General features: G+C 52.1%; 5 protein-coding genes and 1 non-coding gene across 22 annotated transcripts; 2 read left to right on the plus strand and 4 right to left on the minus strand.

Moving 5' to 3' along the window:
- Positions 1-8923: 8923 nt before the first annotated feature.
- On the minus strand, positions 8924-12582 carry MTFP1 (mitochondrial fission process 1). Of its 2 annotated transcripts, XM_055251753.2 has the most exons (4): positions 12020-12582; positions 11123-11250; positions 10565-10797; positions 8924-9506 (listed from the first exon to the last, which is right to left on the minus strand). In XM_055251753.2, exons 1-4 carry the CDS (start codon positions 12084-12086, stop codon positions 9434-9436), a joined length of 501 nt encoding a protein of 166 aa, XP_055107728.2. In that variant the 5' UTR covers positions 12087-12582; the 3' UTR covers positions 8924-9433. The 2 variants fall into 2 exon arrangements, with proteins under 2 accessions (XP_055107728.2, XP_063479690.1); XM_063623620.1 differs by lacking the exon at positions 10565-10797 and having other exon boundaries at positions 12020-12579.
- Positions 12583-13351: 769 nt separating this feature from the next.
- On the minus strand, positions 13352-40892 carry SEC14L2 (SEC14 like lipid binding 2). 4 transcript variants are annotated; one of them, XM_055251745.2, is made up of 13 exons: positions 40007-40024; positions 38170-38245; positions 36019-36091; positions 31832-31875; positions 31067-31126; positions 30618-30806; positions 28943-29038; positions 28739-28799; positions 27553-27636; positions 22389-22495; positions 22167-22306; positions 21851-22020; positions 13352-15705 (listed from the first exon to the last, which is right to left on the minus strand). In XM_055251745.2, the coding sequence occupies exons 2-13, from the start codon at positions 38233-38235 to the stop codon at positions 15575-15577; spliced, it is 1221 nt and encodes a 406-aa protein (XP_055107720.1). In that variant the 5' UTR covers positions 38236-38245; positions 40007-40024; the 3' UTR covers positions 13352-15574. The 4 variants fall into 4 exon arrangements, with proteins under 4 accessions (XP_055107720.1, XP_055107721.1, XP_055107722.1 ...); XM_055251746.2 differs by lacking the exons at positions 36019-36091; positions 40007-40024 and adding an exon at positions 40707-40892; XM_055251747.2 differs by lacking the exons at positions 36019-36091; positions 38170-38245; positions 40007-40024 and adding an exon at positions 40707-40884.
- LOC129468682 (U6 spliceosomal RNA) lies at positions 17115-17219 on the minus strand. The gene has a single exon (XR_008652763.1). It is a non-coding gene; the product is annotated as a U6 spliceosomal RNA (small nuclear RNA).
- A 6304-nt stretch (positions 40893-47196) lies between the features above and the next one.
- Positions 47197-59547, plus strand: RNF215 (ring finger protein 215). Of its 5 annotated transcripts, none has more exons than XR_008652374.2 (10): positions 47197-47341; positions 50658-51310; positions 51579-51722; positions 52198-52269; positions 52350-52435; positions 53838-53994; positions 57942-58061; positions 58138-58294; positions 58559-58661; positions 58748-58881. XR_008652374.2 is itself a non-coding variant. In XM_055251924.2 (10 exons), the coding sequence occupies exons 2-10, from the start codon at positions 51026-51028 to the stop codon at positions 58768-58770; spliced, it is 1134 nt and encodes a 377-aa protein (XP_055107899.1). In that variant the 5' UTR covers positions 47200-47341; positions 50658-51025; the 3' UTR covers positions 58771-59547. The 5 variants fall into 5 exon arrangements, 4 of the variants coding, with proteins under 4 accessions (XP_055107900.1, XP_063479658.1, XP_055107899.1 ...); XM_055251924.2 differs by having other exon boundaries at positions 47200-47341; positions 58138-58281; positions 58748-59547; XM_055251925.2 differs by lacking the exon at positions 58748-58881 and having other exon boundaries at positions 58559-58727.
- Positions 59548-61524: 1977 nt separating this feature from the next.
- On the minus strand, positions 61525-81548 carry CCDC157 (coiled-coil domain containing 157). 7 transcript variants are annotated; one of them, XM_063623557.1, is made up of 12 exons: positions 81404-81548; positions 76205-76358; positions 72068-72326; positions 68718-68889; positions 67373-67997; positions 66599-66676; positions 66041-66252; positions 64563-64730; positions 64233-64401; positions 62666-62850; positions 61979-62067; positions 61525-61893 (listed from the first exon to the last, which is right to left on the minus strand). In XM_063623557.1, the coding sequence occupies exons 3-12, from the start codon at positions 72313-72315 to the stop codon at positions 61605-61607; spliced, it is 2235 nt and encodes a 744-aa protein (XP_063479627.1). In that variant the 5' UTR covers positions 72316-72326; positions 76205-76358; positions 81404-81548; the 3' UTR covers positions 61525-61604. The 7 variants fall into 7 exon arrangements, with proteins under 7 accessions (XP_063479627.1, XP_055107894.2, XP_055107896.2 ...); XM_055251919.2 differs by having other exon boundaries at positions 62666-62871; XM_055251921.2 differs by lacking the exon at positions 81404-81548 and adding an exon at positions 81194-81323 and having other exon boundaries at positions 62666-62805.
- On the plus strand, positions 81404-103694 carry SF3A1 (splicing factor 3a subunit 1). 3 transcript variants are annotated; one of them, XM_055251916.2, is made up of 16 exons: positions 81404-81596; positions 84762-84883; positions 91348-91555; positions 92667-92924; positions 94976-95050; positions 95505-95655; positions 95972-96165; positions 97045-97162; positions 97473-97658; positions 98600-98721; positions 98817-99062; positions 99957-100164; positions 100673-100827; positions 102112-102213; positions 102327-102398; positions 103175-103694. In XM_055251916.2, the coding sequence occupies exons 1-16, from the start codon at positions 81534-81536 to the stop codon at positions 103274-103276; spliced, it is 2382 nt and encodes a 793-aa protein (XP_055107891.2). In that variant the 5' UTR covers positions 81404-81533; the 3' UTR covers positions 103277-103694. The 3 variants fall into 3 exon arrangements, with proteins under 3 accessions (XP_055107891.2, XP_063479617.1, XP_063479618.1); XM_063623547.1 differs by having other exon boundaries at positions 81454-81596; positions 102327-103694; XM_063623548.1 differs by lacking the exons at positions 81404-81596; positions 84762-84883 and adding an exon at positions 90674-90696 and having other exon boundaries at positions 102327-103694.
- The last annotated feature ends 5286 nt before the right edge of the window (positions 103695-108980 follow it).

Genomic DNA, 108980 nt, shown 5'->3' on the forward strand with positions numbered 1-108980 from the left:
ACCATATATGCTGGGAGGCCTTTGCCAGGTCACTTGCCTTCTCTGATTCTTAGAATGTAAGTCTGGAATGGGGAGCAGTTTATCTACTGTGAAAGGAAAATAAATCTGGGGACCCCAAAATCATTAAGCCAAAGGGAAAACACAAGCTGGGAACTGCATCAGGCAAACCTGCCTCCCATTTTATTTCTAAATAAGATAGCTACAAGGATTAAAAAGCTACACACCTCATGCACATTTTGCCCACAAGGAAATTCCTTGTGGGCCTCAAGATTTTTACCCTAAAACAGTTCCGCTGGATTTCACCCTGGCAATGTAAATGAATAGCCGATCTTCACAGGTGCGGGACAAAGGACAGAACTCGAAGTCGTCCCTCTGCTCACCTGAGACAAATGCATGTCTGATTGCTTCCTCTGCCCTATTGTTTATGTAAAAATGCAGCTTCACTGAGCCAGACTATAGCATAAGTGACTATTCCTCTACCCACCCCCCCCCCACCCCCGCTCACATGTAAATTGTGTCTTCAGTGAAAGGCTGATAAGGACCCAAAACAACACAAACTTTTATCTCTTATCGACCCACGACCTGGAAGCCCCCGCCCCACTTCAAGTTGTCCTGCCTTTCCAGACCAAACCCATGTACATTTTACCTACATTGATCGATGGCTCATGTCTCCCTAAAATGTATAAAACTAAGCTGTGCCCCAACCATCTTGGGCACATGGCATCAGGGTGAGGCTGTCACAGGTGCGTCCTTAACCTTGGAAAAATAAACTTTCTAAATTGATTGAGACCTGTCTCATACTTTTGGTTCACACTACCTACCCTCTAGGTTAGCAAGAGGGTCAGAAGAATGGTGGTAAACTACAGGCCTTTCCGGGTATGGAGACCCTGACTTGTCAATTTCCATGGTATAAATGTGTCCACCATGGCCTAATTCAAGCTTCCCACATAAAGCGATACACAGTAGCACACGATAATGTGGTCTTTCCACCAAACAGAATAGATGTAAGTAAGCTCCCAAGAGCGTAGATGATAGTAAGGTGTAGTAAAATGATTACGAGGCAACAAGTTTTGGGCATTTACTTTGTTTTTAGTACAATGTATTTAAGTCTAAGTTTATATAATTTGATCTTTTTATATTGTTTATTTATTTTTTTTGAGACAGGGTCTGACTCTGCCGCCCATGCTGGAATACAGTGGCGTGATTACAGCTCACTGCAGCCTCAAACTCCTGGGCATAAGCGATCCTCCCATCTCAGCCTCCTGAGTAGCTGGGACTACAGGCATGCACCACCACATCCAGCTAATTTTTATATTTTTTGTAGAGATGAGGTTTCACCATGTTGCCCAGGCTGGTCTCGAACTCCCGGGCTCAAGCAGATCACCTGCCTCGGCCTCCCAAAGTGTTAGAATCACAGGCATGAGCCACCACACCAGCCTACGTTATTTAATTTTTAATAATGGCTGTGTCTAACAATGAGCTCATAAAATTCCTGAAAAGCTAACAATTGGCTGTAATCCCTACCAGCCAGCTGTGACATGCCACTCACTGGTCTACAGGCAAGAGGATGTGCAAAGTAAACCTCCAGTGGGCCCTCCTCTCTGTCATCCTCAAGAGGCTCAACCTCCGCCCTAGGGGGCTGCTGGGCTTCTCAAACATTAAGGGGCAAAGGCAGGAGTGCTCTGAGCCCAGCCTACCCAAGGCAGCCACAGGTTTGGAGGACAAATGCACTACTTTCCACCCCTCCCCACCCCTGCCTGAGTCCTGCCATGTGTAAGACAGTATCCCCAACAGTGGCCCCTGTTCTGGGGACCTCACGTTCCCAGCCCTTCCTCAGGAAAACCAGAGAGCTAAACTCATTGGTGAACATCTCTTTATTGGAAAATCCTGGTGGGTGTGGGGGCTCCTTAGACTCCAGTGCCTGGACCTGCATCTGGACATGCTTCAAAGCTCTGGGTCCTGAGCCAGCAGTAGTAAAGGAAGACACAGATGCCCATCCCCAGGGCAGATAGCAACACCAAGAGCAGAGTCCCTGTTACCAGTGTCAGTGAGTTGGGAAGACTTCCATATATAAGAGGGAGAGGCTAGGTAGGGCCTGGAGAGGCAAGAAGTGTGCCAGCAGCGGCAGGAAGTGCACCAGCAGGGGAAGAAAGTGCACCAGGAGGGGCAGGAAATACACCAGCAGAGGCAGGAAGTGCACCAGCAGGGGCAGGGAGGAGACTGGATGACAGCCTCCATTACCCAGAACCATGTTGTTCACATGGGAGAGGGTGCAGGGATACCGGCCTCAACTGGTGCCTATGTGACCTCAAGCCTCAGTTTCCCCATCTATAGAATGGGACCTGATTGTGTCTACTGCATGGGATTATTGGGAGGATTATTGGGAGGATTAAACAGAAAATTGGAAGCCCTGGCCCCTCCTTTGGCAGGCAGACAACAAAGGCAGCATTTATTAACAATATCCAGTGGGCAGCAGTTACTGTTCTTCTGGATAAGGAGGCTCAAAGGGGTAAGTGGCTTCCAAGGTCATGAGGTAAGCAAGCTTACAGCCAGATTGCCTGAGGTTTCAGGCTCTGCCCTGGCAGGCCACAAATGGGGGCCCAGGGAGGAGGGGGAGGGGAGAAGGAGGAAGCCAGAGCCTGGTTCTACAGGGACTGCCAAAGACCACTGGATGTGGAGCTCCGGTGTCTCTCACTGTGAAGGGGACCTGGAGAAGAGCCCAGGCTACAGGAGAGGGCTCCCTCACTCGTCTCCAGGCCCCTTAGAGTCAGAAGCTTGACTCAATTCAGAGGACAAGTCAGCCTTCTCTGTCACCTGATTGGAAGCCTTCTCAGAGGCCTGATTGGAAGCCTTCTCTGTCACCTGATGGGAAGCCTTCTCAGAGACCTGATTGGAAGCCTTCTCTGTCACCTGATTGGAAGCCTTCTCTGTCACCTGATTGGAAGCCTTCTCAGGGGCCTGATTGGAATCTGGTAGCCAAAGACATCAAAGACAGTTTTAAGCCACAACACAACATCCCCTCACACCCCCAACATACACAGCTATAAATTTCTGACCTTCTACTATTTGCTTACTGATGCTGAAAGTTGAGAGAATATGAAGCTATTTTTTTCCAAGGAGAGAAAAGATAACATGTTGTTTATACTGTGGTGTGAGTGACTACAAGTCTTCTCTCTCCTCTACGAAACTCTCAGAAGGGTGTATATCAAGGGTTATGTGGGTGGAGATGAAGGGGTCTCCAGATATCTGTTTAATAAAGATCACATGAGAGGCTCAAAAGTGGCAGACCAACCTAATGCTCTCATTTTGCACTTGGGGAAACCAAGGCCCAGAAAGGGAAAGGATTTGCCCAAGGTCCCACACAGTAGGAGCCTCTCCACAGGGTCCAGAAGCCAGGACCCTCCTTGGTTCTGATCAATGGGCACCTCGAGTGGGTCTTTGTGGTCCAGGCCAGTGTCAGTTTCCTCAGAGGTCTTTAGTAGCAAGATGATGTCTTCTATAAGCCTGTTCATGCAAGGCTGTGACTGATTCCCTGGGCCAGCTGCCTCCCTTGCCTCAGAGCTTACCTCCACCCTCCACACCCAAATCAGGGGCCTCCTGCCTGCCAAGGACCTTTGATAGGGTAACTAGGGGGTCAGGCAGGTAACCTCACAACTGTCACACATACTCCCAGGGAGGCATCCAGAAGTTCTTACCTAGAGGTGAGGGATGGAGGTGGTCAGTGCACCAGAGATGGGAGCTAGGGGTGGCATGGACCAGACCTGCATTTAACAAGCAAAGAAACAGAGGCTAACAAAAGGTCAGTGACTTGCCCTTGATGTCACAGCCAGCAAGAGCTGGAGCTGGGATTTGAACCTGGGTCTAGGTCACAGTCCAAAGTCTCCATTCCCAGTATACCTCACACTGCTCACTCTAGGCCAAAGCAGTTGGGCTGGTGGTCCAGCCAAGCATGGGGAACTATTGCAGAAATTCAATCTGAGCTATTTTGAGCCTCAGTTTCCTCACCTCCCGCACAATTAAGTGAGGTCATGTACATCAAATGCCAGTTACAGGGTAGGGCATGCAGTACACCTTTGGTGAACATGACTCACCTGTTTGTGCCCCTGTGGAAGGAACAGGCCTTCTTGGTAGCATCAGATGGGACCTTTAGATTCCAGAGCAGCAGCTTGTGGTGCACCCTGTAACTGCCAAAGATTCCTCAGCTTGGGTCTCTGTTCCTACGGGGTGGCAGAGTGGGGAGGGGGTCATCTGTTTCCACTCACATCAGCAGGAGTACCAGTAAAGCTGAAGGCCTCGAAGGAGAGCTCCAGTCTCTTGGGGACCTCTTGGGGCACAAGTGGGAGCGGATGTTCTTGCTGTTCACCAGGCACCTGGAAGGCCCAGGTTGGAAGGTCAGCAGGGCCAGAACCCTGAACTGGGGTCTGGTCCTAGCCCCAACACCACCATACACCACCATTTGTTGAGAATTCTGCATGCCAAGCACTGAGCTAAGCATCACCCCATTCAATCTACACAGTAGGCTTTGAAGATTCTGGCACTATCCCCATTTCACAGAAGGGCAAACAGAGGCTCCAGAGGTGAAAGGGCCAGTAAAGCGTTCTTGCTCCCCTGGCCTAGAAAGGACTACTCAAGAACGCCCAGGGAGCACCATCTGGGCATCTGTGCCTTCCAGCCCTGGAAGGCTCTCAGCCCCTGTCCCAGCCTCCCCAGAGATATCACCTACTGAATTGTACCCATCCTACCCTATCCTCCTCCTCCAGGTTCAGGACCCATGATTTCTGACAAGGCTGTAGTGTGCAGGGGCCACTTCCATATCCTGGCTGGGGCTGATCACACACTCATCCACATATACCTGTAAAGGCTAATGGGAGCTGCCAACCACATCAAACTCCATGTGGAGCTCAGAGCCCAGGAAAACGGTGCTGGTGTTGGTGTGGTCTGGATCTTCCAGTATGGCCCCACCCTTGGCTGGAATGAAACCAAGAAGAGGAAGACATGAGACCCAGAGATGCTGAAGGGTTTGCCTGAGGCCACACAGCAAGAGGGGAAGCAGGAAAATCTAGGGCCAGGTGGCCTGAAGCGCAGTGCCCTCACACTCTGTTACTGGTCTTCCCTCACTTCCTGATTTCTCCAGGGGTAACCTGGCCCAGAACTGGAGGCACAGAAGTCCCTGAGCTATAAGCCCTTCCTCTTGGGACATCCTTCAGCCCAGCCAATGTCCCCCACCTGTAGGAAGCAAAGAACCAGGCCAAAGTCTCATGCTGAAGTCCAGATCTCCAAACCCAGCCAGAAAGTCAGTGACCAAGGAGGTGGGAGGCAAGATGGGAGCTCTTGGGCTGGCAGGGAAATAAGGGGGGGAATATTGCAACTCTGGCATGTGAGGGGGCCCAGAAAACAAACACTAAAGGCCCATGCCAAGTCCCCCAGGGCAGCCTATGCAGGAGGAAGAACAGGAGGGAAAGGGCCAGGAATTCCAAATTCCAACCCCCAGATGAGCATTTCCAGCCCCGCCCTAGGCTCACATCAAGGGGTGGGCCAGGAGGTCAGCGCCTGGTGCCCCTTTTCTGGAGGGGCAGCCCCCACCCAACCTACCATTCCCTCTTCCTGCAGACCTCCAGGTGGCAGGGCCCTAGACAGGCTTAGGGGCGCCAGGCAGTGCTCATGCCTTGACCACACAGCTGACCCAGTGGCAGGAGGCAGCACTGCAGGGCTGCTCTGAACTGGGTGGTGGTGCATAGACCAGGTCAGCAAATAATTCCACTCTCTTTCCTGAGATCTGGAAGGATACTTGCTCCTTAGGATGGTGGGAAAAGGCAGGAAAGGTATACTCCCAACTTGGGCCCCCACCTCACTGGGTGGTCTTGAAGTCCCTTGCCTTGTCTGGGCCTCAATTTCCTGCTAGGCCTCACTTGAGGTCCCTGTCTTGCTTAAATGCCTATTCTGGCAGGGCTCAGTGGCTCACACCTGTAATCCCAGCACTTTGGAAGGCCGAGGTGGGAGGATCCCTTCAGCCCAGGAGCTGGAGACCCGCCTAGGCAACATAGCGAGATCTAGTCTCTGCAAAAAAAAAAAAAAAAAAAAAAATCAAAAAATTATCCAGGCGCACAGCTGTGGTCCCATCTACTTGGGAGGCTGAGATGGGAGAATCCCTTGAGCCTGAGAGGTGAAGACTACAGTAAGCCATAACTGCACCGCTGCACTCCAGCCTGGGCAACAGAGCAAGACCCTGTCTTAAGGAAAAAAAAAAGCCAATTCTGCTTTGAAGAATGATGTGCTGAGTTGCATCTGGTGGTAGACCAGATGGTAGGGTCTTCCTTTCTGTGAGCCTCAGTGTCTTCATGTGGAATATGGGAATGATGGTTTTATCTCCTCACAGGGCTGTTGAGAATGCAAGAAACAAATGCACGTAAAGGGCACGTGCAAACACACAGATGCTAAATGGCAAATCTGCATCAAATCCTTAGCTACTGAATTCCGCAGCGAAAGAGGGCTCTGCATCTTTGAGAGAAAAACTCACACTCAGAGACGCTGTGACTTGCAAATCAGTATGATCTGATTCTACCCTTCTTTCCAGCCCAGACATCCCAGCTCTTCTCCCCCGAATCTCCCGGGTACTCCCTGGCTCTTGGCAGCCTTGTCCTCATGAGCCTCCAACAGCCCCCTCACCAGTTGGATGAAGCCATAAGCTTTGAATGGGGCAGTGAAGACCTCGTAGCCAGGCATGACAGGGACCGGGGAGGGCAGGCAGGTGCCAAGGCACAGGTGGCAAGCATCCACCTGGGGCTCCTTCCTCACCGCTAGGAGGATGTCTGTCTGATTACATTCCTGCAGGAGGCTGTCTCCTGGGAGTCCAGCCCAGGCTAGCTCAGGCGGAGAACCAGACTCAGCGAGAACATGGCCAGCAGAGGGTGCCCAAAAACCTCCCCCAGCATCCCCCACCTTCAATTAATTCCCTGCATCTCCAGAATGGAGCAGGGAGCGAGGCACAGTGGCTCACGCTTGCAATCCCCGCACTTTGGGAGGCTAAGGTGGGCAGATCACTTGAGGTCAGGAGTTTAAGACCAGACTGGCCAACACGGTGAAACCCCGTCTCTACTAAAAATACAAAAATTAGCTGGACATGGTGGCATGCATCTCTAGTCCCAGCTACTTGGGACGCTGAGGCAGGAGGATTGTTTGAACCCGGGAGGCGGAGGTTGCAGTAAGACAAGTTTGTGCCACTGCACTCCAGCCTGGGTGACAGAGCGAGACTCAGTCTCAAAAAATAATAATAATGGAGCAGGGTAAACTATTGGGAGGTTGTGGAGATGGTGGTGTTTCCCCCTACAGACAGGATGTCCACCGACCTCATCCCTATCAGCCTGGCCTGGGAGTGCCTGAAAGCCCCTTCTGTGAGCACCTACTATGTGCCAGGCATCTGCAAACTTGCACCCCAGTATTTCCTCACAAGGTATCACCAATGGGGCAGTCAAGGGCAGAGGTGGCCCACAGTAAGGCATAGTAAGGGGCAACAACGGAAGGGGCACTGGAGCTGGTTCTGAAGGGTGCTCATAGCTGGCCAAGAGGAAAAGGATTTGCAGCTGAGGAAGTGTGTTGTGCTGAAAGGCATAGAGGCACAGGAGGGCAGGTGATGGGGAGAAGGACAAGGCTGGGCGCTTAGGCCCATGAACACAAAGCCTGCATGTGGCCTGCGCAGCTCCCAGCTTGAGGGAGAGCCTGCAGAGTGGAAAGTGGAGAGTGAGTGAGCAAGGAATTGGTGGCAGATGCCAGGAGATGTCACAGGGATGCAGGTGTGAACGTACCCCGCACGGGGCTGTGACTGCCGGGGGAGAAGATGAGCTGGGAAAATGCTGAGCTGGAGAAGGATGTGAGTGCCAGCTCAGACAGGGAATGGGGGGTGGGGGTTGGGGGCTAGAGGACAAGGTGGGGCTTAAAGCCTTTAAGGGAGCTGGGAGGGAATGACAGGTGACTGGGCAGAAGCCATAGGGGCTTGGGAAGGGGACCTTGCCAGTGTAGGACAATAAGAGTAGCAGAGAAAGGCTCACCCCACATCAGACTCATCCTGTAGCCATGGATACCCCCAGAGCAGCAGAGGCCACCACCCTGGAGCCCCCATACTGTCTTGCTGGCAGCACCCCCACCCAGCCCTGCAGCCCCTTTAAGTCCCAGCCCAGGTGCAGGCGAGTCCCACCAGGGCAGGGTCAGCCTACCTGACTGCACCTGGGCTGCGAGGGATGGGACAGGGTCTTGGTGGGAGCTGATTTGGGGCTTGGGGCAAGGCTGAGAGGGGCCCAGGTCTGCTTCAGCCCTGTGCTCCCACCTCTCTACCTCTCTGAGCTATTGAGGGGGATGGCCCAGGATCAGAGGAATGGCCCCCTTTAGCACCCTGGAGCCCAGCAGCTCAGGGGAAGCCACAAGGAAAACAGGCCATTCCCTGATTCTGAGTGTAAGAAGCCCCCGGTCACTTCCTTCTCTCCAGACTGCCGAGTCCCCTCATGAGGAGGTCTCATGTGACCCTCATATGGGGCTGACACCACCATCTTGGCCACCTTCAGGCTCAGGTGGTATCTGCCCAATAGGCTCCCCTCCCAGAGGGGTCGGTGCTTTAGGAGGCTTGCAAAAAGAGGACAATGCCAGGCTGAGTGCGGTGGCTCATTCCTATAATCCCAGCAGTTTGGGATGCTGAGGTGGGAGGATTGCTTGAGCCCAGGCATTCAAGGCCAGCCTGGGCAACATAGGGAGACCCCCATCTCTATTAAAAGTAAGTAAGTAAAGGGTAATGCCTACCCCAAAGGAGGCTGGCAGCACCAATGTGGGACGCCAGGCACCTGCAGGGAGGCACTAATGGGCGGGGAGACTGCTACCCATCCCTCCTCCCCACCACCACATCCCTGCTCATCCCAAACAGAAATGAAGACATAACAACTTCTTCAGGATTTATTGGGTCAGGGAAGGGCCTGGCCAGAGAATCTGTCCTGAGGTGTCCCTGGTACTGCACTCCTGAGTTTCTCCCTGAGTTGTCTGCCGCTCCTTGTTCAGCCATACCACCATGGGGTGACTTTGTCAAGCACCTGGGGGTCCTGGGTGCCCAGCTTGCCAAGTGATCTCGGGCCTATTCCTTGCCCTCCCTGAGCCTCAATCGCTCATCCTCCATGGGAGGATGTAATTTTCCTGAAAAAGACAGGGCTGGGCGGGTCCACTTCCACTCAGTATCATGGATTCCAGAGAAGCAGACAGGGTTCAGGTCCTGCCCATCTGTGACTCCCTGCAGCCACTGCTTCTGAAGCCTTTGTCTCTAAGCTTCTGTCTGGCTCAAACCCACTCAGGTGCCAGGGTCTTTGGACCCCAGGGAGCCAGGCGTCCACATCCCCTGGCAGGAGTGGGAGGTTGACATGAAGCAGGAGGCCGATGCACAGGCCAGGTACGAGAGTGATCAAGAGGAGCTGGGCTTCCCCACCGATGGGTAGAGCTTGCGCAGGCTGGAGTCCAGGAGGAAATCCACCGACCTGTAAGGAGTGGGAGGGTAGTGAGCAGGTGACCAAGGGTGTTCATGAGGGAATAGAAGGCAGAAGGCCAGGGTTAGGGAAAGGGGCACTTAGATGCAGGATACAAATGCCATCCAGGCAGAGACCCACCCTTATCCTGATCCTCCCACCTTGGGCTACCTGGGGAAGCTAGAATCAAACTCCCAGAATAGAAGCCATCCTCTTCTTTATTCAGGAGGAAACTGAGGCACTGGGTAAAAGACTTGCTCAGGGCCTCAGGGTCAGCTATCTTCTCCTGGAGAAAGACTCCTCCTCTCACTCTTACATTGGTCTGGTTGGGTTGAGCCCATCTCTGGTTCTAAGACCAAGCACGTGACCCAAGCCTGGCCAATCAACAAAGGGAAACTGGCTCATAGGGTGGGCATGTAGTCCAGAATGGACCAGTGACACCCTTCCTTGGGATTTTTGTTGTTACGATTTAAAAGCTTCTGCTGGGGGAGGCTAAGCTGGTGGGATAGAAGTTGGGAGCTGCTAGGGCCATTTCTACTCCCACAAGGAGAAAGCAGGTGAAACCAGCAAGAAGTAGGGTGGGGTGGGGAGAAAGGCACCAAGATGGGGAGACCCAGAGCCCTAATGACATCATTTGGGTACCGAGATCTAGCCATGCCTGAATGCAACACAACCCTGGACTTTTACTCCATTTTATTCAAACATTCAGTTTGAGTTAGGCTTCTGTCACCAATACCTCCCAAAATGCATCCCCTCCAGGGTGTACCTGCTCCTGCTTCCCTCTGGTTGTTTTGTAACACTAGACTTTCTTTCTGGGAATTTACTTCTCCTGTGTCCCATACCCTCAAGGCACCCCTCTTCTTTTATTGCTAAAGTGCCCTCCAGACCATATGACAAGGGTACAGGCTATCCTTTCTACCCCAGGAGCCAAGTGCCAGCCTTGTCCCTGCTATTGTTCCAGCAAAGTAGGCATGCCCCACACTTCACAGAGTCTAGCTCTACCTGGAGACTGGATGATCCACTCTCATCACTGGAGAGTGGATGATCCCTGAGGCCAGGAAGGTACCCACCTGTCAATGGGGTGGATAATGATGGGGATGGTCAACAGCCCAAGCGCAGTGGTGGTCCACTTGCGGACAACCAGGGGCCAGCGGGTGGTAGTGCCCAGGACATAGAGAGAGGCGGCACACACACGGTTGATGGTGAAGCCCGGAATGGCCACAGAGGCCAGAGCCTGCCATACAAAGGTGTCCACCACAGCCACGGTCACCCTGGCGCTGCGGCCTGCTTCAGGGCTGGGCACCTGGTGGGCGCAGAGACATTTAATCCAGTTGGGGAGAGGCAGAAAATCCTGCAACAAGGGGCATGAGGCTAGACTGGGAGGGGCAAGTGGCCAGTGGACTTGTCCACACCTAGGAGTGGGGTACAGTCTGCCACATCCAGGTCGGGGAGTGGGAGTGTGGGGGCAGGGGTACACTGTCCTACAAACAGGACTGTCTATGGACTGCACTAGGCAAGCTTGTAGGGACTGGAGTGTCCCACAGGGACTTTATTACATGCAAGGCTGTGGACTGAACCACACAAGAAGAGAGCTGGGGTCGGGGGTTGGAATATAGGCTAATACTCACCTCTCCAGCCTTCTTGCCTTTGTCAATGGCATCCGCCAGCACGTAGGAGCTGGCCACGCCATAGCTCAGCCACACCACCGCCGCTGGCACAAGAGAGCGGAAAGCCTCGCCCACCTCATTGGCATAGCCTGGGGGAGGGAATATTTAATTCCTAGGCCCATGAACTGTTCCACGAGGGGGCGCTGGAGCAAGCTGGTTCTCATTCTAGCCAGCTAAGCAGTCCCTGGGTGACCTTAGGCAAGTGACTTGACCTCTCTGAGCCTCCCTTTCCGAGATGTAAACTGGTGCCATGATGCCCACCTCGGACTCAGGCCACTGAGGGCGGGCTGAGCATAAAGTCACCGTTACCATTGCTTATTGGTTAGATTTCCTGGTCTTGGTCTCAGGAGTAACTGCACTAATGAGGTGACAGGCACCCAGAGGGGCAGTGATCGAGGGCAGCTCCACTGACCAGACGCTCGCCAAGTGCCAGGCCTTTCTGCGCTTTATCCCATTCCACCCTCGCAACCACCACCCAATGAGAGAGGCCCTCGTGTGTATCTGGTTTGTTTTTTGTTTTGTTTTTGTTTTTTTGCCGAGGAGGAAACTGAGGTTCAGACAGAGCCAGTGCGTGTCAGGACCGAAATGGGAGTGGAGATCCCGACTCCACAGCCAGCCAGAGCGCATGCCAGAGCGGGCAGCCCGCTCACCCCATGGGAGCTTCCGCCCTGGGCGACCCACCAGGGTAGTGTGACCTTGGGCAAGTCCCTAGCCCTGTCTGAGCCCAGTCTCCGGCCCAAAAGCAGAATGAGAACTAAGATCCTCCCGCCCCTTCCAGGCCCCGGGCCGGCGTCTGGCGACCCCTGCTTCTCCAGCCCAGTGGTGGTGGGGTCGCCGCGCCCGTCGTCCCGCTCTCACCCAGGTATCGCACCCACGTGTCCCGGTAGAGATCGCGCTCTGCGCCCCGCGGCTGCGGCTCTGACATGACTCTCCCGCCACGGCCCCGGCCACTGCAGCCGGTACTGGCTGCACTGCAGTCTCCGCCGCCGGCACTCGGGTCTGCCCGGCCGGGACCCGCCGAAAGTCCCGCGCTGAAGGACAGGTCAGGAAATCTCCGCCAGCAGGGAGCGTCTGCAAATTCCCCCGCGCACCGAAGCCCCTCTCCCAGGCTCGGGTTTTACAGACTGGTTTTCGTCACGTTTTCTCTGAGCTGTTGGCGCTAACCGCTCCCAGGACTGAGGGTAGGTTTTAGAGCCAAAGAGACAGGGGATCAAATCGGGGGATGCTACACTGCAAAGCTGGTGACCTCGGGCAAGAGTCTGCTTATCCAGCATCTCTTTATTCATTTATAAAAACGAGGGAGGGACACAGGCTGGGCCCGTTGGCTCACGCCTGTGATCCCAGCACTTTGGGAGGCCGGAGGCGGGAAGATCTTTTGAGCCCAAGGGTTCGAGAACAGCCTGGACAACATAGCGAGACCTCGTCTCTACTAAAAAAAAAAAAAAAAAAAAAAAAAATTAATGTAATAAATAAAATGGGGAACACAATAGTGTCCACTCCCTAGGATGGTTCCGAGGATTAATTATAACAGTCACCATTTATTGAGTTTATTGCCAGTCTAGATGTTCGCTAAAGGACTCTCCATGGCTTACACCTGAAACCCTCCCACCAGCCTGGGACCCCGTTTTACAGGTGAGAAAATGGAGGCACAGAGAAGGTGAGTCATTTTCCCAGAACACACAGCTGCTAAGTGGTGAAGTTGTGATTTGAATCCAAACAGTGTGGATCCAGATCCCGTGCTCTTAATGCGAGCTCTAAATGAGGCTAGAGGAGTGAACGGTGAGCCCCTGGAAGGTGGGTGCCTGGACTCTGGAGTCCCTTCTCAGCAGTTGCCACGTATAACTAGGAAGCACTCGCATCTAACTGGATCAGTATGTCCCCAGAATGAGCCTCTTGGGGACAGGATGTTGGATGAATTAATTAACCAATGAATGAATCGGACAAAGGAGACAGAGTTGGGGTTAGTGATTACAACAGGAGGAAGCCTTCCCCCGCTGGACCACAGTTTACCTAGGTGAGCAATGTGTGCACTTCACTAAGTCTCTGTGACTCCTTGGCGGGTATAATTGAGCGGCGATGGAGACAATCCTGGGTTCAAATCCTAGCTATGCCGCCTACTGGCTTTTAGCCTCCCTGAGCCCCAGTTCCCACGTCTGCAAAAAAATGAGAGTAGCCAACATTGACGAGCACTTACTTATACCAAGCTCTTAAGCGCTTTGCACGGCTTATTTCCTTTAATCTTTGTAACAACCCAAAGTATAATAGTAAGCACAGGGTTTTTGCGTGATACCCGGTAGGCCTCATTAAGAATTAGCTCTTACTTTCATCAAAGGTAGGGAAAATGAGTAACACTGGCTCCCTATTGAGGCCCCCGCTGGCTCCCTACTGAGGCCCCCGCTTTCAGCCCTAGGCGCCTCTGTCTTGTAGGGCTGTATAGGACAGTCCCGTCAGCAGTTACCTCAAGCGGAGCTGGGCTTGTAGGTTGGGGAGGGTGGTTCGTGGGAGAAAAGTTGGCGGGGAACGCAGCGGTCTCCTGCCCCTGAAACACCGGCAATGCTGGCGTGGAATTATTAGACAGTCCCTAAAACCACGTGATCGCTGCTCCTCCACCTCCCTCTCACTCTGGGCCCAATGCTAGCTCCGCAGGCGCTCGCCCGGACTCACACTTGGTTCGCACGGGCTGCGCTGCACGTACTGATCAGCTGGCGGGGCAGGGCCTCCGCCCTCACTGTGAAGGCGATCAGGAGCATCCTTAGTGCCCTGATCAAAGATGGCGGAAGACAACCCACTAGCTGGGCCAATCAGAAGGCAAGCTGGACGTGGCCCCTTGGGAAAGCTCACGCTAGAGAGCCGAAGAGGCTTTCTGCGCATGCGCCCTACCTATTGGCGTGAAAAGGCTGTTGGGTCTCTGAGGCCGTCTAAGTTTGGGCCTCTTGAGTGAGAGGCAGCGAGGAGCCAAGCGGTGGGCGTTGAATTTCACTCCCTGCGCACTGAACGTTGCTTTATTTATTGGTTAATTTTCCTAACAGCGTTGTAAACGCAGGCCGGGATGTCCTGAGCGTTCTGGCAGAGGCCCGTGCAGCCTCGGCCCCTTCCGGTCCGCTCTAGCCCGGCCTTTGCCCCGAGCTCCCTCAGCTTTGCAAGATGAGCGTCCCAGGCGGGGCCGGGGCCTGGCTCTAAGGGAAAGGCGTGCCCGCCAGGTCTGGGGCCGCCTTCCCATGTTCTGTGCAGCCCAGCACCTGTGGTTCGTTGGCGGGGCTCGTGGGATTGGGGTAAGGGCTGTGGTTTCGAGGCCGTCTGTGGCCGTCCCCAGCCCCTGGTCTGCGAGACGCCGGCCCCGCCTTTGGGCGGCCTCCTGCCTGGGGGGGTCCAGGCCTGGCCACGCCGACCGGCACCTGAACTCCCTGCACGCGTTGCTGCCTCCCACAGAAATGGAACTGCTTGGTAAGAGCTTGCTCAGGCCAGTCAGGAGGCGGGTTGGCGGGCACCGCGGATCACTCAGACTGGCAAACACCCTCTCCCAGTGCTGCTCTCTTGATCCCACTTAGCATTTTTGTCTCGGGGTTGCTCACATGGAGGACTGCTTGGTGAGAGGCTGGTAGCACTGAAAGGACACTGGACGATCTGCTTTTAGCATTCACTCCCACCCCCAACCTCCCTGGCCCTCCCTGCAGCTGTGATCCCTGGGGGTCATTCCCCTTGCGCTTTGTTTGCATGGAGAACAGCAGGTGGGTACCCGAAGTCCCAGGAGGCTCTGAGTCATTGACAATCATTAGTAATCAAAGAGGCAGGCCGTATGGCCCAGGAGTTGCCAAAGTCTCAAAGTGAGGGAGAGGCCAGCCTGTCTACCCGAGTGGGAAGACGTGTGCTGACTCAGGCCACCTCCTGAGACCTGGGAAAAGCCAAAAGCTACCCCAGCCTCAGTGCTAAAAAGTTTGGAAGAGTTTCTGATCCCCAGCGTAACTCTAGCAACCAGCTACCCTGCTACCCCTCATTGCGATCTAAACTTACATGTTCATTTAGGAGCAAGTTTCTCCCCGGCAGCTGACTTCCCTGAAGTGTTAAGTCCCAATCTTTCACTCTTTTCTAATTTTTTTCCCTGCTGCCACCCTGTGGTACCCGCCTCCCCGCCCCCAGCTTCGCTGTCCCTGGACAGGTGAAGTTGGCACACTTTACAGGACAGACAGATCCTATCACGATGGCCAGCCAGCTCCTGGGGACTCCTTAGGTATTTGAGAGACAAGGAGACCCACTCCAGTCACTCTTCCTCTGCCTAACTGAAATGAAAGCTCCTGAGGTCTGTCCTCCAGCCCAGTTTCTTTGGGCTTCAGGGTTGTGCGAAAATGACTGCTACAAGGGGTAGAAATTGACAGGGAGACACTGAGGGGGCCAGGCCTGCTGTAGGAGAAGGTGTTATTTCGGGGTGCCTGCCCCTAGCTGTTTCATCTTCTCTTCTGAGGCTTTGTCTGGAAGCAGGACCTCCACAGTGAAATTGACCTTCTTGGCATGAATGAAGCTGTAGGTGTTGTCAAACCGCAGGACATCTGAGGGGAGGCAGAAACCAGACAGACATTCAGGCAGTTCTGGCAAAGGGCTTGGGGACAGTGATTTTTTTTGATGTTTAGTGACTGAGCAAGGCAGTGTGGCAGGTCATGGGGATGAAGGTAGCCTAGGTAATGATCCTTGACCTTCTGAAACTTAATCTAGCGGGGTTGACAAGACATTCATGGAGAGAAAAAAATAGGCAGAACATGCCAAGTGCCAGATGAGTGACAGAGACCATCTCATCTGTACCAGCTTGGAAGAAGAGGGCCTGGTAGACTGAAATCATGTGAAACCCTTTTTAGAGGACTTAGAGCTTGAACTGGACTTTGAAAGGAGGGAGAAGAATTAGCAGCAGCAGTAGCAGTTGTAATAGTAACAATACTAGCTGTGTGTCGCAGCACTGGGTTGGTAATCTATATGTTATCTCACTCTTTACCCTAACTCTATGAGTTCAGCAGTAGTCCTGTTTTATATCTGATAAAAAGGAGGTGGTGTGACTCTGGTGCCACACAGTGAGGAAATGACAGAGCTGGAGTTTCCCTCTGGTCCACATTGCTGCGTTTGTTCTGCCTGACTTGGACCCTGGAAAACCTGGCCCTGTTCAATTTCTGACAAAAGGTAAAATGTGCAAACTTTCTGAACCAGGAATTTATCCTGCAAAAGGGTAAATGGACAGAGATGCTCGTTGCATCCCTATTTGTAATAATAAGAGATTGGGAAAACTCAAATGTTCATCAAAGGAGAATTGCTTCAACAATTTTATATTGTAATCCATATGATAGAATACTGATATATTTTTTAAAAAAGAGGTTAGCTCCACAGAAGTGACAGGAAACTGTCCACAATGTGTCCTGAGGCCAAAACAAGTTGCAGAACAGTATGTAGACAGTTTGTAACATTTTTTTTTTTTTTTTTTGAGACAGAGTCTCGCTCTGTCGCCCGGGCTGGAGTGCAGTGGCGCAATCTCGGCTCACTGCAAGCTCCGCCTCCCGGGTTCACGCCATTCTCCTGCCTCAGCCTCCGAGTAGCTGGGACTACAGGCGCCCGCCACCGCGCCCGGCTAATTTTTTGTATTTTTTAATAGAGACGGGGTTTCACCGTGGTCTCGATCTCCTGACCTCGTGATCCGACCGCCTCGGCCTCCCAAAGTGCTGGGATTACAAGCGTGAGCCACCGCGCCCGGCCGACAGTTTGTAACATTTTTGTAAACACATAGGTAAAAATACTTTTGGCCTTACTGCTTTGTCTGTTTAGACTCCCAGATTCTCTGATGATACCACTCTGGTGCTTGTCCTAATGGGAAAGTTTCCTCAAATCCTGTGATGAGTTTGACAGTTTCAAAATTCCTTCAAACATACAGTGAATGACAGACAATTCCTGTGAATATATGTGTGTGTGTGTGTATGTCCTGTTTTCTGTTTATTTAAGACAACCTGATTGTCATCCTCGCGCAGGGGCCATGCTAATTTCTGTATTGTTTCAATTTTAGTGTATGTGCTGACAAAGCGAGCACTGTATGCCCTGTTTATTATGGAAACATGTAATGCTTCTAGATGGAAGATATTTGATAGGATAATAGACATTAGCAGTGGTTTCCTCTGGAAAGAGAAAATGGGCATGCACTTGGCAGAGAAAGCTTCCACACTTTGGCAGAGGAACAGGCTGCTTTTAATCTAACCCTGTTTCTTTGAGAAGTTGTTCCATTTCAGCCAAACACCCCTTCAGGAGAACTGAATGTGAAAACAAAAACACTAGCTCTGCCCCATCCCTACCCTGGTCTTCTGTCACTGTTCCAAGCAAGAAAAAAAATATCCTGTATTTAATCCTAAGACTTAAACTTTTCCTGACCCTGGACAAAATGCATAGTTTAGACAAAGGGTAGACACACCACCCACTCTTTCCTCATGGTGTAAGGTGTTAGTCATCTATTTTTCCCCTGTACTAGAGGTCTTTCAGAGCCAATAGTCCCTCTGGCAAGAGTGAAGCTTCATCTCTGCCCTGGATGATAGAGCCTTAGCAACCAGAATCAACCATGCTGGAGGAGAGGTCCTTTGCATTCGCTGGACCAAGTACTAGGTCGATAATGACCCTGCCTAGCAAGATACTTGGCCTCAGAAACAAGAAAGGGGTTGATCAGAGAGCCACAGGCCAGAGGGACGTGGAGTCACTGCAGCTCCAGAGTCTCCATGGTTCATTTTGACACTAATCATAGACTCACAGAGCCCCCAGACACCCTCCAGGATAAGGCTCCTTAACTTTAGTTGGGTAACTGACCCCCTTGAGAATCTGATGAAAGTGCACAATTTGGCCGGGTGCGGTGACTCACGCCTGTAATCCCAGCACTTTGGGAGGCTGAGGTGGGTGGATCACCTGAGGCCGGGAGTTCAAGACCAGCCTAACAAACATGGAGAAACCCCATCTCTACTAAAAATACAAAATTAGCCAGACGTGGTGGCACATGCCTGTAATCCCAGCTACTTGGGAGGCTGAGGCAGGAGAATCACTTGAACCTGGGAGGTGAAGGTTGCAGTGAGCCAAGATCGAGCCATTACATTCCAGCCTGGGCAACAAGAGCGAAACTCTGTCTCAAAAAAAAAAGAAAGAAAAGAAAGAAAAAGAAAGCACACAATTTTAGATTTCCTGGAGCCCACTGTAGAACCTCTGGGGCCATGGTTCCCAATAGGAAAGGTACAACCTTACCCTCTCATTCATGTATTGAAAAAATACATATTCTAAATTAGTTCCCTTTTATATCTCTTTTCTATTACCATAGGAGAGTATATTGATTTTTAAATTATGTGTGTAGGTAGGATGGGTTATATTATCAGGATATAATATTCAGAATTTATGTATTTTGAATTTCACTTCAGAATAGTAAAGGGGACATTTTAGACACTGTTTGCTGTAAAGAGGAAGTGTTTGGTCTTTATGATTTAGAACCACTGCTCTGGGGGACCCCAGATTAAGATCTGCTCTGGTCTACTCCTCTCTTTTTATTGTTGTTGTTGTTTTGAGACAGAGTCTTTCTCTGTCACCCAGGCTGGAGGGCAGTGGTGCAATCTTGGCTCACTGCAACCTCCGCCTCCCAGGTTCAAGCAATTCTCATGCCAAATAGCTGGGATTACCAGCATGTGCCACCACACTCAGCTTATTTTTGTATTTTTTAGTAGAGACGGGGTTTTGCCATGTTGGCCAGGCTGGTCTCGAACTCCTGGCCTCAAGTGATCCACCCACCTTGACCTCCCAAAATGCTGGCATTAGAGGCATGAGCCACCACGCCCGGCCATCACTTCTGTCATTTTAAGGAGAAGGAAAACCAAACCTAATAGAGACACTTGCTGAAAACACTGGGAGAGTCATTGACAAAGCTGGACTCAGAAACCAGGCCTCCTGGTGCCTGGCTGGGCTCTTTTCACCACAGCACTGCTGACCTTTTCTACAGTGTTTCCAGTCTTCTGACCACATTGTGCACTTCTAGTGGACAAAGTCCAGATCTTTCTTTGGGAATCTTTTCATTCCTAGTTGAGTATTCTATACTCAGTAGGCCCTTGGTAAATATTAGATGAGAAAACAAAAGCGAAATCAATTCAAACTTTGGTTCTCCTCCTCGGTAATTTAGTGCACTGGGATAAGGACCAGAGAAGCCTGGGGAAGGTTAATGTGCTCTTGCCATTGGAGGCTGGCACAGTTTTAATTTCTCCACTGGATGACTGTTCTGCTTTCCAGGGGTCTCCTGGTTCTCCAAGGGCGTTGCCCTCCCACAGATGAGCTTGCAAGCTAATACTGGGTTCTCTGTGGGCTCACATCTAACCTTAGCTGTGGCGCCGGGTAACAGCTGATTCCAATTTCATTGTCTTTGTACCTGGGAAGGGCGAACGGATCCTGTGGCCTGCCTCTGCTCCTCATGGGAATGGGCAAGGAGCAGATCCCAGACAAGATCCTGCAGGCAGGTAAAGGTTCTGGTTGGGAATGTATCCAAAAGGAGCTAAAATGAATTTGGGGGTTTGCAAGCCCAAGCCTGATTATGTTAAAAGGTTCATGTTCCCTTCTTGGGCAGTGTCCTTCAGATACTAAAGAGAAGATAGAGGAGTAATGGGCAGATGCTGGAAAATGGTTTGGGGCTCTCCTACTGGCTCTGTGACCGTGGGTCAATTACTTCCCTGGTCTGGGATTCCACACTCTGTGTCACATCCAGGACAGTCAATGGCCAAGAGGTTCTGGATCAGGACTCTAGAATTCTCTGGTGTCTTCTGTCTTGATGTCTACACAAGCTACTTCGTGGGAGAACATCCCTTCTCTATGCCTCAGCTTCCCCATCCATTAAAAAATAATTCAAGGCTGGGCATGGTGGCTCATGCTGGTAATCTCAGCACTTTGGGAGGCCAAGGCAGGAGGGTCGCTTGAGCCCAGGAGTTCGAGACCAGCCTGGGCAACACAGCGATACCTCGTCTCTACTAAAAACAAAGAAACAGACAAAAAAATTCAAGCTATATGTATTAAGTGCTTTCTCCTCTGTGGGTGACACTGTCTGGGCTGGTGCTAAGCTTTGTTCTTGCTGAAGCACACAGTATACGCCTTCTCCCCCAGGACCCAGCTGCTCACTAAGAAGAATATTCCGCCTCCCCCAGGAGCTATGTGGTACCACAGAGCATCTGTGAGGAGGGGGCGGTGGAGATGAAGGGTGCCTGGGATGTGAGGAAGGAGGCAAAATCTCAGGTTGGGTGACGGTGTGGACAAGCAGAGAGGCCAAGACATCTGTGAGGCTAGTTCAGATCTCCTAGTAGTGCTGGTACTGTCGTAGAAATGGGGCACAGGGCTTCTCCCATCTCCCGGCATTGTCTCCAGGATGGCCCTTCTCCCACAGGCCTCATCCTAAGAATAATAGTGGTGATTGTAGTGCATTGAGTGCTTGCTCTATGCCAGGCATTATGCTAAGTGCCTCACAGAACTTATCACATCAAATCATCAGGTATCCCTGTGAGACACCCCCAGTGTAGCAGTCCGGAAACCGAAGCTTAGGTTTTGTCACTTGCCGAAGGCCATGGAGCTAGCCTTTAGTCAAGTCCAGCTCAGCTCTGATGATAAAGCCTTTGCTCTCATTGATTTTCCATTGGCTCTGACAAAAAGAAACTGGAGATTTGATTGTGGGTGTTGGGGGTGTAGGTATGGTTTTTCTGCTTATAAATGTAATATTAATACGTAGTCATCATAAAATATATTTGCAGAAATACTGGAAAAATGAAAGCCCTCCATAAACATCCTATCACCCCAGAGATAACCACTGTTAGAGTTAGCATAAATTTCCCCAGAATTCTTTTCTGTGTACACACTTCCTTAACCACAGTGAGTACATACCATACATGCTGTGTTTCATGCTTATTTAACATGTCCCAGACACTTTACATGTCAGTTTATTCTCTTTAACATTGTATGGATGGACTGCAATTTACTTAACAGACCTTATCATGGTCATATGGTTTACTGCCAGTTTCCCAGGCTACCGGGAATATCCTTGTTCCTATATCTTTGTGTATTTGTGTATTTCTGCAGGATAAATTTTCACAAGTAGAATTGCTGAGTCAAGGGGAATTTTAATGGTATTACAAAGTTAAGAGAGATTAAGCACCTTTTCCAGTGTCTGTTTCCCATTCTTATATTCTTGTGTAAACTGCCTGCTCATAGTCTGTGTCCGTTCTTTGGTCAGCCGGGAGATGAGTGAAACTCAGGGGTGAAGGCTGGACTTTTGAGCACTCCGCTTACCTTGTGATCCCATGCCCACCCAGACAGTTCTGTCTCTGTGACCTCTGGGAAGGAGCATCCCCAAGAAATATCTGTCCAGTCACAGACCCAGTTAGACCTGGACCAGAAAGCAGACGTGTTGAACCCCTGTGATTGCCTAGGACTGTGACTCACCCATACCTAGGAGTATGAGATCGAAGTCCCAGCCTGCTGTTAACCAGCTGGGTCACCATAAACAAGTCTCCAAGTCTAGATTTCTTCATCTATACGAGGAGAGGATTGAACTGATGGCATTCCACTTCTAGTTCTAACACTCAGAGCCAAAAATCCATGGAGGAAGAGGAACCTCACAGGCAGAAAGCTGGACATGGGGCTTCAAGGCATTGCCAAGGCAGAGATACTTACAGATGCCGGGATCACTGCAGGTGAGGGTCCCATCTTCAGGGACCAGGTGGGAGTTGTACCTCTGGTTGGGCAGCACCTCTGTCATCTCCCCTGCCCGCTGCCTCTCCCCCATCTTGGTCTTCAGGAAAATCCCAAAACCAACATCCGCTCCATCTGACATAAACTGCCACCTGCAGGGGACATCACCAGTTTAGACATAATTTTGTCTGTGTGTGCCCTCTCCGGGATCCTGGCACCAGGGCTTCTCCTATTCCAGCCCACCTATCAGGACCTATAGATGAAAGCTCGGGTCTCCTGGAAGGGCCCAGGCCCCTACCTGAGGACACAGCCAGGGAAGAGGATCTCATACTCCACTTGGTGGGAGGAGCCACGGGAAATCTGCACGCTGTGTTCATACTGCTGTTTCACCTGGTCTCGCACATAATACTTCTTGGGGATATCACCCCCATAGTTGATCTAGAAGCATGGCATGGAGTGAACTGGAATGTGCATTTGAGCCAGGCATCCCTGTTCACTTCCAGCCTCTGGCGGCTCATACCTTGGATTTGCACTTGGGGTTTCCATCAGGGTCAGTCATGGTGCCCCCATACTCCACAGGCACCTGGTCAGGGCTGATATGTTTCAGTAAAACCTCCTTCCAATTTGCTGGCAGGACAGGGAAGGAAGGATAAAGATGTATCTCAACGCTAGGTAAGATTTCGCCATAACCCTAGTGGTCTACACTAAAGAGGCAGAAAAAACCCATCCATCGCACCCCACAACACCCCGCCTCAAATTCCTTCATTAGGAGCACAAAGTGCATGCATAGTACTGCAGGGGGTTCAGTAGGAGCCAGAGGATGGCTCTGCCCCAGGCCAGAAATCGAGACCCTGGTTCCTGTCCTCGTGTCTGAACAGCCAAGTGACCTTATTTTTGCCCTGCCTGGTTACGGTGGGAGTGAAATGAACTAAGTACCTGAGAAGGCTTTTTTGTTTGAGACAGAGTCTCACCCTGTTGCCTAGGCTGGAGTACAGTGGCGCAATCTTGGATCACTGCAACCTCTGCAACCTCCGCCTCCCGGGTTTAAGTGATTCTTCCACCTCAGCCTCCTGAGTAGCTGGGACTACAGGCGCCCGCCACCACATCCGGCTAATTTTTTGTATTTTTAGTAGAGACAGAGTTTCACCATGTTGGCCAGGCTGGTCTCAAACTCCTGACCTCAGATGATCCACCCACCTCGGCCTCCCAAAATGCTGGGTTTACAGGCATGAGCCACTGCGCCCGGCCGAGAGGGCTTTTTAAACCATAAAGTGCCTTACACATGTGAGAGTATGTTATCACCCTAGGGAGGTGATGCACTGAAGTACAGCAGGAGGGGGGACAAAGAAAGGGAAGAAGGACATTCCATGCAGAGGAAACAGCACGTGTGGCGAGCAGGAAGGCCTGAATGCACATACTCTGTCCTGATTAGACTGAACATTGTGAGGGTAGAATTATGTGTCTTTCCCCCACCTTCCCCTACAGCTAAGTCGTGACTTAATAAGTAAATGCATCTCTGTAGAGTCACCCCTTAAATGGATTCTTGGCTTTACCCCAGCCACCATTTCACTTCTGCTCCTATTGTTTTCAGCTGTTGAGCCACCAGTAATTTGGCTCTTTTTTTTTTTTTTCTTTTTATACCCAAGCTCCTTCCTGTCTAGGAGAGTTTGGCTCTAGCACAGCCAGTGCTAAGAACCACTTCTGCACCAATCCAAATTCATAAATATCAGCCAGGTACAATATTTTGATACTAAAACCTGCCCATGCCTACTATATAGAGCATATATAGGCAGCAGCTCCAGGCCCTGGGGTACAAGCCAGTGTCATGCTGGCTGGAGACCCATAGAAACTGTCCAGAGTCTGCCAGCCCTCAGATTTTTAGGGACCAAAGACCATGCAACTGCTGGGAACACAGTGTCGGTGGTCTTGGGGTGATTTAATCTGCACTGCTAAGCTCCAGTGACCAGCCCGAGTGAATTTCCCCCCTCTGTTGAAGATTCTGTATCTTCCCAGCCTGAGGTAGGTTTGGTTGAAAGAGTTTTAGGTGTGGGTAGGGGAACAGACTGAACCTCCTACAGAGCTCTGCTGCCAGGAAACCAAACCGTCTCATGCCCATGGTGGGTGGTAGCAGCAGAAAAAACAAAAATCATAAAAACCTCTTGCTCAGCTTTTATAGTTCTTCCCCCAGTCCAGCTGGAGAGTTGGGATAAGGCCAGGAGGATTCTTCTCGTCTTACAGAGAGAATAACCGAGGCAACAAAAAGCAGAGAGCTGGCTGGGTGCAGTGGCTCATGCCTGTAATCCCAGTGATTTGGGAGGCCGAGGCAGGAGGATTGCTTGATCGCAGGAGTTCGAGATCAACCTAGGCAACATAGTGAGCTCCCGTCTCTACCAAAAATAAAAATTTAAGCTGGCTGTAGTCCCAGCTGCTCAGGAGACTGAGGTGGGATGATCATTTGAGCCCAGAAGGTTGAGGCTGCAGTAAGCTGTGATCACGCCACTGTACTCCAGCCTGAGCAACAGAGCAAGACTCCCTCAAAGAAGAAAAAAGAATGCTTTTGTGGGGACCTAAATTTAAAAAAGAAAAAAAAAAAACAGCTTGAGCTTGTTGCTGCCAGAGCTAAGTCTGGAACCCAGAAGTCCTACACTTCCCTGACGAGTTCACTTCACTCCCCAGGTCTCACTAGCACACATTTGGAAAATCTCCACTTCTGATGTGTCACCAAAAGATGAACATTGTGAAGCCTTCAGAATCCCTCTTACCTACCCCCCAAGTTCAGTGCCATAGGTGGCATTCACCCTTTCATGAGCCTGTCCCAATATACCTTTTTGTTTTGTTTTTGAAACAGTGTCTCACCATGTTTCCCAGGCTGGTCTCAAACTCTTGTGCTCAAGTGGTCCTCCTGCCTCAGCCTCCTGAGTAGCTGGGATTACAGGTGTGAGCCACCACACCTGGATGCCCAATCTACCTTTCTAGCCTTTCTCCCTCCACTCCACTTCAGCAAAACTGAACTCTGCCTGTCCCTGGCTGGTTTGATGCCTGTGTGTCCTCTTTGCTGGGTTTTGGGTCACACTTTCCCTTGTGCCTTGATGTTGCCCCTACTTCCCTGCATATCCATTCCCTGTTGACTTGCTTCTCTGCCAACCTCGTTAATCACTTCTTCTCAGTCTCCCTGGTGGGTTCGCTTTCTCTGCCTGCTGTTGACCTCGGATGTTCTCCAGGGTTCCGCCTCTGTTCCTCCACAGGCAGTCTTACGTACTGACAAGGTTTTAGCTGCTGCTGTTATTTGATAACTCCCAAATCTCCAGACCAGAGTTTTCTCCTAAGCTTCAAACTCAGGTATTCCCAACATTTTTATATCTCACAGACTCCTCAAGCTCAACTTCAAGCTTTTTTGTTTTCCCCAGTTGAACTAATGCATCACCATCTCTCAGTCACCTCTGCCAGACACCAGGAGCTCATTCCAGATTTCTTTCTCCCTTACTTCCTACATCTAGTCGATTGAGTTCTGCTGTTTTACTTCCTATATAAGTTTTTTTTTTTTTTTTTTTGAGACAGGGTTTCACTCTGTTGCCCAGGCTGGAGTGCAGTGGCACCAATCACGACTCACCGCAGCCTCAAACTCCTGGGCTAAGTGATCCTCCCACCTCACCCTCCGAAGTAGCTGGGACTACAGGCACACACCACCACACCTGGCTAATTTTTGTATTTTTTGTAGAGATGGAGTTTCACCATGTTGCCCAGGCTGATCTGGAATTCCTGGGCTCAAGCGATCCACCCACCTGGGCCTCCCAAACACTCACAAAGTGTTTGGGATTATGGGCCTGAGCCACTGCACCTGGCCTTAAGTAATTCTTAAATCCATCCTCTCCTCTCTATCCCTATTGCCACTTCCCCGATTCAGGCTTGCAACACCTCTTGCATGGACTGTGACAACAGTGTGCCGAGATTGCACCACTGCACTCCAGCCTAGGCAACAGAGACTCTGTCTCAAAAAAAAAAAAGGGGGGGGTCCCTTGAAGGTCTTTTGGCCTCTCTGGGAAGGCAGACACAAACAAATCTATAGCCTCCCTAGTAGCTGGTATGTGCCACTATGCACAGCTAATTTTTTACTTTTTTTTGTAGAGACAGAGGCTCGTGCAAACTGGTAGCCTTCGCAATCTTGCTAGTACTGTGTCTCGGTTTAAAATCTGTGATACTCTCCTGCTGAAAACTCCTCTGATACCCAGTGGCCTGTAGAGTCATATCCCAGCTTCTCAACCTAGTGCCCTGGATTCTCTGGGGCCTGACTCCTGGTTCCCTCTCCAGCCTCATACCTTGTCACACCCTGCCTCACATTCTATAACAGCTGCCTCTGCCATGCTATGTAAGGTCTTTGTTCAATGCTCTTCTTTCTGCCAAGCAACGTCCTGCCTTGCTCCATCTGGCAGACTCTTACTCATTCCATAGCACGCAGCTTAGGTAGGCATCACCCCCTTCCTAGCTCAGGTGGAGTGCTCCCATGCACTTTGTGGTTTCCCCTTCCGTACATTTGCCTTAGCATGCTGATAGATTTGTTTGTGTCTGCCTTCCTAGAGAGGCCAAAAGACCTTCAAAGGACCCTTTTTTTTTTTTTTTTTTTGAGACGGAGTCTCTGTTGCCTAGGCTGGAGTGCAGTGGCACAATCTCGGCTCACTGCAACCCTCCACCTCCTGGGTTCAAGCAATTCTCCTGCCTCAGCCTCCCAAGTAGCTGGGATTACAGGTGCCCACCACGATGCCTGGCTAAGTTTTCTATTTTTAGCAGAGATGGGGTTTCACCACGCTGGCCAGGCTGGTCTCGAACTCCTGAGCTCAAGCGATCCGCCTGCCTTGGCCTCCCAAAGTGCTGGGATTACAGGCATGAGCCACCGCACCCGGCCAGGGCTCTGTCTTATTCATCTTTGTAGTCTTGGCACTAGCTCGGGCCTGGCACATACTATGTGCTTATCAAATGAAGCTGCTCCTAGTTTTCCCCAACTGAAAGCAACCTTGCTCCTGCAACTTCTGTGGCACCCTCTCTATGACTATTCTACTGTCTTTTCTAGTTTATATCATAGCTTTCTCTCTCTAGGTCTTTTTTTAAAAAACAAGGTCTTGCTCTATTGCCCAGGCTGGAGTGCAGTGGCACGATCATAGCTAACTGCAGCCTTGAACTCCTGGGCTCAAGGGATCTTCCTGCCTAAGCCTCCAAATAGCTAAGACTACAAGTGTATGCCACTACGCCCAGCTATTTTGTATTTTTTAGTAAAGACAGGGTCTCGCTTTGTTGCCCAGGTTGGTCTTGAGCTCCTGGCCTCAAGTGATCCTTTCACCTCAGCCTCCCAGTGTTGGGATTACAGGCATGAGCCACTGCACCCAGCCTCTCTTTCTAGGTCTTCTGTCTCCTGTTATACTGTGAGTTCCTTGAGGGCAAAGACTGGAGTTTCATTCATCTTTGAATCTACAATAATGGACCCAGTGCTTGCTTCTAGAGTGTCTGAGAGAAAGAGTTCTTAGGAAAACAGACAAAGGCACTAGCTCCGCCCCAGCTTGTTCCTGGGTCCCACTGCTCCCAAACTAGCAGAGGGAGCTTTCACCCTGGTGGCTACGGCCACACCCCTAAAGCTGGACCCGATTTAGGCTACAGACCATCCTTTGGGGTTGAGAACAGTCTGGACCACTTACCTCCCAGGACCATGATCTTCTTACGAGTGTCCTCACTCAGGAAGGGTTTGATGAGGTTATAGGCCACAGGAAACAGTTTGGGGGCTGGAACAGAGACCAGATAATGTGAGGCTGGGAGCAGTGCCCAGTCTGTCCCTAACAGCATCCTCTGCAGCACCTCCTACCCTCCCACCAGCCCATGCTGGGCCACATGTTCCCTAGGGCTGTGGAGCCCACATAGGCAGCCCAGGGTGTGTAGCTCAGCATGGGCATCTTTGAGGTCCAGCCTTCCCATCTTTATAGTGGATATAATCAAATGGTCTCTTCCTATCTCATCAGGCTGGGTGGCTCAAAGGAGGTCATAAATACTGAAAGCTCTGTGAGTTGTAAAGTAGTCTGCGTATGGGAAGGGCAGTCTTCTTTTTATTTTATTTTTTTGAGACAGTCTTGCTCTGTCACCCAGGCTGGAGTGCAGTGGCACAATCATAGCTCACTGCAGCCTTTAATTCCTGGGCTCAAGCAATGCTCTTGCCTCAGCCTCGGTGAGCTCTCAGCTCACTGCATCCTCCACCTCCTGGGTTCAAGTGATTTTTGTGCTTCAGCCACCTGAGTAGCTGGGACTACAGGTGTGGGCCACCACGCCCAGCTAATTTCCATATTTTTCGCAGAGATGGGGTTTTGCTATATTGGCCAGGCTGGTCTTGAACTCCTGGCCTCAAGTGATCTGCCCACCTCAGCCTCCCAAAGGGATTACAGGAGTGAGCCACTGCACCCAGCCCTATTTTTATGTTTTTGAGACGGAGACTTGCTCTGTCGCCCAGGCTGGAGTGCAGTGGCACAATCATAGCTCACTTCAGCCTTAAACTCCTGGGCTCAAGCAATGCTCTTGCCTCAGCCTTTTGAGAAACTGGAACTACAGGCATGCACCACCATACCCAGCTCATTTCCTTAACTTTTTTATAGAGATGAGGTCTTGCTGTGTTACCCAGGCTGGTCTCAAACTCCTGGGCTCAAGAGAGCCTCCTGCCTTGGCCTCCCAAAGTGCTGGGGTTACAGGCATGAGCCAGCACACTAGCAGGGGCAGCAGTCTTCTGAACATGTCCTCAGACCCCCTCTTTTGGCTCACTGTTTGACCCTCCGTCTGCCCCAGTCATGTTTTTGACCCCTGTTTTCCATCTGGCTTTATCACAAGAAATTCCCAACTTACCTTTAACAACAAAAAGACGCTTCAGTGTTTCAGGATAATTTTCCTCAAACATGCAGAGGAACTGTGGAAACAAAATAACTCTTGATTCCAGCAGGCTCAGAATCTGCCCCCATCACCTTACCCATCCCATAGGACAGCCTAGCAGAGGGGCCCACTCCTCCTCCCCTTCCCTCTGTCCCCTTCCTCCCCACCCCTGCCCCTCACCTCTCCATAGGCCTCCACAGCAGGCTTCCAGAGATGCTTGAGGCCAAGCCCCTCGCAGTCATAAATTATGGTGATGGTCTCCACCTTCTTCCCTAACTGCAGGGAACAGAGAGCAGGAAGTCTTGTCAGGCTGTCCTACTTCAGAAGCCCACTCCAGTCCAGGGCAAATGATTGCACTGTGCACCCACAGAGCAACCAGAGCTAGTTAGGGCCAGACCTAGAGTTTTCCAAATTGAGATAATTACCCCAGGCCAGAATTGTGGTCTAGGCGAGTCACTCTTCCTGCCCAGGTCTCTATGAATCCAGTACATGACTGGGTGGATCTAGATGACATCTGAGATGGCTTTGGTTCTGCAGTTTGGCCCGATGGCCTCCCCCTTCCTGAGTCACTGTGTGGTCTGTGCACGGTACCCGTAGAGCCACTTACGCCCGAGGACAGATGTTCTGTGCACCCTGAACCCTCAGGGGTGCATCCACATCTAATCCTTCCTGCATCCCCAGCTCCGCAGGGTCTCTGCGCACAGTAGGCTCTCTGTCAACATTTGCAGATGAGTGTGGAAATGTTCCTAGACTTTATGACACCATTTCACTGGATCTTTACAACTGCTGAGAGGAGGGCAGGAGGGAAGTGGCAGCTCCTGCTTATTCTTCAGTCTTTTTCTCAGTAAGGGAATCAGCTCTCTTTATCTTTTTTGATGCAGGGTCTAGCGCTGTTGCCCAGGCTGGAGTGCAGTGGTGCGATCACGGCTCACTGCAGCCTCGACTTCCCAAGTTCAAGTGATCCTCCCACCTCAGCCTCCCTAGTAGCTGGTATGTGCCACTATGCACAGCTAATTTTTTACTTTTTTTTGTAGAGAGAGGCTCTTGCCATGTTGCGCAGGCTGGTCTTGAACTCCTGGGCTCAATCTGCCCACCTCAGCCTCCCAAAGTTCTGGGATTACAGGCATGAGCCACCACACCCAGACATCCTTATCTTTTTTAAATACAGAATTAGAGAAGCAAGAATCTGAGATCCTCTGTACCAGTGGTACCCAAATACTTGCTCAAGGATGGGTTGGTCCACAATAAGATTTCACTGGGTCCCCAGATAAATCAGAAAAATAACAATAATGTAGTGAGTTTTTTATGAAGCTAAATTTATTCAATTTAAAGGACTCCTTTTTTTTTTTTTTTTTTGAGATGGAGTCTGTTGCCCAGGCTGGAGTGCAGTGGCACGATCTTGGCTCACTGCAGCTTCCTAAAGGACTGCTTTATAATCTGAGATTATTGCCATTCTTATAGTTTTGGGTGTTAATGATGGCAACAATAGATGGTCATTGTTTTAAAGTCCTTATATGGCAAAATAGACATTTGGGAATATTCTAAAACTTGGAAATGTCACTGGTCTAGGAAATCCCAAAGCCTGGGCCTCGGCCAGGTCCAGTGGCTCACACCTGTAATCCCAGCACTTTGGGAGTCCGAGGTGGGTGGATCACTTAAGGTCAGGAGTTCAAGACCAGCCTGGCCAACATGATGAAACCCCGTCTCTACTAAAAAAGTTTTAAAAATTAAAAAAAAAAAAAAAAGTCTGGGCCTTCGCCCTGAAGCTGTGCTTATATTCCTGTGTGACATCCCTGCTTCTGCTGGAATGCCTCTGCTGTCGTCAACTTGTTTCTAGCCACGGTGGTCCACTCACCTTTGTGGTCTGGCAGGCACACTCCTGCAGAAGCAGCTCACACTCCCGCATCTTGGTCCTGAGCAGGTCCTGTTTGGAGGCTGAGAACAGCAGACCCTTGGCATCCAGAGGTCCAATTATGTCGTACCAGACTGGGCAGCCATCCAGGTCATAGCCACACATACCCCCTGACAGATACTGTTGGATCACCTGGGCAAAGACACAGAGGAGCCGCCTGGTCAGCAGGCATCCATACCTTGCTTGGACCACAGGGCCTTACTCCAGGTTCATCAGTATCTTTCTCTACATCCCTCCCCTGGGTAGCAACAGATGCCCGTTCTGGAGACCATCAGGGCTCAGTGGGCATTGTCAGACCTTTCCTCTAAGGATCCAAATCCAGTGGATCCAGGACCCAGGTTGTGGGTCTGAAAGGCCTAGCATAGGGATGAGGTGGGATAATTTGTGCTCACCTCTGGAGGCTGCCAGCTAATGATGTTGTCAATGTCCTTTTGCTTTCGGAACTCCACATGCTACAAAGATACAATGGGGAAATTTTTAAAAGGAGGGATGGACAGCCGGGCATGGTGGTTCACACCTGTAATCCCAGCACTTCGGGAGGCCAAGGCAGGTGGATCACTTGAGGCCAGGAGTTCAAAACCAGCCTGGCCAACATGGCAAAATCCCGTCCCTACTAAAAATGGAAAAATTAGCCAGCTGTGGTGGTGCGTGCCTGTAATCCCAGCTACTCAGGTGGCTGAGGCATGAAATCACTTGAACCCGGGAGGCGGAGGTTGCAGTAAGCCGAGATCGCGCCACTGCTGCACTCCAGCCTGGGTGACAGAGCGAGACTCTGTCTCCAAAAATAAAAAAAAAATAAAACAAAAAGCAGGGATAGTGGGGGAGGTTTAATAGGCATGTAGCAATAAGCGACAGCATGAATGGACCACCAGATCATAAGTGGTCACCCGAAGGCATTAGGCAGGAATGGAAGAAAAGGCCCTGCCTGTTTTAGAGGTCTTAGCAGAACAGATTATCATTCTTGGCTGGCCCAGAGCTATGAAAGCCTGTGTTGTCAGGGAAGGGAATGCAGTTTGTCCCAGAGGGATAAGGCAACAGTGGTTGGCTAATACTCAAAGCCAAAAGCTGTGATTGGGATGGGAGGTGCGGCAAAAGAAGTCCACGCGAGGAGTGATTCTGATGGGGAGGAACTGAGGCAACAGCCAAATGTGTCTCACCTTCCGGAGCATGGCCTCCGACTTCTGCAGGTCGAAGCTTCTCGCTGTAACAGGGAAATAGTTCTGGTCACGGTTAGGTTAGCAGGACTGGGTGTCCAAGGATGGGGAGATTCCCATATTCCCACGATAGGGCCAGTTCCTCTCAGTCATCTCTCCAGCTAACCCTCAGACCATCCCACAAGCAGAAGCTAACATGAGAGCCTTTACTGAGAACTTCTGGGGCACCACAGGCCCCAGGTTTGTGAGGAGAGCAGGTCAAAGTTCAGGGCAGCTGGGGGCAGCCATTGTAACTTCAGGGTCAAAAGAGTTTTACTCCAGTGGTTATAATCAAGTTAAAGGTCTTCCCTCCTCTCAGTGAAAATGAACCCTGGATCCTCTTATCATTTGGCCTTCCCCCTTGCACAAAGTTTATCTCCTCCACAGTCTCACATCCAATCCTGAGACCTTGACACCACAGTTCAAAGATGAACATACCAGCCTGGGCAATACAGTGAGACCCCGTCTCTCCAAAAAAAAAAAAAAAAACTAATTAGCTACAGGTGGTGGCATGTGCCTCTAGTCCCAGCTACTTGGGAGGCTGAGGTGGGAGGATTGCTGGAGCCTGGGAGGTGGAGGTTGCAGTGAGCTGAGATCTCGCTACTATTCTCCAGCCTGGGTGACACAGCGAGATCCCGTCCCAAGAAAAACAAAAAACAAAGATGAATATAGCTGCCCCTGTAATCTGTGGCAGAGCTGGCAGAACATCCCAGTGGGATAGAGGGGTTGATGAGCCTCCACCCAACCTTGTCATGTCCTCAAAGGGCCCACACATTCCCTAAAGCCACACAAAGGGCCTGCCTCCCAGGGCTCCTGACAAGTTTCAGAATTCAGTTTCAGCTGGGTCACCTCTTTACGCATGATGCCCCCAAAGTTGTCCTGCTCAAGCTTGAACACAAAGACCTCACTGACCCCCAAGACCACTTGCTCCAGGTAATCATAGCTGCAATTTGCACTCAGCTGATTGCTACTGAGTTGAGATTCATTTCAGAGACACTCAGAGAGTAGGATTGCCTCCTTAGCCTCATGCAACACTTCCAAGACTGGAAAATTCTGTGCTGTCACCCTGCATCTCCCCTACCATCGTGCTGCCCATCCTTAGAGCCTTTACGAAGCCCCACAGCTTGGTCTGAAGTCCATGCAAATAACTTCCCTTTGAGTGTTTTCCAATTTTCCAGAGCCCCCTCAGAGTGTGCTCTAAGAGCCACGCAGAGTCCCAAGTGTTGTCTAAGAACTTTCTTTTTCTTTTCTTTCTTCTTCTTTTTTTTTTTTTTTTTTTTTTTTTTTTTTTTTGAGACAGAGTTTCGCTCTTGTCATCCAGGCTGGAGTGCAATGGCGCAATCTCGGCTCACTGCAACCTCTGCCTCCCGGGTTCAAGCGATTCTGCTGCCTCAGCCTCCTGATTAGCTGGGATTACAGGCACATGCCACCACATCCAGCTAATTTTTGTATTTTTAGTAGAGACGGGGTTTCACCACGTTGCCCAGGCTGGTCTCAAACTCCTGACCTCAGGTGATCCACCCGCCTGGGCCTCCAAAGTGCTGGGATTACAGGCATGAGCCATTGCGCCCAGCCTAAGAACTTTCTTGGCAACAGGCACACCCTTAACTCAGGTGGAGCTTATAGGCACTGAAACCCCCAAATCCTTTTCACCTGTGCCACTGCTAAGCCTCCATTGCATACGTGGAGAGGAGAGACCTTAGATCCTTCCCTATCAAATTTCTTCTTGTTACAGTCAACTTCAGTCCATCCTTTGAAGAGTTTTGAGATCCAGGTTCTGATCAATTTTGCCATCTGACCTATGAACTGTCCCTCCCAGTTGTATGCCTCTGTTGATTTGGCATCTAGATTTGCTGACAGCCGTGGAACCTGGGCCAGACAGGCTGCCCTCTGGACTGTCACCGGTCCCTTAACCATTGCTCTCTGGGAGTGCCAAGCACATTCCCTGACTCTGTCGTTATGAAAATCAGTCCCTTCTCCCTGGCCCATAGGCTCCCTCAAGAGATTTGACCAATGCCACACCCATCACAGGTGCTGGACACATCCTGGCAGAACTGAATCTCACCCTTTTTTGTGTGCTGCCGTGGCAGCATGGGACAGCTTTTAGAGGAATATCTTCTGGGTTTGCATCCCAGCTCTTCATTTCTCTACTTGACCTTGGATAAGATACTGTACATCTCTGACCAAATCATCTGATAAGCTAGAAACACTTGGAAGATGCAAGGCACTGTCCTCTCATGATGGGGGAGCTGGGCCATGAAAATGAGAATCTTCCATAGGAAGGACACCACTATTGTGAGAAGAACCCTTATCTTAGGGAACAGGAGTGGTGGCGAACTGTGAGCCCCTTATCTTGGGGAGGCTGTCTAGTTAACCCTTATCTGCCAAGGCCCAACATCCAGCATCTTCTGTGAGGGCTCTCCCAGAGTTGCCACCTGCTCCTGGCAGTACCACACCTGAGGCTTCCCCGTGCCTGCTTGAGGCCTCTCCAAGCTCCTGCTGCCCTGGTCAGGGGCAACTCAAAGCATGGCTTGGGGCACTGCAAGAACCCAGCTCAGGAGCAGCTGTCTGGGTGGTGGTGGTTCATTCATTCCCTAGACCTGTAAAATGCAGAGACTCAGACCCGCTCTGCCTCCCTCCCAGGGCCTCCACCACTTCCTTGTTTTATCCTGCTGTCTGATCCTTCTTGCTGGGGCACCCAGAGCTCAGCCTCAGTCAGGGGGAAGCAGAGGAGACTTGCAGACCTGCTCTCCATGCCTGGAAGCCAGCAGAAAACTGAAGCCCTCAGTGGAGAAAGGGAGGGAGAGGAGCCCCAAGCACACACCTAGGTTAGGGACAGACATTCTGCCGGTGTGTGGCTTTTATGAAAGGTCTTTGTCAGATTGAAGGAGAGAAAGAGAAAAGGCTTTTTTTTGTTTGTTTTGTTTTATTTTCTTTGAGACAGAATCTTGCTCTGTCGCCCAGGTTGGAATGCAGTGGTGCGATTATAGCTCACTATGGTCTCAAACTACTGGATTAAGCGACTTCCCACCTCAGCCTACTGAGTAGCTGGGACTATAGGTGCACGCCACCACACCCAGCTAATTTTTTTTTTTTTTAAGTAGAGGCAGGGTCTTGCTATATTGCCCAGGCTGGTCTTGAATTCCTGAGCTTAGGTGATCCTCCCACCTTGGTCTCCCAAAGTGCTGGGATTACAGGCATGAGCCACCACGCCAGGCCTTGGTTTTTTGTTGTTGTTTTTTGGGTTCTGGTTTTTTCTAAGGACAAAAAAAAAAAAAAAACCCAATTGAGATTCATATTAGGTTCTGACCAGGCCTGAGCTCCTGCCCAGGAAATGTGAGGCACAAATGAAATGCAGAGGAGACACTTCCTCTGTTGTAAGAGGCTGAGCTTGGCTTTAAGGAGCAGGGGTGGCTTCCTGGAAAGGATACTGGCCTGGAGTCTGGAGTCCTAGATTTCTGCCCTGATTCTGCTTCGCATTAACTGTGTAACTTCAGGTAAGTCCCCTCTCCTCTCTGAGCCTGTTTTCTCATCTGGCAAATGAGAATGACCACATTTCTTTGAATGACCGCCACTGTGAGGGGGTAAGTTGTGCCTGAAGTCTGAGGCTCCCCAGGAATTGGGAGACCAGCTGCCAAGACCCCTGGCTGGCCCCTGCCTCAGTAAGAGAGCTGTGTTGCTGTTCAGTGGCTCTCAGAAACCATGCTTCTCCCCCAAACAGCAGCTCCCTAGTCTGCTGGATCGTTTTGCAACTGGCCCTTTAAGAAGGCTACTCTCTTCCCACTCTCTCCACCCACCTGCTTCTAGCTGCAGCCCTTCAGCAAATGCTGGGCCAAAATTTCCTCCAGCCTGAACTGATTCCACTGCCACACCCACGCTGCCCCTCCACCCTCTCTGGGCGGTGGACTGGGGTGGGGGGATGGGATGGAAGCTTTTTGGGGAAAGGGGCAAGTGACACTTCCAGAGGCTCCTGGATGCATCTGCCCTCAGATGCTTATAAGCAGCCTCTCAGGAGCGTGCCAGCTCTATGAAATTTCTGGAAAGAAAAGGAAAATACATCTCTTCACCTGCCCCAAGACTCCTAGGGTATGCATGTGCATGTCTTTATGTGTCCATAAAGAAATAATAGGGCCAGTCACAATGGTGTGTACCTGTAGTCCAAGATACTCGGGAGGCTGAGATGGGAGGATCACTTGAGCCCAGGAGTTTGAGGCCAGCAAGACCCTGTTTCAAAAATAAAAATAGGCCAAGGCGGGCGGATCATGAGGTCAGGAATTCGAGACCAGGCTGGCCAACATGGTGAAACCCCGTCTGTACTAAAGATACAAAAAAAAAAAAAAAATTAGCCAGGCATGGTGGCACATGCCTGTAATCCCAGCTACTTGGGAGGCTGAGGTAGGAGAATCGCTCGAAACTGGGAGGTGGAGGTTGCAGTGAGCTGAGATCTCACCATTGCAGTCCAGCCTGGGTGACAGAGTGAGACTCCGTCTCAAAAATAATAAAAATAATAAAAAATAAAAATATAAAATAAAAATAATGGCCGGGTGTGGTGGCTCACGCCTGTAATCCTAGCACTTTGGGAGGCTGAGGTGGGCAGATCACCTGAGGTCAGGAGTTTGAGACCAGCCTGGCCAACATGGTGAAACCCTTAGCCGGCGTGGTGGTGGGAGCCTATAATCCCAGCTACTCAGGAGGCTGAGGCAGGAGAATTGCTTGAACCTGGGAGGCGGAGGTGGCAGTGAGCCGAGATTGCACCATTGCACTCCAGCCTGGGCAACAGAGCAAGACTCCATCTCTAAATAAATAAATAAATAAATCACTTGAGACCAGGAGTTCAAGGCAGCAGTGACCTATGATCATGCCCATTGCCTGGGCAGCAGAGTGAGACCCTGTCTCAAAAAAAAAATTTTAAATAATAGGGCATAATTTGTGCTTTAATATTTTAGGATATGATTCTACACCACACTTTGGGAGGCCAAGGCAGGCAGATAACTTGAGGCCGGGAGTTCGAGACCAGCCTGGCCAATGTGAAACCTAGGTCTCTACTTAAAAAAAAAAAAAAAAAAAAAAAAAGGTTACTTTTTTTTGAGACAGAGTCTCACTCTGTCACCTAGGCTGGACTGCAGTGGCATGATCTCGGCTCACTGCAAGCTCCACCTCCCGGGTTCATGCCATTCTCCTGCCTCAGCCTTCCAAGTAGCTGGGACTACAGGTGCCGGCCACCACGCCTGGCTAATTTTTGTATTTTTAGTAGAGACAGGGTTTCACTGTGTTAGCCAGGATGGTCTCGATCTCCTGACCTCGTTATCCACCCGCCTCAGCCTCCCAAAGTGCTGGGATTACAGGCGTGAGCCACTGTGCCTGGCCCACCTCCACTAATTTTTTTGTATTTTTAGTAGAGACGGGGTTTCACCATATTGGCCAGGCTGGTCTCAAACTCCGGACCTTGTGATCTGCCCACCTCGGCCTCCCAAAGTGCTGGGATTACAGGCATGAGCCACTGTGCCCAGCCTACTTTTATTTTTTTTGGGGACGGAGTCTTGCTCTGTCACCCAGGCTGGAGTGCAGTGGCGAAATCTTAGCTCACTGCAACCTCCACCTCCCAGGTTCAAGCGACCCTCCCACCTCAGCCTCCTGAGTAGCTGGGATTACAGGTGCCCGCCACCACGCCCGGCTAATTTTTGTATTTTTTAGTAGAGGTGGAGTTTCACCATGTCAGCCAGGCTGGGGAAGAGCTGGAACCAGGACCTGGGCTCTAGAGCCTGGTGGTGGTTTGAAGAGACTCTTGTCACCCTAGGTCAGGCTGTGCCCCTCAGGTTCCCCATGCACTGTGTCCCTCCCTCAAGTTGCCTAAACTGTGGTCTGCAGGGACCTGCCATCACACTAGGGCATAGCAGGGGCCAGGACTCTGGTTCTACACTTGGCTCTGCCTCCGACCACCCACATAGCTGGGGCCTTTCTCACTTTTTCTTCAGCCCATTTCCCCAACTCCATTAGCAGAGCAGATTTCTCCAGTAGATGGAAAAGGCTGTGGGCCAAGGGTCAGCCGACCTGGACTCTCCCCTTTTCTCTGCCTGCAGTTTGTTCACTGTGTGGCTTGGAACAAGTCACTTCACCTCTCTGAGCCTCAGTGTCTTTATCCACTAGGAGAGTTGAGCTTATGTCATTGCCAAGGGCCCTTTGGCGCTAAAGGTTGGACACTCCAGATGCCCCGATTGCCAAGGGCAGGGTTTTCAGAGGGTGCCATTCTGTTGCCCAGAACAAGCCCCTGCTCCAGCCTCCCGCAGCCCCTCTTCCCTCACCTCGGAGCCAACGCAGGAGAAAATAGTCATCGGGATTCGGCAGGGCTGGCAGCACATCCTGGACATTCTCCCGAAACTGTAGGGAGAGGCATCGGGGTGAGTGGTAGGGCCCACCCTGACTGCTGCCCTCTGCCCAGGACTCTCCACTGAGATCTTTGCTGGACCCCTCTTTTTTTTTTTTTTTTTTTTTTTGAGATAGTGTCTCGAACTGTTGCCCAGGCTGGAGTGCAGTGGCACGATCTCCGCTCACTGTAAGCTCTGCCTCCCAGGTTCACACCATTCTCCTGACTCAGCCTCTCGAGTAGCTGGGACTACAGGGGCCTGCCACCACGCCTGGCTAATTTTTTGTATTTTTGGTAGAGATGGGGTTTCACCATGTTAGCCAGGGTGGTCTTGATCTCCTGACCTCGTGATCCGCCCATCTCAGCCTCCCAAAGTGCTGGGATTACAGGCGTGAGCCCCCACGCCCAGCCAACTGGACCTCTCTTTAACATGGTTCAACTCTGCAGACACTAGCTGGGCACTCATGCTGCCTGGAGCACTGTCTTGTCAGGGGGTGCCAGGTAGTAGGGCAGGAAGTGGGAAGGGAGTGAGACACTGCCCCTGCCCCATAACAAGGGCTCCCACACACCAGTCTGGGGGCAGGCAGATGTGTTCCCAGCTAATCGTAATAGTAGGCACTCTGGTACAGACTACAGTAAAAGCTGTCAGTTTACCAAGCATTCCCTGTCGCCCAGCGCTGATCTTGGCACCGTAGCTAATTTACTCCTCACTCACAACCCGTAGAAGTGCTGTCCCCATTCTACAGACGAAGGAATTAAAGCTCAGAGAGGCTAAGTAACATGCCCAAGGTCAAACAGCTAGTCATTAGCAGAGCTGGGATGCAAACCCAGGTCTATCTGAGTCCAGAGCACACACTCTTTCCACCATGGTCTTCTGCCCCATGGAAGAGTGAGGAGTTTGCTGGGGAGCAGAGGGAAGAAAGAGGTGGTCTCACACGGCTTCCTATAAAACATGGCATTTGTGCTGGGCTTGAAGGACTTCAAAGGCAGCAGGGGGAGGGAGGTGGGCAACTCAGGTGGAGGGAGTGGTTCCAGTAGGGGAAGCCAGGAAGCGGGAAAGTGCAGGTAGTGCCAAACAAAGGAGGTGGACAGTGACCTCAAGGGACAGCCACACCTATCTCCAACCTCTCACTCCCTGGTAGGTGAACAGGCCCCCATATGCCCTCCCTGAGCCTCCTGCTCCCAGCCATTCACCTTTCCCTGGCCACTGACCTAGAGGGCAGTCCCAGAGAAGACGAATGAGGACTGGCCACCTCTGCCCCTTGCCTAGGTCAGCTAGGGACTCAGACCATCCCACCCTGCAAAGCAGCTCCCAGTGCACCAGGGAAACTGCTCCTCCAAACTGCAGGCATGAAGCTACCCCTCTCTAAGGACCCTAACCAGCCCCTGGTCTCCAGTTTAATCACCACCTAATCCCTTCTCTGCCTGACCTCTCCTGCGAGTCAGCAGTAAAATCTGAAGCCTCCCTGTCCAGCCTTCCTGGAATGGGGGAGGCCCAGCCTGGGACAAAGCCTTCATGGAGCTGGTGCCTCCCCACTGCTGCCAGTGGCAGAATACATCTGCCCCCACCCCACCTTTCCCAGCCGTGGAAAACTCCCCAGCTGTGGAGCCTCCAAATCTTGGGGCCAGATCCAATCGGCTCTTGCCCAGAGAAGAGCTGACCTCCTCACTCCCCAGGGGTGACAGAGAAGAGATTTAGTTGGTGAAGAGGAAGGTCCAGCCCTCGAACTGTTGCCCCCTCCTTGTCACAGGTGCCAAGGCAAAGCCAGCCTCACCTTCTTGCTTTCTGAGGAGCATAAACCTTAAGTCCTGAGCCAGGCAGGGGTCTGGGATGCAAGATAGGGGACGGCTGGTCTCAGCTCAAACTAACACCAACCCAGTGCGTCATGGGGGGAGCCTGGAAGTCACACATGGAGGTGTTCCCTTCAACATCATCTGGTCCAACCTCCTCATTCCATGGCCTCAAGGAGCAAAGAGAAGGGCAGGGTTTTGCCCAAGGTCGCACAGCGGCTTGGTGCCGGGGCAGGAGCTATCCAAGTCTCCCAAGGAGCTATCCAGAGCCCTTTCCATCGTGCCACTGCCCCTGCAAGAAGAAAGCCTCCCGGAAATGGGAGGAAACTTGGGCCCCTGCCCCTGCCCCTGCCCCAGGGTCCAGCTGCCAGTCCCGAGGATGAATGTTGCCTTTGTGCCCTCAGCGGCCTCCGGGGACTCACAAGCAACCACTTCTCCCCAGGTGGCACCGCCACGGCTGCTCGGAGCTTGGGCAGGGGGTGGCCAAACTTCCTGGGACCTTGAGGGTGGCAGAGGGAGGAAGGAGCCATCCGCGGGCGCGGGCCAGGCTGGGGCAGCCGTCTCTGCTCCCTCCGCCGCCCGCCACGGACCCTCGGCCCCCACCCAGCCCCATCCCTTCTCGCTGCCGCAGGAGGGCGAGGGCCACAGCCCGAGGCGGGAGCCCGGGCCAGGGCTAGGGCTCACCTTGGCCAATGCCTCCTTCTGCTTGGGGCTCAGATCGCCGACTCTGCCGCTCATCGTGGCTCAACCGCGGGGATGGGGTTTGCGGGCGGGAGGCGGCGGGTGCGGCAGCTGATGGAGCACAGACTCGTCCTCGCCGCCACCCGGAGTAAAGTCCCAGCCTTTTGCCCGGGCGCGGAGCTGGCAGCCAAGCCCCGCCTCTTAAAGGATCCCGAGAGGCGGAGTAGGGAGCGATGCGCTGGGGCGCGGGAGGCTCTGACACGGGCCCCCTCCGCTCTCCTGAAGTCAGAGACCCAGGCAGGAGGCCAGCAAGTGTGCCCACTGGGACTGAGGCCAGTGGGCATCAGAAGGGCAGGGAGTCTCAGTTTTAGTTCCAAATTTACCCTTAGCTCATAGTGTGACCTTGGGCGAGACACCTGAGCTCTCTGGGCCTCTGAACAAGGAGGGATTGAAAGGTGCTATCTAATGAGCTCTTCTAACCAGTCTCCCATAGTGCAGGATAGCACAGCATCCTGCACACAGGGATGTTTTTGCATTTTTTTTTTTTTTTTTTTTGAAACGAAGACACTCTGTCACCCAGGCTGGAGTGCAATGTCACGACCTCCGCTCACTGCCAACCTCTGCCTCCCGGGTTCAAGCTATTCTCCTGCCTCGGCCTCCCAAGTAGCTGGGATTACAGGTGCACGCCACCATGCCAGGCTAATTTTTGTATTTTTAGTAGAGATGGGGTTTCACCATGTTGGCCAGGCGGGTCTCGAACTCCTGACTTCAAGTGATCCTCCCGCCTCAGCCTCTCAAAGTGCTGGGATTACAAGTGTGAGCCACGGTGCCCGGCCTACAGGGATTATTAATAAATGTATCCTGAATGAATGAATGAATGAATGTAAGAAATGCTCCAATAGAGACACAGATCCCGGGGCTGGCAGAACCCTGAGAGGGAGAGAGAAACATAGATCATTCAGGGATCATGCAACTTACCTCATTTAACAGCTAGGGAAACTGAGGCCCAGATAAGGCATGGCTTGCCCAAAGTTGTTAGTGGCATGACAGATGTGGAGTGCCCACTGCCTGGCACATGGAAAGTGCTCAGCTGTGCCCTCCCCTTATGGCCTGGAATGAATGCAGAGCTAGGCCCAGGAGTCTGTGGGCATCTCGTCTCCCAGAGCCATGCCTCGGCCCCCTCAACACTCAAGTCTCTGGGAGAGAGAAAGCAGAATGTCCCCAGTCTTTCTCCTTACCCGGAGGCAAAGGCACCAGGCCTGTTAAAGACATTTAAGGACTTTGCTCTGCCTTTGGTGTGGCCTCCACCATAGAGGCCTACTGCAGGGTGCAGAGTGAGGGTTGAGGCCCCCAATGCCCACCTCTGCAGAGAGTTTTCAGGTAGTTCTGCCCTAGTTAGGCTCGCTGGCTTCTGGCCTGGGGCAGGACAGGGCTGCCTTCCTTACTGGATACATGGCTAAGATCTTTATATAAGACCCTTCCAGGGCCAGGATGTTCTTTCCAGGGTAGAGCTTACTCAAAGGAAACTATTATAGAAGAATGGCATCTTGGCCGGGCGTGGTGGCTCACACCTATAATCCCAGCACTTTGGGAGGCCAAGGCGGGCAGATCACCTGAGGTCAGGAGTTCGAGACTAGCCTGGCCAACATGGTGAAACCCCGTCTCTACTAAAAATACAAAAATTAGCCAGGCGTGGTGGTGTGCATCTGTAGTCCCAGCTACTCAGGAGGTTGAGGCAGGAGAATAGCTTGAACCTGGGAGGCAGAGGATGCAGCGAGCTGAGATCACGCCATTGCACTCCAGTCTGGGGCGACAGAGCAAGACTCCCTCTAAAAACAAAACAAAACAAAACAAAAACAAGAAGCACAGCCACTTATATTGGTTCAGCAACATAGAGTTCACAAGGTACCTTTAGATCTAGCTTGTCACTTAAGCGTGGGACAATCCTCTAAGGTAGGCAGGTCAGGTGACTTATTGAGGGGCCTGAGGGAGAGGTGGTCATAGGTGGGCACGTGCAGAGTTGGGACTTAAACCCAAGTTTGTGGTTTCTAGGCCGTATGCTCCCAGGCCAAGGTGTGGACGGGCCTGGGAACTGCCTGCGAAAGTTACCCAAGAAAGTACAAGATCACCTTCACCCAGCAGGATACAGCCCTGCCCGCATCCGAAGTTACCCAAATAAAAGCCTCGGTAAAGTACCCTTCCCCAGGCCTGCCCCTCCCAGGTTCAACAGCTGCCTCTTTCTTCTTCCTCCACTGAGACTTAACCTACCTCTGGCCCACCATAAAACAGCTAGTTAATTTGATCATATAAATCCTAAATAGGCCCGGGCTCGGTTGCTCACACCCGTAATCCCAGCACTTTGGGAGGCCAAAGTGGGCGGATCACCTGAGGTCAGGAGTTCAAGACCAGCCTGGCCAACATGGTGAACCCCATATCTACTAAACATACAAAAAAAAAAAAAAATTAGCCGGGCATGGTGGCACACACCTGTAATCCCAGCTACTTGGGAGCCTGAGGCAGGAGAATCACTTGAACCCAGGAGGTGGAGGCTGCAGTGACCCAAGATGGCACCATTGCATTCCAGCCTGGGTGACAAAGCAAGTCTCTGTCTCAAAAAAAAAAAAAAAAAGCCTAGCCAGGCGCAGTGGCTCACACCTGTAATCCCAGCACTTTGGGAGGCCGAGGCGGGTGGATTACCTGAGTTCAGGAGTTTGAGACCAGCCTGGCCAATGTGGTGAAACTAAAAATACAAAAATTAGCCGGGTGTGGTGGCGGGCGCCTGTAATCCCAGCTACTTGGGAGGGTGAGGCAGGAGAATCGCTTGAACCCAGGAGGCAGAGGTTGCAGTGAGCCGAGATCGTGCCACTGCAGTCCAGCCTGGGCAACAGGTGAGAAACTCGGTCTAAAAAAAAAAAAAAAAACACCTAAATAAATAATCTGGTGAAGTCCTGGAGCTGGCTACCGAGACAGAGTCCCTCCTTCCCATCCCCACTTTTTCTCCGTCCCCTAATCCCTGCCCTACAGTTCTTCCTCCCTGCTAGGTATGTTGCACCCCTGCTCAAGAATCTTCAGTGGCTCCCTGGTTCCGTCCTGAGTCGACTCAATCCCACTGATCTGCATCTGAGGCCTACCCCCACCCCATCCCAGCATTTCTTGTGGCACCAATGGCCACTTGCCCGCTCCACACACTTCATTTCAATCTGAGAAGCTTCCCATTGTCCCTTAGACACACCTCTGCCCTCCTGCCTCTGTGAGAGCTGCTGCTGTGTCCTGTATCCTCCTGCCAGGTCTTCCCCAGCCCTCAAGACTCTGATCAAATACCGTTTCCAGGAGCTTCTCCTTGAGCTACCCAATGCAACTAGACCTCTGCCAACCAGAAGTCCCCTTTCCTGGCCTTGATGTGGACTATTTTGCATTGTAGTGGCAACTATCAGGGAACAGCGTGGCCCAACAGGAAGAACCAGGCCTCCCGGGTCAGGCTGGCTGGAGGGGAGAGCCTTCTATGATGGGTGTGTTGCTCCGGGTATATCTTGCTGGGGACTTTGGTTAGGGGAACATAGAGTGTGAACAACTTAAAGAAGGCTGGTGGCACGCAGAGATCTAGGAGGAGCGTTGGGGTGGCAATCCTGGTGTTGACAGAGCCCTGTGCTTCAGACTCTTCTGGGGGCAGCTCTGGGCACAGCAAGGAGCACTGGACTGGGAGTCCGGTGTGTGGGCTGGAGACCATGTTCTTGCTTAATGTGCTGCCCTGACTATTCTGCAAGGCGCACATTTGGGGGTCTCCTCAGGGCTGCTGGCCCGTGCCCTCTAGACCTTGGCTATTTCCTCACTAAAATGAGGGCACTGGCCTTGAGATCAGAGGCCTCCTGTGTGCTCTGGCCTCAGAATCTGTGGTGCCAGGGGGAAGGGGGTGGCACAGAGATTGGCACTGTGATTTGAGAGTTGGAAAGAACAGTCTTTTAAACTCTTCAACAAATATTTGTGGAACACTCTACTTCCACGGGGCCAGGGCAGTGCGAACTCTCTGGAAAGCCCTTGTGCCTGCGGGCAGCCATGCAGAAAAGCCCTGGCCTCAGCCTCCTCCCCTCCTCCCAGCCCAGCCCTGTGGGGCTTGCAGCCGCCTCAAGTCACCTGCCTCCTCTGGGTGTCTGTGATCTGGGGAGAGAACTAATCCTGCCACTGTGAGAATTCCAAGTGAAATAATGGCTGGGGAAGTGGTGGGCGCACACAGGTGAGGGATTATTATTACTATCGTGTTGCTTCTGAAGGCACAACAGAGAGTGAGAAACTAAGCCTGTCTGGCTCCTCCCCCGAGCCCCACTTCCTCCTCACTTCCGCAGTCCAGCCTGGCTTTGCAAAGAAACAAAATCCTCTCCCCACCCCACTTCCCACACTCAAACCCCTGATTAAGTCCCTTACCTTCCTGGGTATCACTGTCTAATCCCTAAGCCCTTTCTCAGCAGTCTCCAGTTGTCTCCAAGAGCCAAATCCCTTTAGAATGAAGTGGCCCAGTTAGCTGTGAGCACAGAGGCTGGGGGCAGGGAGCTGGGACCTCAGGAGTCCCCCAGAGAGGGGGGGAGGGCCGGAGGGGTGCTGGGGCCCCTGCTATGGGTCTGGCACTAGCTGGCAGGAGCCTAGGGACTTCCCTTGGGAAGGATGGGTTGCCATTTCCGCCCCAAATAAAGCTAAAATAGAGTCCAGATTCCATAGGCAAGCTTGTTCGCATGCCAGTGACCTCTCAGAGCAGAATGGCATAGGAGTGGGCCCACCAACTCTGGAACCAAACTACCTGGGTTTGGGTCCCGGTTCTATAACCTAGCAAAGTTACTTGACCTCTGCCTCAATTTCCCATCTGTAAAATGACAGTGATAATCTTACTACCTCCTATGATTGGAATGAGATTAAATGAGCTAATATGTGAAAAAAACGTTGAAGAGTACCTGGAACACTGTAAAGCTATTGGCTGTTTTTTTTATTTTTTGTGGGGTTTTTTTTGTAGAGATGGGGGTCTCACTATGTTGCCCAAGCTGGTCTTGAACTCTTGGCCTCAAGTGATCCTCCCACCTTGGCCTCCTGAAGTGCTGGCATTACAGGCGTGACCCACGGTACCCAGCTGGTATCAGCTGTTTTCACTTGCACTCTCTGTTTCTTCTCTCGAATATTCTTGCCATGCTGGTGCCAGCCCACACACTACCTCTTAGAGAGGTCTCCCTTCCCTGGTAATGAGGCTGAAGTGGCCTCTGGCCCCCAGCCCCTCTCTGATGCTATTTTATCTCGTTCCTGTGGCATCTACCGTGGCCTGAAATGATCTTGCTTGTGTATGTGGTTATGGTTTTCTATCTGTTCTCAAGGGCAGAAGCCATTGCTGGTCACTGCTCCATGCCCAGTGCCTAGCACCGAGAAGGCCTCTGATATCCATTTGTGGGCATGACACTCATCCTGTCCCTGAGAGCTAGGCCCAAGGAAGGAGCAGGACCCCCTCTACTTTACAGCCCATGCCACAATTACGCTGCGGCTACTTTGCGTCTGCCCTGTGTGATCTTGAGTGAGTCATCGACCCTCTGAGCATCTGGGTGAGTGGAGGGAGGTGGCAGATGGAACTAGGCAATCAAGGGACACTTTAAGATCTTCTAAGACAACTTGTTTTATGTGCTGGGACTCATGTCCACAAGGTAAAGGGATCTTAGGGACCTCCATGTTCTAAAAATACCACCACCTCAGGCCTAGCTGTCCCTGTTGCCACTGGGCCTGAAGCCCCCACTGATGGTGACACATTTCCGTGAGTTAGGCATTGTCTTCTTCAAGGCCCTTTTTTTTTTTTTTTTTTTTTTTTTTTTTTGTTGTTGAATTTAGGATTTTATTATTATTTATTTTTAGAAAAAAAGAGAAAATTTACAAGATGCAAAGGTCTCACACAATACATTATCACTGATGATTGCTCTCTTGACACTTCCACACGGGCCCTGGCCCTTTTTGTACAAAACAGTCACTGGGCCCCACGTGGCCACATTCCCCAGGGACCAGCCTGCCACCTGGTGGCAGCTTGATTACATTGGCCTCTTCCTCATCAATGGGGCCCAGGTTCATTCTCACTGGAACAGACACATATTCTAGATGTGGATTTGCCTTCCCTGCCCTTCATCCTTCTGCCAGCACCACCATCTGCATACTCACGGAATGCCTCATCCATTTTTATGGCATTTGCACAGCCTGGTGTGTGACCAAACAACTCATTTCACAGCAAAGGAAGAGAAGCAGGGAGCTCAGGTTCACGGAATTCAAGGGCCTTATCATACACCCCATTCCTGGTACCAGTTCTAAAACATTTCATCCTCATCACCACCCCCTTCCACCGCTGAGGTAACATATTCCATGCCTCACACTTTCATTAATAGCTTTGTTTCTTCCTAGGTCCCCCTGCAACTTTACAGAATAAGGAGAGACAGAGGAATTGGGGCCTTCTCCATGCAGGTCTCTGCCCAGCCCAGGGCCAGGAAACCTTGTATCCCAAGAAACAAGCTACTTGGAATCACAGCATGTCTAATGAAAGGCCCTCCCAAGTCATTTAGTCCAAGCTCCCATTTTACAACTGAGGACGCAGGCCAAGAAAACGGAAGTGGCTTGCCCAGAGGCCCATGGTGAGAGAGTGACAGCCCTGTCCCCTCTAGCTCCCCACCCTCTCTTGGGAGTTTGGATCTGCGGGTTGGGCTACTCCAGAGAGAGTCCACAGGGCTGAGGGTCCTGCTGTCCATCCCTGGGAGCAGGGTGCCTGCATGTCTCTTAGCTGGCATCCCTTCCCCCTCTTCTGGGGTCCTCCAGCCCCCTCCTCCTCAGATACTCCACTCCTAGGCAGGGTCTCAAGGTCACTCATCTCCTTGCAGTCAATCTCCCATCCTTGGCTGCCTCACTTCCTGGGCTTACACTGCACTCTGCCCCCCGCCAGCATTGGCTCCAATCTTTACTGTTTCTTTACCCACCCCCTAACCCTCCTCACCCCAAAGCAGCAGAAGGCCCCTGGCTGGGCTGAGCTACACCCACCCACATTGAGGTAACATCCTCCAGCTCTTGTTCCTTCTGCGATAACCAAGGGTTCCCATGGAAGAACACACCACAGGGAACTGGTTACCCATCAAGTTTGCAAGGGGGCTCCAGCTCCCACTGATGGAAGGCTAGGATGTGGATATTTGTGGGGAAGCAGAACTGTGTTCTAGGTGGGGGACAAGCGTGAACAAGGACCTGCATCTGGTTGGAGTGTGTATGTTGAGGGGTGACTAGGTCGGTGGGGTGAGGGGTAGGGAGAAAGTGGGGACAGGACAGGCAGAACATGGAGCCAAAGACCTGGCTGATTACAGGGTGCGTCCTTGCAACCCTGTTGTTGGGGCTGACAGATGGGCTGGGACAGTCACAGATTTGGAGAAGCAAGCCTCTCCACAGGCACCACGGGGCTTCCACAGTGCATTTTGTAGCTTATGAAGAGTGATTTCGTACATATGAAAAAACGTTAGTAACATATCCAAGTACTGATCCCTTATCCTGATCCCTTACACATTCCAAGATCCTCAGTGGATGCCGGAAACCTCAGGTAGTGCTGAACACATACTGTGTTTCTTCAATCTGATAACTCTGAGGCCTACTAAGTGACTAACAGGTGGTAACATTTACAGCATGGGGAGGATTCACATCCAGGGTAGAATGGAGAGGAAGGGCAAGAGATTTCATCACGCTACTCAGAACAGCATGCAATTTAAAACTTATGAATTGTTTATTTCTGGAATTTTCCATTTAATATTTTTTTGGACCTCGGTTGGCTGAAGGTAACTAAAACCTCAGGTAAGGGGAGACTACTATAGACCAGTGGGATAGAACAGAGAATCTAGCTATGTGCAGTGGCTAATGCCTGTAAGCCCAGCACTTTGGGAGGCTGAGACAGGCAGTTCCCTTGAGCCCAGGAGTTCAAGACCAGCGTGGGCAACATGGTGAAACCCTGTCTCTACAAAAAAGAAAAAAAAAATTAGCTGGGCATGGTGGCACACCCCTGTGGTCTCAGCTACTTTGGAGACTGAGGTGGGAGAATCGGTTGACCCTGGGAGGTGGAGGTTGCAATGAGCTGAGAAGGCACCATTGCACTCCAGCCTGGGCAACAGAGAGAGACCCTGTCTCAAAAATAAACAAATGCAAAAATAATTTTTAATGCTTAAACTTTTACTTTTCTTATTTAGGTCTTTAATCTATATGGAATTCATATTTTGTATATGATGTGTATGTAATAGGGGTCTAATTTCTTTTCCTAATGGTTAATTCAATTTCTCAGCACAATTTACCAAACAGTCCATGATACTGCCTCCTTCTATCTCCACAAACACAATGTTTCCTCTGACGTTACACCATCTTTAGATGTGTGGGTCAGTTTCTGGCCTATTTCATGTTCCATTTGTCTGTCTTTAGGCTGATATTGGGGGCTGTCTTATATTCCCATCTCACACTTCTTCAGGAGCAACTTGGTCATCCCATATCGGTGTTCATACAGGTGTTCACTGTAAAATTCTTTCAATTTTTCTGGAGAAAAAAGAGTGTTGTGGCTCATCTGGCCCAGGCTGGAGTGCAGTGGCATCATCTCAGATCACTGCAAGCTCCGCCTCCCGGGTTCACACCATTCTCCTGCCTCAGCCTACCCAGTAGCTGGGACTACAGGCGCCTCCCAACATGCCCAGCTATTTTTTTGCATTTTTAGTAGAGACCGGGTTTCACCTTGTTAGCCACTATGGTCTCCATCTCCTGACCTCATGATCCGCCCGCCTCAGCCTCCCAAAGTGCTGGGATTACAGGCGTGACCCACCGCGCCCGGCCCACCATACAATTTTTTTTTTTTTTTTGAGACGGAGTCTTGCTCTGTCGCCCAGGCTGGAGTGCAGTGGCGCAATCTCGGCTCACTGCAAGCTCCGCCTCCCAGGTTCACGCCATTCTCCTGCCTCAGCCTTTCCGAGTAGCTGGGACTACAGGCGCCCGCCACCACGCCCGGCTAATTTTTTGTATTTTTAGTAGAAACGGGGTTTCACCGTGGTCTCAATCTCCTGACCTCGTGATCCGCCCGCCTCGGCCTCCCAAAGTGCTGGGATTACAAGCGTGAGCCACCGCGCCCGGCGACCATACAATTTTTAAAGGCTCGGGTTTCAGACTGAGCCAGCTCCCAGCAGCCCCAAACCTTGGAGAAACGGACAAGTTTTAGAACAGTAGTGGTAATTCCACATTCCAGTAGACGTTTGAGTTATTTGCTGGGGGTGAGGCAGTGTTGATTTTACATGGTGCTTATTTTTTTTTTTTTCTTTTTTTTTTGAGACGGAGTCTCGCTCTGTCGCCCAGGCTGGAGTCCAATGGTGCGATCTCGGCTCGCTGCAACCTCCGCCTCCTGGGTTCAAGCGATTCTCCTGCTTCAGCCTTCCGAATAGCTGGGATGAGAGGCATGCGCCACCACGCCCGACTAATTTTGTATTTTTAGTAGAGACGGGGTTTCTCCATATTGGTCAGGCCAGCCTCGAACTCCCGACCTCAGGTGATCCGCCCGCCTCGGCCTCCCAAAGTGCTGGGATTACAGGCGTGAGCCACCGCGCCCGGCCTATGGTGCCCAGTCCACAGATGAGGGAAGTGACCCAGCCTCTCGGTCCCACTGAGGCACTGTGTCCCTGCCTGCTTCGTCTTGCCTTGCCCCCACCCCCAGCCCCTTTCCCCTGCCCCTCCATCTCCCCCGTCGGCTTCCCACGCCAGTCTCTGGTTCTCTGCCTCCTGCTGTTTAGTGGGGTCGAGACAGGGAGGACCGGGGAAGAGAGGGATGTGACTTGGCCCTGGCCACCCCGTGGGTCCACGGGGCTGCCGCAGAACAAGGGCCTGCCACCAGGCCCCTTAGACATCCCTTGCTCCTGCCATTCTCGGGCTCTGATTGTGTCTCTGCTCCCCCAGGTCGCCCTTACCAACTATCTTCCTGTCTGCCCCGCTGCCGCGTCCGCTGCCGGAGCATCCCGCTGCCTGCGAGCACCTCCTCTCTCTGACTTCCCGCCTTCCCGCTGCGACCCGGGTTTCGCTCCTCTCCAGCTCCCTCCGCCGCCGGCGCCTGAGCTCTCCGCGGCCACCAGGGGGCGCCCGCGGCCCAGTCTGGGCGCGGGAGCCGCCAAGCGCCCACTCCGTTCCTCCTGGTGCCCCGCCCCGTCCGGCCGCGGTCCCGCCCCTCCCGGCGCCCCGCCCCGTCCGGCAACAGCTTCGCTCCCTCCGATCCCCCCCGCGCCCGGGACCCCCGGCCCCACTGTTGCGCCAGCTCGCCGGGTCTGGCCATGGGCCCCGCCGCTCGCCCCGCGCTGAGATCGCCGCCGCCGCCTCCGCCGCCGCCCCCGTCGCCGCTGCTGCTGCTGCTGCCCCTGCTGCCGCTGTGGCTGGGCCTGGCGGGGCCCGGGGCCGCGGCGGACGGCAGCGAGCCGGCAGCCGGGGCGGGGCGGGGCGGAGCCCGCGCCGTGCGGGTGGACGTGAGACTGCCGCGCCAGGACGCTCTGGTCCTGGAGGGCGTCAGGATCGGCTCCGAAGCCGACCCGGCGCCCCTGCTGGGCGGTCGTCTGCTGCTGGTGAGCGCTGCTGAGCCATCTGGCCGCATCACTAAACCCCTCTCCCAACCCTCCCTAGAGACCCCGCACCCTGAACCGACGTTCATCCTCCACCAAGCCCTGACAGTCCAGCGCCCCTCCCCAGGCTCCCCAGGCCCTCAGCATTCAGGCTTCCCAAACCTGAGAGCCAGATGATCTCCGAACTCTGTCCTTGCATCCACTGTGATGACCCCGGCTCCCTCCTCCCCCACACCCTGCCTCCCTCTGCTCATGGCCCCTTGCCATACAGATGGACATCGTGGATGCCGAACAGGAGGCGCCGGTGGAAGGCTGGATTGCAGTGGCATACGTGGGCAAGGAGCAGGCGGCCCAGTTCCACCAGGAGAATAAGGGCAGTGGCCCGCAGGCCTATCCCAAGGCCCTGGTCCAGCAGGTGCAGGGGATGTCTATGGGGGAGGCGGCTGGAGGAATGGATTCCAAGGCATCTGCTAGAGCCAGGCCCTCCTTAGATGGGCCCCTAAGAGCTTGCAGAGAAGCCCTAGGCCTGGTGGGTCAGGGCACCCTAGTTTGAAGAATGGAGTCAGCATGGCTTCGAAGCAGGGAGGTGAGAGGAGGCCAGAGAGAGGTTGGGAAGCTTGACCAGGCTCTGAGAGTATGGGATGGGGGAGCTGCTGCTGGCGACCACTGCGGGGACTGCCCTGCTAGGACCGGGGAAGGCACAGTGCATCTGGAAGGGAGGCAGGAGGAAGGAAGCGGTTTCCACCCTTGACCTCAAGCAGCTTATGGCTAGTCTGTCCAGAGTTTTGCTCACTGCAGGGCCAGGAGCTAAGAGCAGCTGGGGCTGCAGGTGGTGAGACAGGTGTACAGGCAGGGTGTATGCTAGCCTCTCACCTTCTATCCCTCTGTAGATGCGGCGGGCCCTCTTCCTGGGAGCCTCTGCCCTGCTTCTCCTCATCCTGAATCACAACGTGGTCCGAGAGGTAAATCAGACCAGGCCGTGAGGGTAAGCAAGCTGGGGAAAGGGGGACCCAGGCCTGCTGACCTCCTTGTCTCCCTGCAGCTGGACATATCCCAGCTTCTGCTCAGGCCAGTGATCGTCCTCCATTATTCCTCCAATGTCACCAAGCTGTTGGATGCACTGCTGCAGTGAGTTGGCATTTAGACTTCAAAGGACTGACCCTGGGTACAGACAGCCCCTGGTTCTCCGATGGACTGAGGGGGCTTGGGACCAGGGCCTTACCTGTTAGCCTTTTTTTGTTTGTTTGTTTGTTTGTTTTTGAGATGGAGTATCACTCTTGTTGCCCAGGCTGGAATGCAATGGTGCAGTCTCGGCTCACTGGAACCTCTGCCTTCCAGGTTCAAGTGATTCTCCTGCCTCAGCCTCCCAAGTAGCTAGGATCACAGTCATGTGCCACTACACCCAGCTAATTTTTTGTATTTTTAGTAGAGGCAGGGTTTCACCATGTTGGCCAGGCTGGTCTTGGACACCTGACCTCAGGTCCACCTGCCTTGGCCTCCCAAAGTGCTGGGATTAAAGGCATGAGCCCCCGTTGCCACTGCTCCTGCTGCTGCCCCTGCTGCCACTGTGGCTGGGCCTGGCAGGGCCTGGCCTGTTAACTTTTTTTTTTTTTTGAGACAGAGTTTCGCTGTGTCACCTAGGATGGAGTGCAGTGGCGTGATCTCGGCTCACTGCAAGCTCCACCTCCCGGGTTCATGCCATTCTCCTGCCTCAGCCTCCTGAGTAGCTGGGACTACGGGCACCCACCACCACACCCGGCTAATTTTTTTGTATTTTTAGTAGAAACGGGGTTTCACCGTGTTAGCCAGGATGGTTGATCTGCTGACCTTGTGATCCACCTGTCTCGGCCTCCCAAAGTGCTGGGATTACAGGCATGAGCCTGTAACTGTTAGCTTTAAGACTGCCCTCTCGGCTGGGAATGGTGGCTCATGCCTGTAATCCCAGCAGTTTGGTAAGCCGAGGAAGTAGTATCACTTGAGTCCAGGAGTTTGAGACCAGCCTGGGCAACATGGCAAGACTCAGTCTCTACAAAAAATACAAAAATTAGCTGGGCATGGTGGGACATGCCTGTAGTCCCAGCTAATCAGGAGGCTGAAGTGGGAAGATCACTTGAGCCCCGGGGGTAGAGGCTGCAGTGAGCTGTGACTGTGCCACTGCACTCTGGTCTGGGTGACAAAGGGAGACCCTGTCTCAAAAATAAAAAAAAAAAACTGTCCTCTCCCAGGCTGAAAAATGGGTGAGGGGATGGGAAGGAGGTGCCAGAGCCTGGAGCTTGGAGCAAGGAGGTGGCTCTGTGGGCAGAGAGGACTGGCCCCAGCGAGGAGGAAGATGGACTCCCTGGGCTTGCAGGCTTCCATGGCCTGGTGTGAAAACTGGAAAAACCAATAGAGGGAAAAGGCCTGGGGCAAAGTGGAAGGCCAACAGGGGCGACAGTCGTAGGTATCCTTTTCCTGCAGAGCTGGGGTGGGTGGGTCTGGGCCTCCCTTCCCAAGAGTCCTTCCATCTGGCCCTGGTGACTTTCCCTCCCAGGAGGACCCAGGCCACGGCTGAAATCACCAACGGAGAGTCCCTCTCTGCCAATATCGAGTGGAAGCTGACCTTGTGGACCACCTGTGGCCTCTCCAAGGATGGCTATGGAGGATGGCAGGACTTGGTCTGCCTGGGAGGCAGTCGTGCCCAGGAGCAGGTGGGTGCTAGCAGATTACATGGGGCCTAGGGAAAGGAGGCTCGTGGAGCCACATACGTGGCCTTGTAATGCAAATCCTGTGGCTTCTCCCCACCTTAGTGACAAGGACGGCCTCTCCCACCCCATGCTGTGAGTGTTCAGAGACGTGGTGCAGGTGGGCGCTCAGTGGGGCGCCTGGGCCAGGTCACATGCAGTCAGTGTTAGCTGCTGTCCTCACGTTCTGCAGGCATTGGGAAGCCTTATTCCACTGCCTGTAAAGTTCAGACCCCTTCGCGTGGCTTCCCCAGCTCTCTGCATCACTCACTCACTCTATTTTTCTAGTCGTTTTTTCTATGCTCTGGCCAGCCCGTACCAATGACTACACATGCTCTGGCCTTCTGCCTCTGGGCCTTGTCTATGCCTGGCTGTAGACGTGGACACCTTTTCTCTCTGGGTCCACACGTCCTAGTCTAGCTAGAACCTTCACAACTCATCCTGCCACCATTCTTTGGAAAGCCTCCCTCACACCCCAGCTTGAAGTCCCCTCTCTCTCTCTCCCTCTTTTGTATCACAGCAAGGCGTGGTCAGGCCATCCCTGGGCTTCTTGGGACAGCCCATCCTGCATGTGATGAGGCGCGTCACTTTGTCTCCTGACAGCCAGGACTGTGTTTTATCGTCTCTGGATTTCCAGCGCTTGGCATCAGGGCATTCAAGGGTATTCTGTCCACAAGCATTTCTTGAGTCCCTACTCTGCTGGGCAGTCACATCCCGGTCTCCTGGTGTACAGCCTCCAGCAGGTGTTGGCCACCGTGGGCGGTGCAGGGCAGCTTCAAGTGGGGCAATCTTGGGGTCAAATCCTGGCTTGGAAACCTTAGCTGACTGATCTCAGGCTGGGAGTTTCACCTCTCTGGCCTCGTGTTTCTCATTTGCGAACAGGGACGGTACTCTGTGTATCCCTGTCATGGGTGGCCCACACAGGCCTCTGGACAGGTCAGGTATTGGTGAGAGGCCTGGGGTGGGGCTGTGCGCAGTCTGCAGGTCGGTCTGGCTGCTCCAGAGGGCAGAGCTGAGCCGCCTTGGCCAGGCTGCAGGCTGAGGTCAAGGTGGTCCCAACCCAATTATTGGGTGGCCATGGCCGCTAAAGTGTCTGAAGGGTGGCTGGAGTAGGCATCTCAGTGGCTGGCCTGATGGACATTGGGCTCTCAGTCCTGACCCCAGGGCCCAGTCACTGTCCCTCCAGCCTCTGGGAGTCCAGAGCAGCAACACCCACGTATCAGGAAGGTCTGATGAACAGCAGTGGCACGATCTTGGCTCACTGCAGCCTCAACCTCCTGGGCTCAAGTGACCCTCCCACCTCAGCCCCCCAAGTAGCTGGGACTACAGGCATGTGCCGCCATGTCTAGCTAATTTTTGTATTTTTGTAGAGACGGGGTTTCACTATGTTGCCCAGGCCGGTCTGAACTCCTGACCTCAGGCTTTCGGCCCACCTCGGCCTCCCAAAGTGCTGGAATTACAGGCGTGAGCCACCATGCCCAGCTAATGAACAGTCCTTACTGCTCTGATGGCAAGCTCCCATCCTGCCCGCCATCCTCATCTGGGGCTCTACAAGGTGTGTTCCCCAAGATGCACTGAACCTGGGGCACATAGGGCTTCCCAGGATGCAGTGAACCTGGGGAGGCTGGGTCTTTGGCCTCAGTGGAGCTTCAGGCTGGCCACACCTTCAGCCCACTCAGCTGGCTGCTCCGAGGCATGGAGCTCTACAGCAGGCTCTGCCCTGGAGAGCTTATGCCATAGTGGCCACTTAGTCCTGGCATGGGGCTCAGGGGAGTGTCACTTTGTCTCCTGACAGCCAGGGCTGTGTTTTATCATCTCGGGATTCCAACACTCGGCATCAAGGGCATTCAAGGGTATTCTGTCCACAAGCTTTTTTTTTTTTTTTTTTTTGAGACAGAGTTTCGCTCTTGTTACCCAGGCTGGAGTGCAATGGCACAATCTCGGCTCACCACAGCCTCCGCCTCCCGGGTTCAAGCGATTCTCCTACCTCAGCCTCCCTAGTAACTGGGACTACAGGCATGCACCACCACACACAGGCTAATTTTTTGTATTTTTAGTAGAGACGGGGTTTCTCCATGTTGGTCAGGCTAGTCTCGAACTCCCAACCTCAGGTGATCCGCCCACCTCGGCCTCCTAAAGTGCTGGGATTACAGGCGTGAACCACCGCGGCCTACCCACAAGCATTTCTTGAGTTACTTCTCTGCCAGGCAGTGATGCCCCGGTCTCCTGGTGTACAGCCCCCAGCAGGTATTGGCCAACGTGGCCTGCTCCAGCCCTGGGCTCATGGGAGCCCAGTCTGGACAGCAGATAGGCCAGAGACATGCTGTCACTCTGCTGGGGTGAGCACAGAGCTGGTGGTGGCCCCGGGACCCTCTAGGGCATGATAAAGGCACTCAGCCTGGGGCTTGGGGACAGCTTCCTAGAACAGGTAGCATTGCCCAGCTGCAGCTGGAGGAGAGAAGAGGGCAGGACGGAGAGGGGAGCTGGGGGTCACAGACACTTCCCAGTGAGGGCCCCCAGAGCACCTCCACTGTGAGCAGAGCAACGGCTTGTGGCACTAGCAGCACCCAGGCTTGTCTAGAGCGGTGGCCTCTTCACATCAGATCATTTCTCAGCCCCTCTTCCCCACATGACGGTAGATGAGCTTCAGCATCGGTTGGGGAAGAACACGATGGCAGAGCAGCACTCAGCTGCAGAGAGCTTTGAAATGAATGCATGTATTAGTCCTAACGCATCCACAGACCCTGTGCAGAGGCGCACCTGGAGGGAGCGTGCTGTTTTGCTTACTCCGCTGCGCCATCTCCTGAGCCAGCTGTTGAGTAGTCAGAGCCCAGCAGCCACACCGCATCTGGGGCGAGTTGAGTCAAGATCACTGTGGTTCCCTCAGTCACTCTGAGGCTGCCCAGGGGCCCGGGGCCCCCAGGCTTTAAAGTGTTCTCTTAGTCATGTTTCCTTTCCAAATTCAGTCATTCCACAAAGATGGTGGGAGGTACTGGGTTAGGGTGGTGACCACATCAACTATGGTTACCTCCCACCAATGGGAGCGCACAGACCCCCAAGGGCAGCTGCAAGAGAACGCTGGGTAGAGCGGGTGTGAGGAGGGTGGTGCAGTGGGAGGTTAGGGGGGCACATTCACCCAGCCATAAGAGGTCAGGGAGCTTCTAGAGCAAGATGTGGTGGAGGCAGCAGCCGAGGAAAGGGATAAGGTGGAAGAGGGTTCCCAAGACAGGGAACAGTGTGGAAAGGCACAGACACGGGTGGGAGCCAGCAGCACAGGACACTGAGAGGAGGCAAGTGGCACTACAGGGAAGGAGCTCAGGCAGGGGAGTTGCAGGGCCTGGTGTGCAGAGGAGAACCCTCTGGCCGTGGGTGGGAAATGGGTGGCAACGAGGGCATGAGACCCACCCCCGCCCAGGAGACCCACCCCTGCCCTTGGGGGCTGGCTCCCTCCCGTACTGGGGGGTGTGAACGTTCAGGCTGGATGGGTGAGTGGGTGATGGCAGGGCCTGAGAAAGCCAACCAGGAGGAAGTGCAGGAGGATGGGGGTGGGAGAGTGAGCGGGTCCCAGGCTGGGTGCTGGGTTGCTGGGTGCTAGGTTGGGGAGTCTCTGAGGCTACCAGATAGAAGCTTCTGTGTGTGCAAAACATCAGGTTTGTTGCCCAGAGAGCCCTGGGCTGGGAATGGATGTGGCTCTCCTTGGAGCTGGATAGGAAGACGTGTAGGGCAGAGTGGGTGATCCTGAGAAGCACACAATGGAAGGGACGGAGCCTTCAGAAGAGGAAGCTGGGGACTGCAAGGACACAGGCCGTCAGCACACCTCACCTGCCTGCTCCCTGGCGTTCCTGGGGGTAGATGTTCCTAAGGGAGGCGTGTGGGGGTGGCCCCGTGTCCCTGATGACTGCTTCCCTCCCCAGAAACCCCTGCAGCAGCTGTGGAACGCCATCCTGCTGGTGGCCATGCTCCTGTGCACAGGCCTCGTGGTCCAGGCCCAGCGGCAGGCGTCGCGGCAGAGCCAGCGGGAGCTCGGAGGCCAGGTGGGAGCCAGCCCCAGGGAGCCCCAGTGCCCTCAGCCCTTGGACCTGCAAGACTGTGCCCGTCCTCTCCCCACAGGTGGACCTGTTTAAGCGCCGCGTGCTGCGGAGACTGGCATCCCTCAAGACACGGCGCTGCCGGCTGAGCAGGGCAGCGCAGGGCCTCCCAGATCCGGGTGCTGAGACCTGTGCCGTGTGCCTGGACTACTTCTGCAACAAGCAGGCTAGTGCCCCGGGTAGAGACCAGCCATCAGCTCACCTGTGATGCCTCTCGCCTTACTCCCGGGACCTTGGAACCACCCCCACCAGGCCCTTCTCCTTGGAACCACCCCCACCAGGCCCTTCTCCTTCAGCCCCCAGGGCTACAGAGCAGAATTTCAGGGGGGTGGGGGAAGCCGTGAGGTTTCAGTTCCCCAGCTGAGACGAGGGGCATGGGACTAGGCACCCCCACGTGGAGTCCTGCTTCGGTGGCCTGAGCCCTTCCTCCCCCACCCCTGTAGTGGCTCCGGGTGCTGCCCTGTAAGCACGAGTTTCACCGAGACTGTGTGGACCCCTGGCTGATGCTCCAGCAGACCTGCCCACTGTGCAAATTCAACGTCCTGGGTGAGCACCAGGGGCGGGGACCCTCGGCTTACTCCGCCTGCTCTTCACTTGATGCCTCTCCCTGTTCTTCTTCCCCTCCTCTGCAGGGAACCGCTACTCCGATGATTAGCTGCCCAGCTGGACTCTACACATGGGGATGGACCCTTCCTGCCTGCACCCCTGTCCTCAGCCTGGGCTCCCAGGACAGGACAGGACAGGATGGGACAGCAGGATAGGCAGGACAGCAAGCCCAGTGGGTGGGAGGAAGGATGAGGTCCCCACCATGTCCACACTGGGAAGGAGGGCCCCACAGCTGCAGGCTGCGGATCTAGGGCTGGGACCTGTCAGTCAAGGAAGAGAGGTCACTTTGAGACCTCTGCAATCCCGTGATGTGAGTCTGCCCTCCTCACAGGCAGTTCCCAGGTCAATAGGGAAAGAGAATATGGGGCCAGTGTAGCATGTCGCCAGGGTTCTGGGAGCTCCCTGTGGCCTGTCTGGGAATCCCTGGGGGCTGGGACTACAGTGGCCAGGTTTTGTGCTTATTTATTGGGGGGTGGGTTGAGGGAAGAGCTATCTGGCCTTGGGGGTACCCTGGCCTGACCGTCTTTCAGGATACCTCTTGTCAAGGCTGTCTGCCTGTTGCCTTTGGTCCTCGAGCACTGGGAACCATGGGTCCCACTGCCTGTCCAGCCTTCCTGGGCCTGGCTAGGACCAGAGGCCTTAGAAACCATCCTGTTCTGGACTCCTTGGCTGCGGCTTTGTGTTGCCGACCGGGATACTCGAAGCCACAGGATCAATGTGGTGCCTCATCCAGGGGCATCCATTTTTTTTTTTTTTTTAAAGAGTTGGAGTAGGGAAGGTTTAATAGTAAAATAAACGTGGCTATATTTTAACATAAGATGTAAAATGTGTATGGGTGTTTTAAGATTTTAAAAAGTTACCTTAGGTTCTACTGCCTGTGGTAGATGGAATTCTAAGATGGCCCCCAAGGTCTCCCACTACCACCCGCCGTGAACATGCCTTGCATTAATATAATCTCTGGAACTGGGACTCGGAAGGGATTTTATTTATTTATTTTATTTTTATTTCTTGAGATGGAGTTTCACCCTTGTTGCCCAGGCTGGAGTGCAATGGCGTGATCTCGCCTCACTGCAACCTCTGCCTCCCGGGTTCAAGCAATTCTCCTGCCTCAGCCTCCCAAGTAGCTGGGATTACAGACATGTGCCACCACGCCCGGCTAATTTTGTATTTTTAGTAGAGACGGGGTTTCTCCATGTTGGTCAGGCTGGTCTCGAACTCCCGATCTCAGGTGATCCACCTGCCCAAAGTGCTGGGATTACAGACATGAACCACTGCGCCCGGCTTCTCAAAGGGATGTTAAGCCCATGGTTGGGTTCTGTCTTATGGCAAGCTGACCTGAAGATAGGGAAAGTATTTGAGTGAGCCTTGCCCTAACCACATGAGCCTATTCAAAGTAGTTTTCTGCTGGTAGAAGAGGAGGAAGTCAGGGATTTGAAGCATGTGGGGGATTCAGTACATGAGAAATCCTCTGTTGTTGACTTGAAGATGGAGGGAGCCCCATGGCAAGGAAGGTGGACAGCCTCTAGGAGCCGAGAGAGGACCTGGCTTACAGCCAGCCAGCAAGGACACGGGGACCTCAGTCCCACGGCCACAAGGATCGGAATTCTGCCAACAAGTGGAGCTTGGAAGCCAATTCTTCCCCAGAACCGGCAGAAAGGAACGCAACCTGGTAGATACCTCAATTTCAGCCCTCTGGGACCCAGAGCAAAAAAACCCAGCCACACAGAACCTGGACTTCTGACCACCAGAACTGGGAGCTAATGAATACATGGCCACGAAGTTGGTGGGCGCCTGAGAGAGCTGCTCAGCTGTGAGGTCCTTCCCCTGGACTTGAGCACAGGCCTTCTGGCTCGGGGTGCTGAGGGATGCTGCTCCCCTGTGAGGGGGGTACCCGGGGCACCCCAGCCTCCCTTAGGAACTCCCAGGCCCCTCAGAAGCAGGAAGTTGGGCTGACCAAGGCTGTGGCAGCTCAGCTATATACATGGCCCCTCTTGACCCTTCTCTGTGAACTGAGGTGCTCTACCTGACGGCCTCTTCACCAAGGGAAAATGCTTCAGGCATTTGGGAGCGTGCACCCTGAGAAGGCCTCCGCAAGTTTTTGGAGACTGTCCTTCACAGGTGAGGTGGCTCAGGGTAGGCTGGTGGCTTCAGGAGGAAAACCAGAGCCCGAGATGCTTGGCTGCATGGCACCGTGGGCTGAAGAGACCCCCAAGGGACAGGGATGGGAAAGCCAGGGCTGGCAGGGTGTCCTCTGCTTGGTGGAGGCCTTGCCCCGCCTTCAGTGGCCTCCTGGGGCTATGACCTCCAGGATTTAGAGAAACCTTCATGACGGTCACCATTTCCTAAAGGCAAGGAGTTCCTCAGTGAAAAGAGGCCTAACCTCTTGGGTCCTTAATGTGCCCAGTGCAGGTCCAGAGCCAGGATGGGAGGCTGAAGGCGTTGCTGCCCTCTGCCTGCTTCAGACGTCCTCACCGGCCCTTCCTCTGTCCACTCCCACCTGACCCCTTTCTGAGTCAGTGCGGACCACTGAGCCCAGGTTCACCCCTCGACCCTTGCTCTGGGGATAGAAAGACGGCCCTTCACCTGGCCCAGGTCCTAGGAGCTTCCTCTGCCCTGGGTGTACTCTCCTATCCCACAGCCTCTGTCGGGAGGGAAACAAGAAGGCCCCTTTTACTGAGGGCCCATAGTGCCAGGACTCTGCCGACTGACTGAACTACATGGCTGGGGACTCAGTGGCCCCTGCCCAGGACAGGGAAGGAAGGGTTCTTTCCTTGGCTCAGTCATACTGTGAGGCAAAGATTGCTGCGGGTCAATGGCTGGGGCTTTATTACAGTGGGTGGGCTGCCAGCCACCTCCCATCCAGCCTCAGCCCTGGGCCACAGGCTACATGGGCCGCTCCTGGGGCTGGTGTGCAGAGCTGGCCTGTCTCCGGCCAGGTGACAGTCTCTTCCTCAGCCTGACCAAGGCCTTGATGGGGTTCTGGGTACAGGTGTCCAAGTGGGTCACACCCTCCAGCAAGGACTTGCTGGGCTGGCTGCAGGGCTGCCGAGGTGGGGATGCGCAGGGCTGCTGAGGTGGGGATACGCAGGGCCGCCGAGGTGGGGATGTGGAGGGCTGGCCCAGCAGGGTCCTGTCTGTCCTGCTGCTAGGAAGGTGCTGTCTGCCCAGAGGCCTGAAGGAAAACCAGATCCAAGATCCCCTGTGAGTGCAGGGGACACTCCACTCACCTGCCCCACCTCCAGTAAAGCCTCACTCACCCTGGGGATGTGCTCTGGGCCTGGACTGGCAGTGTTGTTCCCTGGGTTCCGTTGCTGGAAGGGGACCAGAGCCGGTCCTGCGGGATCAGCTACAAAAAAAAAAAAAAAAAAAAAAAAAGCCAGTCTTATAAGGGCCCAGAGTCCCCTCCCCACTGTACAAAGAGGATGTCGTAGCCAGGGATGGGGAGGGAAGGGCCGGGCGCATATCCATGGGCCCTTCCACCTAGGGGCAGGGCCTATGAAGCCTTCCAGGGCCTATTCTCAGCTGCAGAGCCTCGGGCAGGCAGCAAGTGTGGGGAGGTTTCTTTCTGACATGGCTTTTTTTTTTGTAGAAACGGGGTCTCATTATATTGTCCAGGCTGGTCTCAAACTCCTGGGCTCGAGTGATCTGCCCGCCTCAGCCTCTCAAATTGTTGGGATTACAGGCATGAGCCGCTGCGCCTGGCCCGACAAGGCTTCTTGTTGCACTTAAAGGAATGAACAGCTATAGAGGGCATATGGGACTGGAAGGCACTGGATTTATAACATCCTCACGCCTTCTGGAAACGTGAAAAATGTTTCACAAAAGCACAGCCTAAGGCCTCATGTGATGAGGTGGGCTCTCCACAAGGTCCCGGGGCAGTCTGAAGACCTCTGCTGGGTAGGGGCTTCCTCCTGGTACCCAAGGGCCCGCCCTCTCAGGCCCACCTTGAGGCCACCCTGCTGGGCCACTTCCCGGATTTTGGACAGCATTGATTGGAGCCGCCCATTCTCCTCCTGTAGGACCCGGATGCGGATGTCGTTGGCCTGCACTTGCCTCTCCATGTGATCTGTGACGTTGCCAGAGTCTGTGGGACATGTTATCTGGGATTCCACACTGCTGGATGTGCCTCCTGTGCCCAATGGGACAGGACCTTAGAAGGGAGGCACACCAGCTTGGGTGGGTGGCCCGGCAGGCACAAGGGAGCTGTGTAGTGCACCAGGCCTCCCAGCTCATCTTCCTTCCCCCGAGGCCTTATTCCCCCTTCCCTGTCCCCCCACCTGCGGGGAAGGTGACCATAGTATTATAAAATCTGAGAGCTGGGTGGGACCTAGAGCTCTTAAAAGACTTAGCAAGGCCGGGCACAGTGGCTCATGCCTGTAATCTCAGCACTTTGGGAGGCCGAGGTGGGTGGATCACGAGGTCAAGAGATCGAGACCATCCTGGCCAACATGGTGAAACCCCGTCTCTACTAAAACTACAAAAATGAGCTGGGTGTGGTGGCGGGCCCTGTAGTCCCAGCTACTCGGGATGCTGAGGCAGGAGAATCACTTGAACCGGGGAGGTGGAGGTTGCAGTGAGCCGAGATTGCGCCACTGCACTCCAGCCTGGCAACAGAGTGAGACTCTGTCTCTCAAAAAAAAAAAAAAAAAAACTTAGCAAATAAGCATGAGAGGAGAGTGAATCTCTGACAATGCCCCCTGTTTTGGACAGGCTACAGCCAAAGTGAGCTGTCCAAGGTCACACGGCCAGCTCAAGCGTGGGAACGGCAGGAATTTCACGAGGCTGCTCTTCCCCTGCTTTTGTGATGGATGCTTCCTTCTGGCTCCATGAGCCCAAGGGAATTGCTGCCCCTTCTGGTTCAGTTTCCTGCTATGGGAAATAGCTATGGGGCTATGACCTGCCTCACAAGGTGGTTGAGAAGGGGACAGAAGGGCCTGGATGATGTCTCATGAGCAGCTAACTGCAGATCTTCCTCCCAGCTCTGCAAATGGATTTGCCCCAGCGCTTTAGGGGTCTGGAGGGGCTGGGAGAACCCAGGTCACCTGATATCCAATCCTGTGCCAAGATGGGTACCTAGCACTCCTGTGCCATGGGGTCCAGGACAGTGGGCAGCTGGAGGCTGTGTCCTTGGGACTAGTCCCATGATGTGGTTTGGGGACCCATTCCAAGAACCAAGAAGGGGGACACAGAGAAGTCGAGCAAGAATTAGCATGTGACGTAGTGAAAAGCATAGGCTGTGGGGACAACCAGACCTGTGTCTGGGTTTGGCTGTTGTGACTAGAGGCAGTCACATCACTGTTGGGCTTTCACGTCCCTGTCTATGCAGAGTGGATGACACATGAAGCACTTGCGTGCTGTGGTGGGTCCACAGGGGCTGCACTGCTGGCCGCCTGGCTTTAACACCCTTGCTGCAGGCTAGGGAGCTGCAGTCCCCAGTGTCCTGCCCACACGAGCCCTCAGCTGCTGGCCCTAAGCCCCAGCGTGCCCTTGGTACCATCCCCAGTCCCCTACCATGGATCTGGGTCTCGGTGGGCCTGTGCAGGTCTGGGAAGGCCACCAGCAGCCGCTCCCGCTCCTTCAGCTCCACCAGCTCCCGTTCTAGCTCCAGGATGGTTAGCCGCAGGTCTGTCGTCGCCTGCTCCAGGCCTTGCTTCTCCCTCTGCAGGCTCTGCAGCAGCTCCTGGGGCAGGGGGAGGCTCAGGCCTGGCTCCTGAGTGAGCCACATGGCACTCAGCGCCCCTGGGGCACTGTCCCTACCCCTGAGACAAGACACGGGACAGGCCTGCAGGCACTCAGTTGGCCGGAGACTTCTCTGGCAAAAAGAAAGACCCCCACCCTCACCTGCTGGGCCCTGAGCTGGCATTGCCCCTGCTCCCGCTCGCTCTGCAGCTGCTCCTCCACGCGGGCCCGCTGGGCCTCAGCCTCATCCAGGCTGCCCCGCAGCTCCTCACGTTCCTGGTCCAGGCTGTCCAGCTGCTTTAGCAGGGCTCGCTGCTTGGCCTGCAGAGACTAAGCAGGAACGGACAAGCAGGGAGGCTGTGAAACCCACAGGGCTAGGCCCAGCCATGTGGAACTAAGGAGGCTACAGCATCTACTACCCCCTGCTGCTACCCCCCTGGGGTGTGTGTCTGTGTCTAGGGAACGCTGGTCACACGAGTGGAAGGGTAGGGGTTGGGGGAAGCTGGCAGCAGGCAGATGCACACCAGACCTGGCCAAGGCCAAGACCCCAGCTTGAAGATCCCGGCCCTTGGAACGCAGTTGGCTGGCTCTGGGGGTCTCACCCCCACTTCCTTCCAGTCACACATAGACCCCACTTGGAGAGGAATTCTGGGAACTAAGTTTTTCTTCTCCTCGGGTCTCCAGTGTCACATCATCCCACATCGCTGAAGCCCACATTTCCTAACACCCACTGAATGGAAAGCAGGAAGAACTAACGCTGGACTGCTCGGAGTCCTGGCTTCACCTCTCACTAGCTGTGTGGCCTTGGGCAACCTCCTTAACCTCACTCAATAAGGCTGTTGCCTCATTCGTAAAACGGGATTGACAAGAGTATCTACCTCCTGTTGCTGTAGTGAGGAGTAAGCATCAGAGGCTGCGGCGCCTGAAGCCTGGGTCACAGCAGACACCTGATACATGGCGGCTGTGACAGTTTGCAAGGCACAGAGAACAGCACCCACTTGGGGTAGAAAGGCTTCCCCTACCCTGGGCCCATGTCTGACGCTGGGGACTGGTTCAAATGAACTCCTGGCTCCTTGCTGAGCTTTTGAGGGTGGGCCCAGCCAGGACAGCCCCCAGACCTGCCCCTTTCACTGGGCAACAGGTCACCTACTCCCTCAACCACACTTCTGAGGACTCCTGTGAGGCCCCATTGCCCAGAGCACAGCTATGCCCTGGGCCCTGGCTCACCCTCTGCCCGCCCTATCCTTCCCCTGGCTGATGGACTAATTGCCTATCATGGGCGTCCAGCTCAAAGGCCACCTCCTCCTAGAAGCCATTCTGGATTCCCATGGCAGATGTGGCCATCCCTCCCTGCACCCCTTAGCCATCTGGCAGGAGAGTGTGGCACACCTGCTCATCTTTGCCTGTGGGGTGCTCTTCCAGAGTGAGGCCTCACTGGGCAGTATCAGTCCCTGGGTCACTGTTCCCCCAGTGCCTGGTTCAGGGTAGACTCTCTGTAAAGGTGAGTCAACCCCCACACCTGGAGGTATCTCAGGGAGCACGTGCCCAATACAGATGATCCCCCATTCCCTGACAGTGGAGCCCTCTCTCCTTGCAGCCTACATTGCAGGTGCCCAGGCTGGCGAGGGCCCTGGCCTCACCTCCTGGTGGCGGACCATGCTGTCGACACGGGCCTTCTCCTTATCCAGCTCCGTGCTGGCCCAGCAGATCTGCTGGCCAGCGCCCTCCAGCCGACCCACCAACAGCTGCACCTGCGCCTCCAACTGCTGCACCTGCTCCTCCAGCTGCTGCACCTGTCTCTCCGCTGCCGCCCTGCGCTCGCCTTCCTCCTGCAGCTGCTGGGCCTTTGCCTCTGCAGCATTGAGTGGACATGGGATAGGGTAGGGCAGGGGAGCGCTGTACTACCTCAGACCTAGGACAGGAGCTCACATCCCATCTCTGGGCCTCAGAGTCCTCAGCCACAAAATGGGGCTCTAGACCCTACCTGAGGTGGGTTTGGAAAATAGAAGGTGCTTTCTTGGTAGGAGGCGGCACCCCAGTTTGGTCATCGCCAATAGTGTGGTTGGTCAGGCCCACCCTCCTGTGGCTGGTTCCCTTCATCTTTGCCCTGGATGCTAGGGGCCAGAGATGGACGATGCTCATCCAGCCACACCCCTAGCTTGAGATGTGGCATGGGGGCCTATGACGGGGCTCCTTACCCACAGCCTGCGTGGACTCCTGCTGCTGTTTCAGTTCCCTCTCCAGGGTGGCCATCTTTGTCTTTAGGTCACTTGTTTCTATGGCAGCCAAGAGAGAGGCCCTTCAGAGGGTCCCATGGACCTGGCTGGCGGCCTTCATGCCCAGTGTGCCCCGTGGAGTGGAGGCAGCCCATCACCTGCAGAGGGGCTGCCTGCGGCCATGGGAGGAGCTCTAGGGAGGCTGGTGGAGGCGGCTGGGCCCTTATCCACCTTGCTTCTCATGGGCTGGCTGCCATGTGTCTACACCTCTCTGGGCCTTGGTGTCGTCCATGGAGGCAACTGTGAGGCTCAGAAAGGGCAAATCCCTCAGGCCTCCTGTCAGCGCGCACTGGCCAACTTCTGGTACCAGGAACTTTGTCTCTAATGGCTTTTGCCAAAACCAGAGAGGCTGCTCTGCTTGGCTGGAAGTGCCAGGGGAATAACTCTCTGGAAGTAGCCCTCAATGACTGACAGTGCAAGTGGATACATACCTCGGTTCCCTCCCTGACCAAGGGATGAGTCTGGGCAAGCGTCCTAGCCCAGCTCCTGGTGGCCCCAGTGGGACTGAGATCACAGTGTCACCACCAGATGAACACACCCTTCCTTGCTGCCCTCCCTTCCCTGCCTCTTGCCCGTGTCCCAGCCTGGGTTCTTCTACACAAATCACTTGCCCTGGAAGCCCTGTCTCACAAACATCCATGCAAAGGCTGTGGCAGAGCCCCTGGGCACCAGGTGTCTGGCGTCTGGGGCACAGACCTGTGAGCAGCTGCTGTTTGTCGCACTCCCACTCAGACAGGCACTGCTCATTCTCCTCCACCTGTCGCCGCCGTGCCCCCTGCTCCTGTTTCAGCGCCTGCTCCAGCTTGCCCGCCTGCTTCCTCAGGCCATCCTTCTGCCCCTCGGCCTCCTCCAGCTGGGCCCTGAGGGCCTCCACATGCTCACTGAGGCATGTCAGGTCTTTCCTCTGTTCTGCTGCCCAGCGGCCCACAGTGGCAGCCGGCAGTGGCCTGAGCCCCATGCTGTCCTGCACCAGTTGCTGGAACTGGCCTAAGGACGAGGGCAGGTTCTGGCTCCGACACAGGCTGATGACCGCCTTGCCCACCATCCGCAGGCTTCCCTGGACGCTGGCGCATGCGTCACAGGGCACCAGGGCCGTCTCAATGGTCTGGGAGTGGACACTCTTGGTGTTCTTGGAGGTCGTGGCTGGGAACTGCAGGGAGGCTCTGACAGGGATGCTCTCTGGCTCTTGGCAGGTCTGGGGCAAGCCTAGCACTGGGGAGGAGGGCTTGATGAACTTGGCAGTCAGACATTCAGGGCTCCTGGCTGGCTCGCCCTTGGTGGTGGGCTTGGAGGTGGGAGTCTCCCTTTGGTTTGCCCCTTTCTGTGTTCAGAAAAAGACAAGGGAAAGCAGGTGAGGGAGAAAGTAGAGAGGGAGGTGACTGGTTCCCTGGGGGATGTTCTGTGAGTGTGACAGCCTTGCCTGACACTCAGACCCTCAGATGTTCTCTGACACCGACGTGAATAAGAGAGAACTTTCTCCCTCTTTCACTCTGACTCAGCTTACCACACCCAGGTCTCCTCTCTGCGGCCTGCACCCTGAGCTCCAGGCTTGATCTGATTGTATGCATGGTGTTAGGAGGGTGATGGTGACGGTCACAGCCGCTGGTTACTGGGCTCTTGCTTACTGGACCTGCCTGCTCTTGTGTCACCATAACCACTCTCAGTTTTAGTTTCCTTCCCATCATGGGGACAGTGGTCCTTCCCTAGTGGGTGGTTGTGTGGATTATGGGATAGCCCATAACAAACAGGGGTCACATGACCTCCGTTGTACAGATGAAGAAACTGAGGTTCAAAGTAGGCAAGATTTTTCCGAAGTCCCACAGGGATGTCAGAGCCAGGGAGCAAGGCATGACCCCCAAGGCCTGCGTTCTTAACCGCCACACTGTGTGGGGCTTGATTGGGAGGGCGGTGGGAGCCAGTGAAGGCTGTGGTGCACATAGTGGTAGGCTAGGAAGCCAGAGCTGGGGCGAGGCGTGAAGGCCACCACAGTGGGGAGACAGAGGCTGAGGCTGACCCACCTGAGACGGAGGCTGGGACCCACCTGGGGGAGTGGCTGCTGGTGGAGCATGCCCAGCCTCAGCAGGCTGTCCCAGAAGCGCCGCACCGTGAGCCCCACGGACATGCAGGGCCCCCCAGCCTGTGCAGGGGGCATCATCTGCTCTGAGCCAAGTTTCTCCAAGTAGCTCATGCAGCTTTGAAGCAGCAGCAGGAGCCTGCGGGCAGAGACGCTAGGTTGCTGGGGCCCAGGCTGGTGCTAACATACCCTCAGACCATACAACCACAGCTCTGGCTCTGGGGAAATGGCCCAGGCATCAAGAGCTTGCAGAGTCTCAGAATATGCTCTGCTGGGCCAGCTTCAAACCTAACCCAGAGGCTACTTCCTCCGGGAAGCCCTCCCTGGCCACAACCTCAGCTTGGGAGCCTCTTCTGTGTCTCCTGGGTGGCATTTCTGCCTGGCTCTTCTCCACTGGACCAGGGAGCTCTGTGAAGCCAGGCCTGGCCTTGCCTCAGTTGCATCCTGAGTCCTTGAAAAGTTCTGGGTGAACAGCTGCCTTATGTGGCCCAGAACCTCCACCTGATAGATGACAGAGCTAAGACCCCGAGAGGGGAAGAGCTTGCCCACAGCCACAGGTTGATAGGGCAGAGCAGGGAGTGTGCACAGTCTCCTGAGGCTAGTCAGGGGCTTCTGCAGGGTGAGCTGCTTCTGTGACAGTGGAGACCTGTGTCAAGACAGCTAGGTCTCTGTCCTAACCTCCAAGTTTAAAACTATAGTCAGGCATGAATTGTAAGAAAAAGGAGTATTATAATAAAAAGCCAAGTTCGCATTTGCATGGGAACCAAGCTGTTTTAAAGAAGTATTGTGTTCACAACACGTACCAGGAAGATGAATGAACTTAGCTTGTTGCAGATGCAGCAGGGTCATCCCAAAACCTGTGGGGCCTTGGGCAGAGAGGGCCTGGGGGAGGAGGTGCCAACTGCCTCCAGGCCCTGCCCCTCTCTGGTCAAGGTGTCCTCCTCTGCAAACAGGGACAACAGCACTTGCCATGGTGCCAAGCAACACCGGGGAATGGGAAAGCATCTGAAAAGAGGAGAGAGCATGGCCTTGGCAGAGCAATCCGTCTGCTCAGACCAACCGACCCTCGCAGCAGGAGACTGTGGTGCTGTCTGCAGCCTTAGCCGTGATCCCACCCCTGCCATAAACTGAGCAGCTCAATGCTACACCACTCTAACTCAGCCAGAGGTAGGCAGAGGGGTCAGGCAAGGCAGAGCGCATGTCAGAGACGGCTTCACAGAGAAGGGGCTGGGTAAACCAGGCCATGATGGATGGGCAGGACACTCCTAGCAGAGGGACACTGTAATGCGTAAAGTCACGGAGAAAGGAAGGTGTGTTCTGTGCTCATACACGTTCAGCCGCTCAGAGGTTACAGATGGTGCTTTTGTACCAAGGGCTCCTCCAGCCCTCAGAGTGGTAATCCTGGCTTCTCTGTCCCTAGGCAGGTCATCCTGAAACCACTGGAGTCCCTCACATTCCTTGCCACCTGTCTGGCCCTCACGGCTTTAAGGTTGTTTTTTGTTTGTTTGTTTGTTTTGAGACAGAGTCTCACTCTGTCGCCAGGCTGGAGTGCAATGGCACGATCTCAGCTCATTGCAATCTTCGCCTCTTAGGTTCAAGCAATTCTCCTGCCTCAGCCTCCAGAGTAGCTGGGACTACAGGCAGGCACCACCATGCCCGGCTAATTTTTGTATTTTTAGTAGAGACGGGGTTTCACCATGTTCGTTGGCCAGGCTAGTCTCGAACTACTGACCTCAGGTGATCCACCCACCTTGGCCTCCCAAAGTGCTGGGATTACAGACGTGAGCCAATGCACCTGACCATTTTTAAGGTATTTGAGCGCTAGGACCCTGGGATACAGTCCCCCGGATGTGAAAGGCTGGTGACCATGTTAGCTTTGCTTTTTCTTTCTTTGAGATGGGCTTGCTCTGTTGCCCAGGCTGGAGTGCAGTGGCATGATCATGGCTCACTGCAGCCTCGACCTCCAGGGCTCAAACAGTCCTCCCACCTCGGCCTCCTAAGTAGCTGGGACAACAGGCACGCACCAGCCAGGTGCGGTGGTGGCTCACGCCTGTAATCCCAGCACTTTGGGAGGCCGAGACAGATGGATCACCTGAGGTCAGGAGTTTGAGACCAGCCTGGTCAACATGGTGAAACCCCGTCTCTACTAAAAATACAAAAAATTAGCCAGGCATGACAGCAGGCACCTGTAATCCCAGCTACTTGGGAGGCTGAAGCAGGAGAATCTCTTGAACCCAGGAGGTGGAGGTTGCAGTGAGCCAAGATCACACCACTGCACTCCCAGAAGAGCAAAACTTCATAGGAAAAAAAAAAGGCATGTACCAACACACCCAGCTAATTATTAAAATATTTTGTACAGATGGGGTCTCCTTGTGTTGCCCAGGCTGGTCTTGAACTCTCAAATGATCCTCCCATTAACCTCCCACAAATGCTGGGATTACAAGTGTCAGCCACCGTGCCAAGCACACCATGTTAACTTTATTTTTATTTTCACTTTTTTTTTTTTTTTTGAGAAAGTCTTACTTCATTACTGAGGCTGGAGTGCATTGGCGTGATCTTGGTTCACTGCAACCTTTGCCTCCCAGATTCAAGTGATTCTCATGCCTCAGTCTCCTGAGTAGCTGGAATTACAGGCACGCACCACCACACCAAGCTAATTTTTGTATTTTTAGTAGAGACAGGGTTTCACTATGTTGGCCAGGCTGGTCTTGAACTCCTGACCTCAAGTGATGCACCCGCCTTGGCCTCCCAAAGTGCTGAGATTACAGGCATGAGCCACCACGCCCGGCCAACCATGTTAACTTTAATGATAGCTTAGAAGTGATGGGGCTGCAGGAGAATCCACGAGGCTCTTCCCAGCGGGTCAGGATTTGGAAAAACACATCCCGTGTCTGGCCTTGTGATATGCAGAGGGAACAGCACAACCCTCAGGACAACAGGAAAGAGAGCCCGGAATGGAAACTCTGAGAAGTAACTATGGGGTCCCCGACACAGAAACCCTGAGGAGGCAGCTGGGAGCGGCTGAGAGACCGTGGTCACAGCTGTGGTGCCACAGAGACCAATGGAATGGAAATCAACTGCCTGAGGTGGACAGGCTAGGAGAGCCTAACACAGGATAGCACAGCACACAACACAAGACACACTATAAAAGGTAAGACCACTTTGAAAGTCCTGAGCTGATGTGGCCCCGACAGGTACTCAATGGTGACTGTTGTTCCAACATCACCCCTGCCTCTGGAGGGGCTTCCGTAGCTGCCACTGGTTTCAGGGGCAGGTGCCGGCATCCTGAGATGACCAGGCTTGGTCAAGGCCCTCACCTGTCAATGACCAGCTCCAGCAGCACAGCATGGGACAGCTGCGTGAACTCGGGGTCACCCGGAACATGGTCATAGTGCTCCAGCAGGGCCACCATGTCGAGGTCACAGGCCATGCGGTCAGGGAACTTCCAGGAGGGGAAGTGCACAGGCCCGGCGCGGGAGAAGATGTCTACGATGGCACCCTGCAGGTCGGTGAGGTCTGTGCGCAGGCTGTCCATGCAGGCCTGGCTGCCCAGCAGGTGCGCCATCCTCACAGCTCCTGGAGTGAGCAGAGAAGAGCCCTGCCAGCCAGAGCCACGTGGCTGCTGCAGGAGGAAACTCCCTGAAACCCTCATCTGCCCAGGAGCTGCTAGGCCAGAAGTTCACCCCAGACCCTGGGGAGAAGTCTGTTTCCCAGCCCCAGGTGACAAGGCCTTTCGGACCCGATTCTGGGTGGTCTCACCAGCCTCTCAGTTCCCCTACCCCAAGCACATACTGCACATACTGCAGAGTCCATCACTCCACAAGTCCTTCCTGAGGCCTCGTGTATGTCGGGTCCCCTGCTCAAGGCTGGGTGGATACAGCTATGAACAAGAACATGCCTACCACCCTTTCCTCCCAAAGTGAACCCTTGAACAGGGCACACACAACTGAGAGTTCTAGCTACAGCGTGATGGGGAGTGTTGGGCCACACCAGGCCACTGTCGTATCCTGCCTAGACCACTGCATCAGGTTCTAGCTGGGTCACAGGCCTGCCCTCTCCAATCTGAACAACTTCGGCTCCAGAGATTTGGACGCAACTCTATTGGACCATGTCATGCCAGCCACAATGCCTCAGTACTTCCTGTGGCCTGTGGAAGAAAAGCCACCTCCAGACACATCCATCACCCCACCTCTCTCCAGTCCCCTCCCCTCTACCCGATAGTCTCCCCTGCTACCATCATCAGCTACGAGTTGCAGCTCATGCACACCAGGCACTTGTTTCTAAATCCTCGCCCATCTGTCCCCTCTGTCTGAATCATGCTCCCCTGTCCAATTCCCATCACCTGGCTAACTCCTCTCATCCTTCAGGGTTCCTGGATATTACCTCTTCCAAGAAGGCTTCCCCGAGCACCCTCTGTGCTGGCTTAGATAATCCCTCTGGGCTTCCCCCATCTCAGCTGTGATTGCTCTCTGCTGGAACAGCCTTCTCTCTGAGCCACCTTAGTCCCTGTGGTATCCCCAGTGTGGCCAGCCAGGGACCTGGCCCATTGTAGATGCTCACTGGCAAATAATGACTGAATGATTGAATGAAGAAAAGAAAAAGGATCGCAAAGAAAATTTAAAATGCACTTGACTTCTAAAGTGCAAGAGAGGAAAACATGAAAACTTGCAATGAGACCTATTGTCGCCACGCTGGTGACAGAGAAGCCATTATATATATAGGTTTTCTGGTTTTTTTTTTTTTGAGATGATGTCTAGCTCTGTTGCTCAGGCTGGAGTACAGTGGCATGATCTCAGCTCACTGCAGCCTCCACCTCAGCCTCCGCCTCCTGGGTTCAAGTGATTTTCCTGCCTCAGCCTCCCGAGTAGCTGGGATTACAGGTGCCTGCCACCACCCCTGGCTAATTTTTGTAGTTTTAGTAGAGATAGAGTTTCTCCATGTTGGCCAGGATGGTCTTCTGACCTCAAGTGATCCATCTGCCTTGGCCTCCAAAAGTGCTGGGATTACAGGCGTGAGCCACCGCACCCAGCCCCATTATATATATTTTTAAAACAGTTTTTGTTTTTACTGATGCATAATAGATGTCCATAGTTTCAGGGTACATAGTTTCAGGATTATTTAATACATTCATATAATTTGTAAAGATCAAATCAGTGTACTTAGAATATCCATCACCTTAAATTTGTCTTTTCTTGTCTTGTTTTGTTTTTTGAGATATGGCTTTTTTACCTTTTTTTGTCTTGTTTTGCTTTTTGAGACATGGTCTCTGTCACCCAGGCTGGAATGCAGTGGCACCCTCACAGCTCACTGTAGCTTCAACCTCCTGGACTTAAAGTGATCCTCCTGCCTCAGCCTCCCAAGTAGCTAGGACTACAGGCATGTGCCACTACACCTAGCTAATTATTTATTATTTTGGGGTAGGTAACATCTTGAGCTGGCAATTTAAAAAAATTTTTGTAAAGATGGGATCTCACTGTGTTGCCCAGGCTGATCTCAAACTTCTGGGTTCAAGCAGTCCTCTCTGAAAGGCTTGGCCTCTCAAAGTGCTGGGATTACAGGTGAGAACCACCACATCCGGCCTTTTTTTATGCTAAGAAACTTTTGAGGCCAGGCGCAATGGCTCACTCCTGTAATCCCAACACTTTGGGAGGCCGAGGCGGGTGGATCACCTGAGGTCAGGAGTTCAAGCCTGGCCAACATGGTGAAACCCCATCTCTACAAAAACACAAAAATTAGCCGGGCATGATGGCAGGTGCCTGTAATCCCAGATACTTGGGAGGCTGAGACAGGAGAACTGCTTGATCTCGGAGGTGGAGGTTGCAGTGAGCTGAGATCGCGCCATTGCACTCTAGCCTGGGTGACAGAGCGAGACTCTGTCTTAAAAAAAAAAAAAAAAAATCATTCCATTTATTTTCTTCCAGCTATTTTGAAATGTACAATAAATCACTATAAACTAGTCACCCTACTGATCTATTGAACACTAGGACTGCTATTACGTTTTTATACAGAGAATCCCAGCCCTGCCCCTTCCTGGCCTCAGGCAAGTCACTGAGGCCCAGCTGTAAGATGGGGACATTGTCTCCAAGCAGGCCAGGTTGTTGTGAAGGCATTAAAGGAGTCATGAGTAAGGTGCTTGGTCCAATGCAAGGCACCAGTAAAAGTTCTTAAGCAATATTAATTATTATTATTATGAATAATATTATTAGCAGTAACCACAGCGAAGCCCATCCTTGTCTTGTGCTGGGGCCTGGCTCCCGTTCTTCCCCAGTTCCCCTGCGGCCCACGCAGAATGCCTCTGGTCCATCTTCTGCCGCCTGTGGACATCTGAAGGCGGTGATATGGATGAACAGTCTATGACCCTTGACTCAGAAGGTGGAGAAGGAAGACATTGCCCTGGTCCCTCCTGTGGCTTATCACCCTCCAGCAGGGCTGGGGTGTGAGTCGACAGCTGGTTTCAGAGCCAGCATTCTGCTGGGAGTCAGGCAGCTATGCGGATGCTGAGCTCTAGCTCCTCCCCATCTGCCAGCAGGGGCCCCTTGTCCTTGGTGGATTTCTCAGTGGCAGGAAGTACCTCCTTGCACCAGCCCCTCCCTGAAGCAGGGGCTGTTTGGGCAGCATTTAGGCCATGGCCCTTTCTGCCTCCAGCAAGTCAGGGCTGGCTGAAAAATTGTTCTCCCAAACCTATCCTCCCCACCAACCTCCCTCATCTCAGAAAACGGCACCCCACTGAGTGCACTCGGCTTGGCCCTCACCTAGGCATTTCCTGAGTTCCCTCTTTCCTCTACCCCCATGTCCCAGGACCCAGTGCTGCCGATCCTACATCCAGACCACACTGGGAACCCAGTATTTCTCTCCATCAACACTGCTCCTACCCCATCATCTCCCCAGACACTGCCAGAGCCTCCCTGAGGGGTGAGCCACTTCCCTTCTGCCCTGTACCACCTGGTCCATCCTGGTTGTACATGGCAACCAGAGTGATTAATAAGGCAACCCATCCCTGCTTGGAGCCTTTTCCTCTTTCTACAGCACCAAGACTGGACCGCTTCCTGGGGCTCCTGCCCTGTGTGGCCTGCCCCAGCTTTAGTGTCTCCCCACCCCGAATGCGCCCCTCTCCACACTTCTTCTAGTAAGACACCCCCCTCAGGACCCCCACCAAACGTCCCCTCTTCAGGAAAGCTCCCCAGGGCCTCAGGCCGGGCGAGGTTCCCTGTCACACATTTTCAGAGCATCCTGTTCTTTTTCTTCCCAGCACACACCACCGCCAGAATGGAATCATTATTTGAGAATTTATTTGTGGTTGGCAGCCTGTCTCCCTGTGAGTGTGTGGTATGACCTGGTCACCTGGGCTGAGAGGACTAAAGGCCAGCCTGTGCCCACAGGTGCTGGGTAGCTCAGAGGCACCCAGGGGAGGGGTGGACTCTTCACCGTCCCAGAAGACGGGGTTCTCCCCTTACCTCTGTGCAGGTGCCTGCCCGTAGAGCTGGAGTGACTGAGTGTGTCTAGCTCTCAGATGAGCCTGTGGGCTCCAGGGCTCTGGGTCAGAGGCTCATGCAGGTGCCCGGCTTCCTGTCTCCAGTGCAGGGTTGGCCCTGAGTAGCTCTTCAGACCCTGGGAAGGGATGACAGTGACAGTGAGTGAAAGCACAGTCAGGCAGGGCTTCCTGGGAGCAGGGTAGAAGGCTGTCCAGGAAGGAGAAGGGGTTCCAGGCTGGAGGAAGGAGCCTGGTGGCAGGAGGAAGGAGAAGGGGCAGGTGGGCTGCCTGCCTCCAGCCTGAGCAGAGGGCACTCTTCAGTAGTGCTGGCTTTGACTGAAGAACCTACTGTGTGCCACATCCCTGAATCTGCCTCATTTCTACAGAGGAGGAAACTGAGGCTCTGAAAAGTTAGGGAGCTTGCCCAAGGTCATTCAGGAAGCTGAGATTCTGAGTCCACCATCTCTGCTCTGTCCTCAGGCCATGCTACTTCTAGAGCAGCAGTGTCCAAAAGAAATATACTACAAGCCACACATGGGATTTTAGGTTTTTCTACTAGCCACAGATAGGGTACAGGAAATGCTACCCCAAAATATGGCACCTTAGAAATGCAAAAAGCTGCAGAAGCAGGAAGGCCACTCTCATCTTCCCCTCATCCTTCTTCTCTGAAGCAGGCTGCCAGGAAGGTCAGTCTGTGACCTCTCCCCTTCTTCTCCCCTGAAGACCCTCATGTGACAGGGGTCCTGCCCTATACCCAGATGGGAAGCAATGTCACACAGGGACACCAAGAAGAATCTGAGCAAACAGGCCTTGCTAAATCCACGCCTTCCCTCATGTATTACTATTAGATCATACCTTTTTTTTTTTTTTTTTTTTTTGAGACGGAGTCTTGTTCTGTCACCCAGGCTGGAGTACAGTGGCACAATCTCAGCTCACCACAACCTCGCCTCCTGGGTTCAAGCAATTCTCCTGTCTCAGCCTCCTGAGTAGCTGGGACTACAGGTGCATACCACCACGGCCAGCTAATTTTTGTATTTTTATTATTTTTTAAATTTTTAATTGTATTTATTTATTTTTTGAAACAGAGTCTCGCTCTGTTGCGCAGCCTGGAGTGCAGTGGTGCGATCTTGGCTCACTACAACCTCCACCACCGGGGTTCAAGTGATTCTCCTGCCTCAGTCTCCTGAGTAGGTGGGACTACAGGCACGTGCCACCATGCCCAGCGAATTTTTGTATTTTTTATTAGAGATGGGGTTTCACTATGTTGGTCAGGCTAGTCTCAAACTCCTGACCTCATGATCCGCCCACCTTGGCTTCCCAAAGTGCTGGGATTATAGGTGTGAGCCACCGCGCCCGGCCAATTTTTGTATTTAGTAGTAGAGGCAGGGTTTCACCATATTGGTCAGGCTGGTCTCCAACTCCTGACCTCAGATGATCCACCCGCTTTGGTCTTCCAAAGTGCTGGGATTACAGGTGTGAGCTACCGTGCCCCACCAGATCATACCTTTGGGTCCACCAATCATAATTTTGCACACTGACCATAAAAACACAGATCTCCTTGTTTCTTTGGGTTTTCATTTCTGAAGGTTTCCATGTCAGGGAAAACTTTTTTTTTTTTTTTGAGACGGGGTCTTGCTCTGTTGCCCAGTCTGGAGTGCAGTGGCGTGATCTTGGCTCACTGCAAGCTCCACCTCCTGGGTTCATGCCATTCTCCTGCCTCAGCCTCCAGAGTAGCTGGGACTACAGGCGCCCGCCACAACACTCAGCTAATTTTTTTGTATTTTTTAGAACAGACGGGGTTTCACCATGTTAGCCAGGATGGTCTCGATCTCCTGACCTTGTGATCTGCCCTCCTCGGCCTCCCAAAGTGCTGGGATTACAGGCGTGAGCCACCACGCCTGGCCGGAAAACTTTTATTAAATTTGTATACTTTCTATACTTTCCTCTTGTTAATCTGTTTTTAAAATTTTATTTCATTTATTTATTTTTTAGAGACAGGGTCTCACTCTGTTGCTCAGGCTGGAGTGCAGTGGTGCTATCATAGCTCACTGTAACCTTGAACTCCTGGGCTCAAGTGATCCTCCCCTTCAGCCTTCTGAGTAGGTAGGACTACAGGTGGGTGCCACCACACCTGGCTAATTTTTTTGTTTTTTGTAAAGACAGAGACTTGCTATGTTGCCCAGGCTGGTCCTGGCCTCTTGGCCTCAAGCAATCTTTTGGTCTTGGCCTATCAAAGTGCTGGGATTATAGGCGTGAGACACCTTAATCTTTTATTAAATTTGCAATGAGTAAGGAAAATATATTACTTTTTCTCCCCTATACATTAAAAAGAGTAAAAAAAAAAAAAGGTCAATTAAACACCATATTTTATTTAACCCAATATACCCAAAACATTATCATTTCAACATATCAATATAAAATTATTAAGGAGATTTTTAACATTTTTATGGTATTAAGTCACAAAATCTAATGCCTGTTTGACAATACATGGCCATTTGGACCAGAAACCATTTCAAATGTTCAAAATCTGTGTTGGCTGGTAGCTACTGTATTGGACGGTGCAGAGGGTTGGATGTTGCGTGTGCATTCAGCAAATGGGGACTGAGTATCTGTTCCATACCAGGCACTATGTCAAGACCAGGAACACAGCAGGGCACAAGGAGCCCTGTCCTCCAGGAACTACCAACGATATCTGAGGGTCTCTGCAAGGGGTAAGCTTGTGTGTGCCAGTTTCACCCATGGGATATCACCCAAGGGATATGTGTCTGCCTCATGACACTCACAACATACATGCCCACATCCTACACTCCTGTTGTCTTGGCAACTGTCTCTCATGAACTATTGCTACCCAAGAGATTTTATGTCTCCAAGGAGGGAGGCAGAAACAAAGGCAAAATAACACACGGAAGTATTCTGGGTTTCCTTCCTGGAATGGGCATGAAAGAAATAAAGAAATCAAGAAGCCCCAACCTGGGAGGAAGTGTATTCAGGTGACAAAGCATTTAGAATTCATAAGCTTGCTTGCGAAGGTACCAGGAAACACTGAGCTGTTCACCTTCAAATAACTATAGCTGCCATATGGGGCCATCTTGGATATCAACTCCCACTAGATCCTGATTCAGATAAGCAGCAGCAAATGCCCAAGTGTCAGGAAAATCCAAGATGACCTTATGTTGTTTCTTCTGAAAACTGAGGTCATGCAGATACGAGCATGGTTTAAGAAGTACTTTACGTGCACGTCAAGTGAAGAAGCACTTGACGTGAGCTCTTTCTGTAATTCCTGGGTCTTGAGTGGAACCCTCAGTCTGAAGCTGCCAGCCCTGCACTGTACCCATGACCACATAGGTGACAGCACTAATTGAGCCCTTAGGGAGGAGCGGCAGCTATCTCTGCGTCTCCTCAATTTCCTGGGGCTCAAAGTGGACTTTTGACTCCCAGAGAAGAGCAGGAGCCTTTCCTACATTTCTGTTCAACATTCAGGCACCTTCTCTCTCTGAGAACTGGTACCCTAACCCTACTCGATAAAGATGATGCCTACTTCCCAGCCAGGGTGCCTGCTGAGATTCAAAGTCACCACCATGAAAACACGGGAAACTCTAAAACCAGCTATGTGGCAGATGTCAGTCTCAAACATGAGACTGTTAATTGCCTGGATCCCTGGGGACAATGAAGGGACTGAGGACAAAATAACTAACTGCACTAGTAGAGGAATAAGACTGGCTTAAGCTTGCATTCCCACTCTACCAACTCCAAACTTCACTGTCCTCATTTGTAAATAGATTGCTATAAGGAATAAATGACGTAACACATGAAGTGTTGGGCACAGTATCCGGCTCATAGTAAATGACCAATACATCCCAGCTACCATTATTCTACATTAATAACAACCATGATACACAGCTACCAGGTGTGTGGGGGAGTGGGGAGACTTGAGAGAGCAACCTTTCCTATCACTCCGTTTCACAGGTGAGGAAACTTAAGTCCAGGAACAGATTCGGAGCCAGCTCCCCGCTTTCCCGAGTTAAGGAGGGGAGGAAGGAGAGAGGGGGGAATCGCAGGAGAGGGACAGAAGCCGGCAGGATTCGAGGTAGGCCTCTGGGGAGCGAGCCGCATAGCTTGCGGGGCCGCACCTGTGAGAGTGAGGGGTGAAGCCTAAAGCAGCAGCCCTGCGTGATGGCTCATGCGTGTAATCCCAGCACTTTGGGAGGCCAAGGCGGGAGGATCGCTTGACCCCAGGAGTTTGAGACCAGCCTGGGCAACATAGGGAGACGTCCTCCCACGTCCCTACAAAAAAAAAATTTAAAAACTGTCCGAGCGCGGTGGCTCACGCCTGTAACCCTAACACTTTGGGAAGCCGAGGCGGGCGGATCATTTCCGGTCAGGAGTTCGAGACCAGCCTGGCCAACATGGTGAAACCCCGTCTCTACTAAAAATACAAAAAAAAAATTAGCCGGGTGTGGTGGGCGCCTGTAGTCCCAGCCAGTCGGGAAGCTGAGGCAGGAGAATCGCTTAAACTTGGGAGGCGGAGGTTACAGTGAGCCAAGATCGCGCCACTGCACTCCAGCCTGGGTGACAGAGCAAGACCTTGTCTCAGAAAAAAAGAAAAAAGAAAGAAAAAGAAAGCAGCAGCCTTGATGTGAAAGGGAGGCCCCAGTGGGGCTCGAGGGCGGGACTACGGAAGGCAGGGGGTGGAAGCAAGAAAAGGCAGGCCCATGGGGAAAAAGGAGTAGGATTTGGAAGAGGGGCTTGGAGGATGTGGGCCTGAAATGAAAGGAGGGACTAAGGGAGTAAGGAAGTGGGGCTCTGAGGCGGCGAGCCTGAGGGGACAGGGGCTCTCCTAAATGAGAGGCCAATAGGAGGGAGCTGGGCTCTTGAAAGGCGGGGTCGAAGGGAGCGAGGCACTGGCCTGTGGAATAAAGGAGCCGCGAGGTGAGTGCGGCGGGGGTCCGGCGGGTGCCGTAGAACATCTCACCTGTTTTCGGCGTCGCAGTTTTAGCCTCCGTGTCTGGTCGACTCCCGGAACTGCCCCCGGCGCGCCTGCGGCTACCGGGATCCCCGGAAAGCCCCAGCCGGGCGCTCGGGCCGCTGCCTTGGCAACGGCGTCGGACGCCGCGGTGCCCGCGGGGAGGGGCGGGAAGCGCGTCACTGCGAGGGGGCGGTCCCGGAAGTGCGTCAGTCTTACCTTCGCGGCCACCACTCTCTCGGCTGCCGCCATCTTGCGAGCTCGTCGTACTGTCCGAGCGGGGAGGCTGTCTTGAGGCGGCACCGCTCACCAACACCGAGGCGGACTGGCAGCCCTGAGCGTCGCAGTCATGCCGGCCGGACCCGTGCAGGCGGTGCCCCCGCCGCCGCCCGTGGCCACCGAGCCCAAACAGGTACTTCTCCCCCGCCCCTCAGCCTGCAGCCCGAGCGTTGGCCTGGGCGTTCCTTACTCGCACAGGAATAAGCGGCAGCTATGAAGGGCTTGGAGGGACTGCAAGTCCCAAGAGGCTGCGCGCTTCCCGCGCTGTGGTGGTGTTCTGGTAGCGAAATGAGCCACCCAGAACGGGGTTCTCAAAGTGGTCCGCGGAGCAGCCCCGTCGGCACGAGCCGGAAGCTTTTTAGAAATGTGGAGTCTCCGCCCTAGATCTTTTAAATAGGAATCTACATTTCAACAAAATCCTAAGGTGATTGATTTATAAGTGTGAGAGTCGCTGATCCAGCCCATCCTCTGATCTTATGTGGCAGTTGGGGCCGCCGGCCACAGCCTTTCCCCAGTAATGCCTAATTTCCCAGCCTGTACGGTACATCTTTGGATGTTAATTCTCGGCATCTATTTCGGTGTCTGCCCCAAGCCAGACACCGTGCCAGGCTCCCACATTACCGGAATGAATGGGACATAGTCCCTGCCTAGGGAGCTCGCAGGCTAACGAGAAGACAGACATACGAGAATGCTCACCAAATGTTTATTGTCCCAATGGCCATCAATGATACAGTGCCAGCCCGCCCTTAATAAAGCTCTCCAATATCGAATGTGCACAGACCATTGTAGTACGGTATGATATACCCTGTGATAGAAGTTTCAGGTACAAATCTAATGAACATTGCTTGCTGGGGTAGAAGGGATATTAAGGTAGGGAAGCCCACAGGACTGAGAGGTAAATTTCTTTTAGAAGAAGGAATAGGAGTTTGCCAGGTAGGTGACTAGGGAAGGGAAATAACATCCTTTATTCATCCAGCAAATATTTATTGAGCACATACGCTGATCATTGCTTTGGGTTCAGAATAAGGCGGTGGGACATGACTGAAGAAGCCATGCCTTTTCCACAAATATTTAAGTGCCCGTGTGTCCCTGGCATTTTCCCAGGCATTGGGGGAAAATAAGGTAATGGCCAGATAATATGCGCAAAGACACCGAGGTAAGAATCAAACGGTGTGTCTAATCAAGAGTAAATGAACAAATGTTGAAGCATAGACTTAGGAGCGTGGTGGCAGGAGATGCGATTCTTACTTAGGATTTGAACTTTCCCTTGTAGACAATGGGAAGAAAAGGGAGGGTTTTAAGCCAAATAGTGACATTTGTGTTTCAGAAATTCAGGTAGGCAGACATGTGGAGAATCACTACGAGGAGGGGAGGCCAGTCACGCTATTCCAAAGAGGCTGAAGGCCTGGCCTAGATTAGGGCAGAGGGGGTAGGCAGGCTCTCCAGCCAGAGTGGTGTGTTAGAATCCTGGTTCTGCCAGTTGGACATTAAGCTTTCCATCTCTCAGTTTTGTCATCTGTAATGTGGAGATACTAAGAGTTCTTGGCTGGGTCCAGTGGCTCACTCCTGTAATTCCAGCACTTTGGGAGGCCGAGGCAGACAGATCACTTGAGGTCAGGAGTTTGAGACCAGCCTGGCCAACATAGCAAAACTCTGTCTCTACTAAAAGTAAAAAATTAGCCAGGTGTGGTGGTGCATGTTTGTAATCCCCACTATTCGGGAGAGAATTGCTTGAACCTGGGAAGCAGAGGTTGCAGTGAGCCAAGATCATGCCACTGCTCTCCAGCCTGGGAGACAGCAAGAGACTGTCTCAAAAAAAAAGAGTACTTAATCTTATAGGCTTCTTATACAAGTTATAAGAGTTAATATATTTAAAGTGCTTGGGAAAAATACCTGGGATCTACCCATTGCTTGATAAAAGTTTTTTTTTTTTAAGAGACCAGGTGTCGTTCTGTCACCCAGGCTGGAATGCGGTGGTGCAGTCATAGCTTACTGCAGCCTTGAATTCTTGGGCTCAAGCAATCCTCCTACCTCAGCCCCCTGAGTCACTGGGATTACAAGTGCAAGCCATTGTGCCCAACTTGATAAATGTTATCATCATTGAGTGTGGAAGCTGAGGAAGAGAGAGGAGCCCCCAACTTTCTGGCGTGGATGACTGGGTAGTTATTCCTGAGGAAAGAGGTTAGAGATGAAAGTGCCCAGTAGTTAGCTGGACCCGAAGCTGTTCAGTACACAAGAGTGTTCTAGGACATCAGTTTGGTCCAGATTGTTTAGTCTAGAGGCGGGACGGAAAGAGGAGGACACCAAAAACTGAGAGGAGAACCAAGAACAGAATTGGGCGGCAGGAGCGGGGATCTCCAGCTTCACAGTGCAGGAGGTGAAACGGGTCAGGAAGGAAACATGAATGGAATGGTGAGCAAGATGGGAAGACAGGCAAGAATGGGGCCTAGGAGTTGAGAGTTTTGTGAAGGAGTGGTCACCACTTACGCCCAGATAATGGCTGTGGGCAGTCGTTTTTGACTTTGTCAAGAGCACTTAAAATGAACGGGGACCAGATGGGAGGCAGGGAAGTGGGACCAGCAAGACTGAAGAGAACTCAGGATGTTTAGCTGCCAGAGGAAGGGGTGGGAGAAGGCAGCGGCAGAAAGTAACATGAAGGCAGAGGAGAAACTTCGTTTTTCTAAGATAAGAGACTTGACCCTTTGTTTACTAAGGGGAAGAAGCTGCTGGAGAAAAACTATTGGTACTTATGGGATAGTTAATGCTGAGCCTTCCAGTGGAATTTCACAAAACACTTGAGCATTGAATGTTGGTTAAGACAGTGGAGTAGAGGCAGAGAGGGCATTCAGGGCAGAAGAATTTGTCAGCAGATAGTTTCCCATTTCTTTATTCAGCAAACAGTAATTAAAAATTCCATGCCAAGCCCATCGCTGGGTGCAGGGTTACAGACATGGCCTGGATTCTGGAACATGGTTTCTCAGAACGTAGTCGGAGTCCCTGCATCTGAATCATCTGGGCATTTGGTAAAAATGCAGATTTTTACCAAAATCCTGGTCTCACTGAGATAGTCCAGCTAGAGAGGAGCCAGGGAAGCTGCTCTTTTCCCTGGGTCCCCAGGAGCAGCCCCTGCAGGTGCAGTGAACTTAAGAGAACTGCTTTTCTGAAGCAGAGGGTTCTAACCGTAGGGAAGTCTGTGAGTGAAAGTCTACTCTGAATGATATCCTAGAGGAGTTTAACAGTGGAGAACCTGCTCCGAACCAGGGACTTTAAAACCTTATTTCTTTTCCTGTTTTCACAGCCCACAGAAGAAGAAGCATCTTCAAAGGAGGATTCTGCACCTTCTAAGCCAGTTGTGGGGATTATTTACCCTCCTCCAGAGGTCAGAAATATTGTTGACAAGACTGCCAGCTTTGTAGCCAGGTAACAGAGCTACTTGGGTGGGTTAGAGGTGGGTTTCAGCATGAAGAGATTTCAGCACTGAATCAGCACAAGGGTTTTTAAAGAGACGTTGTTGGCTTGGGCCTTTTAGTTCATAAAAAACCACAACATGGCACTGGGGTAGGCAATAGGTAGGACTGGTGTCCCTGACACAGCATAGCAGTGGCCAAAGTGAGAATCACACTTAGCCCCACAGTCACCAGGAGCCTCTGCTTCCAAAACTGGCCTGAGGAAATGCCTGGAAAGCTGCTTCATCACAGATGGTGTGTCTGTGCCTGAGCTGCTGGCCTGAGGAAGATAAAAAGGGGAGTTTATTATTCTCATTGTACAGAGACCACATTCCAAGAGCCTCAAATGACCCATCTGCAAAATGGAACAAAATGCCATCTCAGAGTTGTTGTGAGGCAGGAGCGAGGTCATGGGGCTGCATGCAGTTCAGTCCACGCAGGTGCTGGCCACCTCCTCAGATGGCATGGGCATTGCTCCGAGTTCCTCCTGTCTCTCCTCACAGTTCCATGCAGGTGCTAGCTGTCTCAGATGGAATGGGAATTGCTCCGAGTTCCTCCTGTCCGTCCCCACAGTTCCATGCAGGTGCTAGCCGCCGCCTCAGATGGAATGGGAATTGCCCCAAGTTCCTCCTGTCTCTCCCCACAGTTCCGTGCAGGTGCTAGCCATCTCCTCAGATGGGATGGGAATTGCTCCGAGTTCCCCCTGTCTCTCCTCACTGTACTTACCCTCACATCCTTAGATGGAATTTTTTTACTAGCCCCTTGACTCCAAAGGTCACTACATCCTCTAGGGTATTTAAGGTATTCCTTTGGCAGCCCTCAGGCCATGTCCAGCCTACAGATGTTTTGTTTGTCCTCACAATAATTTTTTCGAAACTCAAATTTGTTGCTACTATTTAAAAATGAGGAGGTCAGGTGCTGTGGCTCTTGTCTGTAATCCTAGCACTTTGGGAGCCTAAGGTGGGAAGATCACTTGAGCTCAGGAGTTTGAGACCAGCCTGGGCAACATAGCGAGACCCTGTCTACAAAAAATAAAAAGTTATCTGGCTGTGGTGGTATGGGTCTGTGGTCCCAGTTACTCAGGAGACTGAGGCAAGAGGATCAGTTGGGCCCAGAAGGTTGAAGCTATAGTGAGCCATGCATTCCAGCCTGGGTGACAGTGAGACCCTGTCTCAAAAAAAACCAAAACAAGTAAAAATGAGACTTCACAATCAGTCTGGATTTCTGGACAGTTGCTTCGTGTGTGGATGCAGGCTCAATCAGCATGTGTTCTCCAGGGACCACGTCACTCCCCTGAGGCAGTGTCTCAGTCAGTATGCATCATTTAACGGGTGTTCCTTCCTTTCCCAACCTAATAAAATTAAACATAAAGATTACTTTGGTTAGACTTTCTCTTTTTTTAAAAAATGACATAGAGTTTCACTCTGTTGCCAGGCAGGAGTGCAGTGGTGCAATCTCAACTTACTGCAACCTCTGCCTCCTAGATTCAAGTGATTCTCCTGCCTCAACCTCCCGAGTAGCTGGGACAACAGGCGTGCACCACCACGCCCAGGTAATTTTTGTGTTTTTAGTAGAGATGTGGTTTCACCAGGTTGGCCAGGCTGGTCTCAGTCTCTTGACTTAATGATCCCCTGACCTAGGCCTTCCAAAGTGCTGGGATTACAGGCGTGAGCCACGGCACCAGCCTACTTCGGTTAGACTTTCACTGTGTCAGCTCTGCAGATTCATCTCATTACATTTCAAGGGCTTTGATTACCTTGAGTGTTAGGTTGAAAGCTGCTCTGTGCTTGATTGAACATTGTGATGATGATGATTGGGTCATGTCAGATTTAGACAGTGTTGTGTTTAAGATAAATGTTTAATGGCTCTTAGCAATGTTCATGCCTCCCCTTTTCCCCTGATATTTTAAAAACAGAATATACAGAAAAGCGGAGTTGGGTGAAGAATCACCATATTTTCATTACCAGAGTAGTGTCTACCAGCTGTTTTCACATTTTTCTGTTTCCTTCTGTCCTTGGCATCCTTTTTTAGATCCTTGTAATTCTAGTAAAGATATTCCACTCTGTGTTGTAAGCATTTTTCCATTTTGCTCCATGGTCTTCATAATGCCCTGTGGTCCTTAAGGGGATGCACCATGTAGAGGTGAAAGGCTTTCCTTGACTTGGCCACCATTTCCGTATTTGCCTTAGAGGAGGAGGTTTCCAACGTTTCTTTTTTAGAGACAGAGTCTCATTCTGACACCCAGGCAGGAGTGCAGTGGCACGATAACAGCTCACTGCAGCCTTGAACTCCTGGGCTCAAGTTATCCTCCCACTTCAGCTTCCTGAGTAGCTAGGACTACAGGTGCCTGCCACCACACCCAGCTAATTTTTTTTTTTTTTTTTTTTTTGTAAAGATGGGGTCTTTCTATGTTGCTCAGGTTGGTCTTGAACTCCTGGCCTCAAGTGATCCTCATGTCTCAGCCATCCAAAGTGCTGGGATTATAGGCAGTGACCACCACACCTGGCCTGTTCCCAACATTTCATTTTGGCAAATTAAGCTGTGGGGAAATCTCTGAGCATTTTCTTTCCCTTTTAGATTGTTTCCTTAGAAGAAAATTCTGTGTGGCTCATTATTGGCTAAAAGAGCATCCTTAAAAGATTTCTTAAACATTTTGCCAAATAGCTTTCCAATAACTTTGTGCCATCCTCTGCTGTTAAAGAAATAAGAGTACGTCCAAGGTCCCTTTAAATATATATGACCAGGTTAGGTGGCTCACGCCTGTAATCCCAGCACTTTGGGAGACCAGGGTGGGAGGATCGCTTGAACCCAGGACTTGGAGACCAGCCTAGGCAATATAGTGAGACCCCTGTCTCTAAAAAAAATAAAAAAATTATCTGGGCATGGTGGCGTATATCTGTAGTTCAAGCCACTTGGGAGGATCACTTGAGCCTGAGAGGTCAAGGGTATGATCATGCCAGCGTACTCCAGCCTGGGGCGATAGAGCAAGACCCTATCTCAAAAAAAAGAAAAAAAAAGAAAAAAATCCAAAACCATGCACATCCCTAGGTTGATTTTTAGCTATGGTGATTGCTTTTGTAGGCATTTCTAAACTCTGTGAGCCAGTGTGGTGGCTCACACCTGTAATCCCAGCACTTTGGGAAACTGAGGTGGGCAGATCACCTGAGGTCAGGAGTTTGAGACCAGCCTGGCCAACATAGTGAAACCTCATCTCTACTAAAAATACGAAAAATTAGCCGGGTGTGGTGGCGGGCTACTTGGGAGGCTGAGACAGGAGAATCGCTTGAACCCGGGAGGCAGAGGTTGCAGTGAGCCAAGATTGTGCCACTGCACTCCCACCTGCGTGACGGAGCGAGACTCCGCCTCAAAAGTAAATAAATAAATAAAATTTATGAACTTATCGTTTACATTGCAACAAAGAGACCAATATCCGAGTTAAAGCAGGCATGCAGAACTCTGTGCTTCACTTCTCCTGGGTTCACGTGTATTTATGGAGCATGCAGTAGAAATGCACAACTGAGCGGTTTTCCAAAAGTTTTTTCACTAGGTTAGGTCTTTTCGTTTCCTGCATGTTCCTGTCAAGAAACTGAAGTGGAAATTACCCTTAAAAAGTCCCACCAGCTGGGTTGAGTCAGAATCATGTCTTTTTCTGTTGAAATCTATTCCTTCTGGTGGAGAGTGTGATTCTAAAATAAACGTTAAGCTAATTTAAAGCAACAGAATAGCTTGGAATGAACATGCCAAGCCTTCTCATTGTTTTATTTTTCAGATTGTTCCCAGATGGGGTAAAGTTATGGCTTAGGCATTGGTACAAGAGACAACCAGGGCCCCTTTTTCCAGGAGCCCTTTGTCTCCCTGAGGCATTTGCTGGGTATAGTGGTCTAGTTTAGCAGGATTTAAGTGTGCATTCACCTTCATTCTTATGTGTAGTTTGCATTATTTAAGGAGTAGGGAGAGTTTTTTTTCCAAAGCATGAGGTTCCAGTTAGACGAATATACTGTCAAATTGAGACCTCATGGCGTTAGTCACACGGCAGGGTATGACCACGACTTGCTGAGGAGCCAGCCTGGGTGTCGATCACTAGTGTGGCACATATTGCTGTAGTAGTTGATCTGGGGCACAGCACTGCCTGCATCCTGTCTCCTGCCGTCTCTCTTAATTAAAAAAAAAAAAATTTTTTTTTTTTTTGGAGATGAAATTTCATTTTGTTGCCCAGGCTTGGGTATGATCTTCTAGGCTCAAGTGATCCTCTCGCCTCAGCCTCCTGAGTAGCTGGGACTACAAGTGTGCGCCACTGTGCCGGGCTCCCACCCCCTCTTAAACTCACAGGCCAGAGATATGAAAGTCTGAAGAGAGTGGAGCCAGCTGGCTGGCACCAGACGCAGGGGCCATGCCTTGGTGAGTTTGGGGCAGTTCTAAGTACAAGGTTCTCGCCAGAGGAGCAATGGAAGGCCCCACAGACAATGTTTATGGAACAACCCCTCCTAGCCCCTTGCATTTGCAGACCACTGTACGATTTGAAAAGACTTTGAGGGCTCGGTTCAGTGGCCCACGCCTGTATCCTATCACTTTGGGAGGCCAAGGCACTTGAGCGCAGGAGTTTGAGACCAGCCTGAGCAACATGGTGAAACTCCGTCTCTACAAAATGTAAAAAAAAATTAGCCGGGTGTATTCCTGTAGTCCCAGCTACTCAGGAGGCTGAGGTGGGAGGATCCCTTGAGCCCAGGAGGTGGAGGTTGCAGTGAGCTGAGATTGTACCACTGCACTCCAGCCTGGGTGACAGAGTGAGACCCTGTCTATAAAACAAAGACTTTGGCATCTCCTCAATAATGTTTCAAGGTAGAAAGGGTAACTGGTATTAGCTGCATTTTACACATGGGGAAATGGAAGCAAAGAGTAGTTTGGTAACTTGCTCTGGGTCAGAGTGAGTCAGTAGTGAACCTGAGACTTGAATGTGTTCATATCTTGTGTCTTTAAGGTCCGTGTACTTTCTGACAGACACAGGTGTATATAAGTGTGGCACTTTGAATATTACTGTTGGGACATTTTAAAAATCAGGTTTCCCTAAACATCATTATAGGGACATTTTTTCATTATCCTGAGGTTTTTTTTTTTTTTTTTTTTTTTTTTTTGAGACGGAGTCTTGCTCTGTCACCCAGGCTGGAGTGCAGTGGCCCGATCTCTGCTCACTGCAGGCTCCACCTCCCGGGTTCACGCCATTCTCCTGCCTCGGCCTCTCCGAGTAGCTGGGACTACAGGCGCCTGCCACCACGCCCGGCCAATTTTTTTGTATTTTTAGTAGAGACGGGGTTTCACCGTGGTCTCGATCTCCTGACCTCGTGATCCGCCTGCCTCAGCCTCCCAAAGTGCTGGGATTACAAGCATGAGCCACCGCGCCCGGCTTATCCTGAGGTTTTGAAGGCTTGCTGGGGACATGGGGCATATCTGGGGAACCATCCCAGGTACAGACAGTGGTTGGAGACCTCCCTGCTGATCTTACCACACCCCTGTCATCTGAAGGTGCCTTATACAGCTGTACGAGTCTGGGTCCTTGCTGAGCATGTTTCCTGTGTGGGCCTCACCAGTATAATTGGGGTGGTTTTAGGGAGTACTTGGACAAGGCATTAAACCAACTATTTTTTTGTTTTGTTTTTATTTCTTAAAGACAGGGTCTCGCTCTGTTTTCCAGGCTGGAATACAGTGACACGATTCTGGCTCACTGCAGCCTCAGACTCCTGGGCACAAGTGATCCTGCCACCTCAGCCTCCTGAGTAGCTGGGACTAGAGGTACACACCACCATGCCCAGCTAATTTATTTTTAAATTTTTTTGTAGAGTTAGGGTCTTTTCTTGTTGCCCAGGCTCAAATCAACTACATTTTCATGTCTTTCAGTCTTTCTTGTTACTCAGAGGACAAAGTCTAGGTTTGGTGCTCATGTACCTTTTACACCTCTCCAGCACTTGCTGCCCCTTTGAACTAAGAGAATTAGTCTCAGCAAACTTCCAGCTAAACTTTGACAGTATTACTTTGTTTTCATTATGTTCACTTTTGACTACCTTTTGTTGGTAAAGGCATACTGATTTTTTTTTTATTTGAAGTAGTAATATGTATTCTCCATTTTAAATAGATTTTTTAAAGTAAATTTTATTAAAAGAAATGAGCGATAGCCTAGATGGTTTTGGAAATGGCAGAACTAGAAAAGGAACTAAGGAATGACTGGGTTCAGGGAGACCCTGTGGTAGAGGCGGCCTGGTTCAAGCTGAATGAGGCAGATGGCACTGATCACCGATGCCAGGAGGCTAGAGGAGGACGTCTGCTGAGGGCTGGGCTGGTATGAGCAGTGGGTGGTGGCAAGAAGGACGTGCCAATGGGCAGTGTTCTAGATCTCAGCAGGCACAAGGGAGTGGTGTTTATTCTTGCTGTTTTTTCTCCCTCCAGAAACGGGCCTGAATTTGAAGCTAGGATCCGACAGAACGAGATCAACAACCCCAAGTTCAACTTTCTTAACCCCAATGACCCTTACCATGCCTACTACCGCCACAAGGTCAGCGAGTTCAAGGAGGGGAAGGCTCAGGAGCCGTCCGCCGCCATCCCCAAGGTCATGCAGCAGCAGCAGCAGGCCACCCAGCAGCAGCTGCCCCAGAAGGTTTGGAGCCCAGTGCCCCCTTCACTTATTCAGGGCTTGAGAGGGAAGCAGGGATAGGGAGGGGGTACACAATTAACTCCAAACCTCACAACCACCCAGGGAGAGAAGTGAGGTTGTTATCCCCATCTCTCAGAGGCAGACTGAGGCCCAGACAGCAAAGTACTGATGTTAGTTGGCATTTTCCAAGCACTGCTTGTCCAGCTCTGCGCTTGGTACTTCAGGAGTCTTGTCTCATTGACTCCTCGCAGAGGCTATATGAGGAATCTGAGAGTCGGAGGAAGTGTGATTTATTCAACTCCTTCCTCAGGGTGTGAGGGCAGTGCAATGATGTGAGGGCAGCACTTCCTACTTGGCTGTGCTGAAGGATGCAGTGTGGCCTGTGGGCTCCTCCTTGTGCCATCCCTTCCCTTCTGTCTCTTCTTCCCAGGACCCCTCCATCTGGCCTCCCGTAATACCACCTTCCCTGTGCTGAGGCCCAGCATTAGGGACTATTAGGGTTATGAATGAAGAGAGAGGCTGACATATTTTTCCTCCTGTGCAGACCTGCCTTCTGCACTCCTGAACCATGGTGGAAAAGGCAGCCCCTCCTTTTGCAGTAGGATATAAAGGTTGAAGTCAGGTTCTAAGACCTTGCATTGCAATGAGGCCTAGGGCCTCAGGCTACCTCAGTTTCTTCATCTATAAAGAGGATTCACAGTACCTGTGCTACCTCATGGTTCATGCGGAGGTCATGGTAACACTGTACAGTGGGGTTTTCTGCACACATGTAGGCCTTCTGCACATCCATCCCTCTTGGATGGGATTTAATAAGTCATATTCCTGTTGGATCTTCTTTCACCCAGTTTTGGCCCTCAATTTCAAGGCAGGAGCAGAGATACAGAGGGGAATGGTTCTCACTCAGCCATTCAGGAAGTTGAAGCCATAGTTGGCTGGGAAATCAATGCTCTTGCGATTTAGAATTCTCTCACACCAAGTGCTAGTGGTGTGTGCATAATTAACAGAAGTCTAGAGGTTCACAGCATCCTGCTGAGGGGTGCATGCCCATATCCCCTCCCCTCCCCTCGAGCCTGTTCACCCCTGTGCCTCTCGCCTCACTCCCTTTGCATCTTAGGTCCAAGCCCAAGTAATCCAAGAGACCATCGTGCCCAAAGAGCCTCCTCCTGAGTTTGAGTTCATTGCTGATCCTCCCTCCATCTCAGCCTTCGACCTGGATGTGGTGAAGCTGACGGCTCAGTTTGTGGCCAGGAATGGGCGCCAGTTTCTGACCCAGCTGATGCAGAAAGAGCAGCGCAACTACCAGTTTGACTTTCTCCGCCCACAGCACAGCCTCTTCAACTACTTCACGAAGCTAGTGGAACAGTACACCAAGGTGCCTGGGCAGGATGGGGCTGGGGTCCTGGGCCCAGGAAAGGAAAACATCTTACCCTTGGAAGCACTGTGTCCACTCACTGTCTCCAAGGACATCGCTTCTCCATGGGGCCTCTGAGCAAATGTTTTGAATCCCAGTTTAATGTAAAACCTTGATTTCTATTCAGTTATTTCTTTTAAGTGCAACACAGACTGCTTGTTTCTAAAGAGAGGGGAAGCACATGCTTGCTAACTACCATTAGGCGATTGCCTGCTATGTGACAAGGCTACGTGGTGCTTGCTGCTTTTAAGTACATTTCCATTTTCAGTTGCCTAGTAAGGCCCTGAGAAGAAGCCAACCTTTAACAGTTGCATCCTTTTACCTTAGTCCTCACAAGAAGCCATGAGGTGTTTTCCCCCCATCTTTCAGAAGCAGAAACGGGCTCAGAAAGGTGAAGTCACGTACTCAAGGTCTATCAGCTAGTAAGTAGCTATGCTGAGATTTAAACCACATTTGACCCTAAAACTTTGGTTCTTCAGTTTATAAAGTGCCTTAAATTGGAAATAGCATTTAAATAGGCGTTGAGAGACACTTTGATGTCATATAAGTCAGTATAACTAACATCACTAAGAAATTATGTATGCAGCATCTTCTCATTTAATCTCCAGTAGCCTATAAGGTAGCCACTATTGCTGTGTTCACTTTACAGAAGAGAAAACTGAGGTGCAGTGAAGTTAGCATGGCCAGGGTCACATAGCTAGGAGGTGGCTGGGCTGGGGCTTGAGCTCTGGCATTGTTGCTTCAGACCCTAAGAACCCAATTATCATTTGACAGCTGCAATCAAGAATCTGGACAAGTCAGTTCTGGCATTCAAAATAATCAGATTATTAATTTATTGCAAAGTGCACTGGTATAGCTTTGCCTGTGGCACATTTTTCTTGCTACACATATCGTGGAGGTTGTTTTCCTTCCCTTTTCAGTGGGATGGTCTGTACATCTCTTCTTCATATCCAGAAACAACGCCTCAAAGATCTGACTTGAAAGGACTTGAGAATTTCCTAACTTTACTCACTTTTAAGTACATAGTTAGAATTGTAAAAATGTGTGTGTTTAGAAAATGACCAAATCCAGAAGCTAGTATGGTAGCTAAAATAAGTCACTTAAGGCCCAAGGCCCAAGGATTACTATAAATATGCAATATCAATTTTAAGTGAGCCCTGGATTAATTTCTCCCAGTGGACTGCTTCCAGGGTTAAAGGTCCCAGATCACTTTTTATTCTGTTACTTTCGTGTTTTTTCTTCTTCAGAACTTGGGTATTGGCATTTACCACTGTAACTTGAGGTTCCTGCTGTCTGTTTCTAGCCATGGAAGACTGAGCAGATAGATTCTTGGGGTAGAGGTAGAAGGAGGATTGGGATAGGGCTGAGCCACTTTGCCAGTGGCAGTAGAAGCTGTTGGGGCTGTTTAGAACAAAGGCAGCATTTGTTCTCAGTAAATATACATTGTCAGACATTATTCGGGGGGCTGGAGATGTAATCGTGAACAAAAGAGAAATCCCTGTCTTCGTGGAGTTTCTAGTCTAGTGAGGAGGAGTCAAGTGCATTGTTAGTGTCTGTCACATGGTGCTAAATACTATAGAGAGAAAGCAGGGAGCAGAAATAGAGGGAGGTGGGGCAGGTAGGCTGCGGTTCTGAATACGATATTCAGGGGAGACCTGCATAGTGTTTTCGAAAGGATAAGAGCAGGTCAATGTCATGAAAGCAGCCATCTCTTACTGACCGTGTTCTGGGTAATCTGCTAGTGCTTTGCATGCTTTCCTGCTAATCCTCGAAGCCGCCTTTTTAAGTTCATGGTGCCAGCTTTGAGTGGTGGTGCCATTATTTTGGAGAAGGAAATCAAGTTACTGAGGTTAAGTAACTTGCCCAAAGTCCCACTGCCAGGTGGAGCTGGGATTGGGACACAGAATCCCATGCTTCCTCATCTCCTGTGCTTTATCACAGGCCCAGGAAGGCTGTCTCTTTGTACTGCGTTGTAAAGCACTGACAGTTGCTTTAACTCTTCCGTATTTCAGATCTTGATTCCACCCAAAGGTTTGTTTTCAAAGCTCAAGAAAGAGGCTGAAAACCCCCGAGAAGTTTTGGATCAGGTAAACTGAATAGCATTTCTTGCAACCAGTTACTGGTGGTGGGTTCTGTTTTATGTTTGAAAACAGTCTCTGAGGCAGGACCTTGTTATGTGCCAGTCATGGGAATGGTGGGAGAAAAGGCTTTGTTGGCTACAAAGGCCAAAGAAACCTGGAGTCCGGATGCTTCCCAACATACCACAGCTTTCTGCTTTGCTCTCAGCCTCAATATATCTCCCTCTTTTCCACTCTAGCTAGAAGGCGGAAGGCCAGCTCCCAAGCAGATCAGAGGGTGGAATTTTCATTCTGTCCAACCTCTGCACCTGGGTGGAACCAGGTGCAAATGCCATAGTTTGGAACCATACTTCCATTCTGTTCCGAAGGAGGCACTGACTTTGATGAAAGCCCTGGAGGTGGTAGCCTCATCAGGAGCAGACCCTGCTTCAGCTTAGCACCGAGCTGTTGCCCATCTCTGTAGGTGTGTTACCGAGTGGAATGGGCCAAATTCCAGGAACGTGAGAGAAAGAAGGAAGAAGAGGAGAAGGAGAAGGAGCGGGTGGCCTATGCTCAGATCGACTGGCATGATTTTGTGGTGGTGGAAACAGTGGACTTCCAACCTAATGAGCAAGGTAGGTCTGTGAGGAGTGACTCCAGATGGGGAGCCAGGAACTCTGAGACTTACTGGGAGACATTGTGCAAGTGTTCCCAGAGAGCAGCAGAAGCCCTCAGAGGGCTTTATCAGTGCTGTTTCTCCCTGCTCCCTAAAGACTTCAGTTCTACCACTTTGCCCAACTTAGATTCAATACATAACTTGCCAGACCCTAGATGGGCCTCTGGAGATAGCTGGAGAGAAAACAGACATAGCCTCAGCCCTTGGGGAGCTCAGACAGGGCAAATAGATGGGTCTTTGATAAGGAATACCTTTGCCTCTGGCTCACCCTCTAGGGAACTTCCCTCCCCCGACCACGCCAGAGGAGCTGGGGGCCCGAATCCTCATTCAGGAGCGCTATGAGAAGTTTGGGGAGAGTGAGGAAGTTGAGATGGAGGTCGAGTCTGATGAGGAGGATGACAAACAGGAGAAGGCGGAGGAGCCTCCTTCCCAGCTGGACCAGGACACCCAAGTACAAGACATGGATGAGGTAAGCTGCTGGGCAGTCCTGCAGGATGACCTTTTCCCCTGAAGCCCCAAAGCCCCAGGAGATCGAAGTGCTCTCCACCAGTCAGATCCAGCTCCTTTGTGAGCCTTGAAAGGAGGCGTGGGTCCTGAACAAGGCCATACAGCTGCCCAAGCCCAGGCAGCACAGAGCCTCTTTCCAGCTCCGGCAACAAAGATTCATTCATAGGCAAGGATCTAAAAGCTGTGCTGACCTGTTCTGTGGCCTTCTCCCTGGCCCGGACAGCCTGCTCTCACTGCCTCATGCCAGCCTTCAGGGAACTCACTGCGTTACCCTGTTCTGTTTTGAGCTCTCAGCTGGGCTCCAAGCTCCCAGAGCTTTTCTAAATGCAGCCCACGCTTCCTTTCAGGCATCCCTACCTCCTTCAAGCCAGACCCTCCAAGCAGGCATGGAGTCTCCAGAACCAGACTGTTCTCCCCCACTCGGAAATAATTTGTACACAGCCTAAGAAGAAAGGGCCCCTGTCTGTGGGAAATGACTTTTTCTCTCCCTCCCAGCATTGCTGTGTGAGCGGCTACCATTGATTGCCGACTTGCCGCCCCCGCCCCCTGGGCACTGCCCCCCCCAGCGTGTTAAGTGCCCCTGGCCTCTTGGGACTGCCTGGTGCCAGCTGCTGGAAATGCCTGGGAGGAGTGCTAGGACCATGGCCCCAGCACTCCCATTCATGCTGTGAGGAAGCAGCTTGGCCTGCTGCCGGCTGGCCTCAGCTGCCCTGGGAGGCTTAGCACGTGGATGCTGGCTGGCAGAGGCCAAGGCTCCTTGCCACCCAGAGAGCTGCTAGGCTCAGCTACAGGGAGGTGGCTTCAACCCCTCTCTGAGTCCTGCCATTGCTTTGCTTTTCAGGGTTCAGATGATGAAGAAGAAGGGCAGAAAGTGCCCCCACCCCCAGAGACGCCCATGCCTCCACCTCTGCCCCCAACTCCAGACCAAGTCATTGTGCGCAAGGACTATGATCCCAAAGGTAGGGCCTGCTTCCCAACCCTCGGGCTGCCCAGGAAGGTACTGTGTGTCCTCATGTGTTCCTCACACCCATCTTTCTAGGAGGGCTTGAGGTGCAGCTTATTGTAAAAGCATTGCAAGCCCATCTGTTACAGGTTTCATGGTGGGAACAGGGCCCAGTCATCTCTGGTGTCCTAGTGCCTTTCACAATGCCAGCTACAAGAGTGGCACTGAATAGATGCCTCGATGAATGATGCATGCATGAAATACCACCCTCTTAACTCAGGTGGCTGCCCACCAGTGTTCTTACTGAAACATCTGTTTCCTTTTAGCCTCCAAGCCCTTGCCTCCAGCCCCTGCTCCAGATGAGTATCTTGTGTCCCCCATTACTGGGGAGAAGATCCCTGCCAGCAAAATGCAGGAACACATGCGCATTGGACTTCTTGACCCTCGCTGGCTGGAGCAGCGGGATCGCTCCATCCGTGAGAAGCAGAGCGATGATGAGGTGTACGCACCAGGTGAGGTAGGGGTTCCAGGAGAGCCCATGGTAATCTCCGAATTACAGTCAACTTCTTCTAAGCAAACATAGAAAGCAACAATTGTCAACAAAAGCTTTTGAGGAGAGTTGCACCCTATGATATTGCAAGAGAACTCTCCACTTTCCAGAAGGACTCCCCATAGAAATTCCCCAAAGGCAGACACTGAAGGAGATGCCATGTGCCTGTTGACATCCCAGAGCAAGCCCTGGCTTTAGCTGGGAGGGCTTCCTGTGGCTGTTTAGAAGGAGAGCACTGATGGCTGGAGTACCCTGAGCTGCTTGGAATGGGGCAGGAACTGTGCCACAGGTGGGAGACTGGGCTTCTAGTTTTGACTCTGCCACTTACACCATGTGGCCCTTTCCACACAGTTGCCGTCTCTGACTCACCATCTTATTTATTTATTTATTTTATTTATGAATGACGGAGTTTCACTCTGTCTCCCAGGCTGGAGTGCAGTGGCTTCATATTGGCTACTGCAACTTCCGCCTCTCACATTCAAGCAGTTCTCCTGCCTCAGCCTCCCAAGTAACTGGGATTACAGGCACACACGACCACACCTGGCTAATTTTTGTATTTTCAGTAGAGACGGGGTTTTGCCATGTTGGCCATGCTGGTCTGGAGCTCCTGACCTCGGGTGTGATCCTCCTGCCTTGGCCCCCCAAAGTGCTGGGATTACAAGCATGAGCTACTGTGTCTGGCCTACCGTTCTTTTATAAGTCAGAGGGGTTGCACAAGCACTGGGTTTATAGGCTTAGATTGGGTGGCTTTCCCTGAGCCCAGAGAACAAGAGTTGGGGCCCTGAGTCACCCTCATCCCATGGAACCAGCCTCCTCCCTGCACACCAGAAAAGCTGCTCTCTTGTTAGGACACCTGGTTTATTTTCTCTTTCTATCCTCTGCGTCTGTTTTGTGACTATACAGGTCTGGATATTGAGAGCAGCTTGAAGCAGTTGGCTGAGCGGCGTACTGACATCTTCGGTGTAGAGGAAACAGCCATTGGTAAGAAGATCGGTGAGGAGGAGATCCAGAAGCCAGAGGAAAAGGTACGGCTAAAGTGGAACCTAGTGCCTTCTCTGCCCCCTGTCTTCCACACTTGGGCTTAGTTCCAGGAGCATTGTGGCTTTGCTTTCACTTGCAGGTGACCTGGGATGGCCACTCAGGCAGCATGGCCCGGACCCAGCAGGCTGCCCAGGCCAACATCACCCTCCAGGAGCAGATTGAGGCCATTCACAAGGCCAAAGGCCTGGTGCCAGAGGATGACACTAAAGAGAAGATTGGCCCCAGCAAGCCCAATGAAATCCCTCAACAGCCACCGCCACCATCTTCAGCCACCAACATCCCCAGCTCAGCCCCACCCATCACTTCAGTGCCCCGACCACCCACAGTAAGCCAGCATCTACCCTGGAACTGACTTTTTAGAGCTTCATTCTTGAGGTCGGACACTGTTGGCTGAGAAGAGGGCAGCTGCCTTATAGTGGGGCCTGAGTGTTGGGTGGGTCAGTTTGAAAGACAAAGAGCCGTTTAAATGCAAATGGGAACCTCTAGCTTGATCTGTTTGTGGAGGAGGGTTGGAACAGGGAGGGAGGTGAGTGGCAAATATGAGAAACCAGTTAGTGTCAGAGAAGGGCTGCAGGGCTTATTGGGACTTTGAGGACTGCTGGCCTGTCTCCAGGAGACTTAGTCGAGGTCTTGGCCTCTTTTTTTTTTTTTTTTTTTGAGATGAAGTTTTGCTCTTGTCGCCCAGGCTGGAGTGCAATGGCATGATCTTGGCTCACTGCAACCTCCCCCTCCCGAGTTCAAGTGATTCTCCTGCCTCAGCCTCCCAAGTAGCTGGGATTACAGGGATGCGCCACCATGCCCGGCTAATTTTGTATTTTTAGTAGAGATGAGGTTTCTCCGTGTTGGTCAGGCTGGTCTCGAACTACCAACCTCCGGTGATCTGCCCGCCTCAGCCTCCCAAACTGCTGAGATTACAGGCATGAGCCACTGTGCCTGGCCAAGGTCTCAGCCTCTTTAGTGACTCTCTCAGTGTTTGCCAAAGTAGCCGGTCAAGTTTGACCCGCCAAGTCCCAAGTGGAGAGAGTGTCATCCTCGGGCTCTCAGCAGCTCAATTCCTATGGGACGCCCAGTGTGAGGCCACAGTTTCTCAGTCCCAGGGGGCCGGGACGGAGTTGTCTAACCTCTATCCTCAGAGCTACAGGCAGCCAGTTGCCAACTGTGTGTGCCCTTGGAGTCCAAATTTGGCTTCCTGTAACTTGTGGGTCTCTTTCCTGCACAGATGCCACCTCCAGTTCGTACTACAGTTGTCTCCGCAGTACCCGTCATGCCCCGGCCCCCAATGGCATCTGTGGTCCGACTGCCCCCAGGCTCAGTGATCGCCCCCATGCCGCCCATCATCCATGCGCCCAGAATCAACGTGGTGCCCATGCCTCCCTCGGCCCCTCCTATCATGGCCCCCCGCCCACCCCCCATGATTGTGCCAACAGGTCAGTATCTCTTGCATCATTTTCCAGGCCATTAGGTCAGGGACCACGGGCCAAGTACTGTCAGCAGAGCAGTGGCTGATGCTAGTGCCAGCTGTTCCAACAGGGTATCCAGCCCAGAGGAGAGCCCTGGCTTCCTATTGAAAGATTCGCAACCCTAGAGCTGGGAGCCACTGTTCTGGTAGAAATGAGAGGCTGAAATGGTGTAGCCAGTGTCTGTGCATTCAGGGATCAGGTCCCCGACAGGCTCAGAGGACTGAGAGATGCTTGTTGCTTGGCACTAGCTCCATCCATCAGTCCTGCCCCTCCTGCAGTCCTCTGCTGTCCAATCTGGGCAGCCTCCCAGGTCCCCCTGCCAGGGAACCTGCTGGCTGCCAGACTCAGCAGGGAACAGCACTTAACACCTCTGACTAGAGGAAACCTTTGCAACCTTCCCTCTCAACTTCTCATCAGCCCTGAATCTTGGGCCCCTTCTGCCCTCTCATGGGGCTGCTTATTCTTGTCTTTGCAGCCTTTGTGCCTGCTCCACCTGTGGCACCTGTCCCAGCTCCAGCCCCAATGCCCCCTGTTCATCCCCCACCTCCCATGGAAGATGAGCCCACCTCCAAAAAACTGAAGACAGAGGACAGCCTCATGCCAGAGGAGGAGTTCCTGCGCAGAAACAAGGTATGTAATCCCAGAATGCTGCTGAAGTTTCTAGCTGGAGGGTTTAGTCCCGCCCCATCGTTAACTTCTGAAACTGACCCTATTTCACTCCCAGTCTTGGCTTCTGGGGCCTAGGTCAGCTGCTGGAGGCATCTAAGGGCTTCTGAGCACACAGTGAATGTGGGGCAACAATTGGAGGAGCAGAGAGCATTGGTGGTGATGGTGATGGTAGTGGTGGCAGAGGTGGTGACTGTGGTGGTCCCTCTGGTGTAGACTTACAGAGGCCAACAGGGAGATCCAGCTGCACGGGCAGCACAACTCAGGTGTGAGAGGGACCCTAGACACCTGGAGGAAATTGCGTGTGGTATTGTAAAATTTACTGTGGCCTTCCTCCCCAGCTGTAGCCCTTAGGAGGTCTGCCTGTTGGGTGGGATCCTGTTGGGGTCCTGGAATAATGGGAGGTGGGGACCTTGTCACTGCCAATCCCTAGGGAAGCTGTCAGGCTGCAGTAAGGAGACAGAAACAGCCCCAGCCTCTGCTCCCCCAACTTATTTGACCAAATTGTTTGTTTCGTTTTGTTTTTGCAACCTCTGCCTCCCAGGTTCAAGTGATTGTTATGCCTCAGGCTCCTGAGTAGCTGGGATTACAGGTGTGCACCACACACCCAGCTAATTTTTGTATTTTTAGTATTTTAGTAGAGATGGGGTTTTGCCACGTTGGCCAGGCTTGTCTCGAACTCCTGGCCATAAGTGATCCACCACGTTGGCCTCCCAAAGTGCTGGGATTACAGGCGTAAGCCACCGCACCCGCCCTGTTTGTTTGTTTTTTAATAATAGTTCCCATTTCTTAAACGCTTAACTCAAGTACCAGGATAGAGCTAAGCACTTTACAGATACTTCCCCTCAATACTCAAAACAGTCATGGACCCTGTTTGGTGGATAATGACATTGAGACTCAGACAGACCTTGTTAGCTGGGAAGCTGAGTTGGGAATCCAGGTCTTCTGACCCTGCAGGTCATATTCTTTTCCCTTGGGGTGTGCAGAGTATTTTCACTAAAGTTCTTCACATTAGCTCCAGACTCACCAAGAGACAAGATAGAGATTGTTTTAAAGAAAAGAAACCTAATCTTGCAAAGCGGGGGGTGACTTGTACAACCTCACAAGTGGTATTAGTGGTGAATCAGGCCAGAATCCAGGAGCCCAGATGCACAGGTGACATTGTCTGAACAGGCCTAGGGATAGCAGAGCATAGTTCTTGATTGGCTCGGAGCTCCCTGGGCATAATGACCACCTCCTGTTTTGTAGGGTCCAGTGTCCATCAAAGTCCAGGTGCCCAACATGCAGGATAAGACGGAATGGAAACTGAATGGGCAGGTGCTGGTCTTCACCCTCCCACTCACGGACCAGGTATGGGTGCTGCCACAAACTGGCATCAGGTGCATGGGAACCAAGCGGTCAGGGGAAAGCTTCCTCTAGCTGGCCTTACCAAGGAGTTGAATGACTGCTGCTTGATCCCACAGGTCTCTGTCATTAAGGTGAAGATTCATGAAGCCACAGGCATGCCTGCGGGGAAACAGAAGCTACAGTATGAGGTGAGTCAGTTTGTCCACAGACTTGCCCCTTGGGTCCTGACACCTCTGCTTTCACAGAAGCTAAATCTCTCATGGAAGCTAAAAGGGGAGTGGAGTGATACCTGGGTGTGGCCATCTGAATCCATCCTAGAAGTCGTGATGCTCCCTGGAAGTGTTGGGGCAGGTGTGCCCAACAATGCAAGGCTCTGGTGGGGTCACAGTAGTCTTGTGTGGGATCTGTAAGATTCTTTGCCTCAATGACTGGGCATAGAGATTTGGGGACAAGACTTAGGCATGCTCTGGTGGGTTCCTGATCCAGTGGTTGGGCCATCCCTGCCAGTATGACCTCAGGCAGCCTGACTTGGAGGTGATAGTCTAGCGCCCCCCCCACCCTGATGCCAGGTCACACGGAGGTGTTAATGTTCTTCTTCTCTGAACTTGAACAAATCCCCGCTCTGGACCTCAGTTATCTCTATACATTGAGGCTGTTGGGCTAAGTGATCCCTAAAGGTCTTGTGATTTCAGAGTCAGAACTCCATGGAGTTGGTGAGGGGCCAACTTTTTGGGGAGCTGAGCTTTTGAGTCAAATGTTAACAAAGGGGAGGAGCATAATTGGTGGGAAGAAAGGAAACAGTGGGAGGAATGAGAGGCCTCCAGTCCCCAACACCCTACCTTCTCACTAGCTCCTGTATTTGCTAAGTCCAGAGCGCAAACAGACCAAGTGCACAGTTGTAAGGTTGCAGCGGTATGCCCAAGGCTGGGTTGCCCCACGCTAAGGCATGCTCTCTGTTTTCCAGGGTATCTTCATCAAAGATTCCAACTCACTGGCTTACTACAACATGGCCAATGGCGCAGTCATCCACCTGGCCCTCAAGGAGAGAGGCGGGAGGAAGAAGTAGACAAGAGGAACCTGCTGTCAAGTCCTTGCCATTTTGCCTCTCCTGTCTCCCACCCCCTGCCCCAGACCCAGGAGCCCCCCTGAGGCCTTGCCCTGCCTGCATATTTGTTTTGCTCTTACTCAGTTTGGGAATTCAAATTGTCCTGCAGAGGTTCATTCCCCTGACCCTTTCCCCACATTGGTAAGAGTAGCTGGGTTTTCTGTGCCACTCTCTAGAATCTCTTTGTGTTAGGGTCTCAATTTGAGGACATTCATTTCTTCAGCAGCCCATTAGCAACTGAGAGCCCAGGGATGTCCTACAGGATAGTTTCATAGTGACAAGTGGCACTTGGCTGATAGAATATGGCTGATATTGTCATTAATCATTTTGTACCTTGACATGGGTTGTCTAATAAAACTCTTGGACCCTTCTTGTGAAATCAGTTAAATAAGACTTGTCTCTTGGTCACCTGTGCCCTGTCCAGACTCGAGGCAGTAGTAACACTGCACAGTGCTATGTGGCTTCTCTTTGAGGATTTTTGGTTTTGTAACTAAATTCTTGCTGCCCTCATACTTTTTATGTATTAGAATCATATTCGTATTGCCCTTTTAAAACATTGGGATCCTCCAAAGGCCTGCCCCGTGTATTTAACAGTAATACAGGAAGCATGGCAGGCACCATGCAAACCAAGGATGGATGGTGCAGTCCCTGTGTCAGTGGGCGGTGGTTTCCTGCCGACCTGGAATCACCCATCACCTGATTGATTGGCTCTGTGGTCCTGGGCAGGTGCCTCATAGGTGTGTGGATATGATGACGTTTCTTTAAAATGTACGTATTTAACAAATAATTGTACTATGGTCACTTACCAAGGACTTGATAAAGTTTAAATAATTTACTATTTTAAGCATTTTATCCATTTTAACTCATGTAATCCTCATGTGAGTATTCCTATTTAACACTTGAGTAAACTGAGGCACAGAGAACATAAGTTGCATGCCCATAGTCACACACTGTGAAAGTGAAAAGAGAATGTGTGCAAAACCCGTCACAGTCCTGGTTTCTGAGTAAAGGCAGGCTGTTATCTTTAGAATCAAGCTATCACAGGGAGATAGGCAATGCTGTGGGTGTTGAGGAAGGTGAGAGCCTGTTGCTAACAATTTCCTGGTTTTAAAGCTAAGGCTGATTTCATTGGGAAGATCTCACATGTGTGTAGCCCCTGAGAGTTCCCAGTGCCTTTTATTTGCAGTCCTTCCATTTGGCCCTCCTAGCTGCCCCATCAGGTCATCTCCAGGGCTCAGAGGGGTGAGACCATTTCCCAAGGTCACAGAACCAGCTCTCTAGTCACCACCCTACCCCGCCTCTCCCTCTCACCCAGAGTCAGTACCAGTTTTATGGCTTTATTATAAACTGCTAAGTCCCTCCCATTTTCAACTTGATTGATGGGATGTCATCCCTTATCCTGTCTGACATTTGCCTCTGGCTTGGTTGCTAGAAGTTTGCCCCAGGGGCCAGAGTTGAAATTTGGCTTCCTGAGGTGGGCTTTGTGGTTTGGGTGCCTAAAGTGAGCCCACTGCTGGTTGCTTGTCCATGGCCAACGCCAGAAATCCCCTGAGCACTACGTGGGTCTCATTCCAAGAAGGAAGAGGGTCAGGAGACCTGGGGAGTCTCATATTCCAAGCTCTTCTTTCTTTCTGGGAGCAGTGGGCAGTTTATGGTGTCAGGGCACTCACCCCCACAGACTGGCAAACCCTGCGGAACTTCCGTGTCTGAGGCTGTGACCGGAGGCCAGGAATGCCGTTGGGTGGAATGTGAGTGAATGGGCCCTTTGAGCTGCCCTCTAGAGAGCAAATCCAGTTTCCCGGAGCTCCTGAATGAATATCTGTACTGGCTCGCTCAGATGCAGAAGCTCCGTTGACCATGAGGCCTTGTGAACATCAGTGGCCACAGGCCCAGTGTGCTGCGTGGCACTGCACTAGTTTAGGACCTGCAGCATGTAGGTAGCGTCCTAGTGTTTATAATACAAAGCTGCTCTGCACAGCTTTTCTGATTCTTCTTGCAATCTCCTGAGGATTATCTGCCCCATTTTTAAAACAAGGTGGAATACCCAAGGTCATGTAGCCAGTGAGTGCTCTGGAAAGCCAAAGCAGCTCATCCCTTCCTGGGGACCACACTGTCTGCTCTGCTCCACCAGACCACACTATGAAATAGGAATAAATGCTCCTGCTGCAGGACTGCTGGGGAAAACGGGTAGGATGGGACTTAAGTCACCGTAATTTTGAAGACTTGCGCGCAGAGGGCTCCGGGAATTGTAGACATTAAGCAATTTCACTTTCAGTTCTACCCACTACTTAAGTACTTGTCATGTACTCTTAGAGGAGGCCAGTAATGATCAGAACCATTTCACTTTAATATTAATAATATTGTATTAGAGAATATATTAAATGGTTATATTGGGTTATGTTAGGATATATACTTGAATGTAAATACATGTACTATTAGCAATCATCATATTTCATTTATCCCTGTAATTAGACAAGAAAGCATAATATAGCTCTACTCATGGGTACACATACCAGTGTATAAGATTTTTAGAAGTTTACTTTTTAGAAATAAAAGCAAAATGTAAGATCTTGGAGTTACGGTCATTAACTCTACCAGATACGGAGATTTGCTGTTAACTATTCTGCATTGTTACATTTTTTAAATTCTGCATTGTTGCTGGGCGTAGTGGCTCACACCTGTAATCCCAGCACTTTGGGAGGCCGAGGCGGGCGGATCACCTGAGGTCGGGAGTTCAAGACCAGCCTGACCAACATGGAGAAACCCCGTCTCTACTAAAAACACAAAATTAGCCAGGCATGGTGGCACATGCCTGTAATCCCAGCTACTCAGGAGGCTGAGGCAGGAGAATCGCTTGAACCCAGGAGGGTTGTGGTGAGCTGAGATAGCGCCATTGCACTCCAGCCTGGGCAATGACAGTGAAACTCTGTCTAAAAAAAAAAAAAAATTCTGCATTGTTATATAAAAGAACACTCTGCCTGGTGAGTGCCCTGACACCATGGCCTGCCACTGTTCCCAGCATATAAGTGAACAATTCTAGGTATCCCTGGACACTACAGTCCATGACGCAGGACAAGATAAACTCCTGCCAGGCACAGTAGCACACCTGTAGTTCCAGCTGCTTGGGAGGTTGAGGTAAGAGGATTGCTTGAGCCAGGGAGTTAAAAGTCAGCCTAGACAACATAGTGAGAACTCATCTCTAAAAAAGTTTTTTTAAATTAAAATAGATCATTACAGAGAATACTGTTATTACAGGTGGCAGGTGCCTGTAATCCCAGCTACTTGGGAAGCTGAGGCAGGAGAATCTCTTGAACCCAGGAGGTGGAGGTTGCAGTGAGCCAGGATCACACCACTGCACTCCAGCCTGGGCAACAGAGCAAGACTCTGTCTCAAAAAAAAAAAAAGGGCATCTGGACTTTTGCTCATGGCCAGTGCTCACAGGTTTCCTGAGCACATGCCAACTGCACATTCCAGGATCCAGGAGAGGGGCCTATGTGAGCTCCTCAAGCCCAGCTGTTGGGAATGACCCCAGCAGGATGAGACTCTGGGATATCAACACATTCTATCTTCAAAAGAATGTCTCCAACAGCCAGTTCACCAGGATGTTCCACAGCATTGCCTAAGGCCTCTTAAATTCTGTATTCCAGTGAGCCACGTGATTCTGTAGGGATCCTTTCTGATAATTTATTCATTGGTTCACTGTTCCCCCTGCTTTCTCACTCCAATCTAACAACATAGCCTGCTTCTCCTTCAAGGGGAAACAGCATCTGCTGCCATGCTTCTTGTACACTATTCTCAATCCTGCAGAAGGGTTCCCTCATTTTTGGCCCCTACCACCTCCCCAACACCTACTCCAGCATTCTCCATACTTTACCTGGCTTTATTTTCTTATTCTCACTATCTGATAGATGTTCTATGCTTGTTCATGTTATCCCTCCTCCACTGGACTATAAACTCTATTGGGCCAGGACTTCATCTCTCTTATTCACTAGAGCAAGCTTGTCCAACCCATGGCCCAGGACAGCTTTGAATGTGGCCCAACACAAATTTGTAAACTAACTTTTTTTTTTTTTTTTTTTTTGAGACGGAGTCTTGCTCTTTTGCCCAGGCTGGAGTGCAGTGGCGCGATCTCGGCTCACTGCAAGCTCCGCCTCCCGGGTTCACACCATTCTCCAGCTTCAGCCTACCGAGTAGCTGGGACTACAGGCTCCCGCCACCACGCCCGGCTAATTTTTTGTATTTTTAGTAGAGATGGGGTTTCACCGTGTTAGCCAGGATGGTCTCGATCTCCTGACCTTGTGATCTGCCCGCCTCGGCCTCCCAAAGTGCTGGGATTATAGGCGTGAGCCACCACGACCGGCCCCAAATTTGTAAACTTTCTTAAAACATTATGAGAGTTTTTTTTTTGCAATGTTTTTTAACTCATCAGCTATATCGTTAGTGTATTTTACGTATGGCCTAAGACAATTCTTCTTCCAGTGTGGCCCAGGGAAGCCGAAAGTTTGGACAGCCCTGCACTAATGTCTGGCTCATTATAGGTGTATTAAATAAAGAACTCTGGAGTTTGGCCAGGCATGGAGGCTCACGCCTGTAATCCCAACAATTTGGGAGGCCAAGGCGGGAAGATCACTTGAGCCCAGGAGTTCAAGACCATCCTAAACCACATAGTGAGACCTAATCTCTACAAAAAAATACAAAAGTTAGCAATTTCACACAAGGACACCCAGTTGTTGAGGGGCACAGCCACGAAGTGAAGTCTCCCAAGCCATGTGCCATAGATTAAATTGGGTGAACTCCCCCGCTGCAGCCACAGGCTGTGATGGGGAACACTCAAGACAATAATGAATTTGCAATTCCTTTTGCAAGCTTCAAATGCCACCACTCCTGGCCTTTATTTATTTATTTATTTATTTATTTATTTATTTATTTATTTTGAGATGGAGTCTCTCTCTGTCACCCAGGCTGGAGTGGCGCGATCTCTGCTCACTGCAACCTCTGCCTCCCAGGTTCCAGCGATTCTCCTGCCTCAGCCTCCTGAGTAGCTGTGATTACAGGTGCCTGCGACCATGCCCAGCTAATTTTTGAAATTTTAGTAGAGACGAGGTTTCAGCATGTTGGCCAGGCTGGTCTCGAACTCCTGATCTCAAGTGATCCACCTGCCTCAGCCTCTCAAAGTGCTGGGATTACAGGCATGAGCCACTGCGCCCAGCTCCTGGCCATTATTTACTGGGCTTCTCCATGTGCCAGGTGTTTAGCGCATACTGTCACACTAAAGTCTCAGCACAACTCTTCCAAGGAAGAATTTTTTCAGAATTTCCAATTTATAGATGAGGAAGTGGGCTCAGAGAGAAGTAATTTGCTCAAGGTCACAGAGCATAAATTCAAATCCTGGTGGTTTGATTAAAGAAAATTAGAAGCTGAAGCATCAGTGGAGTAACATCTATACAGTCTCCTAAAGATGAACACTCAGGGTCTCTAATCTGCCCCCTCTCCAAATATCCCTGGGGTGAACGTCTCTATATTTGTGCCCTCACAGAGCTGAGTAAGAACATGTTTGGGATATGACCCTAGGGATAGAATTATGAAGTCAAAGGGTCGTGGATACTTTTCTTTGCTGTACTTGAGGCTTCACATCTGCCCCAGGTATGTCTGGCTCCTCCCCCTC

The sequence above is a fragment of the Symphalangus syndactylus genome, chromosome 18 (assembly GCF_028878055.3).
Source record: "Symphalangus syndactylus isolate Jambi chromosome 18, NHGRI_mSymSyn1-v2.1_pri, whole genome shotgun sequence".
NCBI lineage: Eukaryota > Metazoa > Chordata > Mammalia > Primates > Hylobatidae > Symphalangus > Symphalangus syndactylus.

Coding starts and splice junctions, on each gene's coding strand:
- RNF215 (XM_063623588.1), top strand. CDS start 51,026: ATGGGCCCCGCCGCTCGCCCCGCGCTGAGATCGCCGCCGCCGCCTCCG. Junction 52,436..53,837: donor CTGTTGGATGCACTGCTGCA/GTGAGTTGGCAT, acceptor TTTCCCTCCCAG/GAGGACCCAGGCCACGGCTG. Junction 58,062..58,137: donor AGCGGGAGCTCGGAGGCCAG/GTGGGAGCCAGC, acceptor CTCTCCCCACAG/GTGGACCTGTTTAAGCGCCG.
- CCDC157 (XM_055251919.2), bottom strand. CDS start 72,315: ATGGCGCACCTGCTGGGCAGCCAGGCCTGCATGGACAGCCTGCGCACA. Junction 66,253..66,598: donor GGAGTCCACGCAGGCTGTGG/GTAAGGAGCCCC, acceptor TCAATGCTGCAG/AGGCAAAGGCCCAGCAGCTG. Junction 62,068..62,665: donor CCCAGCAGGGTGGCCTCAAG/GTGGGCCTGAGA, acceptor TTTTTTTTGTAG/CTGATCCCGCAGGACCGGCT.
- MTFP1 (XM_055251753.2), bottom strand. CDS start 12,086: ATGTCAGAGCCGCAGCCGCGGGGCGCAGAGCGCGATCTCTACCGGGAC. Junction 11,251..12,019: donor CACGTGGGTGCGATACCTGG/GTGAGAGCGGGA, acceptor TCCCTCCCCCAG/GCTATGCCAATGAGGTGGGC. Junction 9,507..10,564: donor ATTATCCACCCCATTGACAG/GTGGGTACCTTC, acceptor CACTCCTTACAG/GTCGGTGGATTTCCTCCTGG.
- SEC14L2 (XM_055251745.2), bottom strand. CDS start 38,235: ATGTCCAGGATGTGCTGCCAGCCCTGCCGAATCCCGATGACTATTTTC. Junction 36,092..38,169: donor TCTCCTGCGTTGGCTCCGAG/GTGAGGGAAGAG, acceptor TTTTTGAAACAG/GGTCTTGCTGGCCTCAAACT. Junction 27,637..28,738: donor GCGTCTTTTTGTTGTTAAAG/GTAAGTTGGGAA, acceptor TCTCTGTTCCAG/CCCCCAAACTGTTTCCTGTG.
- SF3A1 (XM_063623547.1), top strand. CDS start 81,534: ATGCCGGCCGGACCCGTGCAGGCGGTGCCCCCGCCGCCGCCCGTGGCC. Junction 96,166..97,044: donor AAGTACAAGACATGGATGAG/GTAAGCTGCTGG, acceptor TTTGCTTTTCAG/GGTTCAGATGATGAAGAAGA. Junction 97,659..98,599: donor TGATGAGGTGTACGCACCAG/GTGAGGTAGGGG, acceptor GTGACTATACAG/GTCTGGATATTGAGAGCAGC.